Source organism: Salvelinus fontinalis, chromosome 22, assembly GCF_029448725.1.
Source record: "Salvelinus fontinalis isolate EN_2023a chromosome 22, ASM2944872v1, whole genome shotgun sequence".
Lineage (NCBI taxonomy): Eukaryota > Metazoa > Chordata > Actinopteri > Salmoniformes > Salmonidae > Salvelinus > Salvelinus fontinalis.
Genome location: NC_074686.1, coordinates 18182307 through 18326485, shown reverse-complemented (window position 1 = coordinate 18326485; position 144179 = coordinate 18182307). Strand labels below are relative to the sequence as shown.

Here is a 144179-nt window from a genome sequence, read left to right as displayed (position 1 = left end):
ATCCCAATGCCCCAGGGCAGTGATTGGGGACACTGCCCTGTGTGTAGGGTGCCATCTTTCGGATGGGACGTTAAACGGGTGTCCTGACTCTGAGGTCATTAAAGATCCCATGGCACTTATCGTAAGAGTAGGGGTGTTAACCCCGGTGTCCTGGCTAAATTCCCAATCTGGCCCTCAAACCATCATGGTCACCTAATAATCCCCAGTTTACAATTGGCTCATTCATCCCCCTCCTCTCCCCTGTAACTATTCCCCAGGTCGTTGCTGCAAATGAGAACGTGTTCTCAGTCAACTTACCTGGTAAAATAACGGTAAAAAATTTTTTAAAAAATAAACAAACCACAGGACTGCTGTTGATAAATCTTTTCTGTAGAAATTGTACATGTCATTTGTATTTGATACCAAAGTTAATACGTGCCAGAATCATAGCTATTCAACCGGACATGTCTGTAGCTCGCTGCACCTGAGATGAAGCAAAGGTGTTTAATGGCCACCTCAAATGCCAAAATTCACACCAAAGGCATTGTAAAAAAACACCTCCATAGCTTTTGACAGTATTAGACCCCAGGAAGAGTAGCTTTTGCCAAGGCAGGAGCTAATGTAGATCTTAATAAAACACACACAAAAAATGCATTGGACAGGCTGTCAGGTGAAGCCGTAAACAAGTTCTTACCAGAGCTACAGTACTTGATGAGGCACCGGGCTGATCATCTCACAATGATCCGTCTGAATAGCTGGTGTCTCACATGTATTCTTCTCCCACCTGGTCCTTCCCCATATCTCAAATTCAGTCATAAATGGCGACAGATGTTAGCATTTATGTGAACTATCTGTCATAAGAAATTACTCTGCCTTCATTGTAAGTTCTCCTACAGATTCGGATCTCTTCATTTGCGGAAGCCAGGGTCCTAATAATGAGAAAATGCATATTTTCCTCTTCCCCTCCCTTGAAGTATTCATGTCTAAATTGGTTTGAATAGGGAAAGCAATTGGTTGGCAACCTTGTGGCAACCGATCTAGTCACTTATGATCTGTGATTACCTCAAGAAAACACATTTTTAAGTATTCATGGGTTTTTTACGTATATGAACAGGACTGTAGTGACCTGTGTCAAGCCTTGAAACAAGCTGTCCACTGTAACCCTTTGTAAATAATTGTTGTAAAATCTCTGATGTTTGAGCTTTCTCCTCAATGAATGTATGTATTTATCAACTTTGTTGTAGACAAGCAAGAATGTCTCCCTCTTTTTCATTGCTGGGCTGCTTGAGGCATCTCTGGGAAAAAGGAAATGTCATCTCAGACTGCCTGTCTAAAGCATGCTTCAATAACGGTTTGATCAATGATGGCAACTTAGAGGTGGGATTCTTTTGCTTTCTACCCAGCTTCAAAAACAACTTTAATTCAATCAGATTATTCTTGAATCAATGGCACAGTATGTCAATTTTCACCCACAATCATTAAAGTTAAGTGAATGTTAGGTCAGGCAGGTTTTAGAATTTATCTTCCTCTAATGTTTGTTAGATACTTTATTCCAACTGTCCTCAAATTGCTTGAGTAAATTCAGCTCAAAGCAATATCAGTCACTCTCATTGTGTGTAATATGATATAAATATGATTTGTCCCTGAAGCAAGCACTCAATCAAGTAGAATGTCCTAAACAAAGCAGTGAAAGCTGAATAATGTAAAACTACAGTACCTTAGTTCTGCTTGATCACAGCCACCCACACACACACACACACACACACACACAGCAGAAATATATCTCATTATGTATTGCTATCCATACTTCATATTCCTATTCCTATCTCGCTACAAATGGGAAACTGATTGACTTGAGTCGTGATTGTCAAATTATATTGGACATGATTTCCTGGATACAAACACTGTTGATTTTAATCTATATTCTGCATCGAATTGCTAGCCACAGAGTGTATCTGATGTCGTGAGTCAGCCATCATGGGTATGAGAGACTGGGGGCAATTGTAATTTATTTTACTCTATTGCTCAGAGACCACTTGAACTAGTTCAGTCATTTCTTTGATATAAGAAACTTAAATCTCTCCTTATCATTCATGCCATTTGTAGCTGTACATAAGACGGGCAGATCACAATATTCATTTTAATCCAAAAAGTCTGGATGTTACATTTGCCCCCATGCCAGGGGAAATTGCACCGGTATCTGGGGTCAAATGTAACACCAAAAAAATAATAAAACAGAAACTCACTTAACTTAAAAAAACATTATAATATAGATATATATAATGTTAGTCGCTCTGGATAAGAGCGTCTGCTAAATGACTTAAATGTAATGTAAATGTAATTATGCAAGAAATATGAGTATTTTTATGTATGTAACCAATATTTACAGTAACACCCCTGTTTGTGCATGGCCATTTAGTTCCTCTCAACGCATTTTGAATAGTATGATGGTGCCCAGATCTATTTACAAGTTCTTTGGCAAGCTACGGGACCCCAAGGCTACTTAAAGTTTAATATTTGTATAATTAATGTATAATTCATACCATACCAAATAGAGATCATGTTTTCATCAAATGGCTGCATGGCTCAGGGTCATTTTAACACAGCCTTACTATTGCCCCCAAGCCTAGCAGCCATGAAAAAAACTCATGTGCCTAGTAAGAGACAATAATAGTGACGAAAATAGTAGTAGTGTCAATCATAATGTAGTAATGTCAATCATGTCAATGTTTAGCCAACATAGTGATGAAAATTATGCTAGTTTGAATTCTTGGACATTAATGCTCAGGACAGTATAAAAAATATACAGCCGGTGCAAAAACTACTTTCACCCCTAAAAAACAAACATTGCCAATAAAATAATCAAATAGTGATATATTTTGCTGAAAGTAGATTTTGCTGAAATAATATAATATTTCAAGCATGGAGATAATCTAAATGGGCATGTACTGAGTGAGTTTCATCACTCTAGCTTGTTTCTGTTTGGAGTAATTCAAGGTGTTACAAAAGCCCCCATTTACAATTGACCAGTCTCCCCTACTCCTCTTGGTGTAAGTAATGCCATGTAATCAATGCTACGCTGCCAATTTGCGGATGATGTAGAATGTCACTCAGACAGAATTATTCGGCTATGTGTGGATCCAATTATCTGCAGATGGGTTTAGTGTCTGTCACCAGCAAACAGCAGGCATTAATATATCAGCAGAGAGAAAGTCCAGCCAACAACATTTGTGATATTTCAATTCTCCAGTAAGTGAACCTGAAAGCCCCTTTTCAAGCTGTCAGAGACTATGAGACATGTCATAACAAAGCACAGCTATTTTTGCACAATATTTTTCTAGGTGTGATGCTACCCTACACCCTGGTTGAAACAATCGAGGATTGGGTATTGATCACCAACTAAACAGACTTGCTTTAAATAAGCATGCTGTTCTTTTTTTGGTTTAAACTTTCTTTTAGCTGTTCAGCCTATTAGTAAAAGTTCAACTTTCCATAGCAACTCTAAGAAGAATTTAAAAGAACAGAAGAAGAGAAGAGTGGCATGGAATATCAACATAGCCTTGCTACTGTACTATTATTTCTCATTAAAAGACTGGGGATTTATTGTCATGGTAATAGGGAGGGAGGTGTGAACATGTCAATTCTAATGGCCTGACATTGAACTAGCGACATTGGTCTGAACCTATTACTAATGTCCATAATCCTAAAGAGAGTAGACGGCAGGTAAACTGTTCATCAAAGTGATAATTAGCATCAGGGATTCTACAATGAGGGAGGATGGATATTTACTGAGAAAGAGGAGACATTTGATGAATATTATTTAGGCACAACATCGACAAGATAGTGGGAGAACGCAAGAGGTAGAGAGTGAAGCACACAGAATAGCAGGAGGAGGTAGAGAGAGAAAAAATATAGATATATAAAGTGTCAAATAGGTTACATTGGAAAGATCTGAAGAGTACGACAGGTGAAGAGCTCGCTAGAGGCAAGATGATTAAGAAGGTAGATGAAAGGATAGCTGGAACAACAACAGGTAGGGGAAATGGTCTGATAATACTGCTGGTGAAGCAGTTTGTCAATTATATTTGGCCTGTTAACTCTTCTGCGTCAACCTCTGTTTCAATGGCGACCCACAGGACTCTGGGACTCTTCCCCTCCATGGTTTCATTTGTGGCACATTGAAATGATGCCTTTCAAATCATGCATTCCAGTGGCATATTTTTGGGTTAACAATAAGAGATCACCAATGACATCATTGACCACATGGCTAAAGCTGTGGCTTAGCTGTCAGACTGACCCTATCCCATTCTAAGAAATTGCTTTTCTCCTATATTGGGGGTAAGGTGGTGGGGGCTTTGCTATACATGAACAGGCCATTGTGTCAGACAGATGAGGCTTGCCAGTGGCAGGAACCGTACATTCAGGATGTGATGGAATCAACCCAGCTTAAATTACCTTGGATCACAGGATTTCCCATGGAGGGTCATGGCTTTGGAGCTACTGTTACCTACAGTATATAAATCTGGGACATGCTTGCTTCGGAGCGTTGATTTTAAAGTTTAATTTATACCGTAAGCAAGTACACATATGCAAGAATACAATTAGCAACACAAAATGGCTCCAGTTGTTTGCAGGGACAAAGGAGGTGGATACCCTCCACCCTCTTTAGCGTATTTCTGACAAGAACGTCCACAGGCTTTCTTCAATAAAAGGTGAAGTGAAAGCCTGTGACAAAGGCTACTAGAGGAGTTGTACACTATCTCCTGCAAGTGGTTTTTCACAACTGTTCTGTAAATGTTGTGTAACATTTTTTTTTGGGGGGGGGTGGGGGTATCTGTAACCGTACAGAGAGAGACTATAAAATGTATTATTTATCTAAGAGCTGTTAGTCCTTGGATGTGAGTCCGTTTTATATTCTAAAAGGTAGTTCCCTAGTGTACTGTATTGATTTTCTTCTCCTACTCCAAATTGTTTTCAAAAGTTATTATACTGTAAGTGAAAGTGGGAGTGTGCTAACAGATGGAGACTAATGACCTTGTACGTTTTTGTGCTCCTGAAATGAACGGCCATCCTGTTCTTCTCAGATCAGATCAAAGCAGGTGTTTAAAAAGCTATTAAATGTAACTGAATGTAAATCTAAAATGCAATCTACGCAATCCAAAGTAATTATTTACTGTATCATGAGAGGGACAAAAATAGGATCCAGGGTTTGCATTCTAATTATTCAGATAGGCAGGAATAAAACAAACAAACACACAAACACACAAATATTAGCACAGTAATTACACACAATCACTTACATACAGTACCAGTCAAACGTTGGGACACACCTAAAGCAGGAAGCACCAGTGACTCGGTCTATAAAAAAGTGATCAGATGAAGCAGATGCTAAACTACAGGACTGTTTTGCTAGCACAGACTGGAATATGTTCCGGAATTCTTCCAATGGCTTTGAGGAGTACACCACATGAATCACTGGCTTTATCAATAAGTGCATCGAGGACGTCGTCGACATTCGCACTGAGCTAAAGGGTAGAGCTGCTGCTTTCAAGGAGCCGGACTCTAACCCGGAAGCTTATAAGAAATCCCGTTATGCCCCCCGACGAATCATCAAACAGACAAAGTCTCAATACAGGACTAAGATCGAATAGTACTACACCCCCGACACTCGTCGGGTGTGGCAGGGCTTGCAAACTATTACAGACTACAAAGGGAACCACAGCCGAAAGCTTCCCAGTGACATGAGCCTACCAGACGAGCTAAATAACTTCTATGCTCACTTCGAGGCAAGTAACACTGAAACATGCATGAGAGCATCAGCTGTTCTGGACGACTGTGATCACGCTCTCCGTAGCCAATGTGAGTAAGACCTTTAAACAGGTCAACATTCACAAGGCCAACATTCACAATTACCAGGACGTGTACGCAGAGCATGCGCTGACCAACTGGCAAGTGTCTTCACTGACATTTTCAACCTCTCCCTGTCTGAGTCTGTAATTCCAACATGTTTCAAGCAGACCCCCATAGTCCCTGTGCCCAAGAACACTAAGGTAACCTGCCTAAATGACTACTGACCGGTAGCACTCACGTCTATAGCCATGAAGTGCTTTGAAAGGCTGGTCATGGCTCACCTCAACACCATTATCCCAGAAACCCTAGACCCACTCAAATTTGCATACCGCCCAAACAGATCCACAGATGATGCAATCTCTATTGCACTCCACACTGCCCTTTCCCACCTGGACAAAAGGAACACCTATGTGAGAATGCTATTCATTGACTACAGCTCAGCATTCAACACCACAGTGCCATCAAACCTCATCACTAAGCTAAGGGACTGGGACTAAACACCTCCCTCTGCAATTGGATCCTGGACTTCCTGATGGGACGCCCCCAGGTGTTAGGTAGGTAGCAACACCTCTGCCACGCTGATCCTCAACACAGGGCCCCTCAGGGGTGCATGCTCAGTCCCCTCCTGTTCTCCCTGTTCACTCATGACTGCATGGCCGGGCACGACTCCCACACCATCATTAAGTTTGCTGATGACACAACAGCGGTAGGCCTGATCACCGACAACAATGAGACAGCCTATAAGGGAGGAGGTCAGAGACCTGACCGTGTGGTGCAAGGATAACAACCTCTCCCTCAACGTGATCAAGACTCAAGAGATGATCCTGGACTAAAGGAAAAGGAGGACCGAGCACGCCCCAATTCTCATCGACGTGGCTGTAGTGAGGCAGGTTGAGAGCTTCAAGTTCCTTGGCGTCCAAATCACCAATAAACTAACATGGTCCAAGCACACCAAGACAGTCGTGAAGAGGGCACGACAAAACCTATTCCCCCTCAGGAGACTGAAAAGATTTGACATGGGTCCTCAGATCCTCAAATGCTTTTACAGCTGCACCACCGAGAGCATCCTGACATGTTTCCTCACTATCTGGTGTGGCAACTGCTCGGCCTCCGACTGCAAGGCACCACAGAGGGTACTGTGTACGGCCCAGTACATCACTGGGGCTAAGCTGCCTGCCATCCAGGACCTCTACACCAGGCGGTGTCAGAGGAAGGCCCTAAAATTGTCCAAGACTCCAGCCACCCTAGTCATAGACTGTTCTCTCTGCTACCGCACGGCAAGCGGTAGAGGAGCGCCAAGTGGTACAGGAGGACCAAGTCTAGGTCCAAAAGGCTTCTAAACAGCTTCTACCCCCAAGCCATAAGACTACTGAACAGCTAATCAAATGGCTACTCAAGACTATTAGCATTGCCCCCCCCCCCTCTTCTATGCTGATGCTACTCTGTTATTATCTATGCATAGTCACTTTAATAACTCTACCTACATGTACATATTACGTCAATTACCTCGACACCGGTGTCCCTGCACATTGACTCTGTACCGGTTCCCCCTGTATATAGCCCCGCTATTGTTACTTATGGCTTCTCTTTTATTATTCTTATCTCTTACTTTGGGGGGGGGGGGGTATTTTCTTAAAACTGCATTGTTGGTTAAGGGCTTTTAAGTAAGCATTTCACTGTTGTATTCAGTGCATGTGACAAATAACATTTGATTTGACATGCTCATTCAATTATAATTTTTTAAAACTATTTTCTACATTGTAGAATAATAGTGAAGACATCAAAACTATGAAATAACACATATGGAATATGTCAGGATCCAGTTACAAACTCGGGTCCCCGGTGTGAGAAACAGTCACTTAGCAAACTGAGCCACTAATAGTCGGTAGAACCCAGAAGATGAGGCAGACACAGCAGGCTAGTAATAGGGGTTGCAACAATTGCGGCGGATAATTTTAGGACGAAAGGGTCCAGATTGTCTGGCTCAGCTGATTTGTAGGGGTCCAGATTTTGCAACTCTTTCAGAACATCAGCTATCTGGATTTGGGTGAAGGAGAAATGGGGGAATGTTTTCCCTGAAAAGTTGCATATCGCGGGGGCTATTCGATGCTAATTCTGTACACCACAGGATGTTTTTGTGCTGGTCAAGGGCAGTCAGGTCTGGAGTGAACCAGGGGCTATATCTGTTCCTGGTTCAACATTTTTAACCAGGCATCCTCCACTGACGGAATGAGGTCAATATCCTTCCAGGATACCCGGGCCAGGTTGATTAGAAACGCCTGCTCGCTGAATTGTTTTAGGGAGCATTTGACAGTGATGAGGGGTGGTCGTTCGACCGCAGACCAATTAAGGACGCAGATAATGAGGCAGTGATTGCTGAGATCATGGTTGAAGACAGTCGAGGTGTATTTAGAGGGCAGGTTGGTCAGGATGATATCTATGACGGTGCCCATGTTTACGGATTTGGGGTCGTACCTGGTAGGTTCATTGATAATTTGTGTGAGATTGAGGGCATCTAGCTTAGATTATAGGACAGCCGGGGTGTTAAGCATGTCCCAGTTTAGGTCACCTAACAGTACAAGCTCTGAAGATAGATGGGGGGAAATAAATTCACATATGGTGTCCAGAGCATCAGCTCGGGGCTGAAGGTGGTCTATAACAAGCGACAACGGTGAGAGACTTGTTTCTGGAAAGGTGGATTTTTAGAAGTAGAAGCTCGAATTGTTTGGGCACAGACCTGGATAGTATGAGAGAACTCTGCAGTAGACAATTTCACCCCCTATGGCAGTTCTATCTTGTCGGAAAATGTTATAGTTAGGGATGGAAATTTCAGGATTTTTGGTGGCCTTCCCAAGCTAGGATTCATACATGACTAGAATATCCGGGTTGGCAGAGTGTGCTAAAGCAGTGAATAAAACAAACTTAGGGAGGAGTCTTCTAATGTTAACATGCATGAAACCAACGCTTTTACGGTTACAGAAGTCAACAAATGAGAGCGCCTGTGAAATGGGAGTGGAGCTAGGCGCTGCAGGGCCTGGATTAACCTCTACATCACCAGAGGAACAGAGGAGGAGTAGGATAAGGGTACAGCTAAAGGCTATAAGAACTGGTCGTCTAATGCGTTCGGAACAGATAGTTAAAGGAGCAGGTTTCTGGGCGCGGAAGAATAGATTAAAGGCATTATGTACAAACAAGGGTATGGTTGGATGTGAATACATTGGAGGTAAACCTAGGCACTGAGTGAAGATGAGAGGTTTTGTCTCTAGAGACACCATTTAAACCAGGTGAGGTCACCGCATGTGTGGGAGTTGGAACAAAAGGGCTAGCTAAGGCATATTGAGCAGGGCTGGAGGCTTTACAGTGAAATAAGACAATCACTAACCAAAACAGCAATGGACAAGGCCTATTGACATTAGGGAGAGGCAAACGTAGCCGAGTGATCATAGGGACCAGTGAGTAGCTAGGCGAGCTGGAGACGCGGCGATTCAGACAGCTAGCGGGCCGGGGATAGCAGAAGGGCCTTAGGGGAACGTTGCAACGGAAGACTCTGTTGTAGCCCCTTCGGACGGTTACGTCGGCAGACCAGTCGTGATGGATCGGCAGGGCTCCGTGTAGGCAGTAAAAGGGTCCAGGCCAATTGCCAAAATAGGTATTGTAGCCCAAGAAATCGGCTGTGGGACCTCTTCAGCTAACAGTCCGATATGTTCTAGACAGCTAGCAGGCCACGGCTAGCAGGCTAGCGGATGGGCCTTCAGGGGACGTCGCGACGGAGGAGCCTGTTGAAACCCCCTCGGACTTATTACGTCGGTAGACCAGACGTGATGGATCGGCGGTGCTCCGTTTCGGCAGAAAAAGGATTCCAGGCCAATTGGCAAAATAGGTATTGTAGCCCAAGGAGTGGCTGATGGACCTCTTCAGCTAGCCAGGAGATGGGCCTAGCATGAGGCTAGTTCCCGGCTAACTGGTGCTTGCTTCGAGACAGAGACGTTAGCCAGGAGTAGTCACTCGGATAGCAGCTACCTAGCTGCACTGATCCAGATGAAAAGGTTCAGAGCTTGCGGTAGGAATCCGGAGATATCGAGATTTGGTGGAGAAAAAGGAGTCCGGTATGCTCTGGGTTGAATCGCGCTGTGCAGACTGGCAGGAGTTGACTGGGCTAAGGTTAGCTGATGACCACTAGCAGTGGCTAACTGACTACTAGCTAGTAGCTAGTTAGCTGGCTAGCTTCTGTTCGGGGTTCCAGTTTGTGTTAATGGACAGTCCAGCAGGTATCGGCTGTGTAGCCGAGTGATCATAGGGTCCAATGAACAGCATTAGATGAAACAGGGAACAGTTCGGTAGTCGAGCGAGCGGGAGACATGGCGTTCAGGGAACTAGCAGGCCGGGGCTAGCAGATGGATCAACACCAAACATCCACGACGCAGAGGCCGGTTGAGAGCACATTGGCCAAGTTACATCAGCAGACCAGTCGTGATGGATTGGCGAGGCTCCGTGTCGACAAAGGGTCCAGGCCAATTGGCAAGAGAAGTGATGTAGTTGGTGTACTTTCTTTGCTAGCCGGGAGATGGGCCTAGCTCGGGGATAACTGGTGCATGCTTCTGGACAAGGGCGTTAGCCACAATAGCTCCTCGGTAGCAAATAGCTAGCTGCGAAGATCCGGTGTAATGGTCCAGAGCTTGCGGCAGAAATCCGGTGATGTAGTGGAAAAAAGCAGTCCGATATGCTCAGGACTTGAAACACACTGTGTAGACTGGTAGGTATTATCCGGACTATACAGGCTAAAGCAGCAGGAGTCCGAGGTAAAGGTAAAGACTGCTAGCAGAGGCTAACAATGACTAAACCACTAGTAGCTAAATAGCTGGCTAGCTTCTGTGGGGTTTTGTAAGGTTTTTTGACATGCTTAACTAACTATAAGCTAGTAGGGCTTCTTATGCATTAAAGTTTGAATTACTGACTCATGTGAACCTGCATTTTCCATTGTTCTCACTCTTACCAGTGCTCTGTCTAACCATGAGGCCACAGCCTGAAATATGTGTGTGTATGAAATATGTGTGTGTATGCAACAAATGTATCAGTAGTGTGAAGCTGTGTGACCGAGACTGTGCTAATCTTAGAGAGACACAGGAGGGGGTGAATCATGAGACTGCTGACTGTGGTGTACAATGGACAATAACAGATAAGCTATACACACGAAGAACATATGTGAGGTTCTGAGTTATACTATAACACACGTGATTGAATATTAGCAACTGTATTATATGTGATTGAATACTATAACACACGTGATTGAATATTAGCAACTGTATTATATGTGATTGAATACTATAACAAACGTGATTAGCAACTGTATTAAATGTGATTGGATATTGACAAACTGTTGGCCTGGGTGTCTGTGTGTGTGTGCTGGAAGTAACAGTTAGCGCCAGATAAGAGTGCTGGGAAGCTGTAGTTAGCCTTGAGCGAGAACAGTGGACATTGTATACAGGTGCAAATATCTCAGACAATGTTATAAAACTGTCTGACCCCAGTCTTTGGGGTGAGGGAGCGTAATCTACACAGCAACAGCGGCAGGACACCAGAAAGCGCAAAGGGGCTGGGACCAGCTTATGTGCCGACACCAACGATAGGCTGGGTGAGTCTAAACCACGCCCAGTCTCTACTCTGACAGGCCGGCTCGGAAGTGGGAACTAACCTCTGTCACGAGTATAATATACTATCTTTGTCAGGAACAAGTGTCTTCTCTGTTCCACCCTGCGGGGTGGTGCAGTGAACCCGTATATACGAAAAATGTATTTGCCATTTATTAACTTTTGAATTAAACAATTATTTTAACCAAGTTCAGGTGTGATATTGTTCCTATCTTTCGCAACCCTAACACTTCTGATGGAGGTTCCAGTTATAAGGTCTAAAAAAATCTGATCCGTACCACATTAGGTGAGGCGGGTTGCAGGAAGGTATATTTATTTTGAAAATGGAAAAAAGATTGACATGTATACAAAAAAAAAAAAGAAAAAGACCAAATTTACATGGGACGAAAACAAACACGTCAAACACGTCTTACTGCTGCGCCGTCTTACTGCTGCGCCACATATGTGGTGTTCCCGGTAAAAAAATGACCGGTCATTAGAAATGAATGGGTGAGACTACAATTAGTGTATAAAATTGAGTTCAGGCACATGTCCATTCATCAGATGGACACACTTCCTCTCCCAGACCCCCACATGCATGTGTGTTTGAGCACACACACACCTCACTCCCCTTCTTGGCTTCCATGGCAACCCCCACGGGAACCTTTCCCCAATAGAATCTTTCCCCCACGGGAACCACACCTGTTGGCATTCTCACAAACAATCGCCACATTGTTTCAATAATATATAGAACTTTTCTCGCAGCTCTGGTTTAAAATGCTTTTTTGAGGCCTTGCTCACAACTCATTCTGTGGCAGCACAATGACCAAACGATATACTGTATGTGAGACTCTTGATCATATCTTTGATCATGACACTGGTGAGGAAGAGAGTCATTGTTCAACTTTGGCAAACGGCACTGGGAAACAAATAATAACGTCAGCTAGGGAGCCAGCCAGCTAATGTTACCTAGCTAACAGAACACTTTAGCTTGAAATGAAACCCCTTTCTGTCAAAATTAGAAACATGTAATATATGAAAATGTAGCTAGCTAACGCTAGACTATTTTACCTGCATAATGTCACGACTTCTGCCGAAGTCGTTGCCTCTCCTTGTTCGGGCGGTGTTCGGCGGTCGACGTCACCGGTCTTCTAGCCATCATCGTTCCATTTTTCATTTTCCATTGCTTTTGTCTTGTCTTCCCACACACCTGTTTTCAATCCCATCCATTACCTCTTGTGTATTTAACCCTCTGTTTCCCCTCATGTCTTTGTCAGGGATTGTTTTATGTCAACTGTTGTTTATTGATGTATAGGTGCACGACGGGTCCTCGTACCCATGTTTATTTTATGTATGTACATTTTTGTGTTTGGAGCATTGTTATGTGGACATTATTAAAAGTCTCCATTTACACTCAGTTTAACTCTCCTGCGCCTGACTTCCCTGCCACCTATACACACGGCTCTGACACATACATCAACATGCATCATGGACGAGTCTCCCTGTCAGGAATGCCATACCACGGTTGACCTTAGTTTGAAGATGTAATCCGGAGACAGGTGTTTTCTCCATCTCTTTATCTATCATACTCTAATTACACTGATTTCAAAACTTGATCCTCCAGAAAATTAAGAGCAACACTTATGCAGCTCCACTACACAATACATCTTAAAATAAATCCGCGTTTGACAGGATTACCAACACAGGCTGACGAGCTCAAATAGACAGGACGCCCTCAACATGGCACACCAATCCGAAATCCTCTCTCGGCATGTCCAGCCCACTCCTTATCTCAGCCAATCATTGCTATTGGAATGGTTGCTCACTTTTTCTGTGGCTTAACCAACAAGGCTCGTAATTAACAATTGTATTTACAGATTGCATACAAGTTTGTTATTAACGCACATAAAAGTTCACATGTTCGAGAAGGCATTTCTGCCAAAAAACTCATTTTGATAAAAAAATATTTTTACATTCAAACGGCTCTCCTGTGAAGTCTTGACTTGCGACATATGTCTAGTTTCCTGAATCGGGTCACAAATGTCAGTAACCTTCCTTGTTGGATAAGTGACCCATACACTTCTATTCTCATAATCTGCCTGTCTTTGTTAATGTTCCATACAGCTTCCTTACTACACTATTTTAATTACCTAGGCAAGTCAGTTAAGAATAAATTATTATTTACAATGACGCCCTAGGAACCTTTCAGTTACTGGTCCAACGCTCTAACCACTAGGCTACCTGCCACCTCAAATCTAAAATAAAGATCTAAGCACCACTTTTCATTTTAAGTTAACGGCAACAAGAGACAATCCCTCAGTAAATGTTGACTTGTGTTTGTTCTCCTCTTTCACAAGGCTTTTGATACCCTTTGGATCCCCTTCTGTAAAGAAGGATTTTGTCTATACACTAGAAGGTACTATGTAAGCATGGTTTTACAGAGCCAGTTCAGTTCTCTGAGAAACAGGGAACCTGAGGTGTTAAGAGGTCTAGAAATAGAAATCCAGCACCTCCAAATGAGAGAGAACAAGGAATAAGTGGCTTCTGAGCTTTAAGGGGCTAAGTGCCTCTGTGCTCCAAGAAATTGCACCTGCAATTTTAGCTGGATAGAACAGAGGAAGGTCACCGTGACTGCTCAACACAGCTGGACCCTACCAAACCATGAACAGAACAGCTCAATGTCACAACAAGCAGGAACTGGTCAACAGGTCAATCCCACAAGAAGGCAGGAAACTGAACACAGCTCGATCTTTAAAGCCAGAAACTGAATTTAGCTTGATCTTACAGTCGTACAAAGCTATGAACTGAACACAGCACAATGTCACAAGACAGGAAATTGAACAAAGCTCAATGTTCCAACAATACAGGAAGCTGAACATAACTTGATTTTCAAAGCCAGAAAGTAAGCACAGCTCAATGTCATAGCAAGAAAGGAACAGAGCTGATGAAAAATGATGTGGCATAACATGTCCTGAGAGTCTTCGAGAGATGAAGATAATATAAAATAAGAATGGCTGAGATTGAGACTTAATGTGAACTCAGTGCGCCCACAATGACATCTCAGTCGCTCTGAGGCGTGTATCTGCAAATGCAATTGCCACTTATTCGTTTCCCGGGCCACTTTCACTTGCGTCACGTCTCTCATCAATCCAACATTGCTCCATTTTGCCCAGCCGCTGTTCCCCCAAGGAATATTTCCCCCATTACTATTCAATGTTGCTCAATGACAGTACACTACCTCAGCTGAGATTATGGAACTATTTATTACCCCCTGCAAATTACCAACAAAATGTGAAAAGACTCGCAGAGCTTTAAAGGGTAGGTTAGTCTTTGATCACACATTTTCCAGCAGGACCATCTGGTAAAAGAGTGTACTCCTTTTTTAATATATTTTTTTATACATAACAGTAACTGTATAAAAAGGGGTAAATATGGGTTGCTTATTAAAGATGTAACCCGAGACAGATGATAAAAATCTGTGTTCACACAGGCAGACCAATTCTGATATTTTCCCCAATTATTTGCAAAAGAGCTGATCTGATTGGTCAAAAGACCAATTAGTGGAAAAATATCACAGCTGCATTTTATTGATGGCAATAAAAGGACACTCTAAAATGTGCAGTTTTGTCACACAACACAATGCCACAGATGTCTCAAGTTTTAAGGGAGCGTTCAATTGGCATGCTGACTGCAGGAATGTCCACCAGAGCTGAATGCACAGAAATACCATGACGCGATCCTGAGGCCCGTTGTCGTGCCATTTATCCGCCGTCATCACCTCATGTTTCAGCACGATAATGCACAGCCCCATGTCGCAAGGATCTGTACACAATCCCTGGAAAATGAAAATGTCCTGGCCTGTATACTCACCAGACATAGAGCATGTTTGGGATGCTCTGGATCAACGTGTACAACAGCGTGTTCCAGTTCCCACAAATATCCAGCAACTTCGCACAGCCATTGAAGAGGAGTGGGACAACATTCCACAGGCCACTATCAACAGCCTGATCAACTCTATGCAAAGGAGGCTATGTATGTGAGAGGTTATAGACCTACAGTCAGTGTCCAGATTTCAGTTTCCATTTAACCCATTTGAACAGTAAGCTACTGTACAGTTTCCTTGACGTGCTATAGGACTATTGGAAGTCCCCATCTTGTTGAATTTGTATAGCCCTCACAATCATCACAAATAACACAGCTGGCACAGCCATCATCCTCTTTTACCACTTCACCAAATCTCTTCCAAACATTACTTTTATGGCCCTCCCTTCTCTTTATTTTCAAATCTCCATTTCGCAGGTTTTCTCTTATTGTATTTAACTCCGACATTGTCCTTTTTGCCTCTGTGGATCGATGTTAACTTTTTCTGCCCGTTCCCAAAATAATTTGGTGATTGGCGTGTAGGTTATTCGGCATGCGTACAGTTAGGCCCTAAAGTTTAGGCTTATACACTAACACCAGATTGCCTAAAATAATGAAAGAAAAACCTCAATGTAGCCTATACATTGCACAAGAATTATACATTTCTGGATTTAAGGTAATGTTTTTCTCTGTATTCAACCTTTCAACTACTTCCCCTAACCCTAACCCTTTTACCTTCCCATGACCCTTACCTTAACCCTTTATTTGTTACTTCAGTATATTTTAGTACTTTTTAATACTTTAACATTTTTCTCAAAACTGCATCGTTGGTTAAGGGCTTGTAAGTAAATAAATACAATTTGGCAATGTGTTTTTTTGTGATAATCCTGCACATACAGTTCCTTCAGAGAGTTCAAAGCACTGGACTTTTCCACATTTTGTGTTACAGCCTGAATTGAAAATGGATTACATTTGGATTTTGTGTCACTGGCCTACAAACAATACCCCATAATGTCAAAGTTGAATTATGTTTTTAGAATTGTTTGTTTTGGCAAGCGTAAATAAATTCAGGAGCTTAGCAACTCGCATAACAAGTTGCATGGACTCCCTCTGAGTGCATTAAAAGTGTTTAACAGAATTTTTGAATGACTACCTCATCTCTGTACCCTACACATATAATTAATTATCTGTAAGGTCCCTCAGTCGACCAGTGAATTTCAAACACAGATTCAACCACAAAGACCAGGGAAGTTGTCCAATGACTCGCAAAGAAGGGCACGTATTGGTAGATGGGTAAAAATAAAACAAAGCAGACATTGAATATCCTTTTAAACATGATGAAGTTATTAATTACACTTTGGATGGTGAATCAATACACTCAGTCACTACAAAGATACAGGCGCCCTTCCTAACTCAGTTGCCAGAGAGGAAGGAAACCGCTCAGGGATTTCACCATGAAAACAATCGTGACTTTAAAAAGAGTCATGATTGAAAACTGAGGATGGATCAACAATACTAACCTAAATGACAGAGTGAAAAGAAGGAAGCCTGTACAGAATAAAAATATTCCAAAACATGCATCCTGTTTGCAATAAGGCACTAAAGTTATGTTATGGATATGCTTGTCATCGGCAAGGACTGGGAGTATTTTCTTAAATAAAAAACCCAGAATGGAGCTAAGCACAGGCAAAATCCTAGAGGAAACTCTGGTTCAGTCTGCTTTCCAACAGACACTGTGTAACGGCTTTCGTTGGTGGAAGGAGAGGAGGACCAAAATGCAGCGTGGTACGTATCCATAATATCGTTTAATCGAGAATGAATACAAAATACAAAATGAACAAGAGAATAAATGAAAACCGACACAGTCCCGTATGGTGCAAACACTGAAACGGAAAATAACTACCCACAACCCATAGTGAGAAAACCGGCTACCTAAGTATGATTCTCAATCAGAGACAACGATCGACAGCTGCCTCTGATTGAGAACCATACCAGGCCACACACAAAAATACAAACATAGAAAAAACCACATAGAATGCCCACCCCAGCTCACGCCCTTAACAAACACAGAAATAGACAACCTAGACATAAAACATAGAAACATACAAGGCAAACTATGGTCAGAACGTGACACATTGGGAGACACATTTACCTTTCAGCAGGACAATAACCTTAAACACAAGGCCTAATATACAATGAATGTTCCTGAGGGGTCTTGTTACAGTTTTGACTTAATTTGCTGTCTAGCAATGATCAAGAACCAAATTTACAGAGCTTGGAGAACTTTAAAAATAAAGTTCAAATATTGTACAATCCAGGTGTGCAAAGCTCTTAGAGACTTACCCAGAAAGACTCACAGCTGTAATCGCTGCCAAAGGTGATCCTAACATGTATTGACTCAGAGGTGTGAATACTTATGTAAATTAAATATTTCTGTATTTCATTTAATACAATTGCCAACATTTCTAAAAACATGTCTTCAATTTGTTATTATGAGATATTGTGTGTAGATGGGTGAATGAAAAATATACCCATCAAAAAAAGATAATTATTCAAAGATAATTCGTAAAAATCCATATGACTTCACAGATCTTCATTGATAAGGGTTTAAACACTGTTTCCCATGCTTGTTCAATGAACCATAAACAATTAATGAACATTCACCTGTGGAACAGTTATTACGACACTAACAGCTTACAGACGGTAGGCAATTAAGGTCACATTCATGAAAACGTAGGACACTAAAGAGGCCTTTCTACTGACTCTGAAAAACACCAAAAGAAAGATGCCCAGGGTCCCTGCACATCTGCGTGAATGTGCCTTAGGCATGCCGCAAGGAGGCATGAGGACTGCAGATGTTGCCAGGGCAATAAATTGCAATGTCCGTACTGTGATACGCCTAAGACAGAGCTACAGGGACACAGGACGGACAGCTGATCGTCCTCGCAGTGGCAGACCACGTGTAACAACACCTGCACAGGATCGGTACATCCGAACATCACACCTGCGGGACAGGTACAGGATGGCAATAACAACTGCCCGAGTTACACCAGGAACGTACAATCCCTCCATCAGTGCTCAAACTGTCTGCAATGAGCTGAGAGAGGCTGGACTGAGGGCTTGTAGGCCTGTTGTAAGGCAGGTCCACACCAGACATCACCGGCAACAACATCACCTATGGGCAGGAACCCACCGTTGCTGGACCAGACAGAACTGGCAAAAAGTGCTCTTCACTGATGAGTCGCGGTTTTGTCTCACCAGGGGTGACCCCTGGACAACGCAGTTAACCCCCTGTTCCCTGGTAGGCTTTCATTGTAAATAAGAACATGTTCTTTACTGACTTGCCTAGTTAAATAAAGGTTAAATAATAAAAACATCACTTTGGATCTAAGCAAATGCAATTAATACTGGACCATGAAGGCCGTGTTCAGACAGGCAGTCCAAAGCTGATGATTTTTCCACTAATTGGTGTTTTGACCAATCACATCAGATCTTTTTCAGAGCTTTTGTGATTTGTCAAAAGACAAATTAGTGAATAAAAGATAAGAATTGTGCTGACTGTCTAAATGCAGCCTAAAATACAGTGGAACATTTTAGCCGTGCATGGCATGATGACAATAGTGGAATAAATCAGATGAGTAAACAGAAACGATTAGGCTGAGAACAACAAGACATAGAGAAAACACACATTTTTGTATATACATTTGTTCCTTATTAAACTATGACCAGTTGCCTACTCACTGGAGTTTGATTTTCTAGGGCTACCTGATAACGTCACTTGCTCCACGGAGACCTAAATTGTAAATGTCTTCCCTTTGACTAAAGCGGTAAACATTTATTAGAAACAGTTCCACTGAGCCTACAGTGTATCACAACACATTTTCTGTCTTTATATTATTAGGGTCCCCATTACCTGTTGCAAAATCAGCAGCTACTCTTCCTGGGGTCCACACAAAACATGAAACATGACATAATACAGAACATTAATAGACAAGAACAGGTCAAGGATAGAACTACATCAATTTAAAAAATAAATGAAGCCTGTGGACGGACTTACTCAGGAATGAGTTGCATTGTTGAACCAAACACTCATTACATGTCAAGTGTGCACAGTTCATCTTGATGCAACTCCAGTGAGATGATCCAGAGGACAGACATTCAAAAGAAGTCCTAAAGTTCTGTCTTCCCTGGCCAAAGTCCCAAAGTATGTGGTCCAAATATTGATCTTCCTTGGGTACATAAGAGTTGTTTGGTTAGTGTCAGAAGCAGAGTGGTTTTCTAGGAAGTCTATACTGTTCTGTAAATATGATCTCATGTACTGCAAACAGGGTATTCACTGCAATCTCAAAGTACAAAGTCATTCAGTGAAGATATGGACTATTAATCGAAGGTACTAGTCAACTAGATATTCTCCCAGAAACTGGTTGAAAGGAAGTGTTTGAGTCTTTTGTGTAAGACACTGGAGGTCTATACATTCATAGTGGAACTTGCGAGATCCCCTCAGTAATACGGTAATGTTCTCGAATCCTTTCTTAAATTATCCCAGCTTTGAGTAGCTGTATGTGACACAGGAAATAGGGCCAGTTTTCCTGATCCAGATTAAGCACAAACCAAGACTAAAAAGCTTTTTCAATGGAGTCTCCATTGTCCACGTGTTTGGTTAAGTAGTCTTAGGTCTCTATTCAATCTGTATCGCTGAAGCGTTACAGATTGCGCAATAGAAATGTAAAGGTAATTTCCGATTGTGCTGACATATGTATCGTTTACCGTGAATGCTAATGCATGAACCATTCCTTTAAATTTCAATCACACTGTAATGTTGAACTTCAGCGATACAGGTTGAATTAACCCTTAATTTCGGGCTGGGAAATGAGCACTAAAGAGTTCAGTGAGTAAAACAAATCTGTATACCACACACTGTAAAAAAAAAGACAATTTAACCAATTGCTTAATCAGCATTATTCTGTTAGTTGAGTGGACTTCAAAAATACAATAATTTGAGCTAATATTTTAGTGTGTTTCCTCAACAATCTCTGCTTGAAGTCAGCTGAATTTGTAAAAGCTTGTTGAGAAACTCAAACCGATGCCATCATTTTCCTATTTCCCAGCATGCTCTCCTGCGGGTTAATTTTCAGAATTGTTTGTTTTAATAACTGTGTTTTTGCATGTACTTTTGATTGGTTGATTCATCTTATGCTACACAAACATAACATTTTTCTAAATTTATCCAATCTGTTAGTAGTTGGACTTTTCTGAGATAGTTTATATGATTTAGGTAGTCTCAATAATCAATCTTCCCTTCCCCGCAGTCATTCTGAATGCAGGTTGCGTGTGATTAAAAGTTTCAGTTGTTGGATATCCTCACTCTGGCTGGATTCCAATAGGGATTACACATCAATTTGCAAGCCAGCATAATGTGACTTGTAGGTTTGATGTGGCCTGTAAATTAGGAGTTTCAGACTACTGTGTTAGGGTCTAATTAGGCCCTCAAAGAAAGGCCTTATGATTTATGTAATGTATTGTCATAAAGAGTTGAATTTTAAAGATAACATATTCACTTAGACACTCACTTGGTGAAGGCTGGGAAATATGAACATTTCTCTAGGAAATATGCAAATAAAGTAGAATATATTCTCAAGTTAAATTATATGTTCACTCAACATAAAATGAAAAGTCGAGTGAACAAATTTGGAGCAACCTCACAATCCTGTTGCAACTGGTTGTCTTACAATTGTAGGTTGCATCAAAAAATATATATATCTTTTTTTTTTACAGTGCAGTTATACAAGAGGCCCACCGATATCTACCCCAGGTTTCCACTTGGCTGGTCGCCACTGGGATTATCAGACTCTGCCTCACCGCTTGCCCTGCCCCTCCGACACGCCAGGCGGTCCAGGGACCTTGGGGAGATGTTCTGTGATCGGCAGCGGCAGCAGCAGTGGATCACATCAGCCAGATCGGCCCGGAAGGAGGGTGTGAAAAAGCCGTATATCACTGGGTCGCAGCATGTGTTGAGGTTGCCGAAGACGAAAAGGGCGTGGTGGACATACTCGGGCGTCTCCTGAAGCATGGCCGGCTGGAACCAGTACCAGATACCCAGGAGGTAGTAGGGCGTCCAGCAGATCACGAAGGACGCCACAATCACGATGGTCATCTTCAGGGTCTTCATTCGGGCCTTGGGGATCATGTCTGTGCCACTTCGCCTCAGGCATGGAGCCCCACCTGGAGTGATTTCAAACATAAACAGTTTGTGAGGAGAAATGGAATAGTACTATGTAAATTGAAGGTTGTGATGCCCTGAGTCTTTCTGACCATGTGACCTGACCAGGACCTGCCTCTGTTGGATTGATTCATTTGTACTAGATGTACAAAAATATGAGATTTTCCTGACAGACAGTAACACATTTTGGCCCTAAATATGACAAGTATGTGTTGTCAAAACATTCAATCGTCAAATATATCACATGGGAGCAAAGAATGCAGTGTGCAGTCTCTTCACCTTATACACTAACACGCACACAGACAGACACACACACACCTTTGCCTTTGTGCATCTGACGGCTGATCTCGATGAGGATGCGGGTGTAGCAGAAGCTCATTACTAACAGGGGGAACACATAAAGCGTGACAAAGTGGAACATGTTGTAGGCCGTCTCTTGCCAGCGATGGTGGAAGCTTCCATGCGTCACACACTGAGTGAATTCCACTCCCTCTGCTTTGATTGCTCGAAAGATGAACAGCTATGAGATAAAGAGAGACAAAGGGGAAGTGAGAAATCATGATAAAGGTATATCAATCAATCAATAAAATGTATCTCGAGCCCTTTTGACTCTAACAGTTGTCGCAAAGGTCTTTAAAGTAAACCGGACCTATGCATACTAAAGCACAGTGGCAAGGAACATCTCCCTAGAGGGAAGAAACCTAGAGACAAATGAGATTCAGGGCTCAATTCAATCGAGGTCAAGTGATTGAAATTTAAAGGCAATGTTTCTGCATCCTTGGAGACTGCATTCACGGTAAACGCTGCCTATGCCGGCTCAATCAGAAATGACCTTAAAATTCTAATAGCGCTGAACTGCTGCGATACGGATTGAATCAAGCCCTCAGAGGGTGGGTTCCATTCTCTGGCTGTACTGGGTAGAGGATATGTAGTGCCCATCAGAAATAAAGGAGGAGTATTTCTGTCTGGAATAAAGCCCCTTTGTGGGGAAAAACACATTTTGATTGGCTGGGCCTGGCTCCCAAGTGGGTGGGCCTATGCCCTCCCAGGCCCACTCATGGCTGCGCTCATGCCCAGTCATGTGAAAACCATAGATTAGGACCTAATGAATTTATTTAAATGAACTGATTTCCTTATACGAACTGTAACTCAGTAACATTTTAGCGGTTATATTTTTGTTCAGTCAGTGGAGTGAAGAAAAGTTTAATTACAAAGGAATGACGCACATGCAGCAGACTTTTAATGACCTAATCAGAAATCCATTACAAAATCAATCTATTCTAATCTGTTAGAATGATGAATCCTTTCAATACAGTTTCTGCACCAGAGGTGATATGATATAGAAGTGTTATGATTCACTACATGAATGAAAGTATGTGGACACCTGCTCGTTGAACATCTCACCCAAAATCATGGGCATTAATATGTAGTTGGTCCCCCCATTGCTGCTATAATAGCCTTTACTCTTCTGGGAAGGATTTCCACTAGATGTTGGAACATTTCTGCGGGTACTTCCATTCAGCCACAAGAGCTCTAGTGAGGTTGTGCACTGATGTTGGGCGATTAGGCCTGGTTCGCAGTCGGCGTTCCAATTCATCCTAAAGGTGTTCGATGGGGTTGAAGTCAGGGCTCTATGCAGGCAAGTCAACTTCTTCCACACTGATCTCGACAAACCATTTCTGTATGGACCTCACTTTGTGCATGGGGGCATTGTGATGCTGAAACAGGAAAAGGTCTTCCCCAAACTGTTGCCACAAAGTTGGAAGCACAGAATTGTCTAGAATTTTATTGTATAGTGTAGTGTTAAGGTTTCCCTTCACTGGAACTAAGGGGCCTAGCCCGAACCATGAAAAACACTCCCAGACCATTATTCCGCCTCCACCAAACATTACAGTTGGCATTATGCATTAGGCCAGGTTGTGTTCTCCTGGTATTCGCCAAAGACAGATTTGTCCGTCGGACTGACAGATGGTGAAGCGTGATAAATCACTCCAGAGAACACGTTTCCACTACTCCAGAGTCCAATTGTGGTGAGCTTTACACCACTCCAGCCGACATTTGGCATTGCGCATGGTGATCTTAGACTTCTGTACGGCTGCTCGGCCATGGAAACCAATTTCATGCAGCCCCCGCTGAACAGTTCTTGAGCTGATGTTGCTTCCAGAGGCAGTTTTGAACTCGGTTGTGAGTGTTGCAACTGAGGAGAGACGATTATTACGAGCTACGCGTTTCAGCACTCAGTGGTCCCATTCTGTGAGCTTGTGTGTACTATTACTTCGCAGCTGAGCCGTTGTTGCTCCTAGACATATATATTTTTGTCAGCAAATTTTCACACATTTTCTTCATTACCTGCACTGTAAATAAATACCATCTATTTTTGCACCTGATCTACTGACTCCGTCTCAACAGTTGCTGCTCCACACCAACTAAGTAGGCTGCCGGCTTCTCCATTTTAACACTGAGCACAAGTGTGAGATGGTTAGGCCAATACTTCATGTTATTGTTGAGGATGGCAATAAATTCTTACATTTTCCGTAAGAGTTGGTCCTAGATATCGGCAATGGAGGAAATTAACTGTCTATGCTTTTATCTTTTAAACTGTATTTTTTCCTTTTGCTGTATGATAACTTCCTATTAATGAAAATTCTTGCACATTCTCAGTAATTAATTTGATTAATGACAGACTGTCATACACTCCACTTCTTCTTGCTAGCTGTTTTCCACTTCCTCCAGCACTAGTACACACACACACATTGTCACACCCTGATCTGTTTCACCTGTCTTGTGCTTGTCTCGATCCCCCACCAGGTGTATCCTACTTTTCCCCATTATCCCCTGTGTATTTATACCAGCGTTTTCGGTTTGTCTGTTGCCTGACTCGGACCAGCTCTGCAACACTGTCTCCCTCCAAGGAGCCTCCATTGGAAGACACGAGGAGTTACTTCATAACCTTGTGGAGAGACTCCATACCTTGGCGTAATGCCATGACTATGCCTTCAATATACTGTTGGAACAATTGCGCAGACTCTCTACTAGGCAGCAAGCCACAACGGTAAACTTCCAGTTCAGCGGTGCTTCTCCCCAGCCTACCCCGGCTTCCCAAGAACCCCGCTTACCTCCTCCGGAGCACTATGCCAGGGATCCTGGAACCTGACGGGCGTTTCTCTCCCAGTGCTCCCTAATCTTTGAGCTACAGCCCTCTTCGTTTCCTTCGGATCGTTTGAAGATAGCGTATCTTATAATGCTGATGTCCGGGAGGGCGCTCGCATGGACTATGGCGGTGTGGGAGCAGCAATCCACCATTTGCCTTAGTCTGGAGGATTTCATGGCGGAGGTAAAGAAGGTGTTCAATTTTCCGGTATCCGGGAGTGAGGTGGCTCGGAAGCTACTTTGGCTTTTTCAAGACTCCCGTAGTGTGGCAGACTACGCGATAGATTTTCACACGTTGGCCGCCGACAGTGCCTGGAACCCGGAGTCCCTGTTCGAAACCTTCCTTCAAGGACTATCGGAGGGAATTAAAGAGCCCGGGAGCTGCCCATGGACCTCGGCTCCCTCATAGCCTTGACCATTAGGATCAATGGGCGGTTAAGGGAATGCAGCAGGGAGAGGTCTGTTCCCGGCCACACGCGCTTGTCCACGGGTTCCCCCTCGCCTCCGAAGAATCTCGGAAGTCCCCGATGTTGGAGTGGAGGCCGTCCTGCCCAAGCTTTCTGCTCAGGACCAAAAGCTGCATGCCTGCGCTTTCCTGTCCCGTCGTCTTAATCCCGCTGAGAGGAACTACGACGTGGGAAATAGGGAACTTCATGCAGTCAAGATGGCCCTGGAGGAATGGAGACACTGGCTAGAAGGGGCGGAACATCCATTCTTAGTGTGGACCGGTCATAAGAATCTGGAATATCTCTGCACTGCCAAGGGCCTCAACTCAGGCTCGTTGGGCTCTGTTGTTCACTCGTTTTAATTTTCCAATCTCCTACCGCTCTGGGTCCAAGAATGTGAAGCCTGATGCCCTTTCTCACTTGCATAGCTCCGCAGCTACACCGTCTGACCCAGAGACCATCCTCCCTACCTCCTGTCTGGCAGCTACACTCGTCTGGGGTATTGAGAACTTGGTTCGCAAGACGCAGTGTTCCCAGACGGACCTGCGAGGGGGCCTGGCTAACCGGTTGTTTGTCTCAGATTCTGCCGGACACAGGTCCTGGAACGGGCTCATTCCTCTCACCTTACCTGCCAACCTGGCTCCTGCCAGACCCTGGTTTTCCTACGACAATGGTTTTGGTGGCCCACCATGGTTCCTGGCGTCTCTACGTTCGTCGCCGCCTGCACTGTGTGAGTGCAGAAAAAGACTCCGCGGCAAGCTGTGGCAGGCCTCCTCCAACCACTCCCTGTTCCTCACCACCCCTGGTCTCATATATCCCTGGACTTTGTCACTGGTCTCCCTCCGTCCGATGGCAACATCACTATCCTTATGGTAGTGGATATGCTTTTCAAAGCCGCCTATTTCATTCCCCTTCCCAAGTTACTCTCAGCCAAGGAGACGGCCCAGCTCATGGTTCAGCATGTCCTCCGGATCCATGGACTTGGTTGACATGGTCTCCAATCGTGGGCCTCAGTTCTCGTCCCGATTCTGGAAGGCGTTCTGCACCCTCATTGGGTCATCGGCCAGCCTGTACTCAAGGGTTTCATCCCCAATCTAACGGCCAGTCGGAGAGAGCCTATCTGGACCTGGAGACGATTCTTCGTTGCCTCGTCTCTGCCAACCCCACCACCTGGAATCAGCAACTCTTGTGGAGTACCCGCAACACCCTTCCCTGCTTGGCCACTGGTCTCTCGCCCTTCGAGTGTTCCTTGGGTTACCAGCCTCCGCTCTTCCCTGAGCAAGAGGAAGAAGTCAGCATACCCTCGGCCCAGATGTTCGTCCACTACTCTCGGTATACCTGGAAGAGAGCCTGTCTGCTCTTCAACCACCTCCATGTACGGGTGACAGGCGGACCACCACTGGACCCCGGCTCCCCGCTATCATTTCGGGCAGAGGGTATGGCTCTCCACTCAGGATCTGCCCCTTCGGGTCGAGTCCCATAAACTTTACCCTGCTTTACCGGCCCTTTCCCAATCTCTAAATTCCTTAGCCCCACTGCTGTTGGTCTTCTGGTGCTCCGCACCCTCCGTATACATCCCACTTTCCATGTGTCTAGGATTAAACCTCTCTCACAGCCCTTTGTCTCCTGTTTTCTGTTTGTCTGTTGCCAGTTCGTCTTGTTTTGTCAGGTATTACCAGAGTGTTTCCTGTTTCTCCTGTTTTCAAGTTCTTGTTTTCTAGTCTTCCCGGTTCTGACCTTTCTACCTGTCCTGAGCCTGCATGCCGTTCTATCCCTGGGTCATATCCTGAGTCGTGACACATCAATGTTAATTACCATATTTTCTCTGGCTTTGTCAGCTATGCCGACACCTCTATCAGACACACTAATCTCCTATAAATACACACAACACAATGGCACAGGGAACCAGATGATAATAGCTTCCCTTCCCTTGTAACACGTTCCATCATAATTTCCTCATATCTATAGCTATCATAGCAGGTAAAAGTTGGTGACATAATTTATCATCATGACATATGATTGTAAATTGGTTTTCTGGTTGTAGAAACGTCAGAGATATTACACCTAGGTAAATGTTTCTTTCTGGACTAATTTAAAAATAGTATACACCCATGACATCACAGAAGACGTCGGAATAACGTCACTGCAACCAGTTTTGCCAGCTGGGATAGCTTCACTTCGCTATTGTAATTTTGGCGCTGTTTTTGATGAGGGTGCCATTGTTCTGCTCTATTGAAGTGCTAATTAAATCGGCCTGCAGTTACCTCCCACTGGGCACAGACGTCATTTCAACGTCTACTTTGGATTTACATTTGGTAGAGTTGTCAACTAACATGAATTCAACTTGAAATCAACAACAAAAAATGACCATATCATTGGATTGATGAGAAAAGTTGGGTGAAAAAAATACTAATCCAATCCGTTTCCCACGTTGAGTCAACATCATCACATCTCTAAATGACGTGGAAACAATGTTTATTCAACCATGCTTTGTGCTGAATTACTTTAACCGTTTGCCATCTCCACCAATCCTTGAAAGTCATTGGTCAATTAGTACGCATGAACAAGGAAACACTCAAAATGAGTTGGCTTCAGTCGGCACATATCTACTTGATTATCATAATGTAAAGTGTGTGCGTGTGTGCCTGCGTGCGTGCGTGGGTGCGTAGTAAATTAGATGGACTCTTCACAGCCGCAGTCAACAGTGCTGTGTTTAGTCACCATAAGATGGGTTGCCTTAATTGCTTAACCAGGAACATGCATTTCCTGTAGAATGACCATCCATGTCAAGCACGTGCGTGTGGTTGACAATGGGGGTATATTGATCTGTCCACAACTCACCACCAAACCTCCTGTCTTTGAGCTGTCTAACATCTGTCCCTTCTCCACGTTCGACTGGCTCCCCCGCCTTGTGTCTCTCCCTCTGTCCCTCTTCCTACAGCAGAGGTTCTGTGTTTTTCCCTTCTTCCTATTCATTTGGAACACCAGTTACTGACTAGCACCTCAAAGGTCGCATCCACTGACAGCCAGAAAGGTCACCTCTACGAGACCTTGACATTAAGGGGATTGGATTTGTGGAAACTCTCTCTCTCTGTGTGACAGTAAAAACAAGGAGGGAACACTCAGACATCTAACCATGCTGGGAAGGAAAGCTATTTTCTCTTAGTGCAGTGTAAGGAGACCTTCAACTATGAACTGTAATTGATGGAGTGTCCAAAGTACTGTACTTCCACCTACAAATTGATCTGTGAGCATGGAATAAAATCTATTCCCACATTTTTAAATTCAAATCAAATTCAGTGCTCATTGGCATGAAATACATGTAAATACAAAAATATTACAAAATAAATTGTTTGAAAATGAGTAAAATTGCATAAATCCACATGCTTTGTTTCTAAAGACCAATTGACAATACATCTCATATTTTTGGATATACAGTATTTACATTTGAGTGAACACAATCTCTTTCTCTCTCCCTGCCTTCTCTCTCTCCCTACTTGTCAGGGTGGGTAAAAGCTTATATCATTCACAGCACTACTGTTTGGATTGAGGTGGGACTATTATCAATATGCAGGTGACCTCCTGAGCCAATTTAATCATTTGATTTGATCATAGCAACACTTTGTTACCAAGCTGACAGCTGCTTCCATTTCTAAGCCATTCAACTCACATTACTAAAGCCATCAATCAAGAGCTGGTGTGCTTGTCCTATAGAATTAAAGTTGAATACACTGAATGCTCTCTATTTTGCTGAGAGATTATTTCCTAACAATGCACCACCCACCTACCCATAGGACTTCATTTGATTGGCAGATCACTGACTGTATGCTCTATTGTGTGAGGAAGACAGTGAACAACTTAAGATCGATTGCAATCTTACTAGCCAAGAGTCCAAACGGAATAGCGCTCCATTTCACTATCACTCCAATACACTGATTCAGTCTGGACCTGTTCCATTAGAAGGGCACTTGGACCGGCTAGAGAGTATTCCTCTAAGAAAATATAGGAATGTTTAGTCTACAACTCACGTGGACGGTGGATGGTGGATGGTGATCCTGTCATCGACCAATTCGTTATGCATAAACGTTAAAGACATAGGCGCAAATGATTAATTGAATGCGTGCGCAAGGTGATTCAGTGAAGTGAAACCATAATGAAATGGAGTGATAATCAGTGTGGATAGCAGGCTAGTAACAGCAATCTCAAGTGGACCACTGCCTTCCGAACATAAGAGAGAAATACAAGGCTTACTAATGAATATCCATGTTGTTATGTTGTAGTCTGAGAACAATGTAGTGGCTACCGTATGTACACCCACCTGTGGGGAGGCCAGGAGCAAGCTGAGCACCCAGGCAACCAGCAGCATTCTCTTGTTTCTGCGTCCGGCGTCCAGCGCATCCAGCGGATGCAGAATAGCATGGTGGCGATCCAGGCTGACCACCACCAGGATGAAGGCAGACGAGTGCATGGCAAACAGCTTGAGGAAGCACAGCAGCTTGCACATGGCATCACCGGCGTACCACTGTACGGTGACGTTCCACGCCGCATCCAGCGGCATCACCACGAACGTCATCACCAGGTCTGCAAAGGCCAGGCTGGCAATGAGTGGCCGGAGATGGGCGGCCAGGCGGCGCCCGCGGCCCCGTGCCACGCTGATCAGCACAGAGAGGTTGGAGAAGGCAGCGAACACAAAGAGGACCATGGTGGCGGCCACGCGGACGCGGGCAGCGGCGGTGAAGGTGGGAGCCTCCCAGTCCATGAATGATGGAGGGAGGGAGGAGTTAAAAGAGGAGTTCACTGCTGGGAACATTGGCGTCGCCGAACAAAGAGACCAGTTGCCCGACATCCTGTCATCCGACATCCTAGGAGGAAGAAGGGAATAAAATCATTATCCTTATCCTCATCATATAATAATAGTTTTCATTTGTAATGAGCTTTTCATAGGAAGAAATCACTGTACAAAGTGATTCACTTAACTTGATTTGGTTTATCTGAAAGGAACAATGGACATTAGTCAACATTTCTATAAATGTGCCAGATTTAGCCAGACGGTTAATTTTAAACGGCTCTAAGTGAAAACATTAATTAATGTAACATTGGCCCAACAAGGACAACATTCTCTTGGCGCTAATAATTCATTTAGGATGATTAATATAGGAGCACAGGCACACTGCCAGCTTACTGCCTGAGTGCAGTTTCAGCCTCCTAAAGCTGATATACGGTTTGGCAGCTGATAAATGGTTTGGCAGCTGATATACGGTTTGGCAGCTGATGAACGGTTTGGCAGCTGATATACAGTTTGGGAGCTGATATGGTTTGGCAGATGATATTCGGTTTGGGAGCTGATATATATGGTTTGGCAGATGATATACGGTTTGGCAGCTGATATACAGTTTGGCAGCTTTTATATTCTTCAGTGTTGCCACCCTTTGCATTGATGACAGCTTTGCACACTCTTGGTATTCTCTCAACCAGCTTCACCTGGAATGCTTTTCCAACAGTCTTGAAGGAGTTCCCACATATGCTGAGTACTTGTTGGCTGCTTTTCCTTCGATCTGTGGTACAACTCATCCCAAACCATCTCAATTGGTTTGAGGTTGGGGGATTGTGGAGGCCAGGTCATCTGATGCAGCACTCCATCACTCTCCTTCTTGGTCAAATAGCCTTTACATAGCCTGGAGGTGTGTTGAGTCATTGTCCTGTTGAAAAACAATTGATAGTCTAACTAAGCGCAAACCAGATGGTATGGCTTATTGCTGCAGAATGCTGTGGTAGCCATGCTGGTTAAGTGTGCATTGAATTCTAAATAAATCACAGACAGTGTCACCAGCAAAGCACCCACACACCACAATGGGCCTCGGGATCTCGTCACCGTATCTATGTGCATTCAAATTGCCATCGATAAAATGCAAATGTGTTCGTTGTCTGTAGCTTATGACTGCCCATACCATAACCCCACTGCCAACATTGACATCAGCAAAACGCTGCCATCTGCCCGATACAGTTGAAACCGGTATTCATCCGTGAAGAGCACATTTCTCCAGCTTGCCAGTGGCCATCGAAGGTGAGCATTTGCCCACTGAAGTCTGTTACAATGCCGAACTGCAGTCAGGTCAAGACCCTGGTGAGGATGACGAGCATAAAAATGAGCTTCCCTGAGACAGCTTCTGACAGTTTGTGCAAAATAAATTTGGTTGTGCAAACCAACAGTTTCATCAGCCGTCCGGGTGGCTTGTCTCAGACGATCCCGCAGGCGAAGAAGCCGGATGTGGAGGTCATGGGCTGGCGTGGTTACACCTGGTCTGCGGTTGTGAGAAATTAACATTCTATTTTCTGGCAATATCTCTGATGGACATTCCTGCAGTCAGCATGCCAATTGCACACTCCCTCAAAAGTTGAGACATCTGTGACAAAACTGCACATTTTAGAGTGGCCTTTTATTGTCCCCAGCACAAGGTGCACCTGTGTAATGAGCGTGCTTTTTGATCAGCTTCTTGATATGCTACACTTGTCATGCTACGCCTGTCATGTGGATGGATTATCTTGGCAAAGGAGAAATGCTCACTAACACCGATGTAAACAAATTTGTGCACAAAATGTGATAGAAATAAGGTTTTTGTGCGTATGGTGATGGGTTTTTCATGCTCAACAGTTTTCCATGTGTATCAAGATTGGTCAACCACCCAAAGGACATCCAGGCAACTTGACACAGCTGTGGGAAGAATTGGAAGAATGGCACCGGAGAGGATGGCTGCCGTTTTACGTGCTCCTAACCAACTGTGCTATTTTGCTCGATTTTTTGCCTTGTGACCTATTTTTTACCAATATTGTACATACTGTTGCTGCTACCATCACTTATGACCAAAAATAACTTCTGGACATCAGAATAGCGATTCCTCACCTCGAACTGGACAAAGATTTTTTCTATAATGAGTCCGACGCGAAGGATATACTGCTTTCTCGGGAACGTGCCCTAATCCCCATCATTTGAATGAAGAAAAGGATAAAAAGGGGGGCGGAGGATGGGCTGCCTTCTGAGAATTCGTAGGCACGTGAGTCAACCCCCTATACCATCAGTCCTATTAGCCAACGTGCAATCATTGGATAACAAAATGGATGAGCTCCAATCAAGAATATCCTACCAACGGTACATTAAAAACTGTAATATCTTATGTTTCACCGAGTCGTGGCTGAATGACGACATGGATAACATACAGCTGGCGGGGTTTTAGGTCCATCGGCAAGATAGATCAGGTGCCTCCGGTAAGACAAGGAGTGGAGGTCTGTGTCTATTTGTAAATAACAGCTGGTGCACAAAATCTAATAGTAAGGAAGTCTCAAGGTTTTGCTCGTCTGAGGTAGAGTATCTCATAATAAGCTGTAGACCACATTATTTACTACTAGAGTTGTCATCTATATTTTTCGTAGCTGTCTATTTACCACCACAAACTGATGCTGGAACTAAGACGGCCCTCAAATGAACTGTATAGGGCCATAAGCAAATTGGAAAATCCTCATCCAGAGGCCGAGCTCTTAGTGGCAGGGGACTTTAATGCAGGGAAACTTACATCTGTTTTACCTAATTTCAACTAGCATGTTAAATGTGCAACCAGAGGGGAAAAAACTCTAGACCATCTTTACGCCACATACAGAGAAACGTACAAAGCTCTCCCTCTCCCTCCATTTGGCAAATCTGACCATAACTCTATCCTCCTGATTCCTGCTTACAAGCAAAAACTAAAACAGGAAGTACCAGTGACTCACTCAATAAGGAAGTGGTCAGAGGACGCAGATGCTAAGCTACAGGACTGTTTTTCTAGCACAGACTGGAATATGTTCCGGGATTCTTCCGAGGGCACAGAGGAGTTCACCACATCAGTCACTGGCTTCATCAATAAGTGCATTGATGACGTTGTCCCCACAGTGACCGTACGTACATAACCCAACCAGAACCCATGGATTACAGGCAACATCCGCACTGAGCTAAAGGCTAGAGCTGCCGCTTTCAAGGAGCGGGACTCTGACCCAAACGCTTTTAAGAAATCCCACTATGCCCGCTGACGAAACATCAAACAGGCAAAGCGTCAATACTAGACTGAGACTGAATAGTACTACACCGGCTCTGATGCTCGTCGGATGTGGCAGAGCTTGCAAACTATGACGGACTACAAAGGGAAGCACAGCCACGAGCTGCCTAGTGACACAAGCCTACTAGACGAAGGGGAAGGAGGAGTGCTGCAGCTCGAAGATGAGAACACTGAGCAAGAAATGCTGACATGTTTCCGACTCTCCAGCGAAGCATTCTCGTGAAACCGGGCTGGCCGCGTTGCTAACAGCCAGGTTACTGAGGGGCTGGGAGGTTACCGTCATGGTAGGCTGCCTGACGAACAACCCGCAGAATTGCTCCAGCAATGTGTTCAGCGCGCGGTCATGGCGTTCGGCCAAGGTCTGGGACCCCTCCATAAGACCACGAAGCAACTCCTTGTGCCTTCCAATGGAGGCTCCTTGGGAGGAGACGGCATTGCAGAACGGACTGGGTCCGTCATGGCCAGTTCGTACAATCACAGTTCAGGAGAAGACCCAGATGCAGACAATTCTAAGTAATAAAAGGCAGACAAACAACAGGTCAAGGGCAAGCAGAGGTCAGTAATCCAGAGCAGAGTCCGAAAGGTACAGAACGGCAGGCAGGCTCAGGGTCAGGGTCAGGGAGGCAGAACGGTCAAAACCTAGAAAACAGGGACTGGGGGGAAAAAACTGGAGTACGGGAAAAACGCTGGTAGGCTTGACAAGACAAGACAAACTGGCAACAGACAAACAGAGAACACAGATATAAATACACTGGGGATAATGGGGAAGATGGGCGACACCTGGAGGTGTGTGGAGACAAGCACAAAGACAGGTGAAACAGATCAGGGTGTGACAGTATGAACACTTACAGCAGTCAGCACACTTAAAGCTCCTGGTTGTTTGTGCTACACGGGCGCGAACCAGGGACCCTCTGCACACATCAACAACAGTCACCCACGAAGCGTCGTTACCCATCACTCCACAAAAGCCGCGGCCCTTGCAGAGCAAGGGGAAACCCTACTTCAGGTCTCAGAGCAAGTGACGTAACCGATTGAAATGCTATTAGCGCGTATCCGCTAACTAGCTAGCCATTTCACATCCGTTACATATGTAACAAATTGGGGTTTAAAGACAACCCTCTATGGCTATAGAATACTAGCAAGACAATCAAAGTATGAATAAAATGCTTAAGGGTTGTTCATAAAAGGCATGAAACTTGTTACATTGGGTCCAATAAGGAAATATTGGACCAACAGCTTTGAAAGTGTCCACCTATACTATTATCATCTATTAAAGGTATGAGACCAACTCATTTACTCACATTTTCAATAAATGATATGGCTGACTGTAAGGGAGAGTGGGTTGAGTTGCACAATAGGGGTAAGTTGAGCCACCATTGTTTTCTAGGAAACCATACACAAAATTAATGATTTGACCAAATATTTAGGAAGAATTCATCATTTAATGGAGTCTGTGAAAGAAGAAACCACATTGAAAAAGTGATATGCATGTTAAATCTAAAAATAACAGATTTTCACCAAGTCAAACTAATTTATTGTTTGCTTGTATCTAAACCAAAGTAGATCATTTTAAAATTATTCTATAAATCAGTTGGGGTCTCTAAAGCTTCAATATGAGATCCTTAACCTAGCATGGAAGTGCATCCTTGTAGCTGTGTGGGCTGAAATGTTCCAAATGTTTGGTTTGGGGTTAGTTGATCCAATCGCCATGGGGTGAGTTGAGCCAATGGTTGAACCAAGGCAAGTTGAGCAAATTCAAGTGTTTTCTATTGAGGTAACAACCCAGACTGGCCTATGGCCTAAGTGTTTAAGTGTTACACCTGTGTTTTTAAAAAATGCTTAAAATGCTTAAAGGCTAAATAAAATTAATGTGATTGTGTTGAATTGTGTTTGGGAAATAAAGATAGACATAGTTTAAAAAAAGTTAGTGGTAATATTTAATTCAGTACAGAAATTTGTAGGCGGCTGAATTTACCCTATTCTGCGGATCAATTTACCCCATTTCTGGGTAAATTGTGCCAAGAGACTGCTTTTTGTTGGACATGTTACTAAAATTATGTTTCTAAAATGTATATTTCAAGTAATTTAGACATGAGACAGTCAATAAAGATGCATTATTTAATAGAGGACCTATGGGCTATGGGAATTACGTTTATTGATGTTTTCTATACGATGCGCTGCCGCTGTCCATGGTACTGTAGCTCCCCTGCTCAAGGCATGGATAATGTTCCTAAGGCTTTGACAGGCGGACAATTATATAGCAGACAAAAACATATGTAGGCTAGAAATAAGTGATTATCAGTGTCAAATCCTTAAAATTTCAAACTCCAAAAAAATGGATTTGGATGTGAGGAAATGCAACGCAAGAGACAAAAATGACTGAATGATTCTCTGATTATCAAGACACATGCTTACCCGATTAGTTTGGCACAACACAATTGAACAATTAAATAATTCCAAATAAGTCCGATGGGCCGACTCAAGTCCCACGAATTCACTCCTTCCAAATACTGTCATACAAAAACAGTGAGTTGGGCTTTTTTCTGAACTTTGACACAGTGTTTATGTTTCCATCTCCCAAAAACATGAAAAAAGCGGTCACTCTCAAGTGGTCGTGGTCACTGACGGCTCAATTCCTAGTCCTGACAAGTCTGCCACGATATTCCACTGTTGTCCAAACTGACTGGTGTCAAAATATCTCTTTAAGAAATATGAGTTCATGCATGTACAATATAGTGCACTTCCAAACAGTGCACACTGTAGGGTAAGCTACTTACACCGAAATAATAGAAGAGGGTGTGCATGGCACTGCGACAAAGACCAACCTGGCAGCATAGAGAGGAGCTGTCCGTCCACCAAAGGCTGAAGCGCGACTTTTTAACCATCTCGCGCAAACGTGTTAAAGAACCTCCACATGTTAATCCATATATATCGAAATTCACTATAAAAACAACACATTAAATGCAGCACTCAATTCATATGCGATTAATATGCATTAATATTCAACTTTCTTATCAGCAGCAGAGAAAAACGAAACTTGGTTGATTTATTCTGTAATAAATGTTCAAATCTATTGCCAATGATTAAAAGACTCCAGTACAGTCCGCTATTCGAGATGTATCTCACTGACACTGGCGCCTCCCCTCTTCCCATCCCATCCTCCTCGTCACGCACCAATGACATCTCAGGCAAAACTTCCCGTCTGACCTATCAATATTTCACTGCATTGGAGACAACAGGACCGCCTGCGGTAGCCAAATCATCCTGAAAATCCATAATTCCATATGTCTTTGAGGCAGTTATTCTATTTTAGGACTCTTTTTAAGACCCTTTTTGTGACAAGAAAGACATTAATAATTATTTCGATCTCGAAAAATGTGTGAATAAGACGTTGCCTTTTGGCACAGATCTCGGATCTGTGTTTACTCTTCACAAATTCCAACCACTACCATTAGTGTTTAATTTTTCATACATTTTTTCAGAAATGTTAGAATAATTTTTTACATTTTGACCTTACAGTGTATTAGGTGTAGATCGTTGACAAAAAAATGACAATTAAATATGTTTTAATCCCACTTTGTAACAATAAAATGTGAAGAAAGCCAAGGGGGTGAATACTTATGATACCCACTGTATAGGCCTATATCAGATTGTCCACTTGTGGTTGTCTACTTGTGTTATTGTGTGTGCGCGCATTGATACGTGTGCCTGCACACCTTTAAGTCAGAGAGTTTGACGCCTCTCTAAGCTCTATATGCTACTTACCGCCCCCATGAGCTAACTAGGAAGTGGAAAAGTGGAGTCATCAGGAAGGGAGGAATGCGTCCCTTGAGAGAGCAAGAACAAGTTGTATGTCAGGAGAAGCGTCGTATTATCCTAAGGAGACGTATACTTGGAATATGGATGAGGAATGGAGGGAAAAGGAGAGGCTGAGGGGGTAGAAGAGAGAGAGGGAGGAGGAGGGTGAGCTTGAATAGGTTAAAAATGGTGGGAAAAGGGGACATGGTTTGTTAAAGAAGAATGGTAGAAAGTGTAAGCAGAGTGAGCTGTACACCGGATCTAAGACAGGAGAAGAAATGGAAGTGTATGAGGGTGAAGTATCGGAGGGGTTAGGTGTGGGAAAGTTCTCGGAGCCTGAGACTTGCACCGAAGGTTAGGATAAAGATTAGTCTGTGATGGTAGTAGTGACATTTTTGGAAAAAGTGGACCCTTGCCTTTTGGCTGATCCATTTGTGGTTTCAGGGTGGGTGAAAACAGAATTACGTGCTGTGGAATCGGTGAAGGTAACCAAAAGTGGTCTGTGATAATTGTTTGTGTTTCTGCTGGTCAGAGGGAGCAGGCACTCCGCGTCAAAGGAATGTGAGCAAGAGATGTGAATTGTTTTGCTCTCAAGAAAAGGGCACCATTGAAATGAGTGATTACTGGGGTAGCGGTAAATGTGAAAGTTCACAACTGAAGGGGAAGATTCCCGGTGTTTGTGATGCTCGTTGTTTGGTGCTACGCAGACAGGGTGGCGTGAGTGGTGAAACAGAAGTTGTTGTCTGTTCTTTTGAGTTTTGATGTTGAGTCTTTGCCCGACAAAGTGATGTTAGGATATATAAGTTATCCCATACAGGCTTTTGTGTCGAATACATTACGTTGTTAGGGGTGTCAAGTTTATGGGCATGTGGCAGCAGTGTGTAGGAGGGAGATTCCTTATTGTGAGAAGTGTGCAGTAGGGCATGAGACAAAGGAATGTGTAGCATTGGGGGGAAGTAGTGGTACATGTTAATTGTAGGGGTGCCTATGGGGCTTGGGATCAGAAAAGTCCGGTGCGAGAGAGGCAGGATGAGGTTCCCAGGGTTAGAGTATTGCAGAAGTTGTCGTATGCTGAGGCAGGGAAGAAAATGTAGAAGGATAGATCAAAGGGGAGGGATCCTGAGAGGAGTGGTCTGAGTAGTAGATCTGTACCAGTATGGAGGGATGGGCCAACAAGTGATATATGCTTCAGTAATATTGGATTTTTAGCATTTATAGCAATTGTTGTCAACTGTACTGCAGAGGTGGAATTTAAGTCGCAGAAAATGGAGGTTGTGGTGGCAGCTGCAGAGAAGTATTTGGGTGTACAAGACTTGATGTTAAAAGAGTTACAGGGTGTGTTCAGTGGTGCTGTCCCATCTTTTCAGGCTGTTGGCCTGATGTAGGACTAGATAGATTTCAATAGTGGAGGAGGGTGGTGGGGTTTTAGTGAGTGTAATGTTAGATGGTATAGTATTTGTTTATTGGATTTCTTTATTTTCAAGCAAAGTATAAGGGAGTTATACTCCAGTCTAGTAGGCGGTGGTAATGCAACATTCTTTGGATGCCAACTGCCGTTAAACCTCATCGAAGAATAAGAAGAACATGAGCTAACTAGAAACAGACAGGAAATATATTAATGGCATAATCATAACGAAAGTTATTTAAATTTATGAGGAGACATGCAACGCACAAACCCACAGATTTCATTTTCCTGATTAAAAAGTGATTTCCTCTTTCATTTTCCATCCACCCTGTAGATCATTAACAAAATGGCAACTGCGGACAAGACAACCTGATCAGTAATAAATGCTGTCTTCTAAGTTCAAAGGTTGCTGACTAATAAAGGCCAATTATGCCACTTCCAGTGCGTCAAGTTCCTACAGAAAAGACCATCCAGAGTTAGACATTTTGTTAAACAGCGCTAAATGCTCTGAATGGGGTAGATGGCAACTATAGAGATGATTTGTCATGCTAACAACACGCAAATAAAATGTTTCTTTAGCTTTCATTATTGATATATCAGTTAAACCAGTCAATGAAACTTTCGGCTGGGCATTTCGCAAAGGAATCTTTGGATGTGCACCCTACTTTCCTCTATAGGCTACTCGCATTGTTTATCAGCGGACTTGACTGCTTTTGAAAAGAGTCCAAATTATTTTGTAGCCCTACACAGGTATAGTAGGCCTAGCCTAGGGAATGATTTTGGAAGTTGGAAAAATATATCGCTCTTCTTCGTTTCTACTTAGATCTGATAGATTGCTATGACTAGTGTTTCCTGAGTGCAATAGTTGTTGTTTTTAATTAAAGTTGATTAATTACACTTTTGTTCATTCAACTCTTTTTGTCATTTGTGAAATTGACATTTGTCTTATGCCTTTTTTCCCAACCCCCAAGGTACTACACATATGACACGACACCTAGCCTACAAGAGGCTGGAAGGAGCCGCAGAGCTGTACAAGTAAATGCATTGCAGACCTAATGTCTCCTCTCTCATCTGAAAAGACAGGACAACTGAAGCAGTATGGCGGAAGTCTACAGAGGGACTGCTTTATTGTGAATAGAGTAGGAGATGGGAGAGGAAACCTTTTTAAACTATTGAGATTCCTCCATAGGGTTTGACTAGAGCAGGTATTCCCAAACTTGTTAAAGCAAGGCCCCTGAACTCTCACGTATTTTCTGCATTATGCAATGATATGGGCAGCAACCATGTAACGCTTTTACAACATATAGAAGTGTGCCGGTTATCAAGGGCCAAAGTATTGACACGTTTTTTTGAATCGAGAGAGGAGCTTAAAGTTTAATTTACTGACCATAATTTTCACTTGTCTGACCGCTTGCATGATGACAAGTTTCTCACACGATTGGCCTATCTGGGTGATGTTTCTTCTCGCCTGAATGATCTGAATCTAGGATTACAGGGATTCCCCGCAACTATATTCAATGTGTGGGACAAAATTGAGGCTATGATTAAGAAGTTGGAACTCTTCTCTGTTTGCATTAACAAGGGCAACACACAGGTCTTTCCATCATTGTATGATTTTTTTGTGTTTGCAAATGAACTCAAGTTTATGGACAATGTCAAATGTGATATAGCGAAGCACCTGAGTGCGCTGGGTACGCAATTACGCAGGTACTTTCCCGAAACAGATGACACAAACAACTGGATTCATTATCCCTTTCATGCCCTGCCTCCAGTCAACTTACTAATATCTGAACAAGAGAGCCTCGTCGAAATTCCAACAAGCGGTTCTGTGAAAATTGAATTTAATCAGAAGCCACTGCCAGATTTCTGGATAGGGCTGCGCTCAGAGTATCCTGCCTTGGCAAATTGCGCTGTTAAGACACAGATGCACTTTGCAACCACGTACCTATGTGAGAGTGGATTCTCGGCCCCACTAGCATGAAAACTAAATACAGGCACAGACTGTGTGTTGAAAATGATTTAAGACTGAGACTCTTTCCAATACAACACAACATTGCAGAGTTATGTGCATCCTTTCAAGCATACCCTTCTCATTAACCTGTGGTGAGTTATTCACAATTGTTGATGACCAAATAAGGTTTTATGTGTAATATGGCTAAATAAAGAGCAAAATGATTGATTATTATTATATTATTATTTGTGCCCTGGTCCTACAAGAGCTCTTTGTCACTTCCCACGAGCTGGGTTGTGACAAAAACTCACACTCATTCTTATGTATAATAAATGTATCGTATAGTGTGTGTGTGGCAGGCTTACAATGATGGCAAAAAACAACATTTGAGAGTGCGCTGACCCTGGTTCTGGAGGGGGTGCGCAGCTGGAGGTTGAATGTTTGAAGGGGTACGGGACTATAAAAAGTTTGCGAGCCACTGGACTAGAGAATTAAGTAAGTGAAAGGAGAATACTGACCTCTGCTGTTCATATTCATAAGGTGCAGCTGGGTGTGCTCTTTCTTTTGGGGGGGGGGGGGGTTCCAATCGGCACATGGTGGCACCAGGGCCCTGTTCAAATACCTTTTTCTTTTTTACAAGGAGTGGGGCAAGTCCCACTCCTTACACATGTTTTTATTTACTGGATAGGAAAGAAGTAGAGTGCAATGAGGAGAGTATGTTGAGATAGAAGTGGGCCTGATGATTCAAATTAAAATGCATTCAAATCCATGATGCAGTGGTATATGTGCACTGTAGGCAGCGGCTTCGACCGCTAGGCCACACAAATACCTTTAAAGTACATTCATCTTTCCTCCCTTCCTTGCGGTAATCACTGTCCTGGAAGTGGATAGGTGAACATTTATTTTTCCATGTCAGATTGGCGGTTACCTTGGGGAAAGAAAAGTGCATTGTTACATTATTAATCAAACTGAGCCCAGATATGGTTAAAGGTAGGCACCAAGTTCAAGCGTTTCATTTATGCTTGTATTTTGAGAGCAAATGTCACATCTATAATGCTGTAATTGTCCTAATCTATTCTTCTTTTCACATGTTATTACACCTACCCTTCACCTATTAACTTTATGAATGTGAGTACACTATTCTGACCAGATATCCTGTCTCCTACAATGTCGTTTCATTTTCAGACCAGGCCTCAGATATGTTTTGACCATTTTCATACATACGGTGCCTAGTGACAGTGCCTACTTGCTTGCACCATTTTTTCCCCTAAAATTAGAAAATGAATGAGATTTGTATTTCTTTTCAGCAATCTCTTTCTCCACTCACAGATTCTCTTCATGCAAGTTATTTTTATTCACAGTGGTATTGGGTAGAAAGCAACTGTTTTAGTTTGTGATGGAGTCCATCCCCGCAGACAGGGTTATGTAACCCTCATAAGCTCATAATGTATGCACCCTCTGTTTGTTTACATAACTTGTGTGTCAGACTACAAGTAGATCCCTGGTTCCATGCCCTGTGCTATTGATAGTGTGCAATCCTCTGTTTCACACGAACAATGATTTCATACTTTGGCATTCCTTGTGTTATGGAAAAGAATAGCAGGAATATGTTTCCTAAACCATACTCCAGAATATTACAGAAGTTAGAGTATGGAATTATTTTGGAGTACATTGTTAGATGTAACTTAGATTCTGCCACTCATATTTCAAGTGATAAAAAGGGTACAAGAATCCCCAGTGTTTTTTTTAAGGGTTACTGAGAATCAAAGCGATAGTAGCTCAGGCTTAATTCATCCAATGGTTTGGTGTGAAGATGAGGAATGTAACCACTCTTAAATGCATAGACAGAGCAACGGATGCAAGGAATGACAATCCATGAGCTCTATGATAGGGTAAGGCAGTTGTACTAAGCCCATGATGTATTTATTCCTATTATTACATTCTTCAATAATCATATCATTCATTTAAATAAGCATTGAACAATAGGAAATATCCCAGATTGTTCCCTTTAATAATGTAAAATTGAATATATAGTATATCAAATATGAACCAAAGCATGTGGCCTTATTATATAAGTATACTTTTAAATATACGTATGTGTATGTACTATTTAAAAGTAACACTTTATTTTACAGCCCAGCTTTTTAACAGGTAGTTACTTTGAAAGCACCTGTAATAATAGTATTTACCTAATAATTACAAAGTAGCCTAATTAGGCTACACTTCGGTTTCTTTGAGATGCAATGACAATACAGGGTCGCTAGCTTGCTTGATATGTTGAATAAAGTGTGTATCATTGTTCTCTCTTCATATTAATGTGTGTTGCATAATAGTCTGAGAACATCCATATTCATACATTATACAGTAGGCTATTAATGAGTTGGTCACATTGTTAAGGAGGAGCAGGCAGGAACAGTAGTGGATACAGCTTCAACCATCAATGGTGTTCTGGAAGCGGACATCTTGTGAAAATCTCCCTGTGAAGCATTTGAACAAACACACCTACAATATGGAGGACAGGACAATCCACACCCTTACTGAATACATGTTGAGTAACTCAAACTCAAAACTGATTAAAGGAATTTATGTAAAGGAATGCAATGCCAGAATATGGCCACTAGATGGAGGACTCCCCTTGAATCTTCTCTTTAATGTTTTCATGTATTTGAATCCCCAAATCGACCCCTAGTCACTAGCAATGGGTTGATACATTACATGTTTTTCTGATTGCTTAGGCACTATCTTTGAAACTATAGGTTATTTTTACAAAACTGTACACACTAATCACAAAACCTTACGCCAAACATTATACCAAACATTATACAACTCTTGCAAAAGCAAACAATTCTTGCAAAACTCTTCAAACTCGTTTTACATTTTTTTTGTTTTTGCATCAATACAGTACACACAAACCATCATTTGAATAAGCACACGGAGCACCAACTACGCACTGATAGTAAAAATGAAAAACACTTGTGGCTTTTGCTTTTTCTGTGTGCAGGGTATAGGAGTTTGCAATAAAGTTTTGTCATACATGTAGTAAGCACACATACACACAGGTATCGAAATGTGTAAAGTATGGATGTGTATTCTGAACATAACACACTATCAATACAAATAAGGGGAAAAAGTTAATTACGTTTTTTCTCAGCATTTTCTAACACTCCTCAAACAACAAAAGTGCTGTAGAAGAAAACAAAAACATTTGTGCTAAGGAAAAAGAGAACATAAAAATATTAGGGTATATCTCACGTTCATTGTGGGTCTGGCCAGAAGACTTCATCCACATCACATGCGATGTTGTCTTGAGTTAGGCAGCATAGAAAGTATTGCCTGGAGTGCCGTATCCAGGCCTAGTGTGACCCCTGATCTCCACAAGCTGTTACATCTGCTCCTACCATGCCCTCTACTTCTCACCCTGGACCTCCCTAAATGTGCCACCACTTCCCCAGTGCTCGCTCCCTCTCTCTCCGTGTGTATGTGATTGTGTGAGTGGAGACAGGTGTGCTGGAAGCGGAGCAGATTCCCACCAGCTGCAACCTGTTCCATAATCAAGAACCCTACAAATTCTCAGCCCTGCCACTTCCACACTACCAGATCGTAGCCTCTACTCAGTCAGTCTGTATCGCTAGTTGTTTGTGCCTGCATAGATTTTGTCATCCTGTTGTGCCTGTTTTCCCTAGCCTCACGCTGCTTTTTCTCTCCGCTACAGTACCATCTGCTTTGACTCTGGTACCTGTCTCCTCAGTCCTGCTTCCCTGCCCTGGATCCCCGCTTTACTGCTTCTTTGGATTCCGCTCCAGACCTGCTTACCTGGTTCCTAATCTCCTTGCTCCCAGCCTCAGTCCGGATTCCCTACTACCCACCCGAGATTCCCCTGACTGCACCACATCTCCTCTCCCGCTTTTCAATAAATACATTGGTTTACCTATCCTTGTCTCCTTGTCTGAGTCTGCATTTGGGTCCACCTGCGCCGCCCCACGTAACACAAGCCTCCTCCATTAACTGTAGAAGGGGTATACGTTGGTGGGGCTGGCTATCATACACCTTCCAACGCCATGCAGAGAAGAATTATTCAATAGGATTCAAGAACGGAGAGTATGGGGGGAGATTGAGTGCGATGAAAAGTGGGTGACCTGTGAATGAATTGCGGACCACAGCAGCCCGGTGGAAACTAACATTGTCCCAGATGATAACGTACCTGGGCTGCTCTGGCCCCTGGTCATTAGGGATTAGTCTGTGGAGGGTGTCCAGAAATGTGATAATGTGTGCAGTGTTGTATAGGCCTAGGATTACATGATGGTGAAGGACGCCGTTTTGACTAATAGCCGCACACATTATGTTGCCACCACGTTGTCCCGGGGCGTTGATGATGGCACGATGTCCTACGATATTTCTGCCGCGGCCCCTTGTTTTTGCAAGGTTGAAACCTGCCTCGTCCACATATATTAGTTCATGATGCACAGCATCTGCTTCTAGCTCCATGACTCTCTGAAAGAGACAAGACAAAACAATGTAGCACAGTATGAAAAGACAGGGATCAGTCAATATGATGTAGCACCGTACACTTCCAGATCCAGCACCAATGATAAGATAGTATAGCTTATGTGCACATATTCATATCTCAGTTGTTTTACACAGTCTGAGTTTCTTTTGAAAGGGACTCTGTACAGCTGATTCATCTTAATTCTATTGCATTTCAGTAGACGAGACAGTGTAGACGTTTTGGAATATGGTGTTATCTGCCATTATGTGGTCCTGCAGTTCTCTGAGTCTGATGCAGTTATTTGCAATGACCATATTTACAATGTGGGTCTCCTGCTCTGAGGTGAACAGTCAACCTCTTCCACCAGATACTTGTTCTTTTGCAGTTTTGTAAAAACATTTGAATGGTTTTAGTGATAGTACCGTCTCATTATGAAAGCACAGTACATATTACTGTACCAGTAAGACTACAGCACTTACAGTTACTTACCGGTTCTCATTTCTGCAACAGTATAACGGCTCAGATTTGGTTGAACCCGTTGCCCAGCCTCCCTCCTGCTCATTCCATGGTTGACAACATGGTCAACCACAGTCGCTCTGATTTCATCAGTTATTGTGTTCCTGACTCCCCCTCCTCTTCCTTTTCCCTGTCCTCTCCTTCTCCTCTTGTCACGCCCTGATCTGTTTCACATGTCCTTGTGATTGTCTCCACCCCCTCCAAGTGTCGCTTATTTTCCCCAGTGTATTTATCCCTGTGTTTCCAGTCTCTCTGTGCAAGTTCGTCTTGTATGTTTTCAAGTCAACCAGTGTGTTTTTCCTGTTCCCCTGCTTTTTGCATTTTTCTTTTTCTAGTCCTCCTGGTTTTGACCCGTGCCTGTTTCTGGACTTTGTACCCACCTGGACTCTGATCTGGTTTTGACCTTTTGCCTGTCCACGACCATTCTCTTGCATACCCCTTTGGATTAATAAACATTGTAAAACACTGTAAGACTTTTCCTCCTGTGTCTGCATTTGGGTCTCGCCTTGTGCCTTGATAGTACGAACTGGCCATGCCTGACCCAGCAGACTTGGACCAGCTCTGCCAAACTGTCTCCCTGCAGGGAGCCACCATTGGGAAACATCAGGAGTTGCAACAGTGCCTTTTGGAATGGCTCAGTTCCTTGATGGAACACTACAGCCATGGGTTAAAGGCTATTATGGAGAAAATCAGGGAGTTAGCTCAGACTAACCTCCCAGACAGCCTCCTCTGAAAAACCCCAATCACCCAGTAATTTTTTCCCCTATATGTGGTGAGTTTGTACAGCCTATCCCGACTCCCCATGAATCCTGCTTACCACCTCCAGAGCGATATTTGGGAATCCTGGTACCTGGTGTTTTCTTTCTCAGTGCTTGCTTATTTTTGAGCTACAGCCATCTTCGTTTTCTTCAGACCGATCGAAGATAGAGTATATAATTACGGTAATGTCGGGAAGGGCGCTTTCCTGGCTTACGGCAGTTTGGGAACAACAATCTGCCATTTGCGGTCATTTGGAGGAATTCATGAAAGAGGTGAAAAAAGTTTGAGTATCTGGTATCCGGGAGAAAGGCGGCCAGCAAACTACTTGACTTACGTCAAAACTCCCGTAGTGTGGCAGACTACGCGGTGGCCTTTCACACGTTGGCCGCCGAGAGTGCCTGGAATCCGAAGTCTCTTTTTGATACTTTTCTGCACGGATTATCTGAGGTAAAGGACGAACTAGCTGCTCTGGAACTGTCGGTGGACCTCGACTCCCTTATCGCATTAACCATTAAAATTGATGGACGCCTAAGGGAATGCAATAGTGAGAGTAGGTCTGGTCTTGGGCACACTCGTGCACCCGACATGGTGCGTTCATCGCCTATGGAATCTGGAAGTTTCCAAAGGCAGCTCTTCCGAGAGGAGTCGAAGTCACCCGAGCTCTCTCATGAATCTACGACGGGTGAGTTGGATACTCCTGAGTCTATGCAGTTGGGAAGAACTAGTCTATCAGTTTGGGAGCGCTCACGGAGGATGAATACTAACTGTTGTCTGTACTGTGGAGGGGCAGGACATTTTATAGCTACCTGCCCTATTAGGAAACCCTTGTCTCTAGTAGATACCAGTACTATGGTGAATCAGACTGGGAGTTCCATAATTCCCATCACCCGCACACCCGTTTTTGCTCTTGTGCTGTGGGGAGACCAATCTAAGTCTCCCCGAGTGCTCACTGACTCTGGGGCTGATGAATGTCTTATTGATGCCCCGATAGCTTCGCAGCTTGGTATCCCCACTTAGCCTCTCTCTGTGCCCATGGATGCTAGGGCACTGGTCGGCCGCTCTATAGGGGAAGTCACCCATAATACTGTGCCCGTTCAATTACGGGTTTCTGTAACCACAGTGAGACCGTACAGTTCCTCCTCATTGCATCTCCCCATGTCCCAGTTCTGTTGGGATTTTCCAAAAGCACAATCCTGTGATTGACTGGACCACAAGCTCCATCCTGGGTTGGAGTCCTTTTTGCCATTCCCACTGCCTTCAAGCAGCACAGCCTTCCCCAAGTCATCCTCAGGATGTTAGCAAGACTAAATATGTCTCTGCTATTCCTACTGAATACCATGACCTCCTGGAAGTGTTCAGTAAGGCACGTGCTACTTCCCTTCCCCTGCACTGTCCTTATAATTGTGCCATAGCTATGGAGGAGTACATAGAGGAGTCTCAGGCCAATGGGGCCGTCCGTCCTTCTGCACCTCCTGCCGGCGCAGGGTTTTTCTTTGTGGAGAAGGACAAGACCCTGCGCCCGTGTATCGACTACTGGGGACTTAATGATATCACTGTTAATCGTTACCTCCTACCTCTCCATGGCGTTTGAACCTCCCCAGGGGGTTAACATGTCTTCAAAGTTGAACCTTCGGAATGCCTACCACTTGGTTCGGATACGCGAGGGGGATGAGTGGAAGACAGCCTTCAACATAGCCAGTGGACATTATGAGTACCAGGTCATGCCATTTGGACTCCCCAAAGCCCCCACTGTCTTCCAGGCTTTGGTCAATTATGTGCTTCGGGAAATGCTAAACTGGTTTGTGTTCCTCTACCTGGATGACATCCTGTTTTTTTACCCAATCTTCCCAAGAACATGTACTCCATGTCAGACAGGTCCTTCAGCGCCTCCTGGAGAACCAATTGTTCGTGAAAGCTGAGAAGTGAGTTCCACCGCTCTTCTATCACCTTTCTGGGATATGTAATTGTTCAGATGGATTCTGGAAAGGTGAAAGCAGTGGTGGATTGGCCTCAACCAACGTCCAGGGTGCAGTTGCAATGGTTTCTTGGGTTTGCAAACTTCTACCACCGTTTCATTGAGGATTACAGCACCTTGGCAGCCCCCCTCTCGGCACTCACCTCCCCCAAGGTACCATTCAAATGATCTCCAGCTGTCGACAAAGCCTTTGTGGACCTGAAGCATCGGTTCACAACAGCACCCATCCTCATCCATCTGGACCCCTCGCGTCAATTTGTGGTGGAAGTGGATGCTTCGGATGTTGGCGTGGGGGCCATCCTGTCCCAGCGATCTGCCCAGGACCAGAAGCTTCATCCCTGTGCCTTCTTGTCCCATCATCTCAATCCTGCTGAGAGGAACTACGATGTTGGCAAGCGAGAACTCCTGGCGATGAAGATGGCATTGGAGGAGTGGAGGCACTGGCTGGAAGGAGCAGAACAGCCATTCCTGGTCTGGACTGACCATAACTTGGAATATCTCCGTTCAGCCAAGTGCCTCAACTTAAGGCAGGTCCGGTGGGCCCTCCAGTTTACCAGATTCAACTTGACCATTTCCTACCATCCTGGGTCTAAAAATGTGAAGCCTGATGCTCTCTCCCACCTATACAGTTCCTCTGCCACACCCTCGACTTCCGAAACCATTCTCCCTACCTCATGCCTTGCTGCCACTGTGGATTGGGGTATTGAGAAACTGGTTCGCGAGGCGCAACGCTCCCAGCCTGGACCTGAAGGGGGCCCGGCTAACCGGCTGTTTGTCCCTAACCCAGTCTGGTCCCGGGTCCTGGAATGGGCTCAATCCTCCAGGCTGACCTGTCATCCAAGGTCCCATCATACACTAACCTTGCCTTTGACAACGTTTCTGGTGGTCCCTGACGTCTCTGCCTTCATTACCACATGCACTATGTGCTCAAAACAAGACTCCACGGCAAGCTCCTTCTGGCCTCCTGCAGCCACTACTGGTTCCTCATCGTCCCTGGTCTCATATCGCTGTATTTTGACACTGGGCTCCCTCCGTCTGATGGCAGCACTGTCATTCTAATGGTAGTCGACCGGTTTTCCAAGGCCGCCCATTTCATCCCTCTCCCCAAACTACCTTCTGCCAAGGAGACGGCCCAGCTTATGGTGCAGCATGTCCTCCTTATCCATGGACTCCCGGGAGACATGGTCTCCGATCAGGGTTCTCATCTCAGTTCTGGAAGGCATTCTGCACCATTATTGGGTCGTCGGCCAGCCTGTCATCCGGATTTCATCCCAAAACTAACGGTCAGTCAGAGCGAGCCAACCAAGACCTGGAGACCACCTTAAGGTGCCTGGTCTCAACTAACCCCACTACCTGGAGCCGTCAACTGGTCTGGGTGGAGTATGCCAGGAACACTCTTCCCAGTTCTGCCACAGGACTCTCCCCTTTTGAGTGCTCCATGAGGTATCCGCCTCCACTCTTCCCGGAACAAGAGCAGGAGCTCAGTGTACCCTCGGCCCAGATGTTTGTTCGCCACTGTCGACGTACCTGGAGAAGAGCCAGGGCGGGTATTCTCAAGACCAACTCCAGGTATCGTCGACAAGCGGACAATCGCCGGACCCCAGCTCCCCGCTACCGCATTGGGCAGAGGGTATGACTTTCCACTAGGGATTTGCCCCTTCGGGTAGAGTCCCGCAAGCTGTCTTCCCAGTTCAATGGTCCTTTTCCCATCTCCAGAGTCCTGAGTTCCACTACTGTCTGTCTTGTGTTGCCCCGTACCCTCCATATTCACCCTACCTCCATGTGTCTAGGATTAAGCCTGTCTCACTGTCCTTTGTCTTGTCTCCAGGCCAATCCCTCTCCCCATGGTTATAGGTGGCCAGCCAGCGTATACGGTGAGACACCTGAAGGTTCAACCACCGGGCAGGGGTTTCCAGTACCTGGTTGACTGGGAGGGTCATTGGCAGCAGAGAACTGGAAGGAAAGGCAGCCAAAGGAAGAATTGGCTTTGGTGGTTACCAGTGAAATATACCTGCTGGAGCGCGTGCTATGGGCGGGTGCTGCTATGGTGACCAGTGAGCTAAGATAAGGCTGGGCTTTACCTAGCAAAGACTTATAGATGACCTGGAGCCAGTGGGTTTGGCGACAAATATGAAGCGAGGGCCTGCCAACAAGAGCATACGGGTCGCAGTGGTGGGTAGTATATGGGGCTTTGGTGACAAAACGGATTGCACTGTGATAGACTGCATCCAATTTAATGAGTAGCGTGTTGGAGGCTATTTGTAAATGACATCGCCGAAGTCAAAGATCGGTAGGATAGTCAGTGTTACGAGGGTATGTTTGGCATCATAAGTGAAGGATGCTTTGTTGCGAAATAGGAAGCCGATTCTATATTTAATTTTGGATTGGAGATGCTTAATGTGAGTCTGGAAGGAGAGTTTACAGTCTAGCCAGACACCTAGGTATTTGTAGTTGTGCACATATTCTAAGTCAGAACCGTCCAGAGTAGTGATGCTGGATGGGTGGTCAGGTGTGGGCAGTGATCGATTGAAGAGCATGCATTTAGTTTTGCATTTAAGAGCAGTTGGAGGCCACGGAAGGAGAGTTGTATGGCATTGAAACTCGTCTGGAGGTTAGTTAACCTGTCTAGGACTGGGGCCCCTCGCCAACAGCCAATGAAATTGCAGGGCGCCAAATTCAATCAACAGAAATCTCATAATGACATTTTCTCAAACATACAAGTATTAGACACCATTTTAAAGATAAAATTCTCGTTAATCCAACCACAGTGTCCGATTTCAAAAAAGCTTTTCGGCGAAAGCAGAACATATCATTATGTTAGGTCAGCAACTAGTTGCAGAAAGCATACAGTGATTTTCCAACCAAAGAGAGGAGTCACAAAAAGCAGAAATATTGATCAAATGAATCACTAACCTTTGATATTCTTCATCAGATGACACTCCCGGGACAACATGTTACACAATACATATATGTTTTGTTCGATCAAGTTCATATTTATATCCAAAAACCTCAGTTTACATTTGGCTTTGCCTCCAAAACATCCCGTGAATTTGCACAGAGCCACATAAATCACAGAAATACTCATAATAAACATTGATAAAAGATACAAGTGTTATTCACAGATTTAAAGATATACTTCTCCTTAATGCAACCGCTGTGTCAGATTTCAAAAAAACTTTACGGAAAAAGCAAACCATGCAATAATCTGGGTACGGCGCTCAGAGACCAACACAACCCAAGAAGATATCCACCATGTTGGAGTCAACATAAGTCAGAAATAGCATTATAAATATTCACTTACCTTTGATGATCTTCGTCAGAATGCACTCTCAGGAATCCCAGTTCTACAATAAATGTTTGATTCGTTCCATAAAGTCCATCATTTATGTCCAAATTCCTCCTTGTTGTTCGCGCGTTCAGTACACAATCTAAACTCACGACGCGCGGGCAGGTCCAGGCAAAAGTTCAGACGAAAAGTCCTATTACAGTCCGTAGAAACATGTCAAACGAAGTATAGAATCAATCTTTAGGATGTTTTTAACATAAATCTTCAATAATGTTCCAACCGGAGAATTCCTTGTCTTCAGAAAAGCAATGGAAAAGAGCTCGCTCTCACGTGAATGAGCGTCACGAGCTCAAGGCATTCCGGCAGACCTCTGACTCATTCCCCTCTCATTCGGCCCCACTTCACAGTAGAAGCATCAAACAAGGTTCTAAAGACTGTTGACATCTAGTGGAAGCATGAGGAAGTGCAACATGACCCATATCCCACTGTATCTTCAATAGGGAATGAGTTGAAAAACTACCAACCTCAGATTTACCACTTCCTGGTTGGATTTTTTCTCAGGTTTTTGCCTGCCATATGAGTTCTGTTATACTCACAGACATCATTCAAACAGTTTTAGAAACTTCAGAGTGTGTTCTATCCAAATATGGTAATAATATGCATATATTCGCAACTGGGACTGAGTAGCAGGCAGTTTACTCTGGGCACGCTTTTCATCCAAACGTGAAAATGCTGCCCCTTATCCATAAGTTAACACAATGTCCAAAGAAGGGCCAGAAGTATACAGAATGGTGTCGTCTGTGTAGACATCATTGATGTATACAGAGAAAAGAGTCGGCCAGAGGATAGAACCCTGTGGCACCCCTATAGAGACTGCCAGAGGTCCGGACAACAGGCCCTCCGATTTGACACAGTGAACTCTGTCTGAGAAGTAGTTTCATAGCGCTCAAGCTCTGATTTGTAAGTGAACTCATTATCTAAAAGTGTTTTCACATGTGTCAATGTGGAAAGGCAACTGGCGAAATAGTGTAGCAATGTAGAGACCAATGTTTACAGTTTTTTAGAAGTGTGTTATTAATTTGAAAACTGATTGTAAAGCAGAGAACGTGCATTATTTGGCACACTTATTAAATGCATTGGCTACAAGTGGTAATGGTTTCAGAGAGAGTGCGTCAATAATCACTGTTAGTGTTTAAGCGTTCATTTAAAAAAATGTCATTGATCCATACTCCTGTAAATCTGAAAGCATCAGATGGGTTTGAGGCAATATGGTAATTGCTTCACTTTGCCCTGGGTGGAATTTTCAGCACAGTCCATACATTTATTCAATGATTTTAGATCTGCAGGAGTGCCTAGGGGTAAGCAGTTAGGGGATGATTTGGATGCCAGCAATCCAGAGGTTAACAGGTTACAGTATGAGGAAAATGCTTTCAGGAACAATCGACAACACAGTTGGACTATTGTGTCAATGTGAGTTATATCTTCTCTTCAGTTAAAGTTTCTTTACTATTTTATGTTCTCACATGGTGTGTCTGTCTGCTTGTCCACTGTATCTACTGTCTGGAACACCACTTGTTCCTCTCTCTAACATATGGCAGTCTTACCAAAGTGTTTCCTGCCTTATCCGTATTTTGTAGTATGGGTTTTTAATCAGGAGTTAAACCTCGTAATCTATTTAGAGTCAGTATTTAATGTGGGCCGCATGTTGACACACCAAATTTAGAGGGGGCAGGATTATAGATTGAATTTGGGCAACCGTAATGAAGTGTTTTTTTTTTGGGCAAAGACTGGACCGGGGCCATTTGAAACCTACATACTCCATCAGATCTCCCTGTGTGTGATTGTTTTTCCCTTTCTACCCTACTGTATGTCGACGAGATGTTAATGTCAGATTAGGCCAAACAGCACATCTAATTATGGTGTTAACATATCTCTGTCTCAGCCGGGGCGATTTTTTTTCAAACAAGTGTTTTTGAGTGACGACAAAACCCCACTTTGATCTATAGAGACGGGGCCACTGCCAAGAAAATCTGTCCATCAATTAGATGTGAGAAAATGCCTATGAAGGGATAACAAAGCAGATATCTTTAACCACATTCTTTCAGACTCCCCGTCCCTTAGAGCAGGGGTGGGCAACTCCAGTCCTCGAGGTCCTGATTGGTGTCACACTTTTTCTCCATCCCTAGCAAACACAGCTGATTAATCAAATTGCATTCTAAACTGAAGATCATGATTAGGTGATTATTGGAGTCAGGTGTGTTAGCTGGGGTTGGGGCAAAACTGTGACACCAATCAGGCCCTCAAGAGGAGGGGAATTGCCCACCTGTCTTAGAGGGATGAACAACCTGATGTTATTGGTGGCTCAATGTAAGCATGATTTTTACCTGCATGGTCAAGCAACTGCCAGACAACCATATGAGTGGCAGAATATACCTGTACTGGCTGCAGTTCTCATCAGCAATCAATCAATCAACGTTTGAGATGACACAGTTTTTCTTTGCCATGCATGCTAATCACTTAATAGCCAATTATCCAAACTATTTTACTGGAATGTCAGGGGAATCTCCAGTGCTGTAAACAAAGAATATGGCCGGGATTCAATGCATGGAGGTGCACCATAACTGACGTTAAAAAAATCATTTAAAAGGCTATTTAAAAGGAACAACTGTATTGCTCTCTTAGACTGAATCCTGGCCTATGTCTTCCGAATGGTTGGGAAGGGCTAGGGTTGTGTTCATTAGGCACCAAACTGCCTAATGAAGAAAACTCACTGAAAGAGGGACTTCCTGGACTTGTCCAATATGAATCGCGGATAACATTTTCCACTAATGAACATGACACAGGTTACACTACTGTGCATCACCCTCTCTCCGTATCTGCAGTGTTTTGAGCGGTCCCTCACCCATTTAACTGTAATTTCCTGTCATGTAATCAAAAAAGAACTTTTCATAACCCTTAATCCCCACCTCCTGTGATGGAGAGCTTTGGCATCAATGGTCACGCATCCTTTCATATGGGGTCAGGAAGTCACTCAGTGTCTCTGTTGGAAGTACTTTGAAGAGGTGTTCTTCCTCCTTTCATTGGAGGAGTCATTGATTTGACATGACTGTTATGGTGTAAGTTCTGTGTAGCCATGTAAAATAATACTTCCCCTCTCTACCTTTCCACACAAAAATGGCCAACCATTAGAGAACATGTTGTTGGATTACAGTGGACATGTTTGAAATGTATCTGTAATCTATTTAATACCTAAATTCAGTGAATGATCCACATTGTAGGAAGTCACCACTGAATAATCAGGCCAGCTTCACAGAGGAAGTAGTGTTCAAGTAGGTGCTTCACAAGGAGAATACTTTGACAAAATTTTGCAGGGAAATATGGAACTTTACAAAGGCCTTTGTTGGGCCAATAGTTGACAAATACTGTATTCAAAAGGTTCATATCTAAATCACACTGCTGGTTCAAGCAATGTGCATTAAGGCACTGAGATTAAATAATGCATGAGATAAGTCACACAGCATCCTCTCTCAAAGCAAGGTACAATGAATATAATGTAACATAATGCAGTTGGTGGACTACTGCAGTGTTGCGGTGCTGCAACCCTCCAGATGCCTTCTCTGTTTTCTGTTGATCTCTCGTCCAGTTGCAGTGCCCACCTTCACATGAATGATTTAGAGCAGGCACCAGAGAAGAACACTCTGGCTTGCACGTTTTGTGCCCTGCATGGTCCTCTGATAGTACAGCGGCTCCATGGATGTTAACGAGACATTCAGTGCAGGGGACTATGTCGCATTCCGTTCCTACTAGTAGGTAATAAGTACCTACCATTGCAAACCCACTGCCTTGGCAATAATTAGCGCTTTACTCTAGAAGACAAAGCAGGCTACCGAAAACAGGTTGACTTCCTGTGTTTGTGGGTTATTTTTGGGCAGCAGTGGTAGGTCACTTCTGGGAAAGGTTCTGGATGTGTTTGAAACGTACAGTACAGTACTGCAGTTAGAAAGATGACCAGGTGGCTAGAGAATTTGGATAATGAAAACAAGGGAAGCGTTTTGTCTGAATTTAGAGTAGGGGACATAACCGGGAACTGACCCCTATCAAGGTTCACTTGACCCTGACAAACTGCAGAGAAGTAATGTGTTTATATTCTGTGAAGATTTTCCCTGTAATCTTAATTTTATGATTCATAATTCTTTGGTGATGAGAGAGTACAAAAAGAGAGAAGTAATCGACATCAGCAACAGCAAAAAAACTTGCTTCTCACTGAGTGACATTTATAGTGACACATACATTTATAGTGACACATACATTTATAGTGACACATACATTTTTTAGTGACACATACATTTCTCATATTTGGAGTCCGCTCTCAGTATCAAGCAATACGTTGATGGCAGGGGTTAATTAGAAACACACAAACACACACACGCCATACACATGCACACAGACACACAAACACACATTCTAAAAATGAAAAAATGTCCGAAGTCATCATATTCTGCCCATAAAGGGTGACAAAGCTCCTATTTTCACTGTACAATACTGTACATAGAGACTGAAGGACCCTGAGCAAGAGTCTGCTTGTTTTGGAGGCATTACCTCATCCCATTGAGTAACGTCAGTTAGTGAACAAAGCTCCCTAACCAGGTTTTCTTGGCTACTCTTCCTGGGGTTAATCAAAAAGCAGGATAAGATGACTTCAAGATTTTAAATGCTGACCCTGTGGCCTTGCCATCATGATTATATCAGTGGTTGATAACGTGACATTCTATTTTACATGACATGGCTAAGCCAGCTCAGGTTATAAGACCAACGTGACCCAGTTTAATATTTAATCGTGAATAATTAATTATATACAGTGTAATATAACGTTTATGGTAAATAACAAAAAAACTGATGTGAAACCCATAATTTACAGATGGTAAAGCCTAAAATTTGCATCACTTACATGAGTAGCATAGTCTTTGTGATTTTATACAATCGCCTGATAGGCCTATTGTACATATAGTATCATGACCTTATGGCTACATGTGTTGGCCAAGTGCCAAGCGAGGGTTCCTTTGTGTGTCATAGAGGGCTCAGTTACCCCTGTTGCCAAACGTAATGATTTTTAACAGTGAAGATCAACACAATTGCGATTCATATCAAGAAAACTGCGGCTCTGCACGCCTGCATAGGGTTTCAGAGCTACGGGTAATATACCAAAGTTTACCAGAATCTTCAGTAATATTGGTAATTAATAGAAAATGTATGGCAATCTATCGTCACGTTGGTAATTTATACTAATAACTTTTATAAATTGTCTTCATATGGAGTATTCATTTTTATATCTGTGTCCATATTGTCCACGAATTTCAAGAGATAATAGCCTAATTAATGAAAAATCAAATCAAATCCAATTTATTTATATAGCCCTTCTTACATCAGCTGATATATCAAAGTGCTGTACAGAAACCCAGCCTAAAACCCCAAACAGCAAGCAATGCAGGTGTAGAAGCACGGTGGCTAGGAAAAACTCCCTAGAAAGGCCAAAACCTAGGAAGAAACCTAGAGAGGAACCAGGCTATAAGGGGAGGCCAGTCCTCTTCTGGCTGTGCCGGGTGGAGATTATAACAGAACATGGCCAAGATGTTCAAATGTTCATAAATGACCAGCATGGTCTAATAATAATAATCACAGTAGTTGTCGAGGGTGCAACAAGTCAGCACCTCAGGAGTAAATATCAGTTGGCTTTTTATAGCCAATCATTGAAAGTATCTATACCGCTCCTGCTGTTTCTAGACAGTTGAAAACAGCAGGTCTGGGACAGGTAGCACGTCTGGTGAACAGGTCAGGGTTCCATAGCCACAGGCAGAACAGTTGAAACTGCAGCAGCAGCATGGCCAGGTGGACTGGGGACAGCAAGGAGTCATCATGCCAGGTAGTCCTGAGGCATGGTCCTAGGGCTCAGGTCCTCCGAGAGAGAGAAAGAAAGAAAGAATTAGAGAGAGCATACTTAAATTCACACAGGACACCGGATAAGACAGGAGAAATACTCCAGATATAACAGACTGACCATAGCCCCCCGACACATAAACTACTGCAGCATAAATACTGGAGGCTGTTGTATTATTATAATTGCATTATTTTAAATTGCCTCTGCAACTCATCCAACTATTGACTTTATCGCAACTGCCACCAGTTGGACGCTAAAACATTGACAACAAATACATATTGACATAATAAAATAAATAAAAGTTTGTAAAAAATGATAAAGGATATTTAATGCTGAAACCCTCATATTAAACAGCAATGGTATTTACTAAGTTGATGGTTTATATTTAGGATAATATTTTATAGCTTTGTCATTCAATTGTTTATTTAAAAATAATATTATTTCATTACTTCATATATTTTACATGTGATAAGATCAGAGAGAGGGCCTGAGATAATTACACACCTGAAGTACCCAAAAAGGGCCACTAGATGTCTTGTGATAGCAAAGATAGCAAAATTCTGGTAGTTTACTGGTAAACTTCGAAAGTTCCAAGTAATATACCCTCACTTTGCAACGCTGTGCCTGCACATGCATGTAAAAATGTATGGGTATATTTGTCCAACATAAACATTACTCCAATTAACCATTAACTTGCCCCAAAGAAATGCCAAGCTCCAGCTGTTAACACACATTTTGACACTTGAAGACAGGATAGTGGTTTTGATTAGATGGCTGCTTATTTTTAGTCATTACAATAATATACAATGTCATAATAAAATGTAGCATTTGACAGAATATACAGTTGAAGTCAGAAGTTTACATACACTTAGGTTGGAGTCATTAAAACTCGTTTTTCAACCACTCCACAAACTTCTTGTTACCAAACTATAGTTTTGGCAAGTCAGTTAGGACATCTACTTTGTGGATGACACAAGTAATTTTTCCAACAATTGTTTACAGACCGATTATTTCACTTATAATTCACTGTATCACTATTCCAGTGGGTCAGAAGTTTACATACACTAAGTTAACTGTGCCTTTAAACAGCTTGGAAAATTCCAGAAAATTATGTCATGGCATTAGAAGCTTCTGATAGGCTAATTGACATAATTTGAGTCAATCGGAGGTGTACCTGTGGATGTATTTCAAGGCCTACTTTCAAACTCTGTGCCTCTTTGATTGACATCATGGGAAGATCAAAAGAAATCAACCAAGACCTCAGAAAAATGTTGTAGACCTCAAGTTGGGTTCATCCTTGGGAGAAATGTACAAATGCCTGAAGGTACCACGTTCATCTGTACAAACAATAGTACGCAAGTATAAACACCATGGGACCACACAGCCGTCATACCGCTCAGGAAGGAGATGCATTCTGTCTCCTAGAGATGAACGTACTTTGGTGCGAAAAGTGCAAATCAATCACAGAACAACAGCAAAGGACCTTGTGAAGATGCTGGAGGAAACAGGTACAAAAGTGTCTATATCCACAGTAAAACAAGTCCTGTATCGACATAACCTGAGAGGCCGCTCAGCAAGGAAGAAGCCACTGCTCCAAAACCGCCATAAAAAAGCTAGACTACGGTTTGCAACTGCACATGGGGAGAAAGATTGTATTTTTGGAGAAATGTCCTCTGGTCTGATGGAACAAAAATAGAACTGTTTGGCCATAATGACCATCCTTATGTTTGGAGGAAAAAGGGGGAAGCTTGCAAGCCGAAGAACACCATCCCAACCATGAAGCATGGAGGTGGCAGCATCATGTTGTGGGGGTGCTTTGCTGCAGGAGGGACTGGTGCACTTCACAAAATAGATGGCATCATGAGGGAGGAAAATGATGTGGATATATTGAAGCAACATCTCAAGAAATCAGTCAGGAAGTTAAAGCTTGGTCGCAAAAGGGTCTTCCAAATGGACAATGACCCCAAGCATACTTCCAAAGTTGTGGCAAAATGGCTTAAGGACAACAAAGTCAAGGTATTGGAGTGGCCATCACAAAGCCTTGACCTCAATCCGATAGAAAATTTGTGGTCAGAACTGAAAAAGCATGTGCGAGTTAGGAGGCCTTACAATCCTGTCTCAGTTACACCATCTCTGTTAGGAGGAATGGGCCAAAATTCACCCAACTTATTGTGGGAAGCTTGCAGAAAGCTACCCAAAACGTTTGACCCAAGTTAAACAATTTAAAGGCAATGCTACCAAATACTAATTGAGTGTATGTAAACTTCTGACCCACTGGGAATGTGATGTCAGGAATTGTGAAAAACTGAGTTTAAATGTATTTGGCTAAGGTGTATGTAAACATCCGACTTCAACTGTATGTGCAATGATGGGGAATCTGAACTCGGTCACTGAGTTCATATGGAGCTGTCCATACATACAGCAGGCTAAGCTTTAAGTAAAACTTGCTCATGCACCGCTTTTTCCACGTTTTCCCCTGCAATATGGCTATAGCCTACTGTAGAGGTAATGGTTATTATCACAGCCATGGCGGCCATCAATAAACTATGACTGAAGTCCTAGAATTTAGGTTATTACAGGCTTAGGCTATACAATGCTTACATAGCCTATGCATAATCAATGCAAACATTTTTTTAATGAATAACAATATTGCTTGCCTTGTATGGACAACCTAAAGTGGAGTTCAACAATACTTCTGAGCCAAGTCCCTGTTTTAACAATCCTATTTTAGTTCCAAATATGCATATTGAAACATTTACATTCGATTGGGTTATAGTTTGTTAAGTAGGTCAGCAAGTGGAAGGCATTTTATTGTTCGTAATCGATTATTTTGAGTGTATTTCTATTGTAGCCTAAATGATAGGCTACTGATGTTACATGGTCATATGTATGAATATGTATGTGCCAGCCCTATATGTAGAATATGTATATGTATATAGGCTATATAGCCTATATTTTTTATACAAATCCTAAATTGTGTAAAAAATATACAATTTGAAAATAGATCAATTATATAACACCAAATTGAGTTATCTTATTTACGCTTTTGCGCATATGATTTACTGCCGTATCAAGCGGTTGATCTAGTGTTCTTGGTAGAAAGGCGATACAACAAGATAATTGAAATAACATTTGGGAAAAAATACTAGGTTCAAGATGAGTCCTAGAAACGGCATTGTTCCTCTGAGATTCAGTCGATGACCATCGCCGAATGAAGAGGGAGTTCATATGGCTGTCCACTATCTGTCAATGTAGTAAGCTTGCCTTGTGCTGCCGACACGGCGCGCATAACAACCCATTTAGTTACCATCATTTCACTGCTTCTTGTTCCCTCCCCTCCAGACATAGACAACAACACACACCTTAATAATAGGGGCGCGCCTTCGACATAGCCGGCGACCAATAACCCGTCTGTCTGGGCTGAGACCAAGGGGATGAGCGCTAGCCGAGGCCCAATCAGCGCTTTTGTGTTGCCTGCCGGTGCCGGGGACTGGTCGCGAGGAGCTACTGCAGCGCTTCAGGATCTGAAAGAGAACCCCGAGCTTGTGGAACCTGAGGGGAAAGTCTAGTCAGGTGAGTCCGAGGATATGGATAAGGCCTAGCTGAGATGGAATATAATTTTTGAAATTGCGGCGGCAGGATTTGGATTCTTTCGGATGGAGTAAACTCTCATTGGGTAGTAATAATCGCATCCAAGGTTATGGGGGGTGATTTTTTTTGGGGGGGGGGGGGGTGCTGCAAAGACAGACAATACAATAACATGGTTCATATATTGATGCAAGCTGATTTGCAAGCGACCAACAACCAACGGTTGGTTCAAAGTGACTAATCAAGGTCTGGGATCATTTGATAGGCATTTTTTGGATACATGTCGCGCTTTGTCATAAAGGACTCATGTGAAAGAAACAAAAGTTGAGAGCAATATTGAAGATTCGTGCAATGGCAACAAATTCGTTTCATTGTTTAATTTTGCGTCTCTGGGGGTTAACTCAGATTGGCGGAGAAAGCCCTGCGTGTGCCCGGCTGGCTACACAAGCAAAGCATGTGCACACGGTGAAATCCTCTAAATATACACAAATATTGCGCTTTAAAACACCTTGTATGAAGCATATCCGTGTGTAAGACCAATGTAGTGGTAGTTGTAGACACAAGACTAAAGTGGTAGCTTCACAGAGCTGTGTGGATGAGGCTACGGTGCACTGTAGCTGAGGCTGTACAATATTTTTTTTTAAATCCGAAAATCTATCAGCCATATACGTAAGTGAGGACGTTCTTAACTTGTTCCATATGCACTCAAATGGCTGCCCGACGCATGACATGTCGTAAGACTTGAAATGTAATTCTAACGCAGGGGCAACCACTGATTAGCAGCAGTAGATGAGTTTAGGAAAGAAACGCAGATCAATAGCTAATATGGGCCGGCTATTATTCTCGGTGCGGCAGACAAGTCAATAGTGAGACAGCGCCTAGTTTATTTAGATAGGCAGACTGGGTAGAGTCGAAGCTACCCAACTGGGCCAAGCCTAACTGTCTGATCCTTATGCGGCTTTGGCAACATTTTGGGGAGTCAGTGTGTAGACTTTCTTGCCAGGCATCTGTTGGAATATATATACATTGGTTCCCACTGAGAATAGTTTTAGCCCATTTATTAGCCTATCAATGGGATTGCCAAAAGACTTGGATGGAATTCAATTTAAAATATTCTACCCTTCCCTCATTGAATTACTTTCTAAAATGTTATCTGACAAGGGGAGCTCAGTGTCTATGTAGGCCTGGCTATAGCCTTCAGTTTACAGAACAATGTAAGGAAAAGTCTGCTGAATTTATGAGGACTAGTTGGAACACAGGAGAGACCATTCGTAAAAGTTCCAAATAAAGCCTATGTCCATAGCCACAGGAATTAGGGGTGCTAAGCACCCCCCTGAATAATCAGAATTTATTTTTAAAAATGTTATTAATCATACAAAAATAATAATGAAAAAAAACATATTTTTCACAAAAATAGTGCACTGGGCCTTTTATATATATTATACACGTTTGAAGCATCTCCAGCACAGGGTAAGCGTTTTTCTCTCTGCTTTGGCAAAAAAGGTAGTTGTATAATTAAGAACAGTATCTTGCAGGATTCAGTAGTTGTAATTGTAAGAGTGGTTGCCCTGTCCCTTTCTCTGTGATTGTCATTATAATGGGATCCAGAACAAACAAACTCTGTCCTCAAACATTTACATCAAAAGGTGCAAAGTTATGGGCAAAGACACAAAACAACCACATCAAATTAAATATGGGAAACAACCACTTTTTGTGCAGTATTAATTTACCATCCTTACAAACCACTTAATGTACGTTACTATATTGTAAGTAGGCTAGTCATCTAGTTTTGTACCTGTAGACTTTCCATCACCATAATGAAAAACAATGCACAATATAGTAATTGAGACATCAAGTGGTTTGTAATGATGTGGCTCACTTGGTAGCATGGCACTTGCAACGCTAGTGTTGTGGGTTCGATTCCCACGGGGGACCAGTACGAAAATGTATGCACTCACTAGTGTAAGATGCTCTGGATAAGAGTGTCTACTAAAATGGAAAAGGAATGAATAGATAATGTCAGTTTTCACATAGAAATAAGTTGCATTTGCGAAGTATTTAAAGAAACTGGAAAATGTAAATATCAAGCAAGTATTTTTATATTCCACAAGTATTATCAGATTAACTGATTTGTGCAGATAATTATAAGACTCAAGTTACAAATGCTGGTAAATACTAAAATACATCTATTTTTTTTAAATCACAAAAGTAGTGCACTGGGCCTTTACTAGTCCTGTGTTAGCAGACCGATATAGACATCTTCAGCGTGGGCAAAAAAAAAATTGCACCACCCCCAAACTACTTCCCGCGGCTATGCCTATATCTGTTCTATTTTGGGATCTCAACTTCAGAATGACGCAGGGGTACTCGGGCGCAATGAACAAGTTCCTTTTGGAGTTAAAACTCTGAAGCCAAGAGGAAGTATTGTCTTTCAGATCATATATGGAACTAAGACATGCATAACCTACTGTATCTATACCAATCCAAGATATGCAGGAATTAAGGATAAACACGTCTAAACATGGATCCTTCATCATGGGGCTTGTCTGAATATTGTATTTTTGCTTATTTAATGTTCCCTGTCTTTATAGGCCTACAATACTCTTTGAGAAGTATTTCAACCTGTGCTTTTCCACCAGACACTATATTCTACCAAGTAATCCAAAAGTACAGTACTTTCTGAGCCCTGGAAAAATCTAGTGCTCAGCTCTCTCTCTCTCTGTGTCTACCTACCTCTCTATCTCTCTGTATGAATGAAAGTCTGCAGTCTGTGAATGGGACTCCCTGGTGTTGAACACTGTCTAGCAGTATGAATGAATGGTTACGGCACTGCTTTGTCAATGATGGACCATCCATGGCCATGTACTCTAATGTGTATCACTCTACCATCCATACGCTCCTTTCCATATGTGTATGGAGAGACATGTGGCCCTGATCACGCTCAACTACATGGGGTAGAAGAGGAATCCATAACAAATGTATTTTTGGGGTGGCTGTAGCATATTCTTGAATTCTATTCCTGATATAGAGTATCAATAGTTCATCATCAAGGAGGTTTTACCCAGTTTAGGTAGTATGTGACATACTATGTTATTTATTTATTTGATTTCTTTGCAGTTCTTTAACACAATTGATGTGCTCCAGTACACTGGCACTGCCCGTGAAGGGATTTCACACAGTGTGCACACTTTAATTTCCATGGTGCCTTATCGCTACTGACTGCCTGGTGTAGCAAAGCCCATGAGGCCTCTGTTACTCGTCCTCCTGCATTTCTGATGCGACATTGTGCCAAGATTCAACCCTGAAAAGTTCCTATTTATACAGATTCAGTTCCACAAAGAAAGGTACGCTATTGCCTTGATAAATGTTCCACTGGTCGGTTTCTGTAGATGTGTATCATCAACGCAATATTTCAGATCGATCACAGATTATGGCTACAGCCAGTCCCTTGGCTCAGTAGAACTTGCCGATTTAATTTTTATCATCCGCTAAAACTATCAGGTTCTGCATCATTCTAATTTTAAGGATAAGCAACCGCTTCCTCTCTTGGGAACAAATCTGTTCCAAATTAACATTGCTTATAAATGAGATTTTAGGCCTATATCGGACAAACGGGGCAGTTTTATGTAGGCATTTATCATTTTTGGAGGGAAAGATCACAAAAGCACTCAATGTAGGTGGTCTTGGCCGTGCTTCAGGGTTGTTGACCTTGGTCAAAAGAAAAAAGGGTTGAAAACGGACGGCTGCCCTTTTAAACGCCCCTTTTGTCCCAGACACAACAACGTGACAGCCTCTAAATAAACGACCAGTGCACCTGCGGTTGAATAACAATAAACCAGGTGCCCTCCACTGATGTGCTTAGGATGCAGTCACAACGACCTCTGATGAAAGGATCATGTTGTGTTGGAGAAGCTTCAATGTTGAATATCCTAATATTGATCTCATGACCTTCAGAGGGAGGGGATTTGTCTCTCATGGTGTGGGGAAAAAATACGGTGTTGATTGCACTCACCCATTGATTCAGACACGTGCTTGTGTTTCAAGAGACCTGTGTGTGTGATGACCCTACCACTGAGTTGGCATGTCCAGATTGACTCAATGGCCCTGGGTTGGGCAGGGGACTGATGCTCTCTCTCTCACAGATAAAGCATGTGTGCCTTGACACCAGCTGTTCACATTCCCTGTTGGTTCTATACAAAAGCAGAGTCATGACAACACCATTACCTCAGACTTTCCTATGACAGAGTGTACAGGAAAGCTCTCTGAAAAATATCATGAGTGTACGACTTATTGGTCTGGAGAAGCTATAGTCCGGCACCTTTCCCACTTAAGTTTTTATCAGAGATGATTTTGAGGGGGTAGGGTACATTTTAAGACCGTAGCCTTTAATGGTCAAATTTGCAGTTGAGTCTGTCAGCTTTGGTACCACTATGTTGCTATGTTATTGTCCAGCATTCAAAACTAGGCCTATGTTTTTGAGCTCAAAAATATTTGCAGTGCAAAAGGATTGTCATACCCAACACAGCCTGTGGTACTTTCTGAAAGCTGCTGTGTCCAACAACTCCTTCCTTGTGTTTTCAGTCATGGGAAGAGGGATCCTTAGCACCCCATTAAAATCTATGCTCATTTAGTGGTCCATACTTATTTGAAATTAAGAGATAAACGCTCTCTGTTCGAGGGGAGAGAAATCTGTATAATTAGCTCTTAATCAGCAAAATTTAGTTTATTTAAGAATCCGCCCAAGTGAAACTCCTTTGAGGGGGAGAAGCCTTGTCGGTAGCTGGCACGTGGCGCTAATTGATATGTGTGATGGTAATGAATGCATGTAAAGTGTAACTATAAACAAGGGATTTATCTTGCATAAAAACGTGGGTACAACGGGAGTGTGAAAAAATTTCTTCACAGGCTTGTAATTTGTTTCTGACATGCCCAGGAATTTTGCAAACGATATCGCAGTTGATTCACATTGCGATTGTGCACATTGCAGCTTGTACAGAAAATGGAGTATTGAGAAGATCACTCTAATGCAGTGTTGGTTTTAGCCATTTTCTCCCTTTCTACGGGTCATGAAAGGTCAGCCCAGCTAAGGATGTCCCGTTAATTACATGTATAGTTTGTGTTATGTTTCAACCTGTTTAGCCTGTGCTGTTCCTTGAAATAATTGTAATTTAAAAGCAGTCCCGGTCCAAGCCAATGAGTAAGCCTTCAGTTTTAGTGAGAGGCATTCCCAAAGAGGAGTGTTGAGGCATGCATTGGGGGATATCCTTGCTTGTAATGTGGGTTCTGTTCAGTGAAAGTCCTGAATCAAAAATGGGTAGACTAAATGAAATTTCCAGCAGCTGTAGGCTCTACATGCTTACACATATTCTTTGGTTTACCAAAATCCGTCATTTTGAATCTGTAGGTGAGAGGGGAAGGTAATTGGCTAGACTTTCCCACAGATATTACACCGGTATTTTGTGTAGCAGGTAGCCTAGTGGTTACAGCGTTGGGCCAGTAACCGAAAGGTTGCTGGATAGAATCCCCGAGCTGACAAGGTAAAAATCCGTCGTTCTGCCTCTGAACAAGGCAGTTAACCTATTGTTCCCCGGTAGGCCGTCATTGTAAATAAGAATTTGTTCTTAACTGACTTCCCTAGTTAAAAGGTTTAAATAAATAAATAAAACATTTTTCATTTATTTTATTACATTGGCCTATTTGTTGTCAATCATAGAAGAAAGTACCTTTTACCACTCACCTTGGAATGCGCCTTCTATCAATGGGCAAAGCATCCTTAACCAGCAAACTAAGAAGAGTATCAATTTAATGAATTAGCAGCATGGGATGTAATTGGTTTGTGAATGGGTCTCGAATGCTTGGTTTTGCGTGTTAAGTGTGTGTGTGTTTTGGTGTCGCATCCTTGTTAACACCTGAATCGGAGTGGCTGTGTTCAGTGGGCTTCACGCAAGGCTTATTAAACCCTACGCAGAAACAAACAGCCCAGATGAATGGCTCCCTGCAACTCTTAATTAGCGGGCCTCCCCAACGTTTCGACTCTAAGCTACAGCGGGAAACGCAGCAAAATGCAGTTGTGGTCACCAAGAATCACCAGGTCCCGGCTGACTCATACCCTTTCACACTACCATGCCAACCCGAACCTTGCTGTGCTGGAATATATATTTTGTTTTCCAGTATAGTTCCAGCAAAGATGCTGGATGCGTAACCAAGCCAGCCCAGTACGACTTGGCTCAGATGAGTAGTGTGAACAGGATAGCCTTTAATTGGTTTGATCAGACAAAACTGAGACCTTTTAAATGACTCCTTTCATAAGAACATTTTAGGTCCACAGGGGTCCTATTGCCACCATGTTCTGTTGTGTTGAACCTCTGTGTCAGTGACCAAAAGGTTAAAACACGTAGGGCACCATGATGGCTAATTGGCACCCTTGTTCTGGATGAGTAGTTTGCCACTGTTGGCTTTCACAACATCCCCATTTCTGGGTGTTCCTTGTTGGGTTAATTATGTTTTTTGTTAAGATGAGCTTAAAATGCAAATGAATGGACTGCAAAGGTGGGCTGGGAGGTTGGCATGAAGGGGATGAGTTGGTAAAAGGAATGATAATGAAAGGCTGATGGACTGAGAGAGAAGTGGTGTCTGTGCTTGGTCCATTGATTATTTGCATGACACTCGAGTGAAGATGAGTTGACAGTGGGAAGAAGGCTACAAGAAAATTCTACTTTTACATTGGCATGTATAAAGTACTGCTTAATAGACTTGTAACATCTCCATTTAGGTGAGAAGACCATTATGTACCAATACTCCCTCAGACTTGGTTTGATGAAGAGAGGTGGTGATATGTATGCAGGTTTTGTATGCAGGAACTGCTGTATTGGACTCAGACTGAAGTGACACTATAGATTGACATTAGTAACTCACTTCCCACCTGTCAATGCAAAGATTGTTCCCCTCTTATAGCACTTCCCAGATCCACCAGGCAGTAACTTCTCAGATTTTCTCAAGGTTTATTGTGCAGCTGCAGTGCTACACTACTGTAGCTCTCCTTTTGTTGCACTGTGTACATTTCACATCTGAAAAAAGTCCTTTTGAAAATTGCTTAGACAGGAAATCACTGTTACGCCCTACAAAAACAAATTGATTTCAGTTTTATGTTGTGCCACGTCTTGTTAAATGAAGTGAATTTAATTGTCACCGAACACAATGTTTTTTTGTGTGTTTTTTTTCACCAAAATATGCCATTCACACATCACACCACTTTGACCCTGTGACCTTTTGTAGAACGTGTATCCTGTCACGGCTTTGCTCTTTTGACCTTTTTTCCCTGTGTTGAACTCTTTGTCCCATGTTCCCAGGGGGACGTGTCCTGGCTGTCATGTATCCCTTATCGTCACCCAAACACTGTCCCCTTCATTTACTGTATCAGTAGTGATGTCTATGCTGTTACGATTCAGCCGGAGATGAAAAGTAGTGTTAACAGAACTGGTTGGTAAACACTGAACGCAAGTTCAGTCTAGTTATAGTTGAATTTCTTTGCTCTCGCTGTCTTAGTTCTCTACACTACGGTCAGTAGGTGAAAGAGAATCTTACACTCCGTTTTTCTGTCAATAACTGTACTGTTATCAATGGTGTCCATCTTGGACTCTCCTTCAGGACAGCGTTTCTCAACGTATGTGTTTGATTCCATCACCACTTGATTCAACTAATCAGTCCAGCCTTTGATTTGTTGAATCCGGTGTGTTGAAATGGAACAAATATCTGCAATGGTTGGGGGTCCCCGAGGGCTATGTCCTAGTCGTCTTCACCCACAGCCCTCTCCCTCCCTCTCTCATATGAACATGTTTATGCACTGGAGCAGATTGCTATTCTACCCATTGAGATATTTCCTCATCCGTGTCCTTTATGGCAGCGTCAGCCCACCATGATTAGAAAACTACGGATTACCTTCTGCAATAGGGCACCTTTGTGTCGCTGTGGCCAGACCTCAAATGTATTTCGTTAGTGGCGTCAGCCCACAGAAGGCATCGGAAACGAGCAAGATGTTTCATATACTCTGTCTTTGTAGCTTCCTTCTCTCTTCCTTCCTGTAACCTATTTTCACCTGGCCCTGTATAGTGGGATCTTGTGTTGTCCTTTGTGTATGTGTGTGAGTGTATACGTACGTACCCATTACTCTTAGGTTGAGACAAGTGACTCTGCTGACGCTATCTCCTCTTGATGAAGCATCCCTCCCGTAAGAGTGTCAGTTGTGTGATTCAAGGGATTAGTGCTCACAGGGTTTAATGTAGAAAATCAGTCTGTGTTGATGTCTTCACTGTACCTATTATTCTCTGCTCTCCTCTCATTTCGTGGAAGACATCGATACCCTCACTGCCCCATTCAACCCCATTTTACAAATCTCCCAGCTACCTCAGTCTCTCCAGATGGCCAAAGTTCCAGCATTCCCAACCCCCCCCTTTTTTTTTTTGTTTAAACAACGAATGCCCCACCCTGTGGTCTGAAGTTCCGCAATGATCCCATTTTGTCAAGGTGCCAGGTTTTAGAATCAATGTCTCGCAAGAAGTAGATTTTCCTCTTCTGCCCTGAAAGCACAGGGGCTTCATTGCCCCTCCCCCACCCCTCTCTCCCTCCCTCCCTCTGACTTTTTCTCTCTCCCTGTCTTCGTGTGACGTCCTGACCACTAACGGCTACATATTAAGAGATAATTCCATACCCTGAGGTTACAAACCGGCTTAGACTAGCTCTCTCACGTTTTTGACTGTGCTGGGTACTCTGGGTAATAAAAAAAGAAAAGTGAACAGAATTGTGACCTTTTTTTTAAAGGAACAGGAGACATTTATGCCAAGAGTGACATTAAGTTAGGGTACTGTGTCTGAGAAACACAGGCACATCCACAAATACAAATGGTGGATGGAGTAGACTACAGATTCTCATCGCAAAATGTGGTAATCGTAGGGATAACCACACATTCTCAATGAACGAAACTCAATTCATTAGAATAGACTTGTTTTCATGGTGAACCAATGACTTGGGATGGTTTCTGATGCCCTCTTAAAATGCACTTATCTTTTGTTCTACCCTTGCCTCTCCAATTCCTCCTTGAGGAGGCAGAGTACCTCAAAAAACAGTGTCTCCAGTCATTGTTATGTAGTTACATTACGGTAAGGTAGGTCAGGGAAAATCCAGTCTCAATGAAAATCGTAATTAGTTAATCTGTATGCTAACCTACTGTATATGCCACAGTGCTGTATGTCAGCATGCCCACTTAAAGTGAAATGGTTCCATGCTTGATATGCACACAAAATCATAATCTATAAAAGCACAACGTCATGTCCATATGACCAACACTCAAATGAAACTCATTGGTCTGAGTAGACCGGAAAACAGCATGATATTTCAGTAGAAACATAGCTGGAGTATCAATGTTTTTCAAAAAACACATTTTATGTTAGATAATATTTATAATTTATCAGCTAAATATTCACACCTCAGTACCCAATGGTTTTCTCATTTGAGTGAATCATGGTTTTCCAGGAAGTGCTGAATATAAGATGGGTTCCATTGAAATGAATGGAATGAATTCCCATTCAGGTTCAATTAAATTAATGAAATGAGTTTACGCTCAAATTCAATGTAGAGACGTTACTGGAACTGGAGGTACTGTAACCAATTTCATTTCGATCCCAGTGTATAGGTATGTGTCCAATCTGTTTGTTGTATTATGGAATATGGTGTTTAGGATAAGTTTGATTTTGTTTCTTTCTTTTTTTAGCATTCGTACTACCCCAAGCACTGAATATCCCACACCGGTCTTTGAGACAACACATTTTGTTAATGGGCATTCTTCTGAACCCATCTGATCTTTGTGACCATGGGTTATGTCATTTATGTCTATCCCAAATGAAACATGGGAAACTAGCCTATGCCGTAGGGCCTCAGATGAGCTAGATTTGTTCTCAGCTATGTAACCTAAACTTATTGGGTCCTGGACCAATTTGGTCTGTGATTGGTAACCATGATGACCCATTGGGTTCTTGTCCGTTACCGCCCGTATGGTAGTCTCCAAAAACCCAGACGGTAAGGCAGCCCTGCCGTCTGTCGGGGACTTATTGAAATTAAATCCTGGGTTGTGTTCATTTGGCACCAACTGGAAGAAAACTGACTGAACTGAAGGGAGGGACAACATGGACTTGTCCAGTAAGAAACGCACATTTTTGTGTTGCAAAAATATTCTCGAAATAGTTTAAAACTGATGAACACAGCCTTAGTTGAAGATTCATTCCTTTTCTTGATAATGCTGCTACTGCTTGCTGCTCACCACTGATGGTCCCTCAAGGCCACTGTCGAGCTCCGCCATGTCAGCTACCTCGGGGCTCGCGTTTGTGCGCTCGACTCTTTGTCTCCAAACTTCACACCCCCACACACTTCCTCCACTCTGCCCCCTGCCACTGCCCACCCCCCCCACCCCTCTTCACCACCACCCTCCTCCTTCCTAGCCGCCCCTCTCTCCCTCCCTCAGGCGACAGCAGAACAGGAATTGATTAGTGGCACGGCTTAAAAATAGAAGGGGGTCGGTTGTCATGGCGATGACCACAATGAGCTGTTGTCTTGTTTAATGAAGACCAGGGGTGTGTTTTAAGTATTGTGGCTGAGCAGGGGTAGTGCGAGCGGGAGGAGAGACGTAGGTGTGTATCGATGCGGGTGTGTTTGCTGCCTGAAGGAGAGATGTGCGTTTGGTGTTCAGTAGATGAGGGAGACTTGCTCTTATTTTATGTTAGTGTGCAGGTGTGCACATATATGTTTGTACAGTTGAAGTCGGAAGTTTACATACTCCTTAGCCAAATGAATTTAAACTCAGTTTTTTCACAATTCCTGACATTTAATCCCAGTAAATATTGCCTGTCTTAGGTCAGTTAGGATCACCATTTCATTTTAAGAATGTGAAATGTCAGAATAATAGTAGAGAGGATGATTTATTTCAGCTTTTATTTCATTCATCACATTCCCAGTGGGTCAGAAGTTTACACACACTCAATTCGTATTTGGTAGCATTGCCTTGAAATTGTTTAACTTGGGTCAAACGTTTTGGGTAGCCTTCCACAACCTTCCCACAATAAGTTGGGTGAATTCTGGCCCGTTCCTCCTGACAGAGCTGGTGTAACTGAGTCAGGTTTGTAGCCCTCCTTGCTCGCACACATTTTTTCAGTTTTGCCCACAAATGTTCTATAGGATTTAGGTCAAGGCTTTGTGATGGCCACTCCAATACCTTGACTTTGTTGTCGTTAAGCCATTTTGCCACAACTTTGGAAGTATGCTTGGGGTCATTGTCTATTTGGAAGACCCATTTGCGACCAAGCTTTAACTTCCTGACTGATGTCTTGAGATGTTGCTTCAATATATCCACATTATTTTCCTTCTCATGATGCCATCTATTTTGTGAAGTGCACCAGTCCCTCCTGCAGCAAAGCACCCCCACAACATGATGCTGCCACCCCCGTGTTTCACGGTTGGGCTGGTGTTCTTCGGCTTGCAAGCATCCCCCCTTTTCCTCCAAACATAACAATGGTCATTATGGCCAAACAGTTCCCATTTTGTTTCATCAGACCAGAGGACATGTCTCTAAAAAGTACGATCTTTCTCCCCATGTGCAGTTGCAAACTGTAGTCTGGCTTTTTTATAGAGCAGTGGCTTCTTCCTTGCTGAGCGGCCTTTCAGGTTATGTCGATATAGGACTCGTTTTACTGTGGATATAGATACTTTTGTACCTGTTTCCTCCAGCATCTTCACAAGGTCCTTTGCTGCTGTTCTGGGATTGATTTGCACTTTTCGCACCAAAGTACGTTCATCTCTAGGAGACAGAATGCGTCTCCTTCCTGAGCGGTATGACGGCTGCATGGTCCCATGGTGTTTATACTTGCGTACTATTGTTTGTACAGATGAACGTGGTACTTTCAGACGTTTGGAAATTGCTCCCAAGGATGAACCAGACTTGTGGAGATCTACATTTTTTTTTCTGAGGTCTTGGCTGATTTCTTTTGATTTTCCCATGATGTCAAGCAAAGAGGCACTGAGTTTGAAAGTAGGCCTTGAAATACATCCACAGGTATACCTCAAATTGACTCAAATGATGTCAATTAGCCTATCAGAAGCTTCTAAAGCCATGACATAATTTTCTGGAATTTTCTAAGCTTTTTAAAGGCACAGTCAACTTAGTGTACGTATGTAAACTTCTGACCCACTGGAATTGTGATACAGTGAAATAATCGGTCTGTAAACAATTGTTGGAAAATGACTTGTGTCATGCACACAGTAGATGTCCTACGTGACTTGCCAAAACTATAGTTTGGTAACAAGAAATTTGTGGAGTGGTTGAAAAATGAGTTTTAATGACTCCAACCTAAGTGTATGTAAACTTCTGACATCATCTGTATTTATTTGGAAGTCCCCCCCCCCCCCCATGCCAATTTTACGTGGATGTTGTTGCTTCTGAGATGTGAGACTGATTTTCTCTGTCACAGTCTAAACCTTGATAGGCTTACTCAACCTGAGGGTGAACAAAAACCACCAATAAGAAATTAGATGTTGTAAGTCTGTCAACATCTCACAGTTGCAGTGCTTACTATTGACTTTGAACCCACATCCTCTTATCCATAACTCCTGAGCAGTTCAAGCCAACCAATTACAACTCTGTTGCCATGGGCGCAATCTGCCTAATTGGCCTCATTAGTGTCAGAAACTAGCCGTATGCAAATTCTGGTCATATTCCCAGCAGCGCCCCATCTGAGTAATATACGTTGCCAGTGTGTGGGTTGATCAGGATGTAGGTCCAATTAGTACATTAACCAATGAGCTTAGCAGCTGCCCCCTGCCCAGACCTCCCATTGGCTTTAAAAAAATAGCTGTGCCTTGTTTTTTGCTTTCCCCAGACATAACTTTATCAGCACAACAATTGTGATACGCTTGACCTCAAATTCCCTTTCTAACAACAAAAATGTGTTACTGATCAGTCCTAGGCTATAGTAACATATATCTACATTTGTGCGAAAAGTGCACAATAATTGTGAGCTATGGACTGCCACCTTTTGTCTGACTAATGTGTCACGTTCCTGACCTATTTCTGTTAGTTTGTTATATGTGTTAGTTGGTCAGGACGTGAGTTTGGGTGGGCATTCTATGTTTTCTGTTTCTATGTTGGTTTATGGGTTGCCTGGTATGGCTCTTAATTAGAGGCAGGTGTTTGGCGTTCCTCTAATTAAGAGTCATATTTAGGTAGGTGTTTTCACAGTGTTCGTTGTGGGTGATTGTCTCCTGTGTTTGTGTATGTCGTTGCGCCACACGGGACTGTTTTCGGTTTGTTTGTTCAGTGTCATTTATGTGTAGGCTTTTTCCCTGTTCGTGCGTTCTCGTGTGTTATGTGAGTCCGTCGTCCAGATCTGTCTACACCGTTTGTTGTTTTGTTAGTTTATTAGTCAAGTTCGTGTTTTCGTGTTTTTCTTTAATAAATCATGTCTTCACAATCCGCTGCATATTGGTTCAATCCCTGCTCCTCCTCTTCTGATGAAGAGGAAGAGGAAAACCGTTACATAATGTGAACTTTACTTGTGATCGGTGTCTACCAAACTCCCAGCACTGATGGTCTTTCCAGAAAATATGTATTTGACATTTTTAGATTTTATTGTGTTGATGAATTGATTGTATATTTATTTGTAAATGGGATCAAATAATTCAGCATTAGCTGCTATTGATACCATGTAATGTTGCTTCATTGAAAAAATGTATGAACTATTCTCTCTATCTTGTAGCTCAATCAATTGGCCCACTTACCATCACCAGTTTGTTTTTCTATGTAGTTGCACAACGTTTAGTGCAAAAGCCAAGCTAACAGTATACCTCCCAACAACTCGTAAAGCTAATTGGCTCATTGTTCCATTTCTCTGCCCTGCCTTAGTGAGCCAGTGAATTTGTCAATAATCCGTTTTAACAGATTTGGTGACTAATAAAATTGGCTCGTCTACATCTCCCCTCCATTTTCTTGAACGATGGGATTTAGACGTTCTCGCTGTATGCTTCCACTGTTTTCTGCTTACAACATTTGCATAGCCAGGTAGTTTTCCAACCTGCATCAAGGTTTATTCCAATCGTAAGACCAATACTAATCAAGGTATAGATTTCCATCAACTAGATTACTGTTTTTTATTTTTATGAACTCATCAATCAATGTTGATTCTTGGGGTACTAAGCCTGGAAACCAATATAAGGTTATATAATTACTAAGGAATGAGTATGGAGCTCTTGTAGGAAACCTCTGTAGAAACCAAGCTTTGGCCCCAAATGAACCCACATCTCTGGCATTTTGGTGCTGCTCACCATTTGGTAAGCTCATGTTCCCCTATAATGCATTTTCCTTAACTATAAGCACTATAAAAGAAAAAAGATGGCTCATCTGCAAATGCTATTACACCGAAGAGATCTTATCGAGTGAAATGGAGGGAAAGGTGGAAACAGGACCTCTGCAACCCCAGCGTTTCTGACCTGTATGGTGTTTTGTCTCCTGCAATACGTCGCCTGCGCCGTTACGAGGTGCATGAATGGCTGCAGCATGAGATCATGAAACCAGTGTCTGCTACTGAAGTAATATTTCTGCTTTATGTGCCCTTGGGGATGTCGCACTCTCGCCTGGTGCGTTGTCGCCTGTGTAAGCGAGTTCACAGTGTCTGTGCCCTGCTGTGCAGAGCCCCATCGGACTGCTCTCCTAATCACAAAGGATTGGCTGTTTTGTCGTGACGACCTTCAACCCCGAGCAGGGCAGCTCAACTGCCTTAAATCTGGACTTTGTCTCCATTGTGCAGAAATGTGGGTCTGCCGCCGAATGTTAATCATAAATATCCCTCAGAAGTTCAGAGCATACAGCTACGCTAATGAAAATAGGCCCTTATCTGATCCGTTGATACTAGGGTCGCAAACGGCCTGTGGAATTCAGAAGAACTCTAAATCTGAGGATGCGTGAGGGATACTCGGGGGGGTTACAGCCAATTTAAACACCAGTCACGTGTATGAAGCTATTTTCAGCAACCAAAATCATATGACAAATGATATGACCTCCACATGATGTCATTATTCCAATAGCATTATTGCCATGTTCAACTGGTTAATAAATGTTCACCAGTTCGTGAAAGGTTCATAGGATTTCTCTCAGAAACCCATTAATCACAATGGAAAGCCAGTATTTCTATTTTCCGTGCTATTCCTCAGACAGTTTATATTTATATGTGGTACAAGCACACCAACCTATGTCTATAGTTACTCTATCCTGCTTTGGAACTGGGAATGTGGAACTGGAGATTAGTCAGCCATCAATGGCCATGGGCGCTGAGCTCAAATTAAAGATGTCTGCCCTATAGCCTTAGAGAAGCTGACTCATGCCAACACTTACCTTTTCACTTCACCAACCATTATCTTAAACAAATAGGTGCCTATTCCTCATCCCCATGAACTTCCATGAAACACTATAATACAACTTTGAATGAAGTTTGTTAATTATGCAAGCTAGTTAATCAATTAGACTCCTTTTTAATTTCAGCATATGTACGTAGTCGTGGCACTATCCCTCCAAACCACATACAAGGCCAAGGGGGATAGCAGGACTGGATTGTGCGTTTCCAGAAAGGTCCCAGAGCCCAGCAGCCACCCCACATCCCCAGAGACTTGCAATGCTCACCCTGTCTGACCCTGTGACAAGGCCAGGCTTTTATAACTCCTAACTGGGTCACAGCCCAAAGCTTTGTGATACTATACCACAAATTACATACATTACTTAGAACACCATACATAAGTGACTTATAAGGCCATGCTGATAACTGTGATGATGATACAGATGATTTGTAATGACAAATATGTTGACTCGATTAGGGATTCAGCCCCAGAGCATTTCACAAGGGTGAGTGTCCACTTGTGTTATGGTGATGGCGGCCATTTTGTGTGCCTGCAATGCTCGCTCGGCATCAGATGCGGTGAAGAGGAAAAGGATTAATCGAGCCAATTGAGCTGGTGGGTGATCAGACAAGCTGGATGGGTAGAGCCAGAGATTTTTTGGGAGTTTGGCCAGGATCACAGGATGGAGATGAGGGGGCAGGGTGGTGATGGCGAAACACCCCCCCACCCCCCTGCGCCTCTGCGATAAGCACCCCTACCATCAGACGAACGTAACGGTTAATAAATATATATATATTAGAAAAAGAGGATGCTCTCAGTCTTGTGTGAAGTTGAGTCAGAAGGGGGTGAAGAATTTATTCATTTTCTCCCTCTCTCTAGCCCTGGGTGAAAGATGCAGTGCCACCAGCGTTTTGGGTTGGGGAAGGTGGGGTGCAGGAGTTGCATCAGCCAAAAGAATTGGCATGATGCAGATCATGGTGAAATGAGCTGCGGATTCCACCGTATTGTTGCAAATGGCCTTATTACTGTTGTACCCCACCATCTGGAATTTGGCCTGTTTGGTAAACTCCAAACCAGTTATGTCTAGCAGCATAGGACGATTGATTGTGTGGACATTTTAACGTTAAGGTGTCTGGAGGTGTTGGATTCTTGGGGTGCAAAAAAATAGGGGGACATTTTGCTGTGTGTGTGTGCTCTGATCTGATCGACAGGCAGCAGTTGTGTGCACATAAAGAAAATGGTGTGTGTCGGTGGGTGGATGGGGGGGGGGGGGGGGGGAATTAACGGTTGGCATTATGACAGGGTAGCGTGTCGAGAGCATTTTTGTATTTTTTTCTGCTCGATCTTCCTCTGTCCTCGCCCCCACCCTCCCACCTATCTCTTCCTCACACAGCATCCCCCACCACGCACACACACTTTTTTTTAGATGGGGGTAGTGTAATGTAAATGCATTAATAAAAAATAAAGCCCTCCGCTGTCAGTACCTTCGAGGGCCCCCAGAAAGTAAGCATGTGTGTTTATTTTTACAACGAGGGGGGAGAGATGGGGGGGGGGGGCAGGCATACTTCTATTTTTTGGGGGGGGGGGGGGTGCAGGAGAAGGGAGGAGTCACTTATGCACACTTCTTTGTGGTGTGGCACAGCTGTAGTAGAATGCTGGAGAGGGGAAGATGAGGGTTGAGCATGGATGAGTGCGGGTTACAAAAGAGTGCCTTATGTTGGAATGGTCTGTTATGTTCCAGTGTGACACATTTTTGGGGTAGGATACCTCAACTGGCAGCTTCATTAAATAGTACCCGCAAAACACCAGTCTCAACTAGAGGTCGACCGATTAATCGGATTGGCTGATTTAATTTTGGCCGATTTCAAGTTTTCATAACAATCGGAAATCGGTATTTTTGGACACCGATTTGGCCGAATATTTTTTATTTGTATTTTTTTTTTTACACCTTTATTTAATCTTTATTTAACTAGGCAAGTCAGTTAAGAACACATTCTTATTTTCAATGACGGCCTCGGAACGGTGGGTTAACTGCCTCGTTCAGGGGCAGAACAACAGATTTTTACCTTGTCAGCTCGGGCGATTCAATCTTGCAACTTTACAGTTAACTAGTCCAACGCTCTAACCACCTGATTACATTGCACTCCACAAGGAGCCTGCCTGTTACGTGAATGCAGTAGAAGCCAAGGTAAGTTGCTAGCTAGCATTAAATCACAATCACTAGTTAACTACACATGGTTGATGATATTACTAGTTTATCTAGCGTGTCCTGCGTTGCATATAATCGATGCAGTGCGTATCGTTGCTCAAATGTGTACCTAACCATAAACATCAATGCCTTTCTTAAAATCAATACACAGAAGTATATATTTTTAAACCTGCATATTTAGCTAAAAGAATTCCAGGTTAGCAGGCAATATTAACCAGGTGAAATTGTGTCACTTCTCTTGCGTTCATTGTACGCATAGTCAGTGTATATGCAACAATTTGGGCCGCCTAATTTGCCAGAATTTTACGTAATTATGACATAACATTGAAGGTTGTGCAATGTGACAGGAATATTTAGACTTATGGATGCCACCCGTTAGATAAAATACGGAACAGTTCCGTATTTCACTGAAAGAATAAACGTTTTATTTTCGAGATGATAGTTTCCGGATTTGACCATATTAATGACCTAAGGCTCGTATTTCTGTTTGTTATAATTAAGTCTATGATTTGATAGAGCAGTCTGACTGAGCGGCGGTAGGCAGCAGCAGGCTCGTAAGCATTCATTCAAACAGCACTTTCCTGCGTTTAGCCTGAAGCTCTTCGCTGTGCTTCAAGCCTATCAACTCCCGAGATTAGGGTGGTGTAACCGATGTGAAATGGCTAGCTAGTTAGCGGAGTGCGCGCCAATAGCGTTTCAAACGTCACTCGCTCTGAGACTTGGAGTAGTTATTCCCCTTGCTCTGCATGGGTAATGCTGCTTCGAGGGTGGCTGTTGTCGTCGTGTTCCTGGTTCGAGCCCAGGTAGGAGCGAGGAGAGGGATGGAAGCTATACTGTTACACTGGCAATACTAAAGTGCCTATAAGAACATCCAATAGTCAAAGGTTAATGAAATACAAATGGTATAGAGAGAAATAGTCCTATAATTCCTATAATAACTACAACCTAAAACTTCTTAACTGCGAATTTTGAAGAACTGAATATTGAACCAACAGCTTTCATATGTTCTGAGCAAGGAACTTAAACGTTAGCTTTTTTACATGGCACATATTGCACTTTTACTTTCTTCTCCAACACTTTGTTTTTGCATTATTTAAACCAAATTGAACATGTTTCATTATTTATTTGAGGCTAAATGTATTTTATTGATGTATTATATTAAGTTAAAATAAGTGTTCATTCAGTATTGTTGTAATTGTCATCATTACAAATAAATTTAAAAAATTGGCCGATTTTAATCGGTATCGGCTTTTTATGGTCCTCCAATAATCGGTATCGGCTTTTTATGGTCCTCCAATAATCGGTATCTGCGTTGAAAATCATAATCGGTCGGCTCTAGTCTCAACGTCAACAGTGAAGAGGTGACCCCGGGATGCTGTGTCCAGTGTCTGTGTTCTTTTGCCCATCTTAATCTATACTTTTTATTGGCCAGTCTGAGATATGGCTTTTTCTTTGCAACTCTGTCTAGAAGGACAGCATCCTGGAATCGCCTCTTCACTGTTGACGTTGAGACTGGTGTTTTGCGGGTACTATTTAGTGAAGCTGCCAGTTGAGGACTTGTGAGGCGTCTATTTCTCAAACTAGACACTCTAATGTACGTGTCCTCTTGCTCAGTTGTGCACCGGGGCCTCCCACTCCTCTTTCTATTCTGGTTAGAGGCAGTGTGCGCTGTTCTGTGAAGGGAGTAGTACACAGCATTGTACGAGATCTTCAGCTTCTTTGCAATTTCTCGCATGAAATAGCCTTCATTTCTCAGAACAAGAATAGACTGACGAGTTTCAGAAGAAAGGTCTTTGTTTCTGGCCATTTTGAGCCTGTAATCGAACCCACAAATGCTGATGCTCCAGATACTCAACTAGTCTAAAGAAGGCCAGTTGTATTGCTTCTTTTATCAGCACACAGTTTTCAGCTGTGCTAACATAATTGCAAAAGGGTTTCTAATGATCAATTAGCCTTTTAAAATGATAAACTTGGATTAGCTAACGCAACATGCTATTGGAACACAGGAGTGATGGTTGCTGATAATGGGCTTCTGTACGCCTATGTAGATATTCCATTAAAAAAATCTGCCATTTCCAGCTACAATAGTCATTTACAACATTAACAATGTCTACACTGTATTCCTGATCAATTTGATGTTATTTTAATGCACAAAAAAATTGCTTTTCTTTCAAAAACAAGGACATTTCTAAGTGACCCCATACTTTTGAGCGGGTGGGTGTGGGGGTGGGGGTGGGGGTGGGGGTGGGTGTGGGGGTGTGTGTGTGGTGTGAGGAACTCTGCCCAGAGTGGGGTAAATGAAAAATGGTGATTTGGGGTAAAGGGGGATGATGTTCTTGTCTCAAATTATCTCTCCTCCCTCTCGCACAGTCTTTCTTTCTTTTTCGTTTCCCTTAGCTGCTGCTGCGTTGGCTGGCAAAGTGCCCAAAGCCGTGAGTCTGTCACGGAATGCGCGTGTGCAGGTTTCTGTGAAAGGAGGGAGGGGTGGGCGTTTAGGCGGAGGGATAAGGGGGAGAGTGGTTGGGGAGAAAGAGTCTGGTTTGTGTAGCAGCTGACTGAAACAGCCATTATATTATGTAAAGGCAGACGGGGGAACAGTGGGGGCAAGACTGACGCGCACCACAGAAGCCGCACTGATTGGCTCGGCCAGTGCCATTGTTGGCCATGCGCGTGCTTGTGTTTTTTTTTCTGTCTCTCATTAGAGGTGGGTGGCTTGGCATGGAGGTTGCAAGGGTGTTTATACATGAAATGGAGACTGTGATTCACATCATGCCTTTTGAGGCATCCAAAATGAAACGAGGCAAATGTGCACTCGCATTGCCCCGACACTCCCTGAGTCCTTATTATTGAGGAGGGGATATTACGTTATCGTAAAAGATTCCCCACTTTTTTTTTTAAAGAGAACGCTTCAGATCTGGAGATGATAATATTGAGATGTAACAGAATGACAGGCTGAATGGATTTAATGGTGCCAGCCAAAAGAATAAGATAATGCTATAGATGAGGGGGAATTATAGAAAGACATCACAAGGAATAATCCACTAATAGGGAAGTGATTAAGCGATTAAAAGGGGCCAATTAAATCTCTTATTTGAATTCCAATTGATGAGGAGCTCGCTACATGACATTTTTGTAAAGTTAGATGTAGGGCCTTTGGGATTAATTAGATGATGGTTCCTATACTACGGTGCAGGTGAACTACTAATGCTGATGGCTCAGTCTTACAAAGGTCATTTCATGGCAGGTGTTTGTATACTGTGACCCTTTTGAGGGCCAAATAAATCTTCTAACGTGATTCAGTGCTGAAGTTGAGAACAGTTTGGACTAGAAAAAGAGTCTTTGCACTCTTCGAACAATGCACATTTCAGTAATTTAATGTGCCAAGCTTTTGACCTTTGTCAGAGCATCTGATTCTCTGATAGCTTAAAACAGAATGTGACTGTTTTGAGAAGCCAGTGAAACAAACTTGCCCTTGAAGAGCTTGACCTCCACATTGCCCTTCACTTGGCAATGACCAGCGAGCATGGTCTGAGAGTTGTGTTTTCAAGAGCTCAGTCTGGCTACCTGTGAGTCTACCCAAGAATATAGATCCTTTTGTAACACTGTTCGAAGTCTGACTCCACGTTTGTAGGTAAACCTGATGTTGAATCATTTGCGACAGCCCCATGTATAGATGAGGCACAAGTTATTCTATTTTGACAGTTGCAATCACAGCAAATTGGGGATACATTTCGTCTTTGAGACCCTTAACTTTTGGACATTACTTTACTGGTGGTGGGTACATCTGGCTCTTTATTTGGTTTCAAGTTTTGTGAGACTCATTTGCACCAGGACTGAAACCTTAGTGCTAAAGTGGTAGGCTATAAACAGAATACTTCACAAGAAAGTAGACCATTGGTATGTGTTGTGAGGACCAAGGATTCAGTGGAACACAGTCACCAGTCTTCTTCAGACGGTGTGGCTGGAGACTGTGTTCTTCTTACCAGACCTCATCAAACGCCTCCATCTCTGTGAGGTCAAGTGCGAATCAGACCACATCCGTCAACATGGCTGAACACGCATAGCGGTTGCCTGTCACCAAGGTGAATAAGGTCAGAACGTCAGCAGAGAAACCGTACTATACAAGGTTGTCCACTGTTGGCGTATCTATTTATTATGGCCATTAAAATGTTAGCTATTTAAATCAGATCCAACAATATTATCAAGGGTCTAGAAATCAAAGGCTTAAAAACAATCAATTGTCCTATGCTGCTAGACAAAATTGGTTTGGAGAGTGACGTCTCATGTTTTCTTTTAAATCCGCAATCTGGATCACTGCACAGGTTTTCATCAAGGTTCTCTCTGTACTTTGCTCTGTTTGTCTTTCCCATGATCCTGACTAGTCTCCCAGTCCCTGCCACTGAAAAACATCCCCACAGCTTGATTCTGCCACCATGCTTCATCGTAGGGATGGTGCCAGGTTTCCTCCAGATGTGACGCTTGGCATTCAGGCCAAAGAGATCAATCGTGGTTTCATCAGACCAGAGAATCTTGTTTCTCATGGTCAGAGTCTTTATGTGCCTTTCGGCAAACTCCAAGCGGGCTGTCGTGTTTTACGGAGGAGTGGCTTCTGTCTGGCCACTACCATAAAGGCCTGATTGGTGGAGTGCTGCAGAGATAGTTGTCCTTCTGGAAGGTTCTCCCATCTCCACAGAGGAACTCTGGAGCTCTGTCAGAGTGATCATCGGGTTCTTGGTCACCTCTCTGACCAAGGCCCTTCTCCCCTGATTGCTCAGTTTGGCTGGGCGGCCAGCTCTAGGGGTGTCTTGGTGGTTCCAAACTGCTTCCATTTAAGAATCAGGGAGGCAACTGTGTTCTTGGAGACCTTCAATGCTGCAGAAATGTTTTGGTACCCTTCCCCAGATCTGTGCCATTGACACAATCCTGTCTCGGAGCTCTATGAACAATTCCTTTGACCTCATGGCTTGGTTTTTGCTCTGACATGCACTGTCAACTGTGGGACCTTATATAGACAGGTGTGTGCTTTTCGAAAGCATGTACAATCAAGTTTTAGAAACATCTCAAGGATGATTCATGGAAACAGGATACACCTGAGCTCAATTGAGTCTCGTAGCAAAGGGTCTGAATACTTATGTAGATCAGGTATTTCTGTTTTATATGTAATACATTTGCAAAAAAAATATAAAAACCTGTTTTTGCTTTGTCATTATGGGGTATTTTGTGTAGATTGAGGAAACCTTTATTTAACCCATTTTAGAATAAGGCTTTAACGTAACAAAATGTGGAAAAGGGGATGGGGTCTGAATATTTTCCGAATGCACTATATGTGGCCCCGCCTACACCGAACAACTTGTTTATTTTAATTATATGAGCAGAAAATATTCTACATTTATTTTGGAATGGCAAGCCAGACAAAATAAAATGGGCCTATTTTATATAATGAATATGAATTCGGAGAGGGCTTTAATGATTTAAATATTAAAGCATAGAGAGAGGTTCAAAAGGCTTCAGTCATACAAAAGTTATACTTATCCAAACTTGTTCTCCAGCAGATTAGTAAGAATGGCTCACCCCGTAAAAAAACAAACCAATGTTGAAATAAATGTTTTTCCCTTTATCCAGATTACAACATCCTCCACTTTCAGTTATTTGAAAATGAAATAATGTACAAAATGTGTTCTTTTTAAAACAAGCCATAGAAAGCTGGTTGCAATTTCAGTTTCGTCCACCAGAAAAGACAGAACAAATATTATGGTTAACTCAAATATTCTAATTGATCTAAAAAATATGTCTACTTTTTCTTAATGATATCATAAATAGGACTGGTGGAGTTATGTCACACATCAAGCTAACAAAAATATTTGGAAATGTCTGCTCTGTCCAAAATTACATTTACATTTACATTTAAGTCATTTAGCAGACGCTCTTATCCAGAGCGACTTACAAATTGGTGCATTCACCTTATGACATCCAGTGGAACAGCCACTTTACAATAGTGCATCTAGATCATTTTAAGGGGGGGGGGGGGGGGCAGAAGGATTGCTTTATCCTAGGTATTCCTTGAAGAGGTGGGGTTTCAGGTGTCTCCGGAAGGTGGTGATTGACTCCGCTGTCCTGGCGTCGTGAGGGAGTTTGTTCCACCATTGGGGTGCCAGAGCAGCGAACAGTTTTGACTGGGCTGAGCGGGAACTGTACTTCCTCAGTGGTAGGGAGGCGAGCAGGCCAGAGGTGGATGAACGCAGTGCCCTTTGCTGCAACCAATTGATTGCAGCATTACTGCAAAAATGGAGGAGGCAAGTCAAAGGGGGAGAAGCTAAGGAACTTGTCTGTCAGCCCTACATTAAAGACCAAAATTAGTATAAAAATGTTTTGGGTGATAAATAAAAAAGTATACCAGTTCCATTTAATAAGGACCAAAAAATTCACTTCTGCGCCATACAGGTTGCCAAATATTTTCAATGTGCCGATTCCATTGTGCTTGGTTTATGAACTTATTCACAAAACAACGCCTGATTCAAAACTTATTGTTTCAATTTAAATTATTATACAAAATTCTTGCAACCAATAAAATGTTTTGTATATGGAGGATACAATCATCCCAGCTCTGCAGATTTTGCTGCAAAGACACAAAATAATTTGATCACTTGTTTTGGTACTGGCTATATGTAGCTTGTTTTTGGTCACAGGTTCAGGAATGGCTGAAAATAGAAACATTTACCTAAAAGTAACTCTGCAAATGGCACTGCTGGGTGATTCGAAAATCCGTAGTCAATCGATCAATAGTCTAATAATACTCTTAGTAAAAATCGAAACATTTGATTTCGAATCTATAGAAACTATGACAATCAGAAGGTTCAGAACTTTTGTGAAACATGACAACATAGTTGAAAAAATATGGCAAGTAGAAATGGGATAAATGGGAGGTGTTAAGGGTAGCTGAAGGGTGGGAATAAAGGAAAAGAAGGATAAGTAAGGGCATATGTATATGTATACTTTGGAAGTAAAAGTCAAAGTATTGTTGTCCATTAGTTTACTCCAATTAGAGGAGGGGTGATAGGGTTAGGGGAATATAATAATGAAAGAAAATACATTGAACAAAAATAGAAACGCAACATGTAAAGTGTTGGGCCCATGTTTCATGAGCTGAAATAAAAGATCCCAGAAATGTTCCATAAGCCAAAAAATAGTGTTCACAAATTTGTTTACATCCCTGTTAGTGAACATTTCTCCTTTGCCAAAAGAATCCATCTACCTAACAGGTGTGGCATATCATGAAGCAGATTAAACAGCATGATCATTACACAGGTGCACCTTGTGCTGTGGACAATAAAAGGACACTCTAAAATATGTAGTTTTGTCACACAACACAATGTCACAGATGTCTTTTGAGGGAGCGTGCAATTGGCATGTCCACCAGAACTGTTGCTAGAGATTTGAATGTACATTTCTCTACCATAAGCCGCCTCCAACATTGTTTTAGAGAATTTGGCACTACGTCCAACCGAACAACAACCGCAGACCCCGTGTAACTACCCCAGCTCAGGACCTCCACCCGGACAGCTGATGAAACTGTGGGTTTGCACAACCAAAGAATTTCTGCACAAACTGTCAGTAACCGTCTCAGGTAAACTCATCTGCGTGCCTGTCATCCTCACCAGGTTCTTGACCTGATTGCAGTTGGCGTCATATCTGACTTCTGTGGGCAAATGCTCACCTTTGATGCCACTGGCACGTTAGAGAAGTGTGCTTTTCACGGATGAATCCCGGTTTCAACTGTACCGGGCAGATGGCAGACAGCGTGTATGGAGACGTGTGAGCGAGCGGTATGCTGAAGTGTCAACGTTGTCAACAGAGTGCCCCATGGTGGCAGTGGGGTTATGGTATGGGCAGGCAGGAGTTATGGACAACGAACACAATACACCTGCATTGAGGTGGTATGTGAGACTACAGACAAGTCATCCTCCATGGTGGTACTACTACAGCACTGTTTGACTGTTGGTGCAGTGCGCTCATGTATGCATCACTGAAGGCCTCATCTGTCATCTGTTAACTGAGAATGAACTTGGCTCTCACCGCACTTTGTCTGAATATGAATCAAAACAGTTTCTTAATTTGGATGGGTTTTCATCAGATACTGGCTGTATCTGCAATGGAAATCCATACATATATGCTGCCACGGGAAACTTATCTTTGTAGAAAATCCTGGAAATACCTAAAGATTATAACAAAGCCATGCATCCACAGATTTGAATGTACTCAGCATGTTTTTCCCAACATCTTGTGTTTATACTATCCTTTGATGCTTTATACTATCCTTTGATGTGCTGTTGTTTATTTTATGTTTGTATGTCTGGTTGGGATGTTTTATCTAATATATTTTGACAGCTATCTTGTGTTTTGTCTACGTATAGACAGTGGAAAGCATTTTGTAAGTTCAGTTCTGAACTGTCTGCTTATTGTTGGTCTTTTTACCTCAGAAAATCCTCTCTATGCAGAGCAAGATCTCAAGGAACCGATGCAGACGTCAGAGCACTATGCAGTGCAACGCCTGATAGTAATGCACTTAATCTCAGGATTGCTATCTATGCTGACTGGAATACAAATGTATTGGGCAGATAGGGAGTTGCCAGCAGAAAAAAAACGACACACACTGTCTGGGGTGTGGGTGTGTGTCCTCGGGCCTTCCATAGCCCACCCAAGCGTGCTTAACTTAGTGTGACTGGCACGCACACACATGATCATTTAGATCGTTTGTACGTGACACATGGTCAAACTGGAGCAGACTGTATGTATGCACACAATTTAACTCACGGGCACTTAAACACGTATGACCTCATGCGCATATGTTCTCCACACACATTGATCATCCACTAACTAGTATGATCTGGATTGATACTGGCCTCTGAGAAATGTTTCTTCCTATGTGTATATTATATGACCTTTCTTTAGAATCTAAATCTTACGGCTCTACTGTAACTGTACCGAGGGCTCATGTCATATGCGTTATGAAGATGTATGTGTAAAACGTACAATCTGATATTGTTGCCTTATTCAGTAAACATGCAAAATAAAATTAAGACTTCCAGCTTGCATTCCTGACACAGGCTTTTGATTGGACCAAATGTTCAGTCAGTCTACTTATAGCAACCAGTCACATGACAAAGCCATGTTTGTTGGAGGTCATTGGTTGCCACCCAACCGAAGTCTTCCTCACTGATGTGATCCACATAGTAACCACGCACAATTTGGCTCGCATGTGATTTTATTTGATTTGAAGTTTTCTGAGCAAAAATAAATACAAATTAAATATATTTTTTATTTTAATTGTTGGACTTAAGACTATTAAAAACACTAGCATATCAGCTCCAAGTGAAATGATTGATTGTTTTTGTCAAATATTATCTGTTTGGGCTTCTTGCGGTCAATTTGCAGTCTACAAATCATTTGCAATTATGTTCCGGCACCCTGACCATCCGCTAAAGAAAAATCGGCCCACGGCTGAATCTCGTTGATGAGCCCTGTCCTGAAGAGATGTCTTGAGCACTACAATGTAGGTTACTTGAAAATGTCAAGTCAATGTTTAACACGCATTCATTTTATTTGTGTGTTCCTTCTCATGCATTCATTTTATTTGTGTGTTCCTTCTCATGCATTCATTTGCTGGATAGGAACTTGTTTTAATATAACGACATGACATGAATAACCGTCATCCACTTGTTAACATAATTGTCAGTTAGTCACGGGTCAATGCACCTGATGTCATCTGGTGCTATAGCAAAATAAGGACACCCCCATTTCACTGAAGGTGGAAGAGTTCACTCTCACAGATTCACCATTGAGGATGAGAATTCTGTAGGTGTTCAAATATTTTACAATTTCCCTCCTTTGCAAGACTCAAACATCTCTTTTTTTAAATATCTATGTTGACTTCAATATTAGTGTCATCATGTGGTGAATATGACTGGTTTCTAAATGTAACGCTTGTGTATTTAGTTCATTGGATGCTGTCAGCGAGTCACCCGATTGCGTAGTTAGTCAGTGGGCAGTCAGGAATATAGCAATCCCACACACTCATTTTTACATGGACACACACATAAAGAGCAACAACGGCACTATTTTCACAATAAAATACACAGCTCGGGGGCGAGACTGTTCGTTTTGAGGTGTTAATTTCACATAGGCCCCTTCTCAACCATGGTTCATAAGTATCTGTGATGTGTGAAATGCTTTCAAATATTTGGTTGAATTTCATTGCGTTGAATTGAACCTCACGTTCCTCCCTCCCTTCCTTTGTTTGCAGGATGGAGCGGATGCCTGAGGAGGCGCTGCGGCTGAACCTGCTCAAGCGGGGCCTGGAGACATCCGAGGAGCGTGAAGAGGCCCTGGCCAAGCGCCTTAAGATGGAGGGCCACGAGGCTATGGAGCACCTCAAGATGCTGGCCCTGCTCAAGCGCAAGGACCTGGCTGCGTTGGAAGGGGCAGCGGTGGCAGCCGGGTCCCTGGACGGCAGCAAAGGGGGACTGGGGGGGAGCCACCACCACCAGAGTATGCTGGCGGGCGCAGCGGCGGCCTATGAGGAGAAAATGAATGGGAGGCTGGGGGGCCACGGAGGGCCAAGTAAGAACGGCAAGGAGAACATGGTGGATGAGCCAGTGGACTTTAGCGCCAGAAGAGGGTAATTATCATATAATTAATTGTGATTTAAAATGGACGAAGTACAGGTGATGGGTGAAAATGAGTTGTGCAGAAGATGTGGACTTTGGAAGTGTATTTAGTTGGTGTGTTATGCAGATTTTAAAAACAAAAACACCGTATACATGTATTCATGCGATGCGCACTGCAGAGAATACCGGAAGAAGAATCATCACTGAATTATCACAGTGAATTATTGTAATGTTGGTTTGTGTCAATTAATCCCATAAGGGATGGGTTGCCAACTGATTTAATTCATTGTACAATGTATATTGTTGTAACCTGTTTAGTATTGTGTAGCTCCATGTAGAGGAGGTAATGCAGTGTAGCTCTATGCAGTGCTAAACAGCGTACACCATTCACCATTCTCCCACCTCCAGCGATGTGGACCGCGAGCGACACACTCCGTCCCCGGACGTGATCATCCTGTCGGACAACGAGGCATCCAGTCCCAGGGGGACGCCCCACCCCGAGGAGAGGCTGCACCAGGCCAACCTGGAGATATTCAAGGTATGTTGTCACCACTTGGCCTGTGTGGTCTAGGGGTTAAAGCCACTGACTCTGACCCCGGCACACATGTAGACCAGAGTCGGCATGGTTCACATCTGCCCTACCGCCCTTCATACTCACACTCCTCCTACCTTTCCTGTCAGCCCTTTACTGTCCTATCCATAAACGTGTGTGTTTGTGTGTGTGTTCTAGGGGAAGACTGGCGAGGAGCGGCAGCAGATGATCAAGGCTCTGAGGGAAGAGCTGCGTCTGGAGGAGGCCCGTCTGGTGCTGCTCAAGAAGCTTCGGCAGAGCCAGATCCAGAAGGAGAATGTTGTGCAGAAGGTTAGTACCAGAGTTGATGCTAATACCGTTCCATATTCAATTCAGAAAGTTGAAATATCGTTATAGAAAATGAGACCCAGCACCCTAGTTTGTGACAATATATTGGTGTTACAATTCCTTAGCCAGCTACCTCACTTTACAACGGATAATCAACCGGTAAACAAAAATCACAATCAGGGACGCATTATCACTAAAATCAGCATCAAATATCATAATGGCTACTATATCCCACGAAATACAGGCACTGAAACAGCCTGATACTAGTGAAATGGGAATGGCTCAGCAGGTAGCGTTACCTACGTCCCCTGTTTGAAGTAGTAGTGAGATTGTGCTGACACACAGACTAAACATCTCAATGTCACAGAGCAGGAGTAAACATGGCAGAGATCAGTGACGTTTTTGTGTGCTGTGTGTGTCTCTGTTTTGAAAGAGAGAGAGTTTTGCGTGTGTGTTCGCCTGCCAGACCTGACCCTGCCACGTGTAAAGCAAGTGACAATACGATGTATATGTACATGGTATACATTGCACCAATTGATTTGTAACGTCTGTGTGTAATGTTGTCTATTGTATTTTATTGTTTTCTATTCTAACTTGTTCTATTCCAACCCATCCAGGTACCAGTGGTCCAGAATACCCCCTCTTTAGTGCAGCCATCCCCCATCCACAGTTCACAGGGGATGGGAAAGCTGCCGGTGCGCCCTGGCATGCACACACCGGAGCCTCAGAACTTTCGCAGTGCACAGGTGTGTGTGTATTGCAGTGATTTTGGCAGTAGCCTGAATGGAACTCTACCTGCACCTCTGGTCTAGCAGCCAAACTTGCTATCCACAGCTCCAAGAGCATTATTGCTCCTTCAGTTGGAACGTCTTGTAATGTATTACATACCAACACTGTAGGATCAATACTCAAAGCTAATTTGTGTTTGCATGCTTAGGCAAATCTATTTCACTACTCTTTGGATCATGTTTGTGTTTAGAAAAGTATATCGTTTCTGGTTAGGTTGATATCTTACATTTGTGTTAGGAAGACATTGCCATGATCCCTTGAATTGCACATGGGTTGGTCAGGTCAGCTTTTTATCTAAGCTGTTCACTGTCTGTCTGAACTGTGACAATAAGGCCAAGTATCTATTGTCCTCTAGTGACCGCAAATGGTACAACATATACCCATTCATAGAAGCATTACATTCGTGGATGACAAGCTCTCTCTGTTTCAATGGCACACGCCGTGTAGCAAATGTGGATTCCTGATTAATTCAATTGCGGAATTAATTAAAATGCATCCAAATTTGTATTGTTCTCCTCATAATTCTCCCCATTTTATTAACCCACTCCTCTTTATTACTTTCTCACCTTTTCCTGTCCCTCTTCCTCCTCCATCCCTGCTGGACATCCCTTCTCTTTCTATTTCCTCTAACCTCTCCTCTCTCCACAGGGTCACACAGTCATCAGGTCGGGGGCCAACGCCTCCCTGCCACCGATGATGATGTCACAGAGGGTCATCGCCCCCAACCCATCCCAGCTACATGGCCAGAGAATGTCCTCCAAGCCTGGCATGGGCCGCTCCAGCACGGGTAGTATGAGCAACATCAGCTACCAGCAGGTATGGTGCCACCCCTCTGCTCTCCACGTTTCAGCACACACTGGATGCATTCCGATTCTCTAACCTTCACCCATGAGTATGCACTCGGTCACTCCCCCTCATGCATTTAAAAGCATTGGATCATTGCAAGCATGGCTGGAGGATGTTCCCACTATATTCCTTATACCTTTTCATCCCATGAGCATGTTTAAATGTCATAAAAGCCACCCAGAGGACCATTCCGTGTGAATAATAGCAATCACTTCAACTTGTCTCATGGTCTTTCCACTGTGCCCCTTTTCCCTTGTGTGTTGAATGCACCACAGACCACGAGCCAGCAGGTGGCGGCGTCCCAGCGTTCAGGTTCCTCTGCAATCTACATGAACCTGGCCCACATGCAGGCGGCGGGGGCTGGTGGTGTGGGCGGTGTGGGGATGGGCGGCAGTGGGATTGGCGCTGTCAGCCCTTCCACCATATCGAGCAGCACAGGTGGCGGCAGCAGCTCCGGCGTAAGTTCCCTGGCGGACCAGGCCAGCAGCCAGGCGGCAGCCAAGCTGGCTTTGCGCAAACAGCTGGAGAAGACCCTGCTGGAGATCCCGCCACCCAAGCCGCCGGCCCCACTGCTGCACTTCCTGCCGTCGGCGGCCAACAGCGAGTTCATCTACATGGTAGGCCTGGAGGAGGTGGTGCAGAGCGTCATCGACAGCCAGGGTGAGCCACTGGACAGGCACCACTAAAAATCTACAAATCACACTGCATCCCAAATAACTACTCATTATATGATCAAGATTAGTGATTCTGCGCCTCACCATACTGTCCAGTGAATATCGAACTTGTTAAAGTTCATATTCTGTTAACTCATACCCAAATAATGTTGTTAACTTATCCTATACTCAAATTTGTGGTCAAAGCATAAATTTATGAAAATAATGAAACAACTTTGGAAGGAAACTATTTTGTTATTAATTATAGCTAATATTTCATAGAAATCTGTAAACACAGGACAGCTAGTTTTAAACTGACCCCCTCAAGAATCAAAACCTTTAATAAATGCCTCTCTCCTGCCTCTCATCAGGTAAGCTGCGGGGGACGCTGTCGCGCATGGAGCCCTTCTTCTGCGGCCAGTGCAGGATCGACTTCACACCCCACTGGAAGCAGGAGAAGGGCGGGCGTATCCTCTGCGAGCAGTGCATGACGTCCAATCAGAAGAAGGCCCTGAAGGCGGAGCACACCAATAGACTGAAGAACGCATTCGTCAAGGCCCTGCAGCAGGAGCAGGTCAGCTCGACCCCTTTTAACAGGGCTTGATCTACAGTGCATTTGGAAAGTATTCAGAGCCCTTGACTTTTTCCACATTTTGCTACATTACAGCCTTATTCTAAAATGGATGAAATCGTTTTTTTTCTCATCAATCTACACATAATGCCCCATAATGACAAAGCAAAAACAGGTTATTAGACAGTTTAGCAAATGAATATATAAAAAACGGATATCACATTTACATAAGTATTCAGACCCTTTACTCAGCACACAGCCAAGACAACGCCTTCGGGACAAGTCTCTGAATGTCCTTGAGTGGCCCAGCCAGAGCTCGGACTTGAACCCGATCAAACATCTCTGGAGAGACCTGAAAAAAGCTGTGCAGCGACTCTCCCTAACCAACCTGACAGAGCTTGAGAGGATCTGCCAAGAAGAATGGGTGAAACTCTCCAAATACAAGTGTGCCAAGTGTGTAGCATCATACCCAAGAAGACTTGAGGCTGTAATTGCTGCCAAAGGTGCTTCAATGAAGTACTGAGTAAAAGGTCTGAATACTAATGTATATGTGATATTTCAGGATTTTATATATACATTTGAAAAAGTTTCTAAAAACCTGTTTTTGCTTTGTCATTATGGAGTATTGTGTGTAGATTGATGAAAAATTTTTTTTTTTAGAATAAGGTAGTAAGGTAATAGAATGTGGAAAAAGGGAAGGGGTCTGAATACTTTCCAAATGCACTGTAATCTGATCTGAAAGACAATTTATCCTAGATCCACATTCCAATTTATGAATAGGTGGGCAGATTTGATTTTTCACATGACATGCATTAAAGAGATACAGTGCTGTGATAAGGTATTTTCCCCTTTTCTGATTTTCGCTATTTTTGATACTGAATGTTATCAGATCTTCAACCAAAACCTAGTATTAGATAAAGGGAGCCTGAGTTTACAAATAACAAAAAAATATATACTTATTTAATTTTTTTTATTAGCAAAGTTATGCAACATCCAATTTCCCTGTGTGAAAAAGTAATTGCCTACTTACATTCAAATACTGGTTGTGCCACCTTTAACTGCAATGACTGCAGCCCTTTTTAAAAAACATTTATTTAACTAAGCAAGTCAGTTAAGAACAAGTTCTTATTTTCAATGACGGCCTAGGAACAGTGGGTTAACCTTGTCAGCTCTGGAATTCGATCTTGCAACCTTTCGGTTACTAGTCCAGCGCTCTAACTGATAGGCTACCTGCCGCCCCAAATGCTTCCTGTAGTTGTTGATCAGTCCCTCACATCGCGGTGGAGGAATTTTGGCCCACACTTACATGCAGAACTGCTTTAACTCAGTGACATTTGTGTGTTTTCAAGCATTAACTGCTAATTTCAAGTCCTGCCACAACATCTCAATTGGGATTAGGTCTGGACTGTGACTAGGCTATTCCAAAACATCAAATGTTAACTTGATTGTGTGTCTTGGATCATTTTCTAGCTGCATGACTCAGCTGTGTTTCAGCTCACAGACGGATGTCCTGACATTCTCCTGTAGAATTCTCTGATACAGAGCAGAATTCATGGTTCCTTCTGAGGCAAGTCGTCCAGGTCCTGAGGCAGAAAAGCATCCCGGGCCTCCTGATTGGCACAGTGGTCTAAGGCACTGCATCGCAGTGCTAGCTGTGCCACTAGAGATCCTGGTTCAAGTCCAGGCTCTGTCGCAGCCGGCTGCGCCGGGAGACCCATGGGGGTCTGCACAATTGGCCCAGCGTCGTCCGGGTTAGGGGAGGGTTTGGCCGGCAGGGATGATCTTGTCCCATCGCGCTCTAGCGACTCCTGTGGCGGGCCGGTTGCAATGCACGCTGACACGGTCGCCTCAGACACATTGGTGCGGCTGGCTTCCGGGTTGAGCAGGCATTGTGTCAAGAAGCAGTGCGGCTCGGCTGGGTTGTTTCGGAGGATGCGCGGCTCTCGACCTTCGCCTCTCCCAAGCGATGGGACAAGACTAACTATCAATTGGATACCACGAAATTGGGGTGAAAAGGGTTAAAAAAATTAAGAAAAGCATCCCCAAACCATCACACTGCCACCACCTTGCTTGACCGTTGGTATAAGGTTCTTACTGTGGAATGCAGTGTTTGGTTTTCGCCAGGCATAATGGGACCCATGTCATCCAAAAAGTTATACTTTTGACTCAGCCGTCCATATAACATTCTTCTAAGAGTCTTGATGATCATCCAGGTGCTTCCAGATGCTTTTTTTTGGCAAACTTGAGTCAACATTTTGGACAAGATGGGCACCATTTATGTCTGGCAAACACTGCATTCCACAGTAAGAACCTCATACCAACGGTCAAGTATAGTGGTGGTAGTGTGATGGCTTGGGGATGCTTTGCTTCCTCGGGACCTGGACAACTTGCCTTAATATATAGAATAATTAATGGTTCCTTCTATCAGAGAATTCTACAGGAGAATGTCAGGCCATCTGACTGTGAGCTGAAGCTGCAGCACAGCTGGCTCTAGCAGCAAGACAATGATCCAAAACACAAAATCAAGTTTACAGGAAAAAGGTTAAAAAACTTGTTTAAAAAAAAAAAAAACGTTTCAGAATGGCCTAGTCAAAGTCCAGACCTAATCCCAATTGAGATGTTGTGGCAAGACTTGAAACGAGCAGTTCATGCTTGAAAACCCACAAATGTTGCTGAGTTAAAGCAGTTCTGCATGCAAGAGTGGGTCAACATTCCTCCACAGCAATGTGAGAGACTGATCAACAACTACAGGAAGCATTTGGGGCTGCAGTCATTGCAGCTAAACATGGCACAACCAGTTATTGAGTGTAAGGGGACAATTACTTATTCACATAGGGGAATTGGGTGTTAAATAACTTTGTTAAATAAATAAATATAATAAGCATCAATGCTTTTTTACAGATGTGTGTGTGCGGCAATTCTTTTGTACTTTAATTTCTTGTCTGTTTCTCTCCCGCTCTCCTTGTCCCACAATTTTTTCCATCTGTTGTTCATTGTCTCAACCCTTATCTCTTTCTCTCCTCATGTTTAACAGGAGATTGAGCAAAGGCTCCAGCAACAGGCAGCCCTCTCACCCAGCACGGCTCAGACTGTTCCCAACGTCAGCAAGGCCGAGACCATGATCCGACATCATGCCCTGCGTCAGGTAACGGGCCTACACTTAGACACCTTAAAGTGACAGTTCACTGCAAAACCTTAATTTCTCAGCTGTTGTCAGACCTCAAACGTAGTCTGTTTTTCTTAAAATGAGTCCTTGGCCCACCCCAATCTGTTTGCGTAGATCCAGTTATCCCCCAGTCAACCATCTATAGCAAGATGGCGCCAACAGAGATGATCGCCTCGCTTCGAGTCCTTAGAAAACTATGCTGTATTTTGTTTTTTTATGTATTAATTCTTACATTGTTAGCCCAGAAAATCTTAAATGTTATTACATACAGCCCGGAAGAATTATTGGATACAAGAGTGTCAACTTACCAACATTACGACCAGGAAGACGACTTTCCCGATGCGGCTCCTTTGTTCGCACCACCACCCAGGACATTGGATCTAATCCCAGAGGCCGATCCAAAACAACGTCGCTGCAGAAGAGGTAGACGGAGGGGCCTCCTGGTCAGAATTCGAAGGCGTGCACACCACCCACCGCTTCCCAGTATATTACTCGCCAATGTCCAGTCTCTAGACAACAAGGTAGACGAAATTAGGGCAAGGGTTGCCTTCCAGAGAGACATCAGAGATTGTAACATTTACTTTTTCACGGAAACATGGCTCTCTCGGGATATGTTGTCAGAGTCGGTACAGCCACCGGGTTTCTTCATGCGTCGCGCCGACAGAAATAAACATCTCTCTGGGAAGAAGGGCGGTGGTGTATGCTTCATGATTAATGACTCATGTTGTAATCATAACAACATACAGGAACTAAAGTCCTTTTGTTCACCTGACCTAGAATTCCTTACAATTACAATGCCAACCATAATATCTCCCTTCAGAAAATCCGACCACGACTCCATTTTTACTCCTACCGTCCTATAGGTAGAAACTCAAACAAGATGTACCCGTGACAAGAACCATTCAATGCTGGTCTGACCAATCTGAATCCACGCTTCAAGATTGTTTTGATCACACGGACTGGGAAATGTTCCGGGCAGCCTCAGAGAATAACATCCATTTATACACTGATTTGGTGAGTGAGTTTAAAGGAAGTGCGTTGGAGATGTTGTACCCATTGTGACCATTAAAACCTACCCTAATCAGAAACCGTGGATAGATGGCAGCATTCACGCAAAACTGAAAGCGTGAACCACTTCATTTAACCATGGAAAGATGACTGGGAATATGGAAGAATATAAACAGTATAGTTATTCCCTCCAAGGCAATCAAACAAGCGAAATGTTGGTATAGGGACACAGTAGAGTCGCAATTCAACGGCTCAGACACGAGATATATGTGGCAGGGTCTACCGGCAATTACGGACTACAAAAAGAAAACCAGCCACTTCACGGACACCAACGTCATGCTTCCAGACAAACTAAACACCTTCTTTGCCCGCTTTGAGGATAATACAGTGCCACCAACATGGCCCGCTACCAAGGACTGCCGGACCCCCCTTCTTCTCCATGGCCAACGTTTTAAACGTTGCAAGGCTACTGGCCCATGCGGCATCCCTAGCCGCATCCTCAGAGCATGTGCAGACCAGCTGGTTGGTGTGTTTACGGACATATTCAATCAATCCCTATCCCAGTCTGCTGTCCCCACATGCTTCAAGATGGCCACCATTGTTCCTGTACCCAAGAAGGCAAAGATAACTGAACTAAATTACTATCACCCCGTAGCACTCACTTTTGTCATCATGAAGTGCTTTGAGAAACTAGTCAAGGATCATATCACCTCTACCTTACCCGCCACCCTAGAACCACTTCAGTTTGCATACCGCCCCAACAGGTCCACAGATGATGCAATTGCCATCACACTGCACATTGCCCTATTCCATCTGGACAAGAGGAATACCTATGTAAGAATGCTGTTCATTGACTATAGCTCAGCATTTAACACCATAGTACCATCCAAGCTCATCATTAAGCTTGAGGCCCTGGGTCTCAACCCCGCCCTGTGCAATTGGGTCGTGGACTTCCAGACGGGCCACCCCCAGGTGGTGAGGGTAGGAAACAACATCCCCACTTTGTTGATCCTCAACACTGAGGCCCCACAAGGGTGCGTGCTCAACCACATGTACTCTCTTTTCACCCATGACTTCATGGCCATGGGCACCTCCAACTCGATCATCAAGTTTGCAGACGACACAACAGTAGTAGGCTTGATTACCAACGACAACGAGACAGCCTATAGGGAGGAGGTGGGGGCATGCACAATTGAGAGCGTCCTGTTGGGCTGTATCACCGCCTGGTACGTCAACTGCACCGCCCACAACCGCAAGGCTCCCCAGAGGGTGGTACGGTCTGCACAACGCATCACTGGGGGTAATCTACGTGCCCTCAGGACACCTACAGCACCCGATGTCACAGGAAGGCCAAAAATATCATCAAGGAAAACAGCCACCCGAGCCACTGCCTGTTCACCCCGCTACCATCCAGAAGGTGAGGTCAGTACAGGTGCATCAAAGCTGGGACCGAGAGACTGAAGCTGTTTTTCAATCTCAATGCCATCAGACTGTTAAACAGCCATCACTAACACAGAGAGGCTGCTGCCTACACACAGACTTGAATCATTGGCCATTTTAATAGATGTATCACTAGTCACTTTAAATAATGTCACTTTAATAATGTTTACATATCTTACATTACTCATCTCATATGTATATACTGTATTTTATACCATCATTTGCATCTTGCCTATTCCCGCTCAGTCATCGCTCATCCATATATTTATATGTACATATTCTTGTTCCATCCCTTTAGATTTGTGTTTTAGGTTGTTGTTGTGGAATTGTTAGATTACTTATTAGATATTACTGCACTGTCGGAACTAGAAGCACAAGCATTTCAAATCAAATCAACAGGTGTAGACCTTACAGTGAAATGCTTACTTACAGGCTCTAACCAATAGTGCAAAAAATGTATTAGGTGAACAATAGGTAAGTAAAGAAATAAAAACAACAGTAAAAAGACAGTGGAAAAACAGTAGCGAGGCTATATACAGTAGCGAGGCTACATACAGACACCGGTTAGTCAGGCTGATTGAGGTAGAATGTACATGTAGATATGGTTAAAGTGACTATGCATATATGATGAAAAGAGAGTAGCAGTAGCGTAAAGAGGGGTTGGCGGATAGTGGGTGGCGGGTGGGACACAATGCAGATAGCACGGTTAGCCAATGTGCGGGAGCACTGGTTGGTCGGGCCAATTGAGGTAGTATGTACATATGTACATGAATTTATAGTTAAAGTGACTGATATGATCAACAGAGAGTAGCAGCAGCGTAAAAGAGGGGTTGGGGGGGCACACAATGCAAATAGTCTGTGTAGCCATTTGATTACCTGTTCAGGAGTCTTATGGCTTGGGGTAAAAACTGTTGAGAAGCCTTTTTGTCCTAGACTTGGCACTCCGGTACCGCTTGCCATGCGGTAGTAGAGAGAGCAGTCTATGACTGGGGTGGCTGGGGTCTTTGACAATTTTTAGGGCCTTCCTCTGACACCGCCTGGTGTAGAGGTCCTGGATGGCAGGCAGCTTATCCCCAGTGATGTACTGGGCCGTACGCACTACCCTCTGTAGTGCCTTGCGGTCGGAGGCCGAGCAATTGCCGTACCAGGCAGTGATGCAACCAGTCAGGATGCTGTCGATGTTGCAGCTGTAGAACCTTTTAAGGATCTCAGGACCCATGCCAAATCTTTTTAGTTTCCTGATGGGGAACAGGCTTTGTCATGTCCTCTTCATGACTGTCTTGGTGTGTTTGGACCATTCTAGTTTGTTGTTGATGTGGACACCAAGGAACTTGAAGTTCTCAACCTGCTCCACTATAGCCCCATCGATGAGAATGGGGGTGTACTCAGTCCTCATTTTCCTGTAGTCCACAATCATCTCCTTAGTCTTGGTTACGTTGAGGGATAGGTTGTTATTCTGGCACCACCCAGACAGGTCTCTGACCTCCTCCCTATAGGCTGTCTCGTTGTTGTCGGTGATCAGGCCTACCACTGTTGTCTCGTCTGCAAACGTAATGATGTTGTGCCTGGCCATGCAGTCGTGGGTGAACAGGGAGTACAGGAGGGGACTGAGCACGCACCCCTGGGGGGTTCCAGTGTTGAGGATCAGCGTGGCAGATGTGTCGCTACCTACCCTCACCGCCTGGGGGTGGCCCGTCAGGAAGTCCAGGATCCAGTTGCAGAGGGAGGTGTTTAATCCCAGGATCCTTAGCTTAGTGATGAGCTTTGAGAGTACTATGGTGTTGAACGCTGAGCTGTAGTCAATGAATAGCATTCTCACATGAGTGTTCCTTTTGTCCAGGTGGGAAAGGGCAGTGTGGAGTGCAATAGAGATTGCATCATCTGTGGATCTGTTTGGGCGGTATGCAAATTGGAGTGGGTCTAGGGTTTCTGGGATAATGGTGTTGATGTGAGCCATTAAAGCACTTCATGGCTACGGACGTGAGTGCTATGGGTCTGTAGTCATTTAGGCAGGTTGCATTTGTGTTCTTGGGCACAGGGACTATGGTGGTCTGCTTGAAACATGTTTGTATTACAGACTCAATCAGAGACATGTTGAAAATGTCAGTGAAGACACCTGCCAGTTGGTCAGCAGAATGCCCGGAGCACACGTCCTGGTAATCCATCTGGCTCCTCAGCCTTGTGTATGTTGGCCTGTTTAAAGGTCTTACTCACTTCGGTTACGAAGAGCGTGATCACACAGTCGTCCGGAACACACAGTCTCATGCAAGCCTCAGTGTTGCTTGCCTTAGAGCAAGCATAGAAGTGATTTAGCTCATCTGGTAGGCTCGTGTCACTGGGTAGCTCGTGGCTGTGTGTCCCTTTGTAGTCTGTAATAGTTTGCAAGCCCTGCCACATAAGACGAGCGTCTGAGTCGGTGTAGTATGATTCAATCTTAGCCCTGTATTAACGCTTTGCCTGTTTGATGGTTCGTTGCAGGATTTCTTGTAAGCTTCCGGGTTAGAGTCCCGCACCTTGAAAGCGGCAGCTCTGCCCTTTAGCTCATTGCGAATGTTGCCTGTAATCCATGGCTTCTGGTTGGGGTATGTATGTACAGTCACTGTGGGGACAACGTCCTCGATGCACTTATTGATAAAGCCAGTGACTGATGTGGTGTTCTCCTCAATCCCGGGAACATGTTCCAGTCTGTGCTAGCAAAACAGTCCTGTAGTTTAGCATCTGCTTTATCTGACCACTTTTTTATAGACCGAGTCACTGGTGCTTCCTGCTTTAATTTAATTTCGCTACACTCGCATTAACATCTGCTAACCATGTATGTGACCATACTCCAGCACAGTATCATATTATGTTTTAAATTGTAATGTTACCAAAAAAAACAGTTTTGACTGGACTGATGTATCTGGAGGTCACTGATTTCCTCCACCTTCTCTCCACTCTCTGCTCCCTCAGGCTCCCCAGCCTCAGGCCTCCATGCAGAGGGGTCTCTCCAGCTCGGCGAGGGGCGTCCTCTCCAACTTCGCCCAGGCCTCCCAGCTCTCCGTGGCCAGCGGCCTGCTGGGGATGACAGGGAAGCAGCGCTGCGGAGGAGGAGGTGGGAGCGGTAGTGGTGGCGGTGGCAGCAGTCGGATCCAGCATGATGGCCGTCGCCAGATCTACAACATCCCCGGTGGGTTTTTGAGAACCCCTTATGGTAACACTTCAATTAGGCATAAAGCCTGCAGATACAGTGCCTTGAAAGTATTCACACACCTTGACTTTTTCCACATTTTGTTGTTGTACAAAGTGGAATTGAAATGGATTTAATTGCATTTTTTTTGTCAATGATCTACACAAAATACAAAGTGGAATAATAACTCTTAAATATGAAGAAAAAAACACACAAAAATATCTTGATTAGATAAGTATTCAACCCCCTGAGTCAATACGTGCTAGAATCACCTTTGGCAGTGATTACAGCTGTGGGTCTTTATAGATCAATCTCAAAGCGCTTTGCACTACTGGATTGTACAATGTTTGCACATTATACTTTAAAAAATTCTTCAATCTCTGTTAAGTTGGGTGTTGATCACTGCTAAACAGCCATTTTCAAGTCTTACCATAGATTTTCAAGCAGATTTGAGTCAAAACTGAATCTAACTAGACCACTCAGTAACATTCAACGTTGTCCTGGTAAGCAACTCCAGTGTATAATTGGCCTCGTCTTTTAGGTTATTGTCCTGCTGAAAGGTGAATTTGTCTCCCAATGTCTGGTGAAAGCAGACTGAACCAGGTTTTCCTCTAGGGTTTGGCCTGCGCTTAGCTCTACTCCGTTTTTTTTTATCCCCAAAAACTCCCTAGTCCTTGCCGATGACAAGCATACCCAAAACATGATCCATCCACCACAATGCTTGAAAATATGAAAAATGGTCCTCAGTGATGTGTTGGATTTGCCCCAAACATAACGTTTTGTATTCAGGACTTAAAGGTAATTTCTTTGCCACATTTTTTGCTGTTTTACTTTAGTGCCTTTTTGCAGACAATATATTTTTTACAGGCTTCTTTTCATTTAGGTTAATATTAATATTGTGGAATAACTACAATGTTGTTGATCCATCCTCAATTTTCTCCTACCACAGCCATTATATTCTGTAACTGTTTCAAAGTCACCATTGGCCTCATGGTGAAATCCCTGAGTTGTTTCCTTCCTCTCCGGCAACTGAGTTAGGAATGACGCCTGTATCTTTATAGTGACTGCGTGTATTGATACACCACCCAGAGTGTAATTAATAAGTTCTCCATGTTCAAAAGGGTATTCAATGTCTGCTTTGTTTTATTTTTACCCATCTACCAATAGGTGCCCTTTTTTGCAAGGCATTAGAAAACCTTCCTGGTCTTTGTGGTTGAATTTGTGTTTGAAATTCACTGGTTGACTGAGGGACCTTACAGATAATTAATTGTATGTGTGGGGAGATGAGGTAGTCATTCAAACATCCTGTTAAACACTTTTAATGCACACAGAGTGAGTCCATGCAACTTGTTATGCGAGTTGCTAAGCTCCTATTTACGCTTGCCAAAACAAACATTTCTAAAAACATAATTTAACTTTGACATTATGAGGTATTGTGTGTAGGCCAGTGACAAACATCTAAATATAACCAATTTTATATTCAGGCTGTAACACAACAAAATGTGGAAAAAATCAAGGGGTGTGAATACTTTCTAAAGGCACTGTATAATGCTATTACATGTTGTATGTGTGTGTGTGTGTGTGTATGTATGTAATGTATGTGTGTGATATATAAGACAGGTTTGGACACACCTACTCATTCCAGGGTTTTTCTTTATTTTTACTAGTTTCTACATTGTATAATAATAGTGAAGACATCAATACTATTAAATATCATATATAGAATCATGTAGTAACCAAAAAGTGTTAAACAAATCAAAATATATTTTATATTTGAGATTCTTCAAAATTGCCACCCTTTGCCTTGATGACAGTTTGCACACTCTTGGCATTCTCTCAACCAGCTTCATATGGTAGTCACCTGGAATGCATTTTAATTAACAGGTGTGCCTTGTTAAAAGTTAATTTGTGGTATTTCTTTCCTTCTTAATGCGTTTGAGCCAATCCGTTGTGTTGTGACAAGGTAAAGTTGGTATACAGAAGATAGCCTTATTTGGTAAAAGACCAAGTCCATATTATGGAAAGAACAGCTTAAATAAGCAAAGGGAAACGACAGTCCATCATTACTTTAAGACATGAAGGTCAGTCAATATGGAGAATTTTGAACATTTCTTCAAGTGCAGTCGTAAAAACCATCAAGCGCTATGATGAAACTGGCTCTCATGAGGACCGCCACATGAAAGGAAGACCCAGAGTTACCTCTGCTGCAGAGGATAAGTTCATTAGAGTTACTAGCCTCAGAAATTGCAGCCCAAATAAATGCTTCACAGAGTTCAAGTAACAGACACATCTCAACATCAACTGTTCAGAGGAGACAGAATGCCAAGAGTGTGCAAAGCTGTCACCAAGGTAAAGGGTGGCTACTTTGAAGAATCTCAAACATAAAATGTATTTTTGATTTTTTTAACACTTTTTTGGTTACTACATGATTCCATGTGTGTTATTTCATAGTTTTGATGTCTTCACTATTATTCTACAATGTAGAAAATAGTAAAAATAAAGAAAAACCCTGGAATGAGTAGATGTGTCCAATCTTTTGACTGGTGCTGTGTGTGAATGATTAGGGACACACCTAATCATTCAAGGGTTTTTCTTCATTTTGACTATTTTCTACATTGTAGAAGAAGCTGCAATGCTGCTTAAAAACCCAGCAGCATTGCAGTTTTGACACAAACTGGTGCACATGCACATACACCATTCAACGGCACTTCAATCTTTTGTCTTGCCCATTCACCCTCTGAATGGCACACATGATACATGTCTCTATTGTCTCAAGGCTTAAAAATCCTTCTTTAACCTGTCTCCTCCCCTTCATCTACACTGATTTTAAGTGGATTTGACAAGTGACATCAATAAGGGATCATAGCTTTCACCTGGTCAGTCTATGTCATGGAAAGAGCAGGTGTCCTTAATGTTTTGTACACTCAGTGTATAAATGGTTGTGGGTTCGATTTCCTTAAGGGATTAGTATAATGTGTAAGGCTCAAAATAAGTTATGTCTTCTATGTAGCACATTTTAAACATCTTCCAAATGCCTGTTTTTAATTCAGTCAGGATCATTATGAGATGATGAGACGATAATATGGAGGTCATGCGTGCTGGTCTTACAATGCATTATAATGCATTATACCTGAAGGTGATGCCAAATGTTGAGCATTCAAAGAAAGCGATAGAGGGATACACGATGGGCTTTACACATTTTTCACAAAGATGGCCATACTGAGAGCATAAATAAAATAATTATTGCAATAATAATTGTCATACCTTATGATTGTCTAACAAACTCTGAAATATCTGGTGAGGTGGACAGCAGGGTTGGGATTAATTCAACAAATTACATTCTAATTAAATTCCCTGTAAATTAAATTCAAATTCCAGGTTAGTCTTTGAATTCAGAGAAAATTCAATCCCTCCAAGTTCCAATGTTATGTTATAAAAAAAAAAAAAAAGTAATTGCCAATTCAATATTATCCCCAACAATTCCACAAATTCCAATTAAATTCCCTCAGGCTGTTAGACTGAACATGTCATTGTTCAGACAGTGTACTGTAGTTATACTGGACATAGAAATACAACTTTAAATAATTTTAAAACAACTCCTCCGGTCAATTTTTGATACTAAGTGCATTAACTGTGAAATGTACAAATATTCAATTACATTTTTTTACAATTCCAATTCAAACACACTAATTCCAATTCAATCATAATTCCATAACTTGAAGATTGTTAAAACTTTAATTGAATTCAATGTAAATTCTCCGCTTCGTGAGTAAAATCAAGAGTTACATTTTGAATTTCAAATTAAATTGCAATTGACCCCAACCCTGGTGGGCAAAACAGACACAGCCGACTGGATTTTTTTTTATTTTTAAATATGTTGTGGGTACAAGGGTTTTATTGAATGTGTTCCTCTTTCTTCCTCTCTTTCTTTTTCCTCTCTCTCTCTTTCTGTCCTTTTAACTTCCCTTTCCTTGTTCCTTCTCTCAACCTCTTGTTTGAACTCTGTCTCTTTCTCTCGTTCTCTATTATTCTTGATCTCTTTCTCCTTTTCTGTCAGGATTGAACATTGCATACCTGAACCAAGGAGGGGTTGGGGCCCACAAGGGCTCCAGCTTAGCTGACCGCCAGAGGGAGTACCTGTTGGACATGATCCCGCCACGCTCCATATCACAGTCCATCAACGGACAGAAATGAACCCTGCCCTTTGCCCCCACCTTCCCAATCCTCACCCCAAGGGCCACCTTCTCCACCCCCCACCACCATGCCCTCACAAAAAAAAGACCACCTCCCCCACCCCATTGCATGCAGTGCCTGTCCGTGTGCCTACCTAAACTAACCCATGAGAAACGACACAATCAGCCTGAGAAACGACACAATCAGCCAGACAAAAGACAACCAAACTGTCAGTGCATCTTCTCGACTTTCTTACTATAGCAAAATTATTTAGAAGACTCTCAAATAATTTGTACTACTATTATTGCCGTTGTTAATATTATTATTATGATAACTGTTACCGCTTCAGTTACTATTACTCTTATTAAGCTTTTTTATTGTTATGCTACGTAGAGCGCCTTTCAGTTCATACCTTTACTTTTATTTATTTGGGGGGGGGGACTATTGCAGGGTTGCTTTAGGATATCATTGTTTTTCTTTTGGCATAATTGTATTTTAGTTACTCCCCTTCTACACTCCATATGTATGGTTCTTTAGTTTTCAAAATGTTTAAAGCCACCTTCTGTTATGGATTGGATTCTTGTGAAGTTTCAACGCAGCAAAAGAGATGGACATATCGCTATGTAAGAGGGCGATCATGTGGAATGAACCGGATCTAACTGGACACTGGTCCAATGACTGACTGCCCTGCTTTGAGTCGACCAGCAAAGATGACGGATCATGACCAGGAAGCACTATTCATATTTTTATTTGACACAGTATTAATGGAAGCGAGACAATTCAGAAAGTACGTACTAAGGAGCAGATAGGTTTTAAAAAATCTATGAACTAAGCACAGGAAAGTCCACCGGTGTTTGCGGTGAGAAAAAATACCTGCCATGTCACCGGTGGAGGCCATGGTCTGCATAGAGAAGGAGCTTGGCAGCCATTTTGAACTGTGGCGTATCGTCCCATCTCACTGCTTGGCACAGGCCTGAAAATGGGGTCATGAAAGCTGCCCCCAAGATTCTCCATTGCCCCTCAATGCCTTCACTTTCAGAGTATGCAGAGACTTCAAACCTTTCTAAACCCAACTGTTCCTTATGGTTCCCGTGAGGGAAATGGAGAGGACTCGAGCAGGAGGTGGCAGTGGCATGTTTATTTGTTTTCTTGTTGTTGTAGGGTTTCTTGGATGAGTTTTTTTTTTTCTTTTTTCGCCGTCTCCTGTAGAAAAGGCTGCGTATCTGTGAGATACTTGCCCCAGGAGACGATAACTATCAAAAAATAGTGAACAGATTGAAACTATTCAAATATCTATATGGATTATGTATTGATGGCTAGCTTGAGAGAAAGGAGACTGATATGGATTTATCTAGAAAATGGGAGAGATGGATCAATCATCGTGTTCAGGCAATGCACACGAGATGCCTCATTCTCGAGGAGCACTTTTCTTATTATGAATAAAATTAAAATAAAAGGTTAAAAATGTAATAATGTTATAATTCCCAGGTACCCCAAGGTGTGGATGTCATCCGATTGTCTACGAGAGAGTCGGGAGAGAGACCATTGTCCAGAGTGTTCATGTGGACTGTATCAGACGACATTCAATTGGTTAACCCTCTTATCTTTTCAATGATTTGAACAGGTTTGTTAACGCTGGCACTGACACCAAATTGTTTTTATCCTTTTTTTTGCCCCCCATTGTCCTTTGGGGCATCGGTCATACAAGCATGGTCTCTCACGCCTGTCAACACTCTTTTACCACTGCCACACACATTTCACCAGCAGCACTTTCTATGTTTGTTTTTCGGTTTGGTTTTGAAGTTAAGTTTGCTACATGTCATACAATACATTAAAGCAGTGTTCAGTAAATGTGCAGTATTACTCCGAGAGAGGTCGACCAGCAGATCTTCAATTAGTTTGGGGTTTGTCTGGTTGGCATAAGAGATGTTTTTACATGTGCGTCCGTGTAGAAGCTATAGGGGGTTTATGGCTAGTCTTGGGAAGATCAGACAGGACTTTTAGTTTGTGCTAGGTTCAGCGTCACAGTTTTCAGTCTTTCGGGCTTTTATTTACTGCTATATTTACTGCTATAACCTATCTTTGCAATTTCACCTCTCACTATATCAGGAGTTTAGGTCAACCGTTGAATGACATAAAACATTTGCCCCTGTAGGCCATGGGCTCAACAGCGTATTATGTCAGTTTTTGGTCAAATAGGTTATAGAATAAAGGGTTAGAGCACATCACCATCCCAATGGCCATAGAGAGACTTAAGTAAAGCCAAAGGACCATCGAAAGACCCAATGGAAACACTGCAATAATATTGGCACTTAAAAATGTCTCACCTGTATTGTTCACTGGCCTCAAGAAAGAGTTTGGGGTTTTTCACCATCTTATGCACTGACAACCTGTATGGTTTGGTTGTGAGATTATGACCAACACTGTTAGAGTGGAAGCTATGAGGAGCTGAACCAAGAAGGTAATCTACTGATTTGGATCAATCTCATGATAGTTAACACCACTATCACTGGGTGTGTGCAGTTTGGCAGGCCTGACATGACGGGCTTCCATTTAGTCCTACGGCAGAGTAGTCTGAAGATTGCATACAAGCTCTGCCCACTGGAAACACAGATTTGGTGTGTCAAGTGCACTCATGCAGTGGCCTATGGAATTTCAAGTTCCCTTTCCTAGTTCTCGAAAGTTATTTATACTGAACACACACCAAGTCATTATGAAACTACCTTGGGTTTGATTGGCAGGTGCAATATGTAGATGTGAATGGAAGTTTACATTCAGAAGAGTTTTTTTGTTGCTTATACAATTGTCAATCAATTCCCACTTTTGTGGTTGGTTAGTATAGGATGTCATTAAAAAAATGTTTGTCGGGGTACATTTTCTTACCCACCCCATCATATATTTGATTTGGCTGTCTCGTTTTTTTTCCTATGTCCTCTTGCTACAAAGCTGGACTTGTATATTGAAGATCCTTTCTCTCTCTTGCAGACTGTAATAGATGAATCCACACACCTTGGTAATTTCAACCAATCTTTTTTCTTTTTTTAAATGTCAAATGTTTTTAAATGTCATTCTTCTATTTCTGATGTCTCAATTCAGTTATTTTTTTGTTTGTAATGTTTTAAGTTTTCAAGAAAAAATAAAAACAATAATTAAACAACATTTTATTGACTGAAATAAAAAATGACACGATATTTGCTAGGTCAGAAGTAATAATGACTTATTGTACATAAGCTTTTATTCTCCCTTCAAAAAAAAATGGTATATTGTGTAGAAAAGCAAACAAAAAGCCATGAATATAGTGAAGCTTGTCATTTCGTTTTGTGATCACTGTATTATTGTGTAACAAATGTGCAAAATGTATGGGATTATTATTCTCTTATTATTATTTTTACACATTTTCTCCCTGGATGTATTTTTTTGTTGTTGTAGTGAGTAGTGTTTGCTGGAAAAGTGGTCATTGTTCTGATGGAGTTAGATCCATTCCACAGGCTTCGAGCGTGAAGAATGTCAAGTTCACGTATGTTTGTTGTATGTTCTATTAGAAACCCAACACTGTTCAGTGTATTTCTTACTTTGGTTGAGCCCATGCAGACTTCATGTGTGAGGATGTGGCATGGATCAAAGCGCTGACGGACAGTACTACCCCGGGATGGTCATCAAATCCACAGGTCTCTCTGTGTTTTGTTGACTTCAATTTCTGTACTGAACTACAGGGCTACCCATGTCTGAAATGACAAGTAAAAAAATGTACATTTCCTTTGCTTTCTTCCATATTTCTATTAATATGAAAATGTGACATTTTGTAATGCTCATGTTTTCCATTGGAACATATAAATTGTCTAAAAAAAGTTTTTGTTTTTAATCTAGTGTGCTAGGAGCTGTTGGAGATGAGTGAAATATTGCCCTCATCACCATTTTGTTCTGGTCAACATCTGTTTTGGGGGAATTTTCATGGCGTTATCAAACTGACAATACTGTATATTGCCTGCCATATAAGTGAGTTAAAAAAGAATGGGGTTGTGTCTAAAACATTTTAAGGCAGATAAAGCTGCCCATCAGGACAGTGTTAGTTATGGGGTTTACTAATCGTGATGTCATTCTGATGGAGGACTGATCACATTTCCTGGCTACACAAATGTATTATATTATTTTATTGGTATAATTTCATTTACTCTTGGCATATTAGTTATCGTTGGAAATACAGGTAACTTTTTGAAGGGGAGGGAGGGGGGGATTTATTGCAAATCATTTTCTAAATTTGATGTGAATATGCTGAACTCTTTTCTTTTTATACATATAAAATTAACTGCAATTCCTCAGTTTGAACATTGCATAATGTTGATGTTGTATATTACATTTGTGAGAAAAAAATGACATTGATAATGACTCAATCTGTATCAATTGAATGGACATTGGGGAATGGATGAAAAGATTAAAATGAATTTTGATCCTATAAAAAAAGCCCTTTTTGTTTTATTTTGATTTCAAATGTAAATCCTGACCTTTTGCACATACTTAATATTTAAATGTATTCAAATATATATATAAAAAAAATAAAAAAAATATTGATGCTGTTTGAAAACTGCCAGTTGATTAATAATGATTATGCATTGACTGAAAAAATAAGCTAATTTTGGAGGAAATAACTTTGTAATATTTATCTCTTGCAAGCTGTGTTTAATAAAGGATGGAACGATTTACTTCTGTAGTGTGACTTGTGCTCTGTTAAAGGAAATATCCCCAGTATTTCCTGTGAAGTCACTATAGGGGTAGATGTGAAATGTAAAGTAATTATTTGGCATTACATACCATTTAAGAGTCTAACCTTTTCAGCAACACAAGCACAAAGCTAACAGGCAAATCTAGAATTGACCCCGAACTAAACACCCCACCCTTACTTTCTCAAAAAATCGTAAATCATTGTACATAAGCCATTGGCAAATAACAAAATACGCTAGGAATAATAGTGCCATCAGGTGGCAGCACTGGCCGGGCTATTTGGGGGCGAATGAGAAACGCATCAATGTCTTGTAGGCTGTTTTTCCTTATTGCCCAGACAGAAGAATGAATTAATAAAAATTACTACATTTTTGTCTATGATATGGCTCACCACAACTGCTAAAAAACACTAGATTAAATTGGAAACGATCATTCTATATCAGTACTTGGCAGTAGGGCGGAACAATTCCTCACAGAATATGTTTCATGAGACATTCAAGGCTGACGGAACACACGTTTACTCCAGTTGAAAACATCCGGCAGTCTGCACGTGTGGATTTATTCCTAAAATGTTGAATGTTCTACAGTATAAGCAACATAAGTATTATAGCCTGCAGTTTATTAGAAGGCTCAACCTGCAAGCGTAATCGTTAGCTTCATCGCTATCAAACCATTTAGGTAACGTTAAGTGGAAACAATACCATGCCAGAATGACCCTTAGCGGTGAAATATAGCTAGCTAGCTTGAATGCCAGCCAATACTAATGTTAGTTAGCTGGCTATACAACAACCACAATGCTGCACTGGATGGCAGTTAAAATATCACGGCTAGCTAGATATTTTGCCTGCTAAAAAATGTGATGTAATCATGTGTGAAATTAACTCTCGAGAACTCAGGCCCATACAGCAGTCAGTAGGGCAAGGGTGAAATGCAATAGCTACTGTAATTAGCTTTCCTATTCTGTATGGACTCCCATGTGGTTATTGAGTGCTAGCTACCTGACTAGTTACTAGCAATCTATAAACAAAGGTAAATTGGGGCCCAAGTGTTGGGAGCCCTGTCTCAAATGCTAGTTAGTTATCCGCAATACTGGCTGTTATGTGCATTTGTGTTTGTTAGGCTACTATCAGTTTTCTTTCATGCATTTAGCTACAGACTCATCACCATGGCTGGAAGAGGCAGGGGTCGTGGAAGGGGTCAGATGACCTTCAACCTGGAGGACTTGGGCATAGGAAGGGGAGAGAGCCTGCCCCCCACCACCTTTAAGCCCTCGCCCCTCTTCCCTGTGAGTGTGCACGTGGAGGGCTTGTAACATAGCCTAGACTTACCTTGCCACTGTTGCTTATAGTGCTCTTGTCTTGAGCGTCACAAAATTAAAATAATTACAGTTATCTAATATTACTAGTAATGTAATGGAGACATGTTTTGTTTTTCTCTTAGAGGCATTTTTTCTCTCTGAGGTACAATATAATTTGTATGGACACTGACTGGTTTAAACACACAATATTGCCTACCATCCTCTAACTGGGTTGCAGTATTTTGAAATACTGTATAGTAATTTAAATGTAGTAATGTCTTTGCTTAGTGCTAGTGTTGTGGCGCTATAACAACCCAGCCTCTTGATCTGTCCCCCCTCCTTAACCTCAGCCCATGCCAGTCCAGCCTGTGCCCCTGCAGACAGGAGAGGAGGTGGAGTACATGCTGGCTCTGAAACAGGAACTGAGGGCCGCCAACAAGACCCTGCCCTTCTACATCAGACGGGCCGCTCCCAAAAGAGGTAAGCCAGCACACACAGGATTGAAGGTAGAGTTAGCGATGCACAAAGTAAACGGCAATATCAGGCCAATTTCCGCAAACAAGGGCATTGAAGGGTGAGGCTCTGCCATTTTGGTCCCATAGCTATCACGTTGTAGCTATTGAATTGCACATGCACAACTACTCTATGATACTCGGTGAGTGCGTTGTCTTGCATCGCGCTCATCTGCAACATCTGCGGTGCTGCTCGTTGTAATGTCATATTGCAGAGTTTCATTTTAAGGGGTGGAGAAATCGTAGAATGTTATTAACCGTGATTGAGCTAAGTTCCAAAGTCATATGGTTAATGTTATTTGTAAACTTTTAAAGAAAACAGCAAGTTTATGTTATGTCATTTGTCGCGCGTGAAATAATTTCGTAAGACTCGAAAGTATGCATCTTAGAAATAGTTTTCACATACAATGTGTATATGTCTGAACTCAATCAAATACGCTTCCCAAAATGTATATGATCGCTGAAATACAACCTTTGTTTTTGATTGGCAAATTTCAAAAATGTTCAAAGTCCCTTTAGGTAGCCAATTTATCAGCTGTCCATGTAAACCGGGTTGTAAGGGCAAAGCATGTAAATGTTTAAATCAATCTATTATATTATCAAAGTATTCACAATAATCGGGTTATTGAATGCATGTAAAAGTACCCAGTTATGATGGATGTTAATGTATGTCAGACAAATGGTATAGAAGGTTTTGTAATGGAGTGTTATACTTGTTTTCCCTTGCTGGTATTATATGAATAGGACATTGTTAGTTGTAATTATGCTGGTGTTTCCATTGTAGATGTCGATCGCTACTCTGATAAGTACCAGAGCGGAGAGCCCAAGGACAGTGCCATCGAGTGGAGCCCAGGTGAGTGATGATGGGCTGGTTTGTGGAAATACTGGGGGTTAGAATCTGCACCCAACTGATCACAGAACAGTTGTTTCTTTCATAAACTATTTAGTTCTCTGTGCCACTTTCCTGCTGCTAGTAGTCTTCAGTGGCAACTCCTAGCCAGGCTGTCGGTCTTTTTTCTGGTGCTTTCTTTTGATGCAGTGTTGGTATATGTCCAGCAGATGGTGCCAGACAAGTCAATTTCTGGTCTGAATTTATCTGATTTTTAATCTTGTGCTGTGGTGTCATTATTCCTTATACTGTGAATAAGATCCATTATGATGTATTTTTCTGTGTTAACATGTTTCTCTTTTTCTATGGTTCTGTTTCAGACTGGAGCAGATTACCTAAAGAGCTTTGCATTAAAGTGAGGAAGCCTCTGGCTAAAAGTGAGTACTTTGTCTGAAAGGCCTTGAGATTTGTGTGTGGAATTCAAACTTTGTGGAAGCCATGTATTGTTTTCAATTGAGAATTTTCTTTCCCAGATACTCAATAAGTGAACTTTCATCAACATATTTTCTTAGCTACTTACTTTGGCCTTTGAATTCCTTGCGAAACAATTTTAAACCTCTTCCCACCCCTTCTGTCAAGGGCCGTAACCAGGGTTTGAGTTTTAGTGAGGTCCGTTAAAAAAAACGTTGAAATGCTATTTGGTGAACAGCAAAAATGACCCTAGCTATTCTCAACTTGGCTGCTGTAGGTTCATTCACCTCAGTCGTTCTACAAACACATGGCCTATTAGTTTTATAATTGTAATGTTATGGGAGAAATCGTTCACACTGACATGTAGCATCAGGGACGAAATGAAAACTTATGGCATTTTACAACTTTGTTTGCATGTTAATCTAGGCCTATAGGGAAGATAGGCCATGTGAAGATGTTCATATTCAAACATATCATACTTTTTGTAAGTTCTTATCTTGTTTGATAAGATAAGTACAGATTTTCTGAGGCCCAAGTTTAGGAAGCACTGTAGTAACTTCTCTCTCTGCTTGCTTCCTCTCTCTCCTCTGCTACCTCCTGCATGAATTGCAGCCTGCCTCAGCCTCAACACTGAGTGCCACATGCCCACATCACTGTCAGTCTCAGTAGCCTACTCTCTGTAAAGGAAACCTATTATGAGAACGTATTGGTGTATCGTTTGCTCCTGCTGAGGTAGGATGAAGTAAGAAGCTAAGTAATACTAGCCAGAGACCTTCAACGTTACTGCAATATAAGTCTCTGCCGGCAGCTAGCCAGCTAACTGACTGACATAAGTGACTATTTACCAGTTGTGCATTATCCGAGAGTCTTTTTTGGGGGATGTCTGTAGATACGAACAGAGTCGCGAGACGGTTTTAAAATTGCCTTTTGTCCGAAATCTCACAAACGCACTTTAAACAGCATCTCTTCTTGTTTATTTGAACTGACTGTGGGCTGGGGTAGTTTGTTTCACGTCTCAGGCCCTCGTGAGGCCTGTGCCACGAGAGAGTGGAGTTAGCCTTTTGAGAGACTGGTGAATGTTCTCCTAAAAAGGCAAATCCAGGAGGCATATCCGGGGGACGCAGGTGAACATAACGAACAAACCACTGTTCATGATTCCACTCGTTCGCAAAGAGGCAGGCACAATTAGAACGTTGTCAGATAAAAAATAAGCGTTCTGAGTTTTAATCAACGCTTGGAGCAATATTTAGATGTTGGCCCATAATAAATTATCTTTATTGTTTACAAAATACTCTAAGTATACAAAACAATAAACATAGACTGACCAGGTGAAAGCTATGATCCCTTATTGATGTCACTTGTTAAATCCACTTCAATCCGTGTAGATGAAGGGGAGGAGACAGGTTAAAGAAGGATTTTTAAGCCTTGAAACAATTGAAACATGGATTGTGTGTGTGTGCCATCCAGAGGGTGAATGGGCAAGACAAAAGATTTAAGTGTCTTTGAACGGGGTATGGTAGTAAGTGCCAGGCGCACTGGTTTGTGTCAAGAACTGCAACGCTGCTGGGTTTTTCACGCTCAACTGTTTCCTGTGTGTATCAAGAATGGTCCACTACCCAAAGGACATCCAGCTATACTCAGTATATACAGTGCATTCGGAAAGTATTCAGACCCCTTCCCATTTTCCACTTTTTGTTACCTTACAGCCTTATTCTCCAGAGGAGCTCTGTCAGAGTGACCATCTGGTTCTTGGTTACCTCCCTGACCAAGGCACTTCTCCCCCGATTGCTCAGTTTTGCCAGGCGGCCAGCTCTAGGAAGAGTCTTGGTGGTTCCAAACTTCATCCATTTAAGAATGATAGAGGCCACTGTGTTCTTGGGGACCTTCAATGCTGCAGACATTTTTTGGTACCCTTCCCCAGATCTGTGCCTCGACACAATCCTGTCTCAGAGCTCTACGGACAATTCCTTCGACCTCATGGCTTGGTTTTTGCTCTGACATGCACTTTCAAATGTGAGACCTTTATATAGACAGGTGTGTGCCTTTCCAAATCAAATCCTGTCCAATTGAATTCACCACAGGTGGACTCCAATCAAGTTGTAGAAACATCTCAAGGATGATCAATGGAAACAGGATGCATCTGAGCTCAATTGTGTGTGTGTGTGTGTGTGTGTGTGTGTGTGTGTGTGTGTGTGTGTGTGTGTGTGTGTGTGTGTGTGTGTGTGTGTGTGTGTGTGTGTGTGTGTGTTAGAGGTCGACCGATTATGATTTTTCAACGCCGATACCGATTATTGGAGTACCAAAAAAAGCCGATACCGATTAATCGGTCGATTTAATTTTGTACTTTTTTAAAATTTGTAATAAGGACAATTACAACAATACTGAATGTACACTTTTATTTTAACTTAATATAATACATCAATCAAATAAATTTCGCCTCAAATAAATAATGAAACATGTTCAATTTGGTTTAAATAATGCAAAAACAAAGTGTTGGAGAAGAAAGTAAAAGTGCAATATGTGCCATGTAAGAAAGCTAACGTTTAAGTTCCTTGCTCAGAACATGAGAACATATGAAAGCTGGTGGTTCCTTTTAACATGAGTCTTCAATATTCCCATATAAGAAGTTTTAGGTTGAGGTTATTATAGGAATTATAGGACTATTTCTCTCTATACCATTTGTATTTCATATACCTTTGACTATTGGATGTTCTTATAGGCACTTTAGTATTGCCAGTGTAACAGTATAGCTTCCGTCACTCTCCTCGCCCCTACCTGGGCTCGAACCAGGAACACATCCACAACAGCCACCCTCGAAGCATCGTTACCCATCGCTCCACAAAAGCCGCGGCCCTTGCAGAGCAAGGGGAACAACTGCTCCAAGTCTCAGAGCGAGTGACGTTTGAAACGCTATTAGCGCGCACCCCGCTTACTAGCTAGCCATTTCACATCGGTTACACCAGCCTAATCTCGGGAGTTGATAGGCTTGAAGTCATAAACAGCGCAATGCTTGAAGCATTGTGAAGAGCGGCTGGCGAACGCACGAAAGTGCTGTTTGAATGAATGCTTACGAGCCTGCTGCTGCCTACCACCGCTCAGTCAGACTGCTCTATCAAATATCAAATCATAGACTTAATTATAACATAATAACACACAGAAATACGAGCCTTAGGTCATTAATATGGTCAAATCCGGAAACTATAATTTCGAAAATAAAACGTGTATTCTTTCAGTGAAATACGGAACCGTTCCGTATTTTATCTAACAGGTGGTATCCATAAGTCTAAATATTCCGGTTACATTGCACAACCTTCAATGTTATGTCATAATTACGTAAAATTCTGGCAAATTAGTTCGCAACGAGCCAGGCGGCCCAAACAGTTGCATATACCCTGACTCTGCGTGCAATGAACGCAAGAGAAGTGACACAATTTCCCTAGTTTAATATTGCCAGCTAACATGAATATCTTTTAACTAAATATGCAGGTTTAAAAATATATGCTTCTGTGTATTGATTTTAAGAAAGGCATTGATGTTTATGGTTAAGTACATTCGTGCAACGATTATGCTTTTTTCACAAATGCGCTTTTGTTAAATCATCCACCGTTTGGCAAAGTTGGCTGTCTTTGTTACGAAGAAATAGTCGTCACAGTTCGCAACGAGCCAGGCGGCCTAAACTGCTGCATATTCCCCCACACTCTGTTGCACAGAACGCACGAGAAGTGACACAATTTGCCTAGTTAAAAGAAATTCATGTTAGCAGGAAATATTAACAAAATATGCAGGTTTAAAAATATATACTTGTGTATTGATTTCAAGAAAGGCATGGATGTTTATGGTTAGGTACACATTGGTGCAACGACAGTGCTTTTTTCGCGAATGCGCTTGTTAAATCACCCGTTTGGCGAAGTAGGCTGTGATTCAATGATAAATTAACAGGCACCGCATCGATTATATGCAACGCAGGACAAGCTAGATAAACTAGTAATAATATGTGTAGTTAACCATGTGTAGTTAACTAGTGATTATGTTCGGTGGTGTTTTTTAAGATACGTTTAATGCTAGCTAGCACCTTACATTGGCTCCTTGCTGCACTCGCATAACAGGTAGTCAGCCTGCCACGCAGTCTCCTCGTGGGGTGCAATGTAATCGGCCATGATCAGTGTCCAAAAATGCCGATTACCGATTGTTATGACAACTTGAAATCGGCCCTAATTAATCGGCCATTCCGATTAATCGGTCGACCTCTAATATATATACACAGTTGAAGTCGGAAGTTTACATACACCTTAGCGAAATACATTTAAACCCCGTTTTTCACAATTCCTGACATTTAATCCTAGTAGAAATTCCCTGTTTTAGGTCAGTTAGGATCACCACTTTTTTTTAAGAATGTGAATTGTCAAAATATTAGTAGAGAGAATGACTTATTTAATCTTTTATTTCTTTCATCACATTCCCAGTGGGTCAGAGGTTTACATACACTCAATTAGTATTTGGTAGCATTGCCTTTAAATGTTTAACTTGAGTCAAACGTTTCGGGTAGCCTTTCACAACCTTCCCACAATAAGTTGGGTGAATTTTGGCACATTCCTACTGACAGAGCTGGTATAACTGAGTCAGGTTTGTAGGGCTCCTTGCTCGTACACGCTTTTTCAGTTCAGCCCACAAATGTTCTATAGGATTGAGGTCAGGGCTTTGTGATGGCCACTCCAATACCTTGACTTTGTTGTCCTTAAGCCATTTTGCACCAACTTTGGAAGTATGCTTGGGGTCATTGTCTATTTGGAAGACCCATTTGCGACCAAGCTTTAACTTTTCCTGACTGATGTCTTGAGATGTTGCTTCAATATATCCACATAATTTTCCTTTCCTCATGATGTCATCTATTTTGTGAAGTGCACTAGTCCCTCCTGCAGCAAAGCACCCCCACAACATGATGCTTCCACCCCCGTGCTTCACGGTTGGGATGGTGTTCTTCGGCTTGCAAGCCTCCCCCTTTTTCCTCCAAACATAAGGATGGTCATTATGGCCAAACAGTTCTATTTTTGTTTCATCAGACCAGAGGACATTTCTCCAAAAAGTACAATATTTTTCCCCATGTGCAGTTGCAGACCGTAGTCTGACTTTTTTATGGCAGTTTTGGAGCAGTGGCTTCTTCCTTGCTGAGCGGCCTTTTAGGCTATGTCGATATAGGACTCATTTTACTGTGGATAGAGATACTTTTGTACCTGTTTCCTCCAGCATCGTCACAAGGTCCTTTGCTGTTGTTCTGGGATTGATTTGCACTTTTCGCACCAAAGTACGTTCATCTCTAGGAGACAGAACGCGTCTCCTTCCTGAGCGATATGATGACTGGTGGTCCCATTGTGTTTATACTTGCGTACTATTGTTTGTACAGATAAACGTGGTACCTTCAGGCGTTTGGAAATTGCTACCAAGGATGAACCAGAGTTGTGGAGGTCTACATTTTTTTTTCCAAGATCTTGGCTGATTTCTTTTGATTTTCCCATGATGTCAAGCAGAGGCACTGAGTTTGAAGGTTGGCCTTGAAATACATCCACAGGTACACCTCCAATTGACTCAAATGATGTCAATTAGCCTATCAGAAGTTTCTAAAGCCATCACATCATTATTTGGAATTTTCCAAGCTGTTTAAAGGCACAGTCAACTTAGTGTATGTAAACTTCTGACCCACTGGAATTGTGATACAGTGAAATAATCTGTCTGTAAACGATTGTTGGAAAAATTACTTGTGTCATGCACAAAGTAGATGTCCTAGCCGACTTGCCAAAACTGTAGTTTGTTAACAAGAAATTTGTGGAGTGGTTGAAAAACGAGTCTTAATGATTCCAACCTAAGTGTATGTAAACGTCCGACTTCAACTGTGTATATATATAGAGCTAGATAGATAGATAGATATATATATCTATCTATATATATATATCTATGTAGATACATTTATTAGAAGCGACTTCAACTGTGTATATATATACAGATTTAGAGATATAGATATATATATATAGATACATTTATTAGAAAAAAATTCACGAGGTTCTGACCTCTGTGTTCTCATATGTAGTTACGGCCATACTTCTGTCTTGTGCCATTTGTTGCCATGTCTGTTCTCCTTTTTTATTTATTTACTTTTCGGTTAACCTTCATGTTCTGTTCTTCTCTTCTAGGACATCCACCCCAAGTTAAACAGCCAAAGAAACCTCTTGTGGGAAAAGAGGAGATTCTCACCAAGCTGGAGGTAGGATACTACAAAAATTACTAACCTTTCTTCGAAAGGCTAGAGATCATACATTTATTCCTTTTAGTTACTCCTAATTAAGGGAGATTTGCATATACCGTGCTCTGGTTTTGATGTTTCGTGGAAATTCCCACCCTTTAGACTCTCGAAAAGAAAGAAGAGGCGGTGAACTCTGAGGAAGAGGAAGACGGGGAGAAAAAGAAGACGAACGAGGAAGAAGAACAGGCAGAGGAAGAGGAATTCGAGGAAGACTTTGAAGAGGTAAGGGATATTGACGACTGATGTGGCCCATTTACGTTTTGTAACCCTCTCCTCTTTGAACCTGATTGTTATGGTCAGGGTTTTAGTGGTAAAAAAAATGGGTGAAATACCAGTTGAGATAATGGGCGGCGAGTAACACTGATGCTAACAACACTCGTTTATCATAATAGCTACTCAAATACTATTCACAAAATATATAAGTGCATAAACGGTGTTTAAGGTGTGTTTAGGCTCCATAAAATCCCCACCTTCTCATCAGAGGTCCATTAGCTGATAATAGTCGTCTTTTGGTCGCTAAAAACCCCCCATAAAAGCCAAAAATAAAAACATTGCCGGACACATTGTCCAGCAGAAAATATCCTGATGAAAATCCATATCTTCTTATAGTCACTTTGGCTATGCATGGAGATTGGTTCAGGTTGTCTTTCAATCATCAGTCGATTATTCCTGTCTGTCTTGAGCTCGCGCTCTTGCTTGCAAACTTGCCACATTTTATCGACTGGCTCCGGCCTTCAGTTTCCTGTGCCATTGAGTTTGTGACAGACACGGCTGTATTAACTCAGGCCATAAGTGTTCTATGATGTTTTGCGGTTTTGCGATTCACCTCTCCAAATGAGGACTCACTGAAATGTCAGACAAGTTCACAAAGGGGGAGTATTTTGATTAAGTAAGATGCCTTCCTCTAATATATGTTTGAATAGCTATGTCAAACATGCTAAAAACAGCTCAAATTAAACTAGCTAGCTACTATACCAAGAAGGTACAGACAAGTGGGAAAATGAAGCGACACTGAAACAGAGAATGTTGACAAGCCAGCGGGACCAAAGGAGATGTGCATTGTGCATAGAGCCATTGTTCACTTGGTAGGCTATCATTACTCCGCAAAGCTCAATATTAATTGCAACCGACTCGATTCCATATGTGGTGTCATTTGGCAGTGGGGCACCCTTGCAAATTAAAATCTGGTCTTACCATGGGTCTCACAAGTTTTTCCTAATGGAAACGCTGCTTCTCATTTGCGTTCCAGGATACCGACTACATCATGTCTTACTTTGACAACGGAGAGGAGTTTGGAGGGGACAGCGACGACAACATTGACGAAGCTACTTACTGAGAGACCGTAAGAGTGCTGATAACACTAAATAGACGAGGAGAGGAGGCCTTAAGTAATCGTCCCTGTGGACTTAGTTACAGTATTTTAATTACTTGTGGAGTCATTGGCCATGGTAACAGACATTGAATGCCTGCTGCTATTCAGCCATGACAGGTATAGTCTAAAACATGGAAAGAACAATATGCTGCTATCTGATAACCTAGGTCCAAGACATGGAAGGTGGTGACTGCTGGTGGAAACAGTTGCTCAATGTAGATGTCTAGAGCGAATACTCAGACTTGTTGTATGTGGTGGTTTAAAGTCCCAAAGATACTAACTAGTCATGCTGACAGTCCCCCTTTCTTCAGCTATGTTGAGGTAGTAATGGGAGCTGATTTATTTACAGGCCATTGTTGCCTTTTATAACTTTAATAATAGATTTTATGGTTTTAATTAACAAATAATGTGCAATTGCAGTGATAGGGCTTTTAGAGTAAGGGCATGTTTTAGAGAAAGGTAATTTAGCTTTTACAATTCCTTGGTGTACCAATCTTTGTTTTTTAAAGTGTATACGACAATCAAAGTTTTTAATTACAGTTTTCAATGTCTTAGCTAATCGAAAAATTACCTTTGTTCATTTTAAATATTTTATTTCTGTAATGTGAAATTTCTGTTATGCGAGTTGAACATTTGAAAGTGTTGAATTTAATTCTCTAAATACATTTTAAAGAACCCTAGCAAATAGTTGTGTTTTGTATCAGCCAGCAGATGGCATATTACTCCAAGGTAAATCAAGGGGCGGTTTATGTTCACTGGGTGTAGTTGGTAGGTTATGCAGCTCACAAAAAAAAAGTTATTCACCATTGCCAAGTAAAAGGCCATTTATAGTGGTGAGCTCCCAGAATGTTTCTTCTTCTATTTCTACCTTTGAAATGGTGTGATCCTCCATTTCATTGAACAGGGTTTAACATGTTGCCGTCAGCAGTGAAAATAAAACCCGAAGGGCAGAAAGTTTCCATTGCATGACTAGTTTTGAAAAAAGGCATTGTTTATTTGTTTACTCACACGTCTTCTGCTCTCTTACCATTTGGATTTTGAGAAATTCTCTATCCAAACAACATCAATAACACTTAAACGGGGTGGCAGGTAGCCTCAAGGTTAAAGTGTTGGGCCAGTAACTTAAAGGTTGTTAGAATCCCAAAGCTGACAAGTTGAAAGATCTGTCGCTGTGCCCTTGAGCAAGGCACTTACCATTAATTGCTCTTGGGACGCTAGACAATGGTGACCCTGGCTGTGACCCCACTTCCTGCAGGTGTCTCAGGGGGAGTTTCTGTTACATACAGAAACAGGACAAATATAAGCCGTCCCCTCAAATAATAATAATTTTTATAAAAAACCATGTCTATTTTGCTGCTCGACAGTCTGTTTACTACTCATTTAATCATAATTTATAGATCGGCAGGTAAGGGTGCTTTCGAGCGGCTAAATGTGCTTTACCATTGGGCCATCAGATTTGCCACCAATGCTCCTTATAGGACACATCACTGCACTCCTCTGTAAACTGGTCATCTCTGTATACCTGTCGCAAGACCCACTGGTTGATGCTTATTTATAAAACCCCTTTAGGCCTCACTCCCCCCTATCGGAGATGTCTACTGCAGCCCTCATACAACACCCGTTCTGCCAGTCACATTCTGTTAAAGGTCCTCAAAGCACACACATCGGTGGGTCGCTCCACTTTTCAGTTCGCTGCAGGTAGCGACTGGAACGAGCTGCAACAAACATTCAAACTGGACAGTTTTATCTCAATCTCTTCATTCAAAGACTCAATCATGGACACTCTTACTGACAGTTGTGGCTGCTTTGCGTGATGTATTGTTGTCTTTAACTTTTTGTGCTGTTTGTCCCCATTAATGTTTGTACCATGTTTTGTGCTGCTACCATGTTGTGTTGAATCATGTTGTCATGTTGTGTTGCTACCATGCTGTGTTGTCATGTGTTGCTGCCTTGCTATTTGGTTTGGGTCTTAGGTCTCTCTTTATATAGTGTTGTGTTGTCTCTCTTGTGATATGTTTTGTCCTATATTTATATAAATATTTTTTTATCCTACCCCCCGTCCCTGCAGGAGGCCTTTTGGTAGGCCATCATTGTAAATAATAATTTGTTCTTAACTGACTTGCATAAGTAAATAAAGGTTAAACAAATAAAAATGAAAAAGCCCTCAGTAGACATGTGGGTTAAGACCTTGTGTGATTCATAATCATCCTCACACAGACCTGACGTGATCCAGACTAGCCTACTGCAGCTGCACTCCATCTCCTCTGCTGCTGGGTATAAATCAAGGAGGTATACCAAATGCCAAAGATATTCTTTGGTATTTATGTTTGAGCCATAGCACTTGTCACGTTGTGCACGTATGCAAAATGTGCATGTATGCAAAAGTGTTAGCTTACATATTGGCATGGTTGTATCTGCAATCTAAGCATTCCCTCTGCGATTCCCTCATTAGAGGCTCTAGGGGCAACCTGGCTCCAGGGCTTCTCCTTTTCAAAGGCATGTTGAAAATGGGGAAATATGTTTTCATGTATTTGCTAAGGGAAGTGATACCCATTGCTACAGTGTTGGGACCTAGACCTGGGGTTGGTTCCTTTTTAGGAACCGAAAACTGTAGTCAGCATAGGCTGTGCGCAACAAATTGACCGCTTGTGTGTGTGTAAGCCCACTCTGCATAGCCCCCTGACTGACGTTTTAAAGCAGATACCCATAGACTTCCAGTCATTGCTCATTGGCTCGCAAAACTACCTCAACTTCCTTTGTACTGGACACATAGACATTATATTGACAAGTTAATCTTGTATCCCTTTAAGTCGACCAAATGTTTTTGTTGTGGACTTAAACATTTACAGTAGTCCTACAGTAGCAATGTGGGCTCCCGAGTGGCGCAGTGGTCGAAGGAACTGCATCTCAGTGCTTGAAGCGTCACTACAGACACCCTCGTTCGAATCCAGGCTGTATCACAACCGGCCGTGATTGGGAGTCCCACAGGGCTGCGCACAATTGGCACAGCATCATCCTGGTTTGGCCGGGGCGAGGGCCTCATTGTAAATAAGAATTTGTTCTTAACTGACTTGCCTAATTAAATACAAAAAATACTTCCTTTCACCCAAGGTGTGGAAAGACATGTACAGCACAACTTCCTCAGGAATTTGCATGAACTAACCAGTTGAGCAGCACATGTTGCTTCAGATAAGGTTAACTTAGCATTGTATTGCCTATGGTTATGGGGTTTAGCCTGAGCAAAGGAGTACAGTTCATCCAAAGTAATAGTTGCTGCAGTCTACTTGGCTTTCAGTTCAAGTTATCTAGTGTCACGTCTGAAAAGCGTAGCCTAAATTGAGTAATGTTATAGGATGAGTTTCACATTATTAAGCATGTACAGTGGGGAGAACAAGTATTTGATACACTGCCGATTTTGCAGGTTTTCCTACTTACAAAGCATGTAGAGGTCTGTAATTTTTATCATAGGTACACTTCAACTGTGAGAGACGGAATCTAAAACCAAAATCCAGAAAATCACATTGTATGATTTTTAAGTAATTAATTTGCATTTTATTGCATGACATAAGTATTTGATCACCTACCAACCAGTAAGAATTCCGGCTCTCACAGACCTGTTAGTTTTTCTTTAAGAAGCCCTCCTGTTCTCCACTCATTACCTGTATTAGCTGCACCTTTTTGAACTTGTTACCTGTATAAAAGACACCTGTCCACACACTCAATCAAACAGACTCCAACCTCTCCACAATGGCCAAGACCAGAGAGCTGTGTAAGGACATCAGGGAAAGAATTGTAGACCTGCACAAGGCTGGGATGGGCTACAAGACAATAGGCAAGCAGCTTGGTGAGAAGGCAACAACTGTTGGCGCAATTATTAGAAAATGGAAGAAGTTCAAGATGACGGTCAATCACCCTCAGTCTGGGGCTCCATGCAAGATCTCACCTCGTAGGGCATCAATGATCATGAGGAAGGTGAGGGATCAGCCCAGAACTACACAGCAGGACCTGGTCAATGACCTGAAGAGAGCTGGGACCACAGTCTCAAAGAAAACCATTAGTAACACACTACGCCGTCATGGATTAAAATCCTGCAGCGCACGCAAGGTCCCCCTGCTCAAGCCAGCGCATGTCCAGGCCCGTCTGAAGTTTGCCAATGACCATCTGGATGATCCAGAGGAGGAATGGGAGAAGGTCATGTGGTCTGATGAGACAAAAATAGAGCTTTTTGGTCTAAACTCCACTCGCCGTGTTTGGAGGAAGAAGAAGGATGAGTACAACCCCAAGAACACCATCCCAACCGTGAGGCATGGAGGTGGAAACATCATTCTTTGGGGATGCTTTTCTGCAAAGGGGACAGGACGACTGCACCGTATTGAGGGGAGGATGGATGGGGCTATGTATCGCGAGATCTTGGCAAACAACCTCCTTCCCTCAGTAAGAGCATTGAAGATGGGTCGTGGCTGGGTCTTCCAGCATGACAACGACCCGAAACACACAGCCAGGGCAACTAAGGAGTGGCTCCGTAAGAAGCATCTCAAGGTCCTGGAGTGGCCTAGCCAGTCTCCAGACCTGAACCCAATAGAAAATCTTTGGAGGGAGCTGAAAGTCCGTATTGCCCAGCGACAGCCCCGAAACCTGAAGGATCTGGAGAAGGGCTGTATGGAGGAGTGGGCCAAAATCCCTGCTGCAGTGTGTGCAAACCTGGTCAAGAACTACAGGAAACGTATGATCTCTGTAATTGCAAACAAAGGTTTCTGTACCAAATATTAAGTTCTGCTTTTCTGATGTATCAAATACTTATGTCATGCAATAAAATGCAAATTAATTACTTAAAAATCATACAATGTGATTTTCTGGATTTTTGTTTTAGATTCCGTCTCTCACAGTTGAAGTGTACCTATGATAAAAATTACAGACCTCTACATGCTTTGTAAGTAGGAAAACCTGCAAAATCGTCAGTGTATCAAATACTTGTTCTCCCCACTGTAGCTCATGTGTGCCTTCGCATACACAGACCTAACCCCTAGCAAAGATGTCCCCTCCTGTTGTTGTCAACTCAATGCATAGAGCTTGAGCGGGCGGCCTTCACATTCATAAGTTCAGTATGGGAACCATAGAGCCACAGCCAGCAGTAAACAAAGGCAAAGCTCTGTGGGCCTTTCTATTCATGGTGGCAGCCCCACCTACTGTCACATACACAGAAGGAGTGAAGGTGACGGTGCTCCTTTGTCGGTTGGTCACACCACCATGAGTTCTGTTTACACACCTGCATATCTCATCTGCTCTTTCTGCCGAATGACTCTTCGTTGTGCAACGTGTTTTTCTACGTGGGAAGACGGTATACTATACATGTGTGACCCACGCACAGTTGTCTATAGATTGCACAGGATTGTTCTGGACACCATTTGTTTTAGAGTGAAACACCGCTTTATCAGGGGCTCTGTGCATGCAAAGGTGAAAAATGTATTCCATAAAACTCATCCTATGATCTTCGCTGAGTTGGTTCTGCAGTTATAATACTGCTGGGGATTAAACTGTTGTCATCTTTGACTCATGTAACTCTTTTGATTGAGGGAAATAATGGCATTGAAGTTTATGATTAAATGTCACCAATTCAGTTTCATCACTTTATTGTGCATTTTATCCACTGTCAATACAGAAGAGATTCTATTTTGATTACATTATTACCCAATTTGAGATTTAACCTAAATAGACGAGGACAAACAGCCTCTTGACTGATTCTGAAGAGTTTGTCGTCAAAATCACAGAATGCTCCTTCAAAACAAGGCTGTGTTAATTTGGCACCAAACAAAAAGGGAGTAACTGGGTTGTTGAGAGCAACACAAACGTTTGTTTTCCGTGGCAAAATATTTTCTGTTGCGTGTCCCGAATGAACATGACCGTGGACTTGTTCACCACACTCCTTCCATGGGTATCCCACTTTCTGGAATCGAGCCATGCTGCTCCCCCTTGAATCAGGGTCATGGGACGTAACCAGAGAGGATTCTAGTGTCTGGCCAAGCAGGCGACAATTTACAGCTCTCGACAGCCCCTACATTTGAACTGCCTACAAGAATGTCAGCCTTATGGAGTGGAATGGCCTGTGGCCATAGTGCTGGCACCCCTTTTCACAACAAGCGACATCCTCCGGTTTTTACAAGGGCACACACTTATTTCTTTGTCCACAACCTAGTGTTTGAACCGTATATAGGTTTGTCCCTGTTGCCCTCTGTCCCCTACCATGCTAGTCCATTTTGTCAGTGTCTTCTACTGGGTTTATGTTTGGGTGCTATCTCAAAACATTTGTGAAAAGAATTGGTGGTTATTGATGCAAGCCTAACAGTGCAGTAAGGCATGCTAAAAAAAAAGTTGAGCAATATCGCGTTTCCTCTTTAAGGGCGGAAGTGGTATTGCGTTTTGCCTTTTGTTTATGGTGGGAGAGAACATAGCTAGAACATTGTGTGCTGTGTACTCTACTGAAACCTTTGATGGGTGGGTGTCTGCAGAGAAAATGAACTCTTAGAAAAAATAGACTCATCAAACTTGTGTATAGGGACACGCAATGGAAAGTGCTTGTTAAGAGTGTGATAGTGCAATGCATCTGACTGTTTCATTCAATGTGTCATTGTGTTTTCCTAAGGATATGGCACAATATTGTGTGGCTGCAATACTTCCCTATCTTTTCTATCACGACTGCTTTCCTTAGCAAGTGACTAAGACAACACATTTTTGCAACCTCTGATCAGATGTAGTAGATTTGTACAATGCTTGTTCAGTCAAATCTGTATCTGATGGTGCAATTCCACCATAATCTGCATGGGGGCAGTATACTCTTCTGAGCCATGTTCAAAACAGTTCATAGGAGGGGAACTTGTTGTTTGTCTCACTTTCTCCCGCCAACCACGGAAACAATGTGAGGTTATGCAACACATGTTGCTCTTTCTTTACTTAAAGTAATAACCAGCATATGTAATCGGAAGAAATGCATTTGCTACAATATCAGTAGATATGTCTATACAAGGACGAAGGAGCAACCAACTCTAGCTGTAGTTGAGGTTCACTTGAATTATTTGTTACATTGAAGAAGTTTGTTATTGTGTCCTTCATGTTTCTTCCATTCTGTTCATTCAGCACACCGTATGTTTGTCTGCGTGGCAGTGCACAGGTGTTCATAAGCTACCGTCAACTTTATGGCGGTTAGGGTGAACGTCTCTCTTGTTAAACAGTGGGTACAATCATTGATAATGAGACTGACAAGGGCAATCCGATGTGTGTGTGTGTTTTGTTTTTTGGCACAAAAGATCTACATGAAATCCTGGACAACATGAAAGGACACCCTGTATTTGTACTTCCTATTGTAGCATTGGAGTAGTGGCACAAACTGAATGTCTGGTATCATACACAGAGTATCCAAAACATGTTCTTTCCATGATATGGACTGACCAGGTGAATCCAGGTGAAAGCTATGATCCCTTGTTGATGTCACTTGTTAAATCTACTTCAATCAGTGTAGATGAAGGGAGGCGACAGGTTAAAGAAGAAGCGTTAAGCCTTGAGGCAATTGAGACGGATTGTGTGTGTGCCATTTAGAGGGTGAATGGGCAAGACAAAATATTTAAGTGCCTTTGATCGAGGTATGGTAGAAGGTGCCAGGCACACCGGTTTGTGTCAAGAACCGCAACACTGCTGGGTTTTACACGCTTAACAGTTTCCTGTGAGTATCAAGAATGGTCCACCTCCCAAAGGACATTCAGCAAACTTGATACAACTGTAGGAAGCATTGGAGTCAACATGGGCCAGCATCCCTGTGGAACAATTTCGACACCTTGTAGAGTCCATGCCCCGACGAATTGAGGCTGTTCTGGTCTGACTCAATATTAGGACGGTGTTCTTAATGTTTTGTAAACTGTGTATATTTATTGGCCTAATCACATGCTTAGTGTTTTATATATCAAACCCCAATTGGTAGGACTGCAGAAATGTTGTGTAATTAGCTACTTCAACTATGTCAACAGAATTGGTTGGTCCTGGTAGTAGACAGTACCTCATTGTGTTTTCAATGACACCCAAAGACATAGAAATGTAAATACTAGGTAATTACAGTTAAGCATTAACAGTAAGGGAATATCTTTACATTAGCATTACTGGAAATGGCCTCAACCCTGATTAAGGTTAAATCCAGTCTGTATGTGACTAATCAAAGAATCCCTTTGGTTCTAGGCTAGTTCTGCAATGTTAGCCTGTTTAGAGCTTTTGTTTTCTGCCTGGCTGACCCAGCTGAGTTCTGCTGAGTAACACAAGTGGGTTAGGTTCCCAAGCACCTGTCATGCATGGAGGAGCTCATCACTAATCAATAAGATTTTTGCCTTGACTACCCTTATCTGTATCCACTGTAATGAGAGATTAGTTCTGACCAAGGTGCGGTTTGTTACCATGGTTAAAACAGTGGAGATTGACTGATTTGAACTGAGGTAATGGTCGTTTAGGTTGAGGAACTGAAGAAGAAGAACTGAGTAGCTACTCGTCATTAGTGTAAATGCAGAACACTAACCAGTATGTTTGCACACATTCACAACTATAAGGTTAATAGTCGAATTTTTGTACATTCAAAGATGGCGTGTTAGTGTAACGTGTTAGTACCTATGTTCCCCAGTGCCTGTACTTTCCAAGATTTCTCAGCCAGGTCAAGTGCACAGACTCACGCACATGCCACAGCTAGTCTCGCAGCTCATCTTTTGGCTCCCAGAGGCTCTTTTCACAGGTGGCCATCCAATAAAAACACCATCTTTTTTGAGCGTCATCACCGCTGGTCATCCAATCACTGCGCTGGCCCAATTGGATGCTTCTTCCACCATTAGAGGCTAAGCCAGTCCTGGTAGCATGCGGGATGACCGGATGGGCTTATCCGATTTCAGCCTTCTCATTCTACGTCATCACCCCCAGGTCACCAAGCTCTGACCCCGCCTTTCAGGTGACACAACATGGCGCAGGTTTCCACCACACTACTAAAACAAGACAGATGAAAGTAGAGGATGGAAGAGGGGATACATATAGGGGCACTGCTAGAACGCAGTAAGTAAAACAAAAAATAGGATTGGACCAATGAGAGGGTGCACCAATGAGAGGGTCACCACTTCCCATGGTGTCACTCCAGCCAGGGAGAGCTGAGCAGAAGGAGAGAGGAAGAGGAGGACGACAGGAGGATAACAGCAATGTGATTCTTACGGAGTGTGCCCAAACCTAAGTTTACTGATGCCATTGTGTAGGTTCTTGATGCTCTGGTCTGTCCATTAATCTATTCTTCCCTAATCTAACAGTAGGAATGGAGAGAAAAGCTTGAAACAGACGCAATTGTCTGTCGGACCATTACTACCCTTGTCCGAACCTCGTAAGAGTCAATTTAATGATGCTCTTATTTATGTCCTAATGGGCTACCGTACTATTGCAGCTCTGGCAGTGAACTATGAATTCAGCTTTAGCCAGGCATACCTATAGAAAGGGAGTATCACAGGTTAACCGAGAGCCGTTACTCTGCACTAGAACTCCTGACCTCTTAGTTGAGCCCTACATCTTATACCTCAGGCCACAGGCTGACTTGGATGTCTAGCACTGCGCTTAAAATATGAGGTCTTCTACTTTGGCCACAGCAAAGTTAGCCCCATATGGGCCCGGAGCAACAGCTCCAAATGACAGTGAACCAATTTGTGCCGTTAATTGTTTGATACTCTGTCTAACTGTGAGGATAGAAATAACTGGCGGCCAGTGTCATGTCTTTTTTATATAGTGATTCAAATCAGAGAGATTCTTGCTCGTCAAGAGGCATCGGCTCATTTCCCAATTAACTTAAAGTTTTGCTTTCTCTTATGATGTCATGGCTTCAAAAAACATAAATCTGAAGTTTTGTGGGGCTGACAAAAAAAGTACCTCTTGTTGGGTACATTTGGCTCACAGCCAATGTCTTTTTAATCTGATAGACTCTGTCTTGTGACTGGTTTAAAAAAAGAAAAAAAAAAGAAGAGAAAAAAAAAGAAATGGAACACCGTGACCTCTGCCATTTTATGAACACAGCCTCTGGTGATTTAACGCATGTTTCCTCCTACTTTACTTATCTTACTCTGTACGATAAACTGAACTAAGTGTAATAAACAAATCTAAAAATAGGGTTTCAGGTTCATGTGAAAGCCATCAAGCCACCGTTGGATTACAATGTTTATGTCCTGTAATCAGTTGATGCTGTTAAAGGGGCAGACGTGGTCGTCTTGCCCTTTTTTCCTATGCTGATTTGGTGTGACGTGTTCATGTCTCCTGACTGCCACGAGACTACAGGCCAACAAACCACTTTGCAGAACAAGCCATTTAATTGCGTTTCCTTTCCGGATGGACCCTGACTGTGGGAGGGTCAATGTTGTACATCCTATGTTGGTTTGTTTTACAGCTTTTGCTTCCTCGGGATTATGTCGTTGACACGGGCTTGCTACCCTGAGACTGCACACTCTTATTTCAACAAGCAAAGAAAATATTAGTGTTTACTCTTGCCAAGGTTGAATTACATATAATATATATCACATTTCTAATCAAACACCTCATTGTTGTTATAAACAGGACATATGATGTAAAACCGGTTTGACACTTTCCCCTTTTCTTATGTTTCTCATATTTCCTCTGTTATGGACATGTAATAACACATAGCCTTTATTTATAGGTTATTACATGACTATGTTGTACTGATTCAGTTTCTTACTTACTATATTATCAACATCAAAGGGTTTTATGTTCTTTATAGAGGAATCACTGATCCTATGAAGGCCTCGTCCCCAGTTCTCATGATGACTTTTCGCCTTCGTGTTTTCAACCAATTACTCTATGCATTAACAGTCGGCCATGGGAACAGCCTGGGAGAGATGAAGCCCTAATAGCTGTCAACACCACCTATGTGTGTGTCTGTGCCCTAGATAGAACTTTCATTGATGGCAGTGTACTTCCTCAAGAGCAGCAGATCATTAACCTTTAATGCTTATGAATGAGGTAGTCAATGCTGATGTTATTGCCACCCATAAGGCATAGACCTATCAAGGCACCATGTTATCTATCAGCTTTAGTGCTGTGTAATACGTAGTCATTTTAAATCATTGCCATATTTTACATACTGTACCTTTTTTGAGGTGGATCTGGACATTGCACATTGCTGAAGGGTTATGAATGTAATGTCATGGATGTAGGACTAAGCTAAAGATACCATTACGTGCCATCTTTAATAGGAAGAGACTGGAAGTACAATGATATCGACGTAAGTGTAACTGTATTTTGAGGGTCAGACCTCTGAAGATTGATGTGCCATTGCCCTTTGAAGAGTTGTTACATCACACATAGCGAAGTGAAGCATACTCCATCTTATCAAACCAAATCGGAAGCAGTTTACAGCCATTGGTATCCGTGAGCATATGCAGTATCCATGACAACAAAGCAGGACATAGCCATATAAATGATTTTGGATGAGTACATGGAAAATCCAAACAACAATATGCTGAAATTTAGTCGTTAGCCATAACAGAGTGGAATACTCGGAACAACGCAAGGTCAGTAGTGTGTGGCTAAAGGGACTGGTTTTCTTCCGTCCAGGCCTTGATGACGTCACACTCCGTCTGAGTGATTTATAGAGTTCTAGTCACACAATCCCTGACCTTTCCTTTGGTAGGATTCCAGTTTTTCTTTTCTGATGTCCAGAACAAAAACTTAGCAGCTGCATCTGAGCAGCTTCCACATTGACAAATCTGTGTCCTGAAACAATTCCTGTAATGTAATGCAGTCATTCAAACAACTGAAGGTATAGTCTACCCTTTTTTCAATGGAAACCACTTTATCTGTCTGTCTACTATCATATCAATCTGTCTTTGTTTCCTCAAATGGCTAATTCAAGACCTATAGTTCCTTCCATTACAATTTTACAGAACAGTGGCATGGGACTTCCAGGCCTGTTTCCCTGACGTCCTGTCAAAACCCTCCATGCTCTGTAACCTCTTTATTCCTTTCATTAAAGCTTCTCTCTACCATTTAAGAGGGCCAATCAGTGACATATCGTCATTCTGTTCCTTTGCCAAGCCCATGTCAACAAGTTGACACTGAGGCAACTCAACCCTGACCCATGGTGAGACAGCGGGGACATCCGTGCTCCGTACTGCCACAACCAGCAGAGCTCAGCTGGCCATGATTGATACTGATGCTATTATTAGCCTAGGTCAGAGGGACTGTGTCATGGTATTGTGAGAAGGGCATTTCTCTGCGAGTTACAAGGCACTTTTAGAGGTAAGGGAACTCTCTGGCACATGCAATGCTGTTTAGAGCTTAAAGACGTTCTCCAGTCATTTCTGAACTTTTACTGTTGAATAGTAATATCCCATGTATAAATACAGTAAAGTACACATACTAAAGGGTAAAAAAAGTATCATTTTGAGCAAAATTGTGTGTTTTAACTAATTGAAATGCAGTTGCATTACAGTTGACTGGCGTGTTTTGCAACGCTATCAACAATCAAGCAGTACAGTGAGGTCATTATCAGATAACTAGGGCGGAGCTAGACTTTGCGAGGGGAGTTAACCTCGTGGTGTCTCTTGTTTTGCTCTTTTTCACCTGATGTGCTGAAGCTTCAAGTAAACAGCACATTCCGATCCCTCACCGAGTGTGGGAGGCCTGTGTTTGCTCAGTCTTGCTCTGCAGGCCTCTGCAAGTCCACACACAAATATGTGCACACATATACCACATGCACGCAGGACACACGCACACAAACTCTGTGCACATTTGTTAACGATCTTGCCCAAGATGTTTTGATTCTATCTTCAAATTTTCTTAAAGGAGAACCAAGTGTATTCTGGTCATAGATAGACTCTTTCATTACTATGATCCAGACAGAAAATGTGTTAATAGCCAGTTTCCCATACATGGATTAAGCCTAGTGTAGTTTAGTCCTGGAATAAAAAGCTTATCTAGAAATTCTCCACTGAAAATCAATTTTTGTCCAGGAATAGGCTTAATCTGTGTCTGTGCGAAACTGGCCCCATAGAGTTTAACCAGGCAAGTAGCTACAGACTATGTCTGTGTGTTGTGGGGTGGGCGGAATAGCAGGTACTTTCTCTTACTTCTGCAGAGGGCATGTACTGTACATGACATCATTTAAGACATGTGACTGCAGTATATCAAATTCAACCAGCCCTCATCCTGTTATATCTCTCACCAGCCCTCATCCTGTTATATCTCTCACCAGTCCTTATGTTGCGTTTTCTCTTTTACAGTTTTGCTGTGTTAGCGGATCAACCCGATTTAACGCAGCCTGAGTCTCATGACTATGTGTAAGTTAGCACAGTCCCTGACCATGAAAGCACCTTCTATCTGCGTTAAACAAAGAATACATTAAAGAAGCCATGTGGTTACTGCTGCGGGACGTATTGTAGTGGTTCAGGTGTGAAAGAGTGTGAAAGAGATGTCAGTAGATGAACAAAGGCTTTGATTTCAGCAGTCATTTGTTGTAATAAAATGTTTTATGTTACCTTTAATAGCATTTGAAGACTTGCTTATGTAACTATTTAACTGTCTGTGTCACGTTCCTGACCTATTTCTGTTCGTTTGTTGTATGTGTTAGTTGGTCAGGACGTGAGTTTGGGTGGGCATTCTATGTTGTCTGTTTCTATGTTGGTTTAGGGTTGCCTGGTATGGCTCTTAATTAGAGGCAGGTGTTTGGCGTTCCTCTAATTGAGAGTCATATTTAGGTAGGTTGTTTCACAGTGTTCGTGGTGGGTGGTTGTCTCCTGTGTCAGTGTTTGTCGCACCATACAGGACTGTTCGGTTTGTTTTGTACATCGTCATTTTGGTTAGTCTATTTTCCCTGTTCGTGCGTTCTTCGTGTTTAATGTAAGTTCGTCGTCCAGGTCTGTCTACTCTGTTTGTTGTTTTGTTAGTTTATAGTGAAGTTCGTGTTTTTCGTCTTTTCTTTAAATAAATTATGTGTTCACAACCCGCTGCGCCTTGGTTCCATCACTACTCCTCCTCTTCGGTTGAAGAGGAGGAGGACCACCGTTACAGTCTGATTTCCACACCCGTTGAGAGTGAAAAGAGACTCATGGTCAAGAGATTCATGACTGGAGCAAATATCTTTTCTCCCTCTTCATTAAACCCCATTTTGCCATGGCATGTCACACAGAGTAGAAAAAAAATTACTCACTACATATGTTTAGCTTAATTGTCTAACTTTTCCAACTTCACAATTTACTACAGTGGGCACAGTAAAATAAATTGGCCACATCAGAGTATGGTTTCAGACGAGTTCCGTGTTATGCCATAGACAGGTTGGTTGTTTAGCAACAACACCAACGTGTGCACAACTATGGAGCAAAACTGACAGGATTGGCTTAGATTGTTGACAACATGTATATTTCGTCTACAATGTTTATTGAAAACAAATACACTTGCACAATGAGCACTTGTCTCTCAAATACATTGATACAGTTGTTGGTTAGTTAGCTAGAATTTTTTTGTCATATTAGCGTAGACATGACATCAGTCAAAACAACTCAAAACAAGACATGGTATCAACAACAATATAAAACTTGCTGAAACGGGTCACCTAAGATTCCCCGCATGGCAGCTTCTTGTCGTTGTTGGCCATCAGGCCATCCAGAATGACAACACACGGCCTTCTGCCCCATTGAAGCGCGCACATTTTTTTTGTGACGTTATAAGCTATATGTCTATAGATCGAGCATATGCTAGAAGACTTGGCCCATATAACTGACGGTTTTGTGTCCACTCAATCATGGAGATTCTTCAAAGTAACCACCTTTGCCTTGACGACATTTTTGCACACTCTTGGCATTCTCTCAACCAGCTTCATGAGGTAGTCACCTGGAATGCATTTCAATTAAAAGGTGTGCCTTGTTAAAAGTTCATTTGTGGAATGTCTTTCCTTCTTAATGCGTTTGAGCCAATCAGTTGTGTTGGGACAAGATAGGGTTGGTATACAGAAGATAGCCCTATTTAGTAAAATACCAAGTCCATATTATGGCAAGGACTGCTCAAATAAGCAAAGAGAAACAACCATCCATTATTACTTTAAGACATGAAGGTCAGTCAATACGGGAAATATCAAGAACTTTGAACGTTTCTTAAAGTGCAGTTGCAAAAAACAATAAGTGCTATGATGAAACGGGCTCTCATGAGGACCGCCACAGTAAAGGAAGACCCAGAGTTACCTCTACTGTGGAGGATTATTTCATTAGAGTTACCAGCCTCAGAAATCAGCAATTAACTGCACCTCAGATTGCAGCCCAAATAAATGCTTCACAGAGTTCAAGTAACAGACACATCTCAACATCAACTGTTCAGAGGAGATTGAGTGAATCAGGCCTTCATGGTTGAATTGCTGCAAAGAAACCACTGCTAAAATACACCAATAATAAGAAGAGACTTGCTTGGGCCAAGAAACATGAGCAATGGACATTAGATCGGTGGAAATCTGTTCTTTGATCTGATTCCAAATTAAAGATTTTTGGTTCCTACCTCCGTGTCTTTGTGAGACGCAAAGTAAGTGAACAGATGATCTCTGCATGTGTGGTTCCCACCGTGAAGCATGGAGGAAGAGGTGTGATGGTGTGGGGGTGGTGACACTGTCAGTGATTTATTTAGAATTTAAGGCACACTTAACCAGCATGGCTACCACCACAGTTAGGCCTACCTGTTTGACAGGCAAAATTAGGCTATAGGCTGCTATATTCATAGATTTGTCGGTCAATTCCTCCACCCAACATGCACTCTTAAATTGCTTAACTCTGTGTCAGTGAAGGGCTGTTAAAACCAAGACTCAAATTGCAAGGGTAGGACATAGGCCTACGTTTTATTAAAGAAAATGGCAGAAGAAAATAAAATGGATCCGATTTATTTAAGTTATCTATAACAGCACTTTGGTCCGCGATGCTTTATGCTAGAAACAAGATGTAAAATACTTCGAAAAGACTTGACGCCGATGCACATGGGGACATCATTGTTTAGTTTCTTTGACATTCAGAGGCTGAGCTACAACCTTTATAGCTGAGGAGACAAAACATTTACTTTGCTTGGGAAGTAATCTCATTCTGTCACTATCAATTGATTAAGCTATTCACTTTCTGTACAATAGAAGATGTTTAAACCCAGACAGCTTTTAGGAAAATACTTGTGACCTTCTCTCGTTGGGTTAAGCCACAGAAGAAGAGTAGCCAGCAGTTAAAGCTTACATTTTTGCTGCGTCGGTGGAACCACTCTGTCTGGGGTGGAAAGGTAGGCCTAACTTTTGAAAATGCCATGCTCAGATTCCTAATGATGTCTCAGATTTCATTATTTGCAAACAGGGACTATTTCTTTGCAAACAAGACACTGATTTGTCATTGGAGAAATATTATAAGATGAATACATAGGCCTATCTCTCTGTCCATTCTTAACCTGTAATTTTGGTGTTTTGCCTGATTTAAAAAAATATATATTCTGCTAATATGTCAAATGAAGTAGAATTGCATGACATTTTTATTAGTCATTTTTTTCTCGGACCTGCAAATAAGATGATAGATTCATTCAATGTTTTTACTGTAAAATAGATCTTTCAACCCCTACTCTTGTCCACAGTGGTCTGCAAACCCACAACCTTGGGCCTGCAGCCCTGTGTGCTGTCAGAATTCCTGCGTTGTCATGTATTTGTATTTATTATGGATCCCATTAGCTACTGCCAAGCCAACAGCTACTCTTCCAGGTTGTCCAGCAAAATTAATGCAGTTATACATTTTATAAAACATTATAATACATTCACAACAGATTTCACAACATATTAAGTGTGTGCCCACAGGCCCATACTCTACTACCACATATCTACAACACAAAATCCGTGTGTGTATAGTGCATATGTTATCATGTGTTTGTATGCATGTGTCTGTGCCTATGTTTGTGTTGCTTCACAGTCCCTGCTGTTCCATAAGGTGTATTTTTATCTGTTTTGTTTTTAATCTAATTTGACTGCTTGCATGAGTTACTTGATGTGGAATAGAGTTCCATGTAGTGGCTCTATGTAGAACTGTGTGCCTCCTATAGTCTGTTCTGGACTTGAGGACCATAAAGAGACCTCTGGTGGCATGTCTTGTGGGGTATGCATGGGTGTCCGAGCTGTGTGCCAGTAGTTCAAACAGGCAACTTGGTGCATTCAACTAGTCAATACCTCCCACAAATACAAGTAGTGATGAAGTCAATCTCTCCTCCACTTTGAGAGCCAGGAGAGATTGACATGCATATTATTAATGTTAGGTCTCTGTGTACTTCCAACGGCCAGCCGTGCTGCCCTGTTCTGGGCCAATTGCAATTTTCCTAAGTCCCTCTTTGTGGCACATGACCACACAACTGAACAGTAGTCCAGGTGCGACAAAACTAGGGCCTGTAGGACCTGCCTTCTTGATAGTGCTGTTAAGAATGCAGAGTAACGCTTTATTATGAACAGACTTCTCCTAATCCTAGCTACTGTTGTATCAATATGTTTTGACCATGAGAGTTTACAATCCAGGGTTACTCCAAGCAGTTTAGTCTCCTCAACTTTCTCAATTACCAAATTATTCATTACATTATTTAGTTGAGGTTTAATGAATGATTTGTCCCAAATACAATGCTTTTAGTTTTTGAAATATTTAGGTTTAACTTATTCATTGCCACCCATTCTGAAACTAACTGCAGCTCTTTGTTAAGTGTTGAAGTAATTTCAGTCGCTGTGGTAGCTGACGTGTATACTGTTGAGTCATCCGCATACATAGACTGGCTTTACTCAAAGCCAGTGGCATGTCGTTAATAAAGACTGAAAAAAAGTAAGGGGCCTAGACAGCTGCCCTGGGGAATTCCTGACTCTCCCTGGATTTTGTTGGAGAGGCTTCCATTAAAAAACACCCTCTGTGTTCTGTTAGACAAGTAAGTCTTTATCCACATTATAGCAGGGTGTGTAAAGCCATAACACATACGTTTTTCCAGCAACAGTCTATGATCGATGATGTCTAAAGCCGCACTGAAGTCTAACAAAACAGCCCCCACAATCTTTTTATCATCAATTTCTCTCAGCCAATCATCAATCATTTGTGTAAGTGTTGTGCTTGTTGAAAGTCCTTCCCTATAAGCGTGCTGAAAGTCTGTTGTCAATTTGTTTACTGTAAAATAGCATTGTATCTGGTCAAACACACATTATTTCCAAAAGTTTACAAAGGGTTGGTAACAGGCTGATTAGTCGGCTATTTGAGCCTGTAAAGGGGGCTTTACTATCCTTAAGTAGGGGAATAACTTTTGCTTCCCTCCTCTATATTTTGCTGAAGGGAGGGCCATCCATTTTCATTTCAGAGAAGTCAGATTTTCTCCATATAACCCTTATTATAAATAACGTTCACTCCCTTAGTGGCATGAGGGAGGCCCTTAAGAAAGCCTCTCTCCCAAAAGAAAAGCTATGTCTCAAGACCAGAGCCTGAACTGATCAGTGTACAGGGGATGCTTGCATGCCGTCCTCGCATGGCAGCCGCATGCACACGCCCTTCAGCCAATCAGAGAGCGAGTGATAGTGCGTGTCGGCCAATGGGGGCTCACTTAATTTCTGTTGAGGATATGCAGAGAGGAAAGGCTGAGTTCACCTCAAGCGAGGACCTGTTGTACTGTAGCAAATGTTCTGAAGGTCATACAAATTCTATCACTTCATACAGTACATGATGTGTTTGTTAGATTCTTCTAAAACAATATAACCTTTACACATTTAAATCAACTTTAACCTGTGATAAATTCATTTTTAGCCCATTCCTTTTCACCATCAATTCCATATATATTTCAATGAGTAATTCCCCATTTAATCATTGAAAAATATGTACAACAAGGCTCTACTTTGACTTTGATCATCCCTGCCGTGAGATCCTATACTGCTATCAGATCAGCAGTCCTTTTTCAGCATTTACACTGACCTGCTCAGTTTCCTATTTCGGAGTCAGACTGGGCTATAATGGGAATGAAAGGGGCCATGCTTGCATAAGAGGATAACAGTTACCCTATACTCTCTCTTCTGTGTCACACTGTGACTCCAGTTATCTAATGCCCATGTCAAAATGGTTGTCAAGTTAACATTCACCTACCCATCAAATATCCTGTGTGTCATGTAGTCTACATACAGTAGGACTTCCTCACTAATTTGTCAAGTTAATTGTTACAAGTGAAAAAGGCCTGATGGGTAGTCTTGGGTCAATATTTACAATCTTCAATAGTCAAACTTGTAGAACCGAACTGTAATATAATGTAAAGCCAGCATGCCAAGTAGGCCTACGCATTTATCTGGACAATGCTCTCCCTTGGAAACATGAACGAGAAAGGCACAGAAAGGAAGATTGCACAGTTTGATGGGGGTTTAGATAGACGGAAATCGGTTGCCCTGCCAGTATGATGGCTTATGACAGTCTTTCACAGATCAGGCTTCATTGTTATCTTACACATGCTTTTTTTCTAACACACATGTGCTCCACCCATCTCTTTGTACAATAAATATGTTCTATATTTGTAAAAATATAGAAGTCTTTTACATTAGTCTATTGTAAACTATTTTATATTACACTTTATTGTGTGCCCTGCCATTTATCGAGGTCTTTCAGTAGTGCCTAAACCTAATAGTCGTAAAAGCATGTCTATAACTGATCAGAGATGCTGTTTGTTTTCTATAGCACCTAACTAGCACATGGTGGCCTGGATTCTCTCAACCAGCTGTAATAAAAGCAGAACAGAAAGGAGGAGTAGAGAAAAGAGGGAGGCTTGCTTGACTCAGGCCACTGGAACATAAACAGGAAATCCACAAGTGGGAGGGCAGGGATTTCTTGGGAAGGGTGTGGTGAACACGTGCTGACTGAATGGGAGCCCTCGTGAACAACCGGCTAGACCAATCACAATGTGAGTGATCAAGGGCCTGAGCCAATGAGAAGCCCTATAAAGAAACCAGAGAGTGTGACTGCTGTTTTGAGTATGATGGTTTTATATCATCAGAGGGTTTTGTGTTAGAACGAGGGCAGGGTAGTGTGTTGCAATGTTTACATTGAGGCTTATTTCCAAATGTATTCAGGAAGTGAATAGAGTTCCAAGGTATCATTATTGTCATTTGTGTTAATTGTGTGTCATCATGGCATATCTTACCACAAAATGTCATATTTATTGTATTCATACCTGCTTATTTCTGAATATGGAATGATCACTGAAGAGAAAGATATATACCAGTGACTCCAAAATCTGATTCAAGAGTGACCAACATAACCACACAATGGGTACAATTCTTGTGTCGGTGACTGAAAGTTAGCTGCAAAATGAACTATTACTACAGTAGCTTCAGCGTTCACGGTTTACTAGCCTGGTCAGGTGAGGAAACTGGATGGGGAGTATTTCCTTTTTCCCGAAAAACGTCTGGACATATCTGGGCAAGAGAGCAGTGTGCGTGTGTTGGGAAGTCTTGAAGCACAGGCCATAGTAGTCAGGGCATACCAGAGCAGCACTGAACAGGGAAGGAGAGCATTGCAGCAGACAGACTAACCTTGTTTGGTCAGAGAGAACGGATAAGAGAACATTGGGTACTTTGACATGGCGCTTCTCTCAGCTTTACAATGCTGGCAAAGCCTTTGGTCACAACACAATACATAACACCAATAGGTATAAAATATCATGATGCATTTATAATGCATTGTCAGACTTGCCATAAGCACGTATGACATCCTTACTAAATAACAGGCATTTAGAGTCCAACAATTTGCTCCATAGACATAACATATCATACAGGAATCCTTAAAATAATAACACATTATAAAAGTTCATACATGTTTATAACAAGTTATAAAGCAATATGTCTGTCAACTTTACGTAAAGTAGTTACATTTTATCCATCGTCTCCCTTAAATAACACTTTTACATGAATAATAGCTCATTTGGTAGAGCATGGCGCTGGTAACGCCAGTGTAGTGGGTTCGATTCCCGGGACCACCCATACGTAAAATGTATGCACGCATGACTGTAAGTCGCTTTGGATAAAAGCGTCAGCTACATGGCATATATTCTAATGCATCCTTTCTGACAGTTTACCAAATGACTCATCACTTCTGTCACAGAAAAGCTATAGGGAACACAAATAATCACTTTTTATTATTATTAAAAGTTTAAGGACATTTTGCATGGTGACTTTGTGTTTGTTACTGTTACGAACCCCTTTGGCCCTGCAGTCTAGGGGGGATGGAAACGAGACCCGTAACATATCTCATGCAAATCATAACAGTGAAAAGGAACAGTGAGAACTAAAAGAAATCCACAGACAACTTAAATCTACCGTCAAACAGTTAAGGTTTATTTCAAACACACGGTTATGGGGTGTGGGGAAAAAGGGGCTGAGCTGGACCCAAGGAAAGAAATAATAAATATCCAAAACCCAGAAGCTAGTCTTACCTGCCTCAAGCACAGCTAGCTAACTAACCAATAAAATACAGTGCGTGGTCCGCCCAGTTCTATCTAGGGTTCTTAGACAAAGTTTTCCTACGGGTAGTGTATGCCCATGGGCGACTTGCCTTGGTATCCCCTTTTCCCACCAACAAACAAACAGTCATGCACCACAACAATACAAACTCACAGGATAACGGACAAAGTGAGATGTAGGCACCAAAACAAAAGAGAGATAGCTCCATACAAAGAGAGAGGGAGAGAGAGAGAGAGTTTGGGAAAACAACTGACTGGGTTTTTAAACCAAGGGAAAGGGGATGTGATTGGTTAAGGGAAAGGAGCAGGTGTGTCTTCAGTGGCGACTGATGAGTGACACCTGTGACTAGGGCAGAAGGAGAGAAAACAAATACACACAGGATACCTGTAACAGTTACAAATGGATGAAAATTGGTTTTAGTCTGTTATTTCAATTATTGTTCATTGTGAAACAATTGAATGTCCCAATAGGGTATGCCTGAATGGTAAATGGTAAGGTGACTAATATATTCCACATATACAAATGTTCTAAGATAACAGTCAGAGGGAAAGAGACTGCTAAAGTACCTTGGTTTCTGATATTTGTCATCACTAAGGATTTCCTCTTTCTAGTGCTGACTCAACTTGTTTCTGATTGGTCAGAGGTCTAAATCACAACATCATTGTCTGAGGCCAGTTTCACATGGGCTGCCACTTGCACTCTGCATGCACAGCACTTTTCAGAGCTCTGTGTCAAGCTGGATTTATAATGGGATTCATAATGATGAAATTCTTGATTGATTAACATGAACTGGCAAGTAAGGCATCGTCATACATGGGAGGCTCCCTGTCCGAATTATTTCCCCCTTCAGGAATTTTCATTGAGCAAACACATAGAAAAGGCAACATCTTCAGCTTTCTCATAAACAGCCTCAATTGCAAAGAACTATACTATACGTTCAATATTTATTTATACTTAACTTTATCTAGTTTCTGAGTTTTGTTTTTCTTACAAAGTTATATAACGTTTTGTGAGATTAACATACTGTGACAGACCAACAACTTCAATGAGAGATGTGGTGATAGACTACTAGAGCCTGAGGCATGTTATATTGCGAAATAAGAGTCTTTCTTGAAATAGTTGCCTTTGAATATGGAAACCACCACTCTGTCACAGAAATCCCCCAAGAGAGAAAACTCCAAGCTAACCAGACAAAACAACAGTTAAACTCCAACATGTCACTGAGAGGTAGTGACTACTCGATTGTTCCCATTAGCTGAGCTAATCCACAGCTACAGCAGT

The 144179-nt window shown here is 42.5% G+C and overlaps 3 protein-coding genes and 1 long non-coding RNA gene across 6 annotated transcripts; 3 read left to right on the top strand and 1 right to left on the bottom strand.

Moving 5' to 3' along the window:
* Positions 1-16719: 16719 nt before the first annotated feature.
* On the bottom strand, positions 16720-36371 carry LOC129819975 (gonadotropin-releasing hormone II receptor-like). Of its 2 annotated transcripts, none has more exons than XM_055876717.1 (4): positions 35636-36371; positions 29452-29995; positions 21856-22057; positions 16720-21539 (listed from the first exon to the last, which is right to left on the bottom strand). In XM_055876717.1, exons 2-4 carry the CDS (start codon positions 29992-29994, stop codon positions 21121-21123), a joined length of 1164 nt encoding a protein of 387 aa, XP_055732692.1. In that variant the 5' UTR covers position 29995; positions 35636-36371; the 3' UTR covers positions 16720-21120. The 2 variants fall into 2 exon arrangements, with proteins under 2 accessions (XP_055732692.1, XP_055732693.1); XM_055876718.1 differs by having other exon boundaries at positions 35998-36371.
* Positions 36372-60390: 24019 nt separating this feature from the next.
* Positions 60391-110589, top strand: LOC129819973 (transcriptional repressor p66-beta-like). Of its 2 annotated transcripts, none has more exons than XM_055876715.1 (11): positions 60391-60904; positions 88855-89229; positions 89627-89756; positions 89949-90080; positions 90695-90823; positions 91515-91682; positions 91988-92372; positions 92737-92939; positions 95971-96081; positions 101500-101740; positions 105774-110589. In XM_055876715.1, exons 2-11 carry the CDS (start codon positions 88856-88858, stop codon positions 105908-105910), a joined length of 2010 nt encoding a protein of 669 aa, XP_055732690.1. In that variant the 5' UTR covers positions 60391-60904; position 88855; the 3' UTR covers positions 105911-110589. The 2 variants fall into 2 exon arrangements, with proteins under 2 accessions (XP_055732690.1, XP_055732691.1); XM_055876716.1 differs by having other exon boundaries at positions 60392-60904; positions 101500-101716.
* Positions 110590-111091: 502 nt separating this feature from the next.
* LOC129819972 (DNA-directed RNA polymerase III subunit RPC7-like) lies at positions 111092-122353 on the top strand. Its single transcript, XM_055876714.1, has 8 exons — positions 111092-111286; positions 111758-111893; positions 112256-112385; positions 113202-113270; positions 113627-113683; positions 119903-119973; positions 120115-120234; positions 121262-122353. The coding sequence occupies exons 2-8, from the start codon at positions 111774-111776 to the stop codon at positions 121346-121348; spliced, it is 654 nt and encodes a 217-aa protein (XP_055732689.1). The 5' UTR covers positions 111092-111286; positions 111758-111773; the 3' UTR covers positions 121349-122353.
* A 7274-nt stretch (positions 122354-129627) lies between these two features.
* LOC129819971 (uncharacterized) lies at positions 129628-134931 on the top strand. The gene is made up of 2 exons (XR_008754137.1): positions 129628-133687; positions 134671-134931. It is a non-coding gene; the product is annotated as an uncharacterized LOC129819971 (long non-coding RNA).
* Positions 134932-144179: the final 9248 nt, after the last annotated feature.

Excerpts from the sequence above, each read along its gene's own strand:
- LOC129819972 (XM_055876714.1), top strand. The coding sequence starts at position 111,774 with ATGGCTGGAAGAGGCAGGGGTCGTGGAAGGGGTCAGATGACCTTCAAC. Across the intron at positions 112,386-113,201 it reads ACGGGCCGCTCCCAAAAGAG|ATGTCGATCGCTACTCTGAT; the intron begins GTAAGCCAGCAC and ends TTTCCATTGTAG. Across the intron at positions 119,974-120,114 it reads AGATTCTCACCAAGCTGGAG|ACTCTCGAAAAGAAAGAAGA; the intron begins GTAGGATACTAC and ends CCCACCCTTTAG.
- LOC129819975 (XM_055876717.1), bottom strand. The coding sequence starts at position 29,994 with ATGTCGGATGACAGGATGTCGGGCAACTGGTCTCTTTGTTCGGCGACG. Across the intron at positions 22,058-29,451 it reads TGCTCCTGGCCTCCCCACAG|CTGTTCATCTTTCGAGCAAT; the intron begins GTGGGTGTACAT and ends TTTATCTCATAG. Across the intron at positions 21,540-21,855 it reads TCAGATGCACAAAGGCAAAG|GTGGGGCTCCATGCCTGAGG; the intron begins GTGTGTGTGTGT and ends AAATCACTCCAG.
- LOC129819973 (XM_055876715.1), top strand. The coding sequence starts at position 88,856 with ATGGAGCGGATGCCTGAGGAGGCGCTGCGGCTGAACCTGCTCAAGCGG. Across the intron at positions 89,757-89,948 it reads CCAACCTGGAGATATTCAAG|GGGAAGACTGGCGAGGAGCG; the intron begins GTATGTTGTCAC and ends TGTGTGTTCTAG. Across the intron at positions 90,824-91,514 it reads AGAACTTTCGCAGTGCACAG|GGTCACACAGTCATCAGGTC; the intron begins GTGTGTGTGTAT and ends CTCTCTCCACAG.